This window comes from Lactuca sativa, chromosome 9 (genome assembly GCF_002870075.4).
Source record: "Lactuca sativa cultivar Salinas chromosome 9, Lsat_Salinas_v11, whole genome shotgun sequence".
Classification (NCBI taxonomy): domain Eukaryota; kingdom Viridiplantae; phylum Streptophyta; class Magnoliopsida; order Asterales; family Asteraceae; genus Lactuca; species Lactuca sativa.
The window spans coordinates 199,532,283-199,676,461 of NC_056631.2; the positions used below are offsets into that span (position 1 = coordinate 199,532,283).

The window sequence follows — 144,179 nt, forward strand, 5'->3', positions numbered from 1 at the left end:
AAAAATCAATGGCCTATTTGCATGATTTAAGGGATTGTTAGTTGGAAAGTTTTGTCTATTTCCTTCATCAAGCTCTTTAAAATTATCCATAAATTTAAGAAAATTCTAGTCATCAATTTGCCTTACTCCAAGAAAATTTCATTTATGTAATTAAAAAAAACTGATTTTTCTTTGAATGAATTTCATACTAAATCAATATGTAGAAATAGAGAAGGGTGACAGAGGATTTGGGTTTGTTTTATTTCTTGATTAACCATATAGTCCTATAATGGAGTATATTTTTTAGATTTCAAACTACAATATTTTTAGAAAATGGACTATAACTTTGATTTTTTGTTCAAAAACTATTATCCTCGTTTTTGTAAAAAGAATTCCTTGTAATATTTTACAAAGATTATTGATGATATGTTATAATTAATAACATGTAACCTGATGCATTCATCCATTAGTTAGTTAGTAGCAACATAACCTCCTAAAGCACGTAGCACGCAACATTCAAACATCAGGCAAGTCAACTCAAAACATACCCTATACAGGCCATCCTAACAAGTAACTGGTCTGATACTAGCATTCAATTCTAAAAGCTCATACAGATAGGCACATAAAGGCATCTCTCCTAGCATTCTATCATGTAATCATGAGCAGACCCTTAACCCCTAATCTAGCATGCGATTCTCATATCATAGCATAAAACATATAACTTGTATGGGTATTTTGGGAAAACTTACTTGAGCTCAACCGATTTCACACATCACACTCATTTTGTTTTATTAAAATCCTTAGATTTAAATGTTTCTTTTTGTGAAAAACATACCAAATCCTCAATTTGAGTGCAGGCACACCCGAGAGTATCCCCGAATCCTTCAAACCAAGGCTCTGATACTAACTTGTAACATCCCAAAAATATAGACGAAATTTTGTTTTTAAATTCATTCCATTCATAAGAAACTGATACCACAATATTCAAAAGAGTCACATTGTATCATAATATTAGAGTACAAATCCCAAAATCACTAAGTGCAGAAAAACATGGAGTGGTGGTGTGCAATCAAGCTGGGCCCTTCCCCTTCGAAATGGAAATACCTAAAATAAAAATTGAAAACTGTAAGCACAAATCTTAGTGAGTTCCCCCAACATCCCACATACTAAACAAACATAGTGCCAAACATATATGGGTGTTGGCCTGCCCCTTCCGTCTATTTCAACCGGATATTGCCAAGCATATCTGGGTGCTGGCCTACCCCTTTGGTCTATCTCAACTGGATACTGCCAAGCATATCTGGGTGCTGGCCTACCCCTTCAGTCTATTACAACCAGACACCAGGTCCATTTCACCCCTACTACTACCACATAATATGATAGTAGTAATCACTGAGTCATCAAACAAATATAGACATGGCTGACAATTATCATAAAGACAATCATCATGCTATACCATAACTAGTGGGCCGACCTTGGCGCCTTCGAACCACGGCTATAGTAAAGGAAGACTCACATCAGACTGTAGGTATCAAATTGCACTCAGCGGATTACTCGTGAACTCCTCACCCTATTGCACAAGCACAAAACCCTAATTAAAAGTTAGGTCACAATCTAACCCGAAGGTCCAAAATCCCATTCCTTGACTTAAGGCAAGAAGGCTCCTTTACTTTTCCCTTATTGGGCCTCCTTCTCTCCAAGGCCCAAAACCCCAAAACCCAAAAAGGCATCCAAGCTCACCATAGGGACTTTAAGGCCCACTATGTCCCAAGGACTCCAAACATGGCCTTAGGCCCAAAAAAGACTTGTTACACTTAGATGGGCCTGAGGCCCAACTTTCTTAAGTTTAAAGCCCAACACCAAATGAGCCTAAAATTTTCCAAGCCCACGATTCGCGTACGCGCGACGTACTTGGCTTGTACGCCAAGTGTACGCTGGTGTTGACCAAGGTTGAGGCGTTGACCCAGTACACGTAGCATACACTTGAGTATGTATGGCGTACACTTGAGTACGCACGCCGTACTGGTTTGCCAAGCCAAACTTATCCCTATGTCTTAATCCCTTAAGACCTTACATCCAAAAGTTAGATCCAGACCCCTATAAACGTCCTAAGCCAAAAAGTTTCAAACTTTCTGCTTTTGCATGCAAGGATGGGGCTCAAAACATGAATCAAGTCCATAAGCACACTTGGTTGGTCCCTAACACTTGAATGGTTGAGGCTTAACCATCAAGATCCAATTTTTATGACTCAAAACACCTCCAAGAGCTCAAAAGGGCAACTCATATGGTATGAAGTTCCTTAACTCAAAGAATCCAAACTATGGAACCAAAAGATGACATTTTCCACCCTAAAAATAGATCTAAGCATCCAATGGTCAAGGTTTGAGCTTTATACCTTCAATTGGTCAGAAATGGTGCCAAACTTCTGGATCTACAAGCTCTTCACACTTCCTTGCTTCTTCTCAAGCTTCCTTCTCCTTCAAAGGCTCTAAAGAACACCAAAAATCACTCAAGAAGCTCACAAATGCACTAAGGTGGCTTAGGGTTCGATATTTTCACTTCAAGGGAAATGGAGGCTGAAAAGGTATGGAACTTGGAGGACTTATGGTCCTTAAATAGGGTGCAAACCTTAAACTAGGGTTTGGTTTAGACATGAGTATGCCATGCGTACAACAAGTATGCCCAGCGTACGTGGTTAATGATTCGCGACCAAGTCGTGCCTAGTAAGCTAAACATACTCAATGAGTACGCTCCGCGTACATAACAAGGGACTAATATGAAAGGGATTTTAGATTAGGGACTTAAAGGGAACTTACCAAAAACTTGGATTACACATAAGCAAAACAAATCATTACAAGCCTTATAGTAGTTAAACTAGTGGCCTAGTACTCCTTGTGGCCTAGTGCTCCATGAATCTCTCAGCAAAATGTATCTAATATTGGTACTTGTGATACAATAACTGAGTGGGTCAGGTTGGGAAACATGGTGAGTACATAGGGATTTCAATCTCACAATGTTATAATATATATATATATATATATATATATATATATATATATATATATATATATATATATATATATATTAGAACTCACAAGATATAATTTCATATAATCAATTTACCTCGCCCTGTCGATCCTCACAATGACACGATCCATACTTTTCGGATCTTAAATGAACGAGTTTACCTAATCCATACTCCCGGATCAGTTATGAATGACTATGTCTAATCCATACTCTCAGATTAATGACAAATGACTACGCCCACTCCATACTCTCAGACTAGGGATGAATGACTATGTCTAAAAGTCAACAAGGTCAACAGTCACACTTTGACCCGACTTGGCGAGTGCACTAGGGCGACTCGGCGAGTCTACACGTGTCCACTGACTCTCTTAGACCCTCTCTTGGCACGTCGAGTACTTCCCTGACTCGACGAGTTCCACCTGGCATGAATCGCGGGGCCACCCCGACTCAACTCACCGAGTCTCAAGAACAACTCGGCGAGTTCCAACTTGAACTCAGTCCCCCTGACTCACCGAGTCATTCCTCCAACTTGACAAGTCCACTCACTGAGTGATTAACGGGCAACCTTCATACTACTCGCCGAGTCTGTTCTTCGGACTCGGCGAGTTCATGCCATGCACAAACTCAATACAACTTCTGAGGTCAGATATGTTCCATACAATCATAGATCTGGCCTCCCCATGCATGATAATCACATAAAGTTTGGACCTTGACACACATATCACATCTAAGTGGCCCAAAATGGTGATTTAGCCCCAAAAATGACATTCCTAGCCCATGGCTCCCAAAAGGACTCATAAAGCTCTAAGTGTTAAGGCCTCTGGACCTCTTTGGGTCCAGATCCAGAACACAAACTCGAGAAGGGACCAAATCATCTACTTAATCCACCTCTAAAAGGGTTAGAAAACCCTAACACAAAGGATCAACATTAAAATTGAAGAAGGTCCGAGAATAACACCTCAATACAATCTCTATGAGCTCAAAAATCACCAAAATCGTACCTCCTCCAGCCTCCTCTTGCCTTGAACACTTCCTTCTTGCAAAAACACCCACAAAAGTTCAAGATTGGCCTCTCCTTCCTCACAAACGCTCTAGATCTCTTTAGGGTTTCTCTCTGGGGGTTGGTGGCCGCAAATGACGGCCATAAGGCCCTTTAAATAGGTCTCAAACCCTGAAAATTAGGGTTTCATTAAACAGCGTGGACTCATCGAGTCCACTCGAGAACTTACCGAGTCCAGCTGTGAACTCGCATACAAATCCGCGACCATACTCTGCGAGTTTAGACTCCAACTCGCCAAGTCCCCCCACAATATCCAAAAATAAAAGAACAAAATATAATACATGGGAACCCGAATGTTACAGTCGAAGGCACCAATGCCGTCCCAGTAGATTGTATGATGTATCCTGATATATATGATGTTGCCATGCTGTAGTGTTCTGTTAGACTGGTAGATTTGCATGAGTATCTTTTTGCTAATTATATGTTTATCTGTTGCATATGTCGACGTAGTGCGGTTGGGTTAATGCAATATTGCTCTGTGCGAAAGCCAACAAAACTAGGAGCAATACAGACATAAGTTGAGGGTCGAGAAGGCAAGTTAGACTTATGTTGTGGGCTCAGGAATAATCCAGAGATATGTTGTGGCCCGGGAGGGCGATCCAAACTTATGTTGTGAACTCAGGGATAATCCAATCTGATTGTTGTGGACCCAGTATGCATGCTATTATATGTTTGTGTCATGGCGTTTTGGGAGAACGTACTAAGCTTTGACTTACAGTTTGATTTTATGGTTTCATGTACATTTAAGGATAGGGGCAATGCGAAGGGTTGATTGTGCACATTATTCTCGATATTTATTTGATCTATGATTTTGTGATACTCTTATTATGATTATGACTTTTAGAAACTATGTTTTGAATGATTTATGGATTTTGATATGGTTTTTAAAAAGGAAAATTTTGTCATTATTTTGGGTTGTTACATTTCTCAAATGTCAATTTCTTCCCTTCATTTTCTAATTTTTCATGTTTAACCTTAGTAGTTTATATAATATGATTTTCCCATACCATCATAAACTTTGTCAAATGTCATTTTGACTTCCTCGACTTTGAATTTTGTAAAATATCATTTTTATCCCATCGACTTTCTAAACTTTCGTGTTTAATCCATCTACCAACAGTTTTGTTAATGATATCGACCTTATATATTTATCTATCAAAAAGTATAATAACACATAATTTTTATCATTACAATCATTAAAAATCAATTTACAAAACATATTTACGACACCATATAAAACATCTCAATTTCACTCTCTCCCTCGGACAAAATACTAGCTTTTATAAAGATATGTGTGAAAATAATGATTATTAAATCAATTTACAAAACATATTTACGACACCATATAAAACATCTCAATTTCACTCTCACCCTCGGACAAAATACTAGCTTTTATAAAGATATGTGTGAAAATAATGATTATTTATGTATTATACTTTATTTTTATTTTATTTTTGGAACCAAATTATATAGTTAACCGATTTATCTAAAATAATTAATTAAATATATTTAAATAATAGCTAATGTTTTTGAAAGCAACACGTGTAACATAAAGTGAAATGTATCGATTAAATATGTATATCAATATGTCATTGTACTCTATTGTCCTGGCTTGGATAAGATGGCAGGGATATTAGAATCCCCACAGGGACCACCTTCACCACCACCAACATCATCACCATATAAAACATCTCTCTTTCACTCTCTCTCTTTTTAGAAAATCAATATCAAGAAAGAGACTTTACAAGAAGGGAAACTTCAATTTAGCCTTCTTATAATCAACTATTTCTTGTTAGTTTTTTTTTCTTCCCCAATTTTAAATTCCTTTCATTTTCAGTAAATAAACGGGGTTTTATTGGAGTTATAATCAAGCCCATGTTGATTTACGCTGATTCACACATATACAGTTATACACATACTGAAGCATTCCAGAGTTTTTGTCTGTTTATGATCATTTGTCATTTACTTTGCTTCTGTATTGACATCAGTCTCGACACTTGTGCCTGCCATTTTTAGTTTTGGATTCTTCTTGCCCTTTAAATTCTTGCTTTAAAAACCTCTCAGAAAAAAGTTCAATTGTCAACATACACCGTTCGAAATCGAGACTAAAGTTACAAAATACATCAACATTTAGCATTAGGGTTTGTCATCCGTTGCTGCTGATAATTGGGTATGGGCCTTTACTCTAAAAGTTTGTTCCTTTTTTATGTTTGAGCAGAAATGAAACCTTTTGATCTCTTCTTTTTAGCTTAGGGTTGTTTATCTGTTGCTGTAGCTTATTGGGTATGGATCTTTACTGTAAAAATCTGATTTTTTTCTTCTTCTGAATTTAGGCTTGTTTTTGGGTATACTTCTTCAGTATGCTGGATCTTGAAAGTTGGTTGAACTAATTTTCGTTTATTTAAGCTTAGGGTTGTTTATCTGTTGCTTCTGCTTAGTGGGTATGGATCTTTATTGTAAAAAACATGTTCTTTTGTGGGGATTTAAGCTGAAATTGAAGATTTTTCCTTCTGGCTTTTAGCTTTGAGTTTTTAATTTATTGCTGGTGCTTGTTGTGTATGGATCTTCACAGTAAAAAGTTTGTCTTTTTGTGGGATTTCGAGTAAAATTTCAACTTTTTAATCTGTTTTTAGCTTAGATTTGATTTTATTTGGGTGCTGCTTAAGTGCTTAGTGGGTGTGGATCTTTACCATATAAAAGGAATCTTCTGTTCAAGAAATTAACCTTTTTTCTCTCTGCTGCTGCATAAAGCCACTATTTTGCAAAAGTAGATTGATAGTAGAGTCACTATGACAAAATAATTGGGATAAATATAAAAATGATTTTGAAAAATCACTTCTGAACACTCTTTTAGCTAACCCTTAGATTTAGCTAAGGGTAATAAATCTTTGCTGTAAAAATGAATTTTTTTTTATTAAGGTTTCTTCAACTTCCATATAGCTTTCTTGACATTATGTTCTTTTTGTACTTAAAACTTTTCCTTTTTAGATCCTTTTTGGGATCCTTTTAGTTCCTTTTTATATGCTCATATTACATGATAAGTGAAGACTTGAACTTGAAATCGCAAACACACCCACCTTAAAAAGTTAGAATTAGGGTGTGTTTGGATGCGCATTTATGCTTTATTAATGTCACTGAGTGTTTGGGTAAAAGTGATTATGACTGATTGTTTAGGATCAAAATAATCACACAAAAGGGAGTGTCATTGACTGTCTCTAGATCCTCTCGTATGTGAGATCCTCTCGTATGTGAAAAGACATGAATACCCTCTTCATAAAAAATTGCCCTAGAAAAGCTTGTCCATTTCATATTCAACAATTTTTAATTTTCAAGAATAGTCATAGTTTTCGCCATTTTCTCAGTTATTTAGTTTTAATCGCCATCTTTCATTTGACATTTATTTCTTTTTCTAACATAAAGCAGGTTCTATCTTACTGATTGTGATATGGGCTTTCCCAACTCCTCTCAAGCAATCGTATATTCCGGCTCTTAAGCATGGAGGTTCATCGTTTCGACAACACCATGGAGACTCAGACTCGTTACGAGAACGGAATCGGAATCGGAAACGGACATTACAGTCCGAGACACAACTCTTACCATTCGACCCCAAAACATTCTCTATCTTGGCTCGATTTAAGAGTTTGCTACATTCGAATCAGCAAATGTGATATCAACAATGAATCAACCCCCGAACATCTAACACTTAACCATGTCCCACTTAACCGTGACACTTTACTTGAAGTCAATGGTGTAAGAACTAGCATCTACTCCGATTGCGTTTCAACCCTTTTAAGGCGAGATCGATTGGACAAAAAGTCCGAGGAAGTTACATTTGTTAGTACGGATAGTTTTAGGACAACAGGAAGTGTGAAGTTTGAGGTTTTTGATAAGGATGTTCTTCTGGTTTCCGGGGTTCTTGATTTGTGTCATGGGAATGGAATTCATGGGGAGTCGGCTTCAGATGGTTGTGTTTCTAAATGGAGAATGGAATGTGAGACGGATATGGTGGCGGGAAACGGGTTTCTGAAAGGGGTGGAATTGGAGACACCTGTGATTGAGGTTTGTTTGGCTGGTAGTTTTGGTGGGAATCCCATAATTTTGACGAAAAGTTTACAAGTTCTTTATAGAAAGAAACAAACAAGGAAAGGGGTGCTTCAAGCTATACCTGAAAATGAAGCAATTGTGAATCAAGGAGAGGGTTCTTCTGGTCTTTCTGTGAAGGTATGTCTTTTGGTTTTTTTATTAATTATGTCTTTGAATAAAACAGACTTGTGTTAATGATCACATTGTGTGACTCTTTGTTCTCTTTTCAGATTTTTTATATTTTAATTTTACCCATAACTGGATAAAAAAGTCACTTGACCCCATTTATACTTTAATATATTACTATATTATTATAACAACCTTATCCTCAGAAGGGCTCAGGATAGCATCGCTGTTGGCACTTTTTTCTATGTTGCGCACACTACAATGATGCACTTCTTCTTCTATGATGCGCACACTACAATGGCTGTTGTTTTCTTTATGCCATTTTGCTTGGTGACATTGTAGGCTGCGGATTACCCAAACTACAAGCAGGAACACGAGTACCATAGTCTTTACTCCGGAATGGAATATGTGGAAGGTGAAGACGGGGAACTATCGTGGTTTAATGCCGGTGTGAGAGTGGGTGTCGGAATTGGATTGAGTGTTTGCCTTGGAATCGGAATTGGTGTCGGATTACTAGCAAGGACTTACCATGGTACAACTAGAAACTTCAGAAGACGACTTCTTTGATTTGGGTGTTTACCATCTATTCCAAAACAACACATCAAAATAAGAAGGTTTTGTATGAAAGTGGAGGACTCTTGAAGCACATTTCATGAGGTTGGTTGATTTTGTAGGTATTAGTTTAGTTGCTGACAGGGATGATGTCGTTGTCATGTAAATAACTATGATCCGATGTGGTTCCTAGTTGTTTGTGTGTATGTTTTTGGTCATTCTCTTTGTTTTGATTTTTGTCAACAAAAGGTTGTTGATAGGAATAACTAATAAGCATGTTTTGTATTTGTCGAGCAATAGAGTTGAATCTTGATGGAGTAATGATTAATAAAGTAATAACCTTGATCATATGATATTTTTTTGAGCTATTGACCAAATATGGGATATGTATATGTCAAGACCATTTTTTTTATTTCATAAAACAAAATGACCGCACGATGTGTAGTTACACCTCACGTCTCGAGATATAAAATGTCATTTTCCATTACATTCGAACTCTTTATCGCCTTAGCACCCCATGAAGCTTTGGTTCTTATTCCTACGAGTAAATGACATTGACATTCTCACCTAGAAATGATATAGTAAATGACATTGACATGGATGACTTAACCTTATATTTTTCTAAGTTAGGGTTTAAGGCTTTCAATTCTAAAAGGTCACCTATTTTTCAAATTTAACCCAATATTAATATATCTCAAATTTCAATTAGTCCTTTACTAATTGTCCGATAGACATCACAGTGCGCAATCTTGATTCTTGAAGACGAAATGCATGCAACACATCAGTGCGATCTTGAAACTTGAAACATCGTATTTATCTTCTATTCTTCTATCTCAATTCTTAACGTTCAACTCCTCAACGCCAAACAATATGATTTCACTTTTTTTTTTTTCTTCAGTTTTCCATTATCTATTTGGGTTAGCCGATTAAGGCTAATTATTTTCATTTATCCATTGATTATAGAATATACATTTTCAATTGTCAAGTTTTGAATACTTTTTGTATGGATTTTGCCTTTGGAAATTTCGAATTTGGGTTGAAACGAATTCAAAGAAACAGTGAGCGAGTCAAGGCTGTCAAGCAGCATGTATTTCCATTAATACATTATCTCTGGTATTCTATTTGTTCGTTTGTAAATGTCTTGCTGATTCAAGAAAAGAATAAGTGTTTATAACGTTAAGTATAGTAAATGTCAAATGACCATATATTTTTTGTTCGCTTAGTCCCCCAAATTGGTTGAGCCGTCCATAGACATGGATCAACGTAAGTAATTCTTAATGCTTCTAAGTCAAGCACATATAAAAATCAATGATGGTTTGATTGCCATTTTTTGTGGTTTGTGAATAACCTCGTGAAGTGGATGTTGGTGTTTTTGGTCATTTAATTACTACATGTTTTTTTAGTACTATAAGCTTACATTCACGTTATAGTATGTTATAATGGGACAAGGTTTAGAAAACTATGTTTCGTGAATAAAAGACATTACGAATTTTTTTCAAATTACTCGAGAAATATCGTATGTATACAATATTGTTTTCCTAAATATAGAATAAGGATATGTTTTCAATGTCGGCAAGTGAATGAATTATAGCTTAAAAAACATTGCTTTGCATACAGTATAAGTCGTTAAAACATGTTTTTTGGGTCCGGGTCCGGACTGGATGAGACTTATCAGGTCCGGGTCCAGGTCCGATTTTTCCGAGTCTTGGACACTGTTGGACTGGTACAACTTTACATGCATACAATATAAGTTGTTAAAACACGTTTTTTGGGTTTGATACAACTCGTTAAAATGGATATGTTATTGGGTTTGATACGTTACAACTCGTTAAAATGAATACATTTTTTGATTTGATACGATACAACTCGTAAAACTGAATACGTTTCCATTTCTTGTACACGTTAGACCGGTTAAACTTTGATTGTTTATACCATTTGTTTGAACTTTGAATCAAATAAGTTAAAGACTTTATCATATTTCATGCATAACGAATCTAACTTTATCTATAATATTATAACTTGCAAAATTAATTTTCCAAATAAAAGCACCTAACATATAAATCAAGTTCACCAACAAAAGTTAACAATCTTAATACAAACATATAAAAGTAATTACGGTAACACCAAAAATCATAGTTTAAAATTTAAAACCAATCAAACTAACAAACATCATAATCTAATCTTTTCCAATGGCCTCTTCCCCATATCATTGTCGTCTAAATCTATTATGTTTAAAGCTTTTGCAATCTCACATAAATAACATACTTCAAAAAAATGTAATTAGTCGATCTTTTGTCAAAAATTACATGTTTTATAATTTTAGTAAAATTACTAACAATAATACACATCAAAATTATTAAATCTTGCAAATAAACTAAAATATAAGTTTAAGTATAAATCCATTGTGATGCCTTGTTGAATTAGTTTGTTTGAGTTGTGTATGTAAAATACAAGAAATAGAAACATACTTTCTTGTTACATGAATGTGTGTGGCTTTGATTTTGGTGCACAAAGGAACAAACCGGGTTCTTATTTTCATGTTTCGTAACAATTTTGATCCTTACAAAAGATAAATCTAGAAACTAAGAAGTTTATTTTTTTTCAAATCACTATTTTACCCTTGGAAAAACAACAAAGCATAAATACCAATATTTTGATTTTCTCATATTTTTCGGCTAACGCTTATAAGAAGAAGGTTTTTTTTTCATATAAATTCAAATTACTATTTTACCATTGTATATATTAATTTAATCAATCATTATAAACTTACAGACAACATATCTATCTTTGTAAATTAATATTTATCTTTTGTAAATTTTTTATTAATCATTATGGTTTAGAATTATTAATGATGTTTTTCTTTCTTAACCATAGTTTCCATAGATAAAAATCTAGTTATGTTATAGAAGTGTTATGACAAGGTTTCAAATACTTTAAGTCCATTCAAACGATGAAATTTATTTAGGTTGGTCATTTTGAAATGCTTGAACATGCAATGGTTAGAATTTATTTCTATTTCTATGTCTGTTATCTTTTGAGATATTCTTTGTCGTATATTTTTTAACAACGTACTTTAACTTCAAATGTTAAATTATCTGGGACTTCTTTATTTACTAAAATATATTTTATTATAAAAGAGTTATTAACTAGCTATTTTATCTTTCTAGAAGTACGGGAATAGTAAGATTAATGAATATACAAAAAGTTATACGATGGCGAAGACAATGGAAGAAACACTTGATGCTATGTTTTTAAAGGGCCTAAGGGTTGTTTCTTGGTCTTCAAAGCAACATTAATCGGTCTTTTCGTGTACCACAAAAGCATAGTTTATACACCAGCTTCAAGTGCATGTGGTTAGAAAGAATTGTGAAGAATATAGGCCAATCACAAAGCAATCCAACAATTGTGCATCGTGATAATATTCCAGCAATCAAACTCGTGAAGAACCTTGTAATGCATGATCGCAACAAATACATAGATGTAAGGTTTCGTTTTCTTTTGAGATCTTGCCAAGGATGGAATATCGGAGCTAATTCAATGTTCTACACAAGAATGGGTTGCACATCATAATCAATCTAGTAAGCCATGATGTGTTCTCGAAGATGTGAGGCTTGTTAGGTGTAGGTGAGTGTCCTAGATGTCGATACAATTCACTAGCTGATTGATTGTTCTACATAAGAATGTGTTGCATACATCATAATCAATCTAGTAAGCCATGATGTGTTCTTGAAGATGTGAGGTTTGTTAGGTGTATGTGAGTGTCCTAGATGTCGATACAATTCACTAAAAGGGAGGATGTTGAAGTTGTTCTCGACCGTTAGATTAGGAATTTCTTGTTTTTAGATTCTCATCCTAGATATGAATCCCCTCTCTCCTCCTAAATGATGGTATGTTTGGCAAAACTAACTAGTAGTTGGTAATTGAAAGTTTTTCTTGACCGTTAGGTTATGATTTTCTTGTTTTTTTCTTAAAAACTAAAAGCTCTCAAAAGTTCGTTGCTACACACACCCTAAGTCACATTTCTCCCGTGGAACAATTCTTTTCAGTAATTTTCATATTTAACTCTACAATTAAAGGACGATATTCATAGGTTTGCTATTACCCTTTATATTTGTTATTTTGTTACGCTAATTTATAAGCCATCTCAACATTGTGCCATTGTGTATCAAATTATATATATATATATATATATATATATATATATATATATATATATATATTTATATATCTTAATAAGCATTTAGCCTCAAATGCTGAATTTTAAGAGGTATAACCCTTAATGCATCACGTACAACTATGTATGCATTTCAGAAAAATGAAATCTTATCCTGCCAACAATTGATTTAGTCAAAATTAAACAAACATTCCCTAAAATTCAGCCAACTGAATTGGTCAAAACTAATTGAATTTGTTAGATCAACGTTATATAACATCTCAGCCAATTGAATTGGTCATCCCCAGCTTCCATCGCCACCTTCACAGCCGGAAATCATCATAATAAACCACAATGGCCTTCTCTAACTACCTCTCGCAATTCAGGTTAAGGCTCCCCCCTTTCTGACCTCTATTTCTTTTCGATGTATAGACTGATGGTCATCTTTCTGGCGTCTTTCTATTGAAGTTCTCCATTGCCTTCCTTCATCTCTACACTTTTTCATCACTTTACTCCATCTAAGTGCCTCTTTCTAACAGAAACTCAAAGGCTGCCATCAACGACATGCCCCTTTCAACTACTTGCTTCACTATACTCCTTTGGTAAACATCTTAGTTTTCATCTTTATTATAATTTTTAATTTTTAGTGTATGCGATTTTGTCATTTTTACTCACCAACTCTCTCTCTCTCTCTCTCTAATGAAACAGAAGAGAAACGATTTTATGGTTTTCAACGAACATGAACGATATTGGGGTTTTCTAGCAAGAAGTTTGTTATGATTGTGTCTCTTTATTGTGTTTTTTTCATATGTACATCCATGGGAGCTCAAACTCACACTATGTAGATTTTATTGAAGAGTTCAAAGATGTACGATAGAAGAATCAGATTAGGCACTTGATGGAAAACCCCTCGCTGAGATATGATGGAGACGACTCACAAATGGAAACCAAGATCTGATTTGGGAACTTAGATTTTATTCTTTCTAGGTAAACCATTACACAACATCACACCACACCACGACCAATGTAACTGTAACGACCCGATTTTCAAAAGAAATTTTTTATTTTTAAATAATCACAACATTTCCAATAAACCACAAAATCTCAAGAATAGTCAAATTCATAACATCAACAATTTTAATTCAAATATCAGAGTGTCCCATAAAATGCCTAAGAGAGTGTATGTCGCGCCATCAAGCCTTGTCCTTGCCTTTAGACTCAGAAGTACCTGAAACAAACCAACAAACTGTAAGCTAATGCTTAGTGATTTCCCCAGGGCATACCCCACACAATCCACATAATTACATAATCCATATTAGCTATAAAAGCTACATAACCATATAAGCCATGTATACAACATATAGGGATGCCGTGGGCTCTCCTAATGGTCTTACTCCAGGATGTCAATGGTTTTACTCCAGGATGCCATGGGATCCCCACATGGTCTTACACCTAAGTGTCATGGGCTCCCCCATGGTCTTTAATAGGAAAGCCATGGGCTCTCCACATGGTCTTACATCCAGGTGCCATGGGCTCTCCCATGGTCTTTAACAGGAAAATCGTGGGCTCTCCACACGGTCTTACATCCAAGTATCATGGGCTCTCCTAGGGCTATTAATCAGGTTAACCCGATTGGGTTTCAGGTTAAACGGGTCAGGTTAGTCGGTTTTTTCTAGGAAAAATATTCACCAGAAACCCGACCCTAGTAAGGTACGGGTTAGTCGGGTTCAGGTTAATCGAGTTTCAGCTTAGTAGGGTCGGGTTAATTGGGTTAGTCGGGTTGACGTTCAAATGTAAGATGAATTTATGTAGTGCCAATTTAATACATAATCCATTGTCTTTAATAGGAAAGCCATGGGCTCTCCACATGGTCTTACATCCAGGTGTCATGGGCTCTCCCATGGTCTTTAACATGAAAGTCATGGGCTCTCCACATGGTCTTACATCCAAGTATCATAGGCTCTCCTAGGGCTGTTAATCAGGTTTCGGGTTAAACGGGTCGGGTTAGTCGGTTTTTTCTAGAAAAAATATTCACCCGAAACCCGACCCTAGTAAGGTACGGGTTAGTCGGGTTTCAGGTTAGTAGGGTCGGGTTAATCGGGTTAGTCAGGTTGACGTTGAACTATAAGATGAATTTATGTAGTGCCATTTTAATACATAATCTACATGTGTAGGGACTTAAAATATAAAGTTGGTATACGATATGAATTTTTGGAGTTTCTTTTACCATATTAGTAATGAAAACAGTGAAAAAAATTGGTAAAATTTTTACAACACAATCGTACTGCATTAAGAGGAGAGGAAAGTTATACCATTTTATACATCTCTATACATAGTAATTTTACTCTCTGGTTTGTTCAAATAAGAAATATATATTAGTTGTAAAATCTCATGGGATCTTGAATTTATGTCATTCAACGCAGTAAAAAAAAGTTTTGGTAATAAATTCTTAATCGGGTTGACCCGAAACCCGAATTGTTTTGAAAAAACCAACCCTAATAACAATTCGGTTTAGTCAGGTTAACCCGAATAACCCGGTTAAGAGTTCTGACCCTATTAAACCCGACCCTAATTACCTTATTTGGGTTCGGGTCGAGTCGGGTTAATCGGGTTTGGGTTTTTTTGACACCCCTAGGCTCTCCCATGGTCTTCCATACAAGTATACCACATATATAACTAGCATACCTCCTAACACATAACCAACTAACATGCCACATAACACTAGATCAACTAGTGTACCATATATCATAAAATGAGTCAGCCTTGGTGCCTTCGACCCATTGGTATGGTGATGAAACTCACCTCTATTTGCTGAATCTGAAAGCTGCTCTCCTAACAGTCTGTGAACACCCATGCTGAACAATAACCATTACCCTAGGTTAGGGCTGAACATAATCCACTTGAAGAACCCAAACCCCAAGTCCTTTCGCAATGGCCCAAAAAGTATTCCTTTGCTAATGGGCCCAAAGTCCATGTCTAAAATCATTAATGGGCCTCATGGCCTAATACAACCCAACCATAGTAACCATGGCCCAAAACAGATAAGTTGCCCCACTAACTCAAAACGTGACCAGACCCAAAGGGCTTACAAGCCCAAAACAAGTCCAAGCCCATCTGAGGTGTATACGTCTTGCGTACCACCCTTATACGCGTAGCGTACTAAGTCCCTAAGTTGTACGCGCTGCGTACGCTAATCTACGCCCAACGTACAAACATATTAAGCACATCTTCCATTAAGTGCTTAATACTCAATGTTCTAACGTCCAATATTTAGATCTGAGTCCATTAAGACGTCCTAAGCCATAAATTTGGCAACTTTATGCCTTTGCATGTTCCATATGTTCCCAACAACCCATTAAGACCTTTCCAAGAGTCTTAATCCATACATGAGGTCAAAACACCCATCAAGACACCATTTTTATGGCATGAATTAGTCAAAGGACCTTAGATCTACTCTTCCTAAGCTCTGGAGTTGCTCCAACTCTCTAGAGATGATCCATGAACACAAAAAGGGACAATATAGAAACCCTAACTTGATCTAATGAATAAGATAGCAAGATCAAGACTTTATACCTCCAGAAGCTCTTTGAGGTGAACTAGATGCAGATTCTTGAAGCTCAATGCCATTCCAAGCTTGCTTAGCAATTCCTTCTTCTTGAATGAACTCTAAAATGGCCACAAATACACTCTTTAAGCTCAAAAACACTCTCACAAGGGATCTCCGGTGTAAAAGGGAGAAATGGGGCTATTGAGGCTTATTAGGATTTGATCCAAGAGGCTTAAGGGTGTTTAAATAGGTGTCAAGTCCGAGAATTAGGGTTTTGGCTCTCTGTCGTGTACGCTCTGCGTACGCAGCCACCATCCGTGTTCATGCATCCTTAGTACACTAAGCGTACTCCTGGAGTACGCCCCATGTACTAAGGGACCTTTTATGCCATCTTTTCCATTTCAAGGGTCTAAAGAGTAATACATGATTTGGAGTGTTACAGTAACACCGTACCATGACCAATGCACCACCACCACCTTACCACTTAATCTTCTTTGTCTTTCTCTCGAACACCACCGCACCACCTCAATTTAGGGTTTTATTTTTTCTGGTTTGGAACCCTCAGCGACATCAACTTCTCTGCTACTCACAACCATGAGGTCCATGACCATATATATGGTATATCCCTTTTTGTATACTCTATCTCTCTTTGTAAACTTTCATTGTTGATATTTGAATCCTAGGTAGGTGCCCTATGATTTTACGGTATTTGTTTTTTTTACCTTTTTGTTGTTTGAACGATTAATTTTTAGCTTAAGCTTGAAACTACTGGTTTCACTGGTTGGTTTTTTGCATCTAATTTAGAAATTTCGTTTCACATGTTCAAACTATTAATTACTTATTTTAATCTTTTTGTGGATGATTGAAGCTTGATGGATATGTTGAATGGCGAATGGCTTATTCCATTATGTACATGGCTATTGCAAGGTTAAAAGAAAAGAAGAAAACCTATATCTTGCAATAGGATTAACTTTAACCAAGCAGGGTATGACCGAGCTCTTTCCCATTTTAATCGCATTTTTTTATTATTGTATAGGCTACTGAAATTCAATTCCTTATCAAGAAATGGAAGTGTCTTTCTTTTGATTTTTATTCATCTTTGACAAGTTTGAAAATTGCAAAAGCTCTTATCTTTGTCTCTTTGTTTTGCAGTTCGATGCATGGTGGTTACTATTGCTTTGTTTTGTTTTGAGCAAAAGATGTCATATGCTTTCTGTTTTCCCCTATTTTATCTTAGGAACTCCACATAGTGTCAATTAAGGAAATAATGGGTTAGATTCATTTTTAGTGAAAGAAGATGAAAAGAGAAGAGGCTATCAACTATGTAGTGAAAGAAGTGGATGTAGATTCAGGAATTGTATAATGGTGCTGCTATGATGTTGCTATTTTGGTACTCTTGCTGGTCTTCAAACTCTCCTAATGATGACTATAATGGTATTGTATTTATCCCTCTTTTTTTAGAAAAACTTATTAGCAGAAATGATTTTTTCAATAAACACTCCTCATTTTAATAGAAATTCAAATGAAATTTAAGGAATTTTCTATATATTTGATATCTTTTACCGAGTGATGCACATATGGTTGAGTTCACGTCATCTTCTCATTACAGGTAAGGTTCAACTCCATTTTAGTTTTGTTTACTAATCATTTTGAAAAAAATGATAGATTAGTGGAGTGATGTCGGAGCTTATCGAACATTTTTCGATATTAATAGATTTCGTGCCCACTGATTCATAAGATTTCAACCACCTACTGCTTGTATCCCAATTTCTATCAGCAAGATGATTCAGGCAAATAAGATTTCTATGGTATTTTGTATACATTATGTTCTCAAGAAACAAATAAGAATGTGATTTTACTTTGTATTAACTTATATATATATATATATATATATATATATATATATATATATATATATATATATATATATATATATATATATATATATATATATATATTCTATGTCATTTTCTATGAGTATCATATTGGGCAGTAAATGTTTGAATATCAACAAATATGAGGATGGTTATATTTGGATCCATATTCCTGTTGGAGGTTGGTACTTTCTTTTTCTAAAACATTGAATTTCTCTTTGCATTTTCTTCCAAATGGCTGGCTTTAGGTGTGTTTGATGTTTGTATTTTATTTCTGAAAGGTGTTCTACTAATACTGGTTGGTTGTGGGTTTAAGAGTAGTGGAGTTTATACCCAATGATAGGTATTGGGTGGATGGAAAAATTACAATGACATTTTAAGTGTTAACACTGGTGCATGATTTTTAAGTTCAAAAGGTTCTAATGATGCATTGCTGTCAACGATAAAATGGTCTTTTGTGTGGTATTTGGTGTACTAAAAAATCAAAGGAGATACTACAACAAAGCATTATTCTTTTAAGGTCGATTAGTTGAGCAAATGAAGGTCAATTCATGTGGGGATCATGAAAAAGGCTAATCATCCTTTACAATTTACGTATTTGTTGAACAAAGTTTATAGAAATTAAATTTGACATTAAAGTTTATAGAAATTAAATTTGACATTGATAGTATGTATTAAAACAAGGGATTATATGTATTACTCTAATAGTATATTCAATGGTCAATAAATAATAACAAAATAAAATAGACACTCCAATAAATTGGGTTTGTAGGTCATTTTCATAGGATGAGTTATAATAATAGATTGCTAGATCCTTTTTTTTGGATCGTATTTTTAAACTCACATGCATAAACCGATGCCCTAAATCATAAACCCTTAAACTCTTCATTAAATACCCATTTATCTTTAACTCACCGAATATCAAATAAAAAATTGATCAGTGAATATCAAATAGTAAATTGATTAAGTTCACCAAAATAAATTGATTTTTTTTCAAAAACAATTGAATTCAGTATTTGATTTATTATGTAATCTAATAAGTATTTAAAAAAATTTATAGTAACTTGTGATATACGAAAAGATAGAAAATTTGTATTTCTAAATTTCTATTATCAAATTAAAGTATTTATGCGCAATAAAGATCTAAAAGTGAAATATCTTTAAACAATTTAAATTATAAAAATTATAATCTAATTAGAAGTGTACATCTTTTATAAAAAGAGTCTCATGCTCCTAAAGTTTTGTTTCTAATCCTCATCTTTTAAATGTTACATTATTTTTAACTCAAAAGAACGATATATGTTTATTTCCAATCCAAGACAACAATGTACATTTATATGTTTAATGTTTATTGATTTTGTTTCTGCTATCTTTTATTGATAATTGTTTAGATGTATATTATTTATGTAAAAAAACTAATTGCTTTTGGAAATTAATTTCTAAAAAAATTTATTTGCAGCCGTCGATTAACGTATGTATTAAGGGTTATTTCATGCATCATGATCTGCTTTCATCAATGAAAATATGACATGATAACAAAATTATAAGAAGAAAAAAAAATGTATTATAGAAAGGGAAAAATATCAATATGCATCATTTGTAATGTGAAACTATATTAGAAGTTATATCTAAAGTTATAGATTCCTCGCCGATGCTTCTCTTCATTCTTAATACCTTTGACGTCTGACTTTAGCAGCCACTATATTCGAATAACAAGGAGCTCTTACTCCCCCAAAAGATCGTCATACATCTCTATAAAGAAAACGCAAGAAAATCACTTCGAATGGTTTATCAAGAAGATGCAACAAAGACGCTTCACATCGTAGATTAATTGCTAGAGATGTATATTAACTTTATGTTTACCAGTATGTTGATACGTTCCCAACTTTATAGAAAGATTTAGGATATATTTGACAAAACTTGTGGTCGTAAAGTGTTTTAAGATTTTGAAATGTGTAAAATAAGATAAAGTGATAAAATTTAAAGCTCTCAAAGACTAATTGAAGTGATTTATGGATTTGAATCTTTTTGTTTTAAAATTTAAAATAAAAACTTCAAACTCATACTCCCAGGAAACTTTTTTATCAATTGGAGATTTATCTCAAAGCTAAAAGCCAAAAGCTCGTTAACCCGTACCTATGTAGTGACACTAAATCCGGAAATATCTTGAATCCTATCCAGCTTAATCATTAGATGCAATGAAATAAGTCTTAACCCTAATAGAGAACATGTTCTTTAGATGTAGAATTACAATGTAATCACAACTATCCATAACAATTATTCCAAGATTTACAAAACTTTTCAAGACGATTAAACTCGCAATAAAAAGTCATATGCATAAATATATACAAGTAGAAAGTTTATATGCTAAAATTGATGAAACCTTCCACACAATCAAACACACTCAAGAAAGTGGGTGCTGATCACCTGGTAATTGTCGATTTGCACGGCGAAACCACGTGGTGAATGCTGAAACTAAATGAGGGCAATCCTCAACATTTCGAGTTGAAAAACTGAGACATTGCTGCAACAATTCTTGAGCTTCGGACATAGGCAATGTTGATATGATTTTCAAGAATGTTTCTTCCAATTCCAGGTAGAGTGATTTATGATTTGTCAACATTGGTGTGACATTGTCTTTGCATACAATCAATACAGGAAGCCAATCTTTCACCATTTTCATCCTAACCTGAAACATAAGAGAATAGGAAACACTGAATCCTAGAACAATATGAAAAGAATGGGGATTTAAAAGCTTACCTGTCTAGAGGCCAAAATAACACCAGAAGCAACAGCATTGGCAAGCTTGCAGGTACACCTAAGAACCACAGCAGGAAGACCAGGAACAATATTCCTCCATGCATCATCCCTAAATGCCCTCTGCAAATCGGCAGTAAAAGAAGCCTGTTCACTCCATTCCTTCACAGCAGTATCAGCTACTCTTAACTCAATCATCCGCTCAATCAACCACAATAAATGCCTCCCATTTGTCATTGCAGTGTGCAAATTCAACCTCTGAATTGCTTCAGTCTCGTTATGATCACCACGAAAGTCTGGACTGGAATACTCCTCCAAGGACTCTTTTACCACCTTCAAACTGGTCTCAAAAGATTTATCCAAAACTCTTCTTGCGGATTCCCTGGATGAAAAGTCCCTTAAGAGTTTTGCAACAAACGCTTTTGCAAACGCCATGTTTGGATGATTATGAATCGCTGTTAATATCAATCCGTGAAGCATTTCCTCTGATAAATCCGACTTTGGAGGTGAAACCCTAGCTAAAAGTTCCACTGACTCCTCATCTCGTAAAAGGGGGATTATACTTAACACGATTATTTCTTCCTCCTCTGTCCACGGTACAGCTTCAAGGTATCGGACGCAGGCCGTTACACAGTCCTCAAACAGTAATTCCAAGGCAATTGGAAGTAACTCTAGCGCTTTAGATGCTGTATCAATAGTGCTTGATATTTCATTGGTATACAGAAGTTGAAGAACAGTGACATGATTGTTGATCGAACCTGCAGTCACGGCTAAATTAAACCTGTAATAATCAACTTCCCCTGAGTCCTTCTTCCATCGATCAGATAAAAGTGCGGAGAAGTACTTCGATCGGCGGAGGACAGAAGAATGGAGATAGATCTCGAATTCCGATGTGGAATCAACAGCCACTGCCGTTTCTGAATCGTCTGAATCAAAAGGTGATGACTGATCGAGGTAGAGACGGAGGATGACATCAGCGGTGTTAGGGTCATTGAATCCATTGGGGACGGAGGATGCAATAGGGAGGAAAGAATGACGTGAATTTGATCGGCGGATGGATGATGTTGGTAAGGGTTTGTGAGAGCCTTCGGTTAGGGTTCCGTCGAGACGAGAGGAATCGATCACCGCCGCGGTGGATGATAAACGGCTGTTGCTTCCGACACGGTGGCGTTTCTTGGATCCGCCGTTACCGCCATTGCCACCACCGATCATGGCGTTTGGAAAGATTGTGAAAGGAACAGGGAAATGAAATTAGTTATAGAGGAATGGTAACCGCAAAGGTTTTAATATTAAGGATTAAGGGCTTATCGGTAGAGACAGCGGTTTAAATAGTCAATAGTGTATGAACCATGTAACGGGTTATGATAGATTCTAACCGTTGGATAGGTATTTGCTTCATATGATCTTCACGTGGCGGTCAATGGTTGGTCAATAGTCGAGACCGCACAATAATTCCGATGGAGGCGAGTTCAGTGACTCAAAGCCCGAGTTTCAGTCCAAGTGGATAAGATCACAACATAGTGTCTACATTCTGAGTAATCGAAAAAAACAGAGTTTTTAAAAAAATATTTATTGAACAGACATAGTTTTAGAAAGGGTTAATATTATAAAAACTCTCATTTTCCCATGGTATTGTCGGTTTTACTTAAAGTTAGATATTATGTTTGATTTTACCCTTATATTTTCCAAAAAAATGTTTGGTTTTACCCTTTTATCGGTGATAACAGGTTTCTAGATTACCATTATATTAACTTCGCAAAAAACCCTTAAATTTACAGTTTTTTACGTTTTTACCATTAAGTATATAATTTTTTTACACTTTTACCCAAAATTTTTTTTTTCATAATATACGTATTCATACAAAAAAAATCATGTTTATATACGAAAAAAATGTTTAATTAAATGTTGTATTTATAGTTTTTTAATATTATATATAAACACATTTATGATTGAACAAGTTTTGTTAGTGATATGTATATTATTAAATACATAAAAGTATGTATTTGTAGTTCTAAAAACATATTAATTTGTTTTTTATTACATTTTAAACGGTTTATCCAGGGAAAAATGACCTATATATATATATATATATATATATATATATATATATATATATATATATATATATATATATACACACACACACATATAAATATATAACATTTAAAAAAAATGTAAATACAATATTTAATTAAACTTTTTTTCATATAGAAATACGATTTTTTCTGCATTAATACATATAATATGAAGAAAAAAATATACTTAGGATAAAAGTATAAAAAAAATTATAAACTCAAAGGTAAAAACGTAAATAAAATAAAAAATAAAAAAAAAAAAAAAACTGTAAATTTAAGGTTTTTTTTTTTTTTTTGCGAAGATAATTTAATGGTAACCTGAAAAACCTGTTATAACCGGTAAAATGGTAAGACCGAACATTTTTTGGAAAATGTGAGGGTAAAGCCGGACATAAAATTCAAATTTGGACAAAACCGACAAAACTCTACAAACTTGATGATTTTTATGACATTAACCCTTTTAAAAATATTTATAAAATAGGTGTAGTTTTAAATTTTATAATTTTTCATAAAATTTTAATTTTTTTAATCATTTTGTTGTTTTTTTAGCATACTGTTTTACTTTCATTTTCACTTTTTGCTATAAAAAATATGTTTTGTATTATTGGTTGAAGAAAAAAAAGAATTTTTTTTTGTTGCATCTAAACTCTAGATATACCAAAAAAAACATTATGTATTTTTTTCTTAGGACATGTATGTATTTAAAACTAATATAAACCAAATCAATTTTAATTAAATAGTTTAATTTTAGAATTGTTTCCACCAATGTTCCGGTTTATTAATATATTAATTATTTTGATGGTTTTTACTTAAGATGATATTTATTGGTTTATATTGAAAAAAAAAATTGTTTGTTAGTTTTTATAAGTCCTTATTGGTTTAGATTAAAAAAATTATTGATATAATGTTTTAAGTACAAAACCAACCATCCTTTCTAACAAATACAAAACAAAATAAAAAAAAAATATGGAAATAGCTTGTTTCAATAACCATTATTTTAAAAAAATGACATAAAGTCCAATGAACCAAACAAAATAAATGAAGACATACTCAATATCTTTTTGTTTGATTCATTCGACTCTATGTTTTATTCTTTTAACTTTTTTTTTTCTTTCAGATAGTGGTTTTCGAAACAAGCTATTTCGATGTTATTTATTTTGCAAGAAGCAATTGTTAGATTTGTGCTTAAAACATTATGTCAACAATTTTTTAAATATAAACCAACAAGGACTTCTTATAAACACTAACATATATTAAGTCTTCAATTCCATTTCTCACATCGTGACTTCCAAGTGTCCTAACAGAAACGAGACTGGTCCGCTTCTCACGTCATGGGATCAAATCTCACGTCATGAGCGTTGTTTGAGGCTAAAAATCACCATTTTAAGTCATTAATCCATTAATTCTTTGATTCCATTTCTTCTAGAAGCTAAAGGGGACCCCTAAGGTCCATAAAAATGTTTCCTTTATAGCCATGCATGCACCAAACATGATCATCCATTTCTAGGTCAAAAAGGGAAGAAATAAGCTTCAAATTTTCATGCATGCCTCAAATCTACACTAACTCCCATATATGAACACTATAATGCTCTTGGGACTCATAGAATCCATAAAGTTACCAACATTATGGATCTACTCCACTCAATCATGCAATAACATCAATAAAATGGACACAGCTCAAGATCTATCTATGACATCCCTATTTTCACGGCCAGAAAATACCGATTTTGTTTATGCTTTATAAAAATCAGAGTACCTCTTTTTAATAAAAATGTGCGGAATTTGTTCCCAGTGAAACATGATAAATTTGTTATCAAAGCATTTCCGAAGAAATGTATTTTTATTCATTTAAAACATTGGGATGTCATCGTCAATACAGAAACATAAACATAAACAGAACTTACATTCGTTATCACTAGTGATATATATCTCCTTAATCTCTCAGTGTAATGTGACTTCATATCGAAACATGTGATATAAATAAACTGAGTGGGTCGGGTTGGGAAACCTGGTGAGTACATAGGGTTTTCAACCCACAATAATATAATTATTATGTTTAATCATCAAACAGTTAACCCAATTACCCAACCCCATTATCTTCTTTAATCTTAAGGATCTACCCTAAGAATCAACTATTTCTCGTTCATTCATTCCTAAGGATTTTCCTAAGGAATAGGTACGAAGTCCATCGTTGTCAATGACACAGCTGTCAAGCACAGCTGCTAGTTCTATCACTTAGGCGCAGCTGCCATAGTTGTGACATTCTATATGAGGCGTTTATGTCGGTATTGTCCCTTAGACGCTACTGTCAAGGTTATAATGTTCTCTATTAGGCACAGCTGCTGATATTATCCTTAGAGCGCAACTGCTAAGATGTTTATTGTAGATCAACAACATCTACAGGTTGTGGCGCAGCTGCCAGTGCTTATCTATAGGGTACTAGGTCCATTGCTGCTAATGTTCAACTATAGGGCATTAGGTCTATACCACTAATATTCCTCTATTTCAGCTTTCACCCCTCGTCCTTCATCTACCCATGTATTACCCAACATATTTTATAGATATAAAAATACTTATACAGTTTAAAACATTTAAAACATGTATAAAAATCTCTCACCCAACATAGACAGCAAGTATTTAGACAATATGCACATATAGCACGTAATTTATATTAAATACTTCATATCTATGTGTAAGATGAGAGTAACTATGCACTCACCTGGTAAGGTGGTGAGTTGGCACTCGGACAGCACTTCGTTACTCTTAAAACAATTATCCCTTGACGAAACCTAGTATCATTACCACTAGAGTTTAGTCTAACATTTAACAAAACTAATTTAATAGTCTAGCCATTATTACTATTATATAAGCGTTAAACAATACTTATATAACCCATAATAATAGCCCAAATACTCCTTATAAGATCCTAATAACATTACTATATTAAAACATAAGCTATACTAAAGATAGGGTAGGCATAGCTCACTTACAACGAGTTTTCTTGAAAACTGGGTTTCGCTGGAGCAGCGTTCCCGAGCCGAAAGGCTCTTCTTCTCGGAGCCGTCAGGCGCTCCGGGCTTCCTCCTCGTGCTAGGGAGGTTCCCTAGGCTTTTTGGGGGGTTTTAGGGCTTAGAGAGATGTTCTAGAGAGAGAAAGAAGTGGGGAAAGGAGTGACAAAAAGAGGCATCCCCGAGCCTCTATTTATAGGCCTCCAGGGGCGTCACCACGTTGTGGTGTTGCGTATGCTCCAAGTTTTCACCTGGTGCTGACACGTGGCATCGCACGCAGGGTGAAAATCAGCTGATTTTTCAAGAATTCATAAATTTCGCATACGAGCTCCGTTTTCATTTTGACTCTGTCGGCTAATTCTCGGTCGATCTTAAATTTAACAGTAGGAGGAGTTTACACTGTTAAATGACCGCGAGGAATTCGTAACTTCTACATACGGACTCTGTTTTCGTCTATGTTTTTACCGTTGAGTTCCTATTAATGAGATCTTCAACTCTCATTAAGGTTGCATAATCCAAAAACCGCTCGAACTAAAATTCGAGTTTCGGGTCGTGCACTGCTAAGTCGAATCTTAGAAAAATCATAACTTCCCCATACGAAGTCAGATTTGGGCGTTCTTTTTATGGACGTTCTCGGTTTAACGTATACTACAACTTTGGTTTAGATCACTAAGGCTAAAAAGTCCTCCATCGTAAATTCACTATTTACGTCTCCCGGTGTCGTGCCGATTTTGTCGTAAAACTTCGACGGGCCATAACTTCTTCGTTATAACTCGGATTTCGGCGCTCTTTATATGTATGGAACCCTTGAGACATATTCTACAACTTTGTTAAGATTATTTATTCTAAATAATCTTTTGTCGAAAACTGGTTTTCGACCCCTATTCTCTCTAAATTGACTAGCCCGGATCTACAGGCGTTACACTATCCATGATGAGCAATAAAGTTGGATCCTTTAATACTTACAAGGGTCCAAAAGCAAGAAATGATGATAATGATGTTGATTATTTTCCCACACCAACAATAGAGTACTTCATTCTTTTTCTTTTCTTCTTCCCATAAGCTAGAAATGCACCTAAAAGACAAGGGATCTTAAGGAGAGGCAATATTAGGATTTTTGGAGGCTTAGAGAGTGATAGAGGCTGAGGGTGAGAAACCCTAGCCCTCTTATTCCCTTAAATACCAAAAACTTAGGGTTTTTGGTCGTCAACCGCCTTCACATTGTGAGCACTATACTGCTCACCTCGTGGACTTTTAAATGATGCACGAGTCCGGATCAATCCTCGCGATATGAAAAGGCATTCTTCATGTCATGAGCAGACTGAAACTCTTAACTTCTAAATAAAAAGATAATGCATACCTAATCCGGGTGTAACAACACAAATTTTCAAACAAATTTTTCATTTTATAAATAGAGTAATTTCATTCAAAACAAGGCATAAATAGTTTAAGTGTCATGTCAAATACAAACTGCCTAAATCCCAAGATCATAAAAACATTCTTCAGTGTGTATCGATCACGCCGGCGCCTTCCCACGGTCCTCGCTAGTACCTGAAACACATACATAATCACTGTAAGCATAAATGCTTAGTGAGTCCCCCAATATACACTTACGCACATACGCCTTTCCAGGCCCTGACCTTCCGGTCCTCAACACAATGCCTTCCGGCCCATAACATAATCGCCTTCCGGCCCATAACATATTGCCTTCCGGCCCACATAACATACATAGCACATATAACAAATAACTTACCACATATAGCATACATATCACATATCATATCTGACCTTCCGGTCACACAGTCAAACCCTTCCGGGTACAGTATAGTGAGAAGACTCACCTCGTAAATGCTGAAAGCTAGCAAATCCTGAAATCACTCGTGCACAATCCGACGAGCTACAACCTCCCTATAACATCATATATCTCTCATTAAAACTTATATCTTATAAGTGTGACTATTCCTAAGAAGACAGACTTAGGTCAACTCTGGTCAACGGTCAACGGTCAACGGTCAACTCGACCGGACTCGGCGAGTGCCATGGTGACTCGGCGAGTCTAGACGTCCTCCCCAACTTCCCCTGATGTTCCCTTTCTACTCGTCGAGTATCCCTCTTGGCTCGACGAGATCCTTGTGGAAGAATCGCGGGGCCACCCCGACTCCACTCGCCGAGTCTGAAGAACAGCTCGACGAGTTCCAGTCAATCTCCAAGCTACTCGCCGAGTCTGTTCATCGGACTCGGCGAGTCCATGCCATGCAGTCGATCAAACTGCTTCCTGAGATAAGTTTTGTCCCGAAATACACAAGCATGGGACCTTCTGGACCTCTAAAGGTCCTAATACAGGGTTATAGTCGTTTGGGTAACAAGGTACTAATTCATCTAATCACCAAATGGGTTCCATAAACCCTAAATCCATGCACACATCAACATAACAGAAAGAATCCGAAATATTACCTGAACAACGCACTCTCTGAGTCCCCAAACCGCAGAACTCGAATCCCTTGCTGCTCCTTTAGCCAAAGCTCTTCTCCTCCTTGCACAACAATTTCTTCAAGGCCCTAATATCCTTCAATCTTGCTCTAGATGCCCACAGCCGTTTAGGTTTCTTCTCAGTCGACTAAAGACGGACAATGACGGCCTATAAGTGCATTATATACGACCCAAACCTGAACGGTTAGGGTTTTCACTAAACAGCGTAGACTCGCCGAGTCCATATCGGACTCGTCGAGTCCAGTCGCGAACCCGCGACCAAGTCTGCGATCCTACTCGGCGAGTCTAGGCTCCAACTCGCCGAGTCCCTTCTTAACTCACCCCAAAAACATAATTTAACAATACCTGAGATTCCGGGCTGTTACAACTCTCCCCCACTTGGATTAGACTTCGCCCTCGAAGTCTCACTCTGAAAATAGTTCCGGATGCTGCTCCCACATCTCACGTTCCGGCTCCCAAGTCATTTCCGACCCCTTACGGTGTTGCCACTGGACCAACACCAGAGGTACTTCCTTGTTCCTCAGAACCTTGATCTTCCGATCCCTGATGGCCACTGGTCTCTCGGCATAATTCAGGCTCGCATCCACCTGAATATCCTCCAATGGAACCACTGCCGATTCATCGGCTATGCACTTCCTCAATTGCGACACATGAAAAGTGTCGTGGATCTTGTTGGATTAGTGTCTAAGTCCATAACTATTTTGGTATGTACTTGACCCGATGGTGCATGGTCCTTTTGGGTTGCCTTCACCAAAGCAACTTGATTGGAGAAATGAATAAAGAGAGAGAGGATAATATGATTTATTAATATGTTATAAGAATAATATATTAAAGGAGAAATCATATTTGTTTAATTAATATTGGTCAATAATTAATTGAGAATTAATTTTGTGATCAAGTGTAATTAATTAAACTAGAGGGGCTGAATTGTAATTATGTGATAGTTACAAAATAAGGTAAGGATTAGCTTATAAGTATGGTGAACGAATTTAAGGTTGGAAAGCCTTAGAATTCGAGTATGATAAGGATTCAAGGATTATCTTATTGGTTGCTTAATGGATAATCAACTAGATAAGGATAATGACTGAAACCCTATCTCTACACCTATATAAACACCCCTAGGGTTAGGAATTCGGGTATCCCTTCCCAAGAAGCCCTAGATACGAATTCTAACCTCCCTCCTCTCTCCTTATACCTTCTCCACTTGCTTATGGTGTTTGTAAGCCATTAGAGGAGTGACACTTGTGACTCTCTGCTTTCCAAGGTCAATTCAAGGAGGAATTGGATTGTTATTGCTACATAACAATCAAGGTATGTTCTTAAACCTATTTACATGTGAATTCTGATTTCCATATGCTAGTATTAGGGTTCTAAGTCTTGGATTCAAAGTATGTACAATAGAGAAACCTAGATCCGAGCTTTAGGGTTTGTATGAGCACATAGGATATATTTTGCACAAAACCCATCAGTGGTATCAGAGCCTTGATTGGTTTCTATTGTATTGATGCTTGTTGTAACTGAAAAATTCGATTTTTTGCATTCTGGAGGCTGGACTCGCCGAGTCCATGGCTGAACTCGCCGAGTCCAAGGTGACTCGACGAGTCCAAGGCTGACTCGACGAGTCAACTCGTCAGAAGGAGGGTACTTCGGGATTTCTTGCTGTTTTTGCTTATGGATAATTACCTTATCATGTTAGATTAATATTAATCCGATTATATGATATATTTGACTATATTTTTAATCTAATTGAAGATATTTATCAATTAATAGGATAATTGTTTCCTTATAAGATAATTGATTAATTATTTTAAGTAAATCGATAAATTATTTTGCAAGAAATCATCAAATATGGATAATTATGTGATTAAATGTTAATTTGAATTATTTGTTATTTGATCCTTGTTGTTGTGAAAAGTTTCATATTTGGCCCTTTAGGTTTTATAATTTAAATTTGAACCCCAAAAGTTTTGTTGTTTTGAAATTTAAATAGTTGAAACCTTAATGTTTTGAAAAATGTTTCAAAATTTGCCCTCAAGTTTTGGAATTTAAAAGTTGATTAAAAGTTAATTAGGAATGTTAAATTCTAAAACACTAGTTTTGAAAAAGTTCAAATACACCCTTATGGTTTTATTAATTAATTAAGGTGTATAATTAAAAGAGATTTAATAAATCCATAAAAGTTTAGGTTAACCATTTAATTAAAAGTATAATTGTTATAGTTAACCACATAGTATTTTAAAAGTTTTAAAATACACCTTATACTATATATAACATTAAAAAGTCTAACATTATATATATATATATATGTATAACTAAAAGTCAGTCTTACCGTTAGTAGGCCTCATTCACGAAGCTGGTCTATAAGGGGTGTTTAAGGAAATTGCCTATAAAATGGCGATTGAATGGGTATCCACTCTTACCCACCGCACTCTTGACTAGTGGAGGGTCGTTAGCCGAACGGGTAGGATAGGACGAAACCTTCCATTATAAGTATAATGAATTATTAAAGTAACTAAATGTTTTCATAAAATTCCCAATCTTAGTTACTTAGGCAAAAGTGAATTGATGCAATTCCATGAAATTACACTTTGTGCCCTTGCGAAGACGTTAGTGGAGCGTGTGTGGTTAACCGGCACACTAAATGGGTCTAAGCAAAGGTAGCAAAGGGTGACTCAATGTTTGTCATAGTTCGATGGAGCGTGTGTGGTTTACCGGCACATCGAATAGGTGACTGTAACATATGAGGGCACCATGTAGTTTGCATGGTTATTCACACCCGCTTTGTGATCCTCGGCATCCCAGTCACAAACAAGAGGGGCATATCGAGATTTAAACATGCCATTGAAAGTTCAATGAATCTCAAAGGATCTAGGAGTTTTCATAGATTTAAAACTAAAATTCTTTTTCGTTTTTCGTGGTGGAAATTAGTGAATCGTCATTCACTTACCTTCAAATATTCTGCAATTAGGGTTACGGCATCCCTCTCCCGAGTTGTAGAATATTGTGTTGGGTTCTAGCCTTGGAATTTCATTTGGGTGATTTACCAAGGACTCAATCAATCAACTAACTTGAATTCGTTTTCTCCCGTTTTGTAGATGTCAAAGTTCGACAACTATGGTCTTCCCAAATCCCGTGGAACAAGCATTCCACATGAAGATGGTATTCCACGATTCAATCGAGGAACGAGAAATCATACTTCACTTCCTCCTCCTCCTCCTATTGTTCTCCCCAACCCACAAGATCGAAGAATTGAAAGGTTCAATATCACTAAAGCCCTATTGGAAATGAAACATGAAGATGGTAAACCCGTGTGTGCCCACGTTCTAGGAATGAAATCACACATTGATAGGTTGAAAATGTTGGGTGTGTCATTCCCGAATGAGTTGGCTGTGAATTGGGTTTTGCAGTCACTTCCAGAATCATATAATGAGTTCAAAAGAAAGTATTATATGATGAATCATGATGACAACCTCATTGACCTAACTTACATGCTCATTGCTACTGAATCAGAAATGATTTGGCGAAGCAATGGAGCGTATTTGTTGGGAGAGTCAACCGACCATACTTCCGAGGACGTTCTAGGAGAACCGACATGCGTTTGCTGCCAAAAGAAAGGGCGTTGGATACAAGTCTGCCCAAAAAGCCTGAAGAGTCCAGAAGCTGGGAGAGTCAAAGAGTATGGCTGCGCTTCAGGTAAAATCCACTATCTAACTCCATTAAGTTCCTATTCATTAATTCTTAATACATAATGTAATGAGATTGCATTTGAATGTTTTACAGGATCGGTGAAAAGAAAGGAAGCTTGGTGAAGGAACAAGATGAATCTAATCACAAGGAATGGATCTTGATCGCATGGACTTGAAGATTAGATTTTGATCTTAGATAGTTATGATAGAGTTGTTAGAAAATTTTCTTTTGAAATACATAGTTTTCAATGGATTTTGCATTGTAAGGACATATGTTTTCCGTTGCTTTTATAAATAAAATAAAATTTTTGTTTGACTTATTTATTTATTTATTTCCTTGCAATGAAATCGTTATGAAAATTGGTGTTTGCATATTTCTACAACAAATGGATATGATTCTTATTTATGGTGTTTATGGAAAAGTCAAGAATTTACCAAATAGGGAGAGTTTCTCATCGCCCAAAGTTTCAATTGGACAGAAATTTGGAATCACGCAACTTGGTTGCATGATGAATGAGAAATTCATACTTGGAAATTAGACCAATTCGTTGACAAAGTGTCAAGTGAAAGACTAGGAGATCAAGTACACAAAGTAGTGTGTTGATCAAGTTCACCATAAGAATAACAAAGATATTCGTCATGATTTACTAAAGGCTTAGTAAATATGATTATACTTACAAGATTAAGTGTAATTCTAAATTGATTAAAGGGTTTAGATCAATAGTAGAATGAATAAGAAGAATCAAGTAGGCAGAAAGATAAAAGTTTCTCCATTCAAAGAAGAAGGGAGAGTAGCTTTTATGCTTTATGATATGTCTTAGTGACTAAGAACCATATCTCAATTGATCCTCTAAGTGAGTCTTAGTACAATTGTATGTCTAAGAAGAGGAATCAAGAATTGAAGAAATGGTTAAATCAATAAGTCAATCATACTTCGTTCCAATAACAAGTCTTAAAGTTAAGATTGTGACATTGAGTAAAAAGTATAAAGAAGGTTTAAAACTTTCATTAAATGTGGAAAGTTGTGATGTCTTGGATAAGACAAAGACCAACTAGGACCAATTTATGAAGTGTTTTGATAAAAACTACACTAACTCTTGAATATTTGTTTGTCAAGAAATGTTTATTGACAAGAGAATCTTATATGTCAAGGAGTCAGTGGGAGTCTTAATGGTCTTGAAAGGTTTCAAGAACAAATCAAATAAACCTTATCGATCATCACTAGCACACGAGTTAAGGCTTACAACCTTTCGTGATGACATTATTTTGTTTCTGTGCCAATCCAATCGAGTTAATTATGCATGAGAGTTCTATGAGTTCTCATTTTGAACGCATAAAAGGGCAAAACACCTTAATTAATGGAAAGTACATTGATAAGAAAAGGTGAGCTGCTTAACTACTTGGAAGACATGGTGGGCAGCTGTGCTACCATAAGGCAAGAAATCAAGATCAAGAAAGTTCGATCCATAAGAGTTTGAATTTGTCGTAAACTTTAGTTTTGAAAAATTCACATGGATAGGAATACATACACCGCTCAAATCTAAGTGTCATAAGATTTCCTCCTTCATGAAAATGATTGTGAAGAAATGCTTTCACTAAGAAAGATTTTAAGAAGATAGTGATTGTAAAATTGCATTCTCGAATTCAATTATGGTTACGGTATCCCTTTCCATAATTTGAATTGAGAGGTTTGGCAATTAGTCTTAATTGTTTAGACACACACATGAACTATCGAAGGCAAAGGTGTATAAGTTCAAGAAGCCTTGATAAAAGATTATCAAAGCACTATGTATTAGAAACATGGAATTAAGAAATTCAATAGGTATTGTCTTTCTGTAAGTTAAGATGTTTAAGAATACATGTCGAAGCTAGTGGGAGCATAAGTGTTATGTTTTATAATAATCATCATGATAGTGGGAGCATAAATGTTATGATTGTATGATTATTAAGAAAAGTATTGCGAGGTTAGCAATATTAATTATAGAAAACAAGAGTCATACTTTGCAAAGTTGTAAGAGTTGAAAGGTTGTTTTGATATAATTAAGGGAGAGAATATTATGCTTCATTTCAAATCTAAAGGATTAGGTTGAGAAATGTTAATAAATTTAGTCAAAGGTACATAGTGTGTTCTTAAAATTTCGATTATGATTACGGCATCCCTTTTCACAATTCGAATTTTGAGAACATAGCAAATAAAACATTATGCGTTGTGTCCCATACGCTTCGGGTATAGGATCGATTGCAAATGCTTAATGTTTGACCGTTCTAAAATTTTCCAAATGTCGAGCGCATTTAGAGGGAAAAGGGACTAGAATTGGTTTTGACTAAAACAATTAAACAACTATCAAAGGACAATCCAAGTTCGACGAGGATTGGTCGCTTGTGAGTAATTGGAAGTATAGTATTGGAAAATATGGAAATGTTTCCATATTGGATGGACCGTATCGACATCATTACGAATAGATAAGATTCTATTAAGAATGAGTTGTCATATGGAACATATGGAAGTGTGTCCATATTGGGAATTGAATATTGAGAAATCTATGACTAGATTAGAAACTTCTATGCAAAAGGATGTTCAAAGAATGTACTTTGAGTGAGAGACATCACGTCTATGGAATTGTCTTGTAACAATCTCCGATAGAGGACTTTGTAATATCATTGGCAATAGTCTTTGTGACTTTGGTGCAGTGACATTACGAAAGGATAGTTGCATAAAATGTTAGAATCTAGCATATTCTATAAGTAGCAAGAATTTGATATTCTTTCACTTATGAAAAACGGATTTGGAGTTGTGAAATGAGAAGGATTGGAAATGTATTCAATGAGATCTATTTCACAAAGTAAGAACCATAGGTAAACATTGTGTGCATGCTAGGAGCATGAGACAAGTGTTGGAATTCAAGTAAGAAGTTGATTACCCGAAACGACAAATAATGAGTAATCAATATGGTGATAAATAAAAGGTGTTTTATTTATGCTCAAAGGGTTGAGGCCATATGGGATTAGTATTATTCTTGTGTTTCACATTTGCATGTTTTGACTTCCAGAATAATTGAATTTATTAAGAATAATCGAATTATTCAAACGGGCCACAGTCGTTCATATGTTGGAAGTAGGTATGAATGAAGACTGTCGTGAATTGGTGTGTGGATTGTCTAAAAGAGTATTAGACATAAGCAAATGTTTGCTGCAACGTTCATGAGTGCTTATAAATGAGATTTGAGCATTTTATTAGACCCACGCTCACTTGGATCACTCCATGGATTGTATCACGAGTGATTGGTGAGACGATAACATCTTATATTCTTAAAACCGAGATGTGTGAGTTGTATCTTGCGAATCGGTTGCACATTGATAATATGTAAACGCACCAGTAACTTGGTGTTATAAAACATATTGTTGTGTGTGATTTGGGGCGTGAGTACAAGCAAGCATTGTATCAAAGTTTATCCGTTCCTTTTATTCAAAGTAGAATAAAAGCGATATCTTTGGGCCCCTCGATGGTTTAGTGATGACAAATGTAAATGCTCGGTCGGGCTAGGGCTAATTTGATTTGTTCAATTAGTCAGTCGTCATAAATCAGGAATCGAGATATAGTACAAAGAGAATGATTTGAAATCATATCTCATATGATATCTAGAATGGAGGAATACATGATCCCTTATCTAAGGACACGCGTATTTGATATGATCAGAGTTGACAGCGGCTTTGGAAAGCTACGATTGCAGATCGAGATCCGAAGTCATACGCAGAATAGTTGTTAGACTTATCCAAGTGGGAGACTGTTGGATTAGTGTCTAAGTCCATAACTATTTTGGTATGTACTTGACCCGATGGTGCATGGTCCTTTTGGGTTGCCTTCACCAAAGCAACTTGATTGGAGAAATGAATAAAGAGAGAGAGGATAATATGATTTATTAATATGTTATAAGAATAATATATTAAAGGAGAAATCATATTTGTTTAATTAATATTGGTCAATAATTAATTGAGAATTAATTTTGTGATCAAGTGTAATTAATTAAACTAGAGGGGCTGAATTGTAATTATGTGATAGTTACAAAATAAGGTAAGGATTAGCTTATAAGTATGGTGAACGAATTTAAGGTTGGAAAGCCTTAGAATTCGAGTATGATAAGGATTCAAGGATTATCTTATTGGTTGCTTAATGGATAATCAACTAGATAAGGATAATGACTGAAACCCTATCTCTACACCTATATAAACACCCCTAGGGTTAGGAATTCGGGTATCCCTTCCCAAGAAGCCCTAGATACGAATTCTAACCTCCCTCCTCTCTCCTTATACCTTCTCCACTTGCTTATGGTGTTTGTAAGCCATTAGAGGAGTGACACTTGTGACTCTCTGCTTTCCAAGGTCAATTCAAGGAGGAATTGGATTGTTATTGCTACATAACAATCAAGGTATGTTCTTAAACCTATTTACATGTGAATTCTGATTTCCATATGCTAGTATTAGGGTTCTAAGTCTTGGATTCAAAGTATGTACAATAGAGAAACCTAGATCCGAGCTTTAGGGTTTGTATGAGCACATAGGATATATTTTGCACAAAACCCATCAGATCTGTCCCAACTCCGCTGGCAACTCCAACCGATATGCTACCCGGCCTATCCTTGCAATCACACGAAATGGCCCAATATACCGGGGCCCCAACTTGCCCCTCTTCCTGAATCGAATCACTCCTTTCCAAGGGGAGACCTTCAGGAGAACGAAGTCGCCGACCTGAAATTCAAGCTCGGATCGGCGCCTGTCTGCATAACTCTTCTGTCGGCTCTGGGCAGTCAATAACCTCTGCCTAACTTGCTGAATCTGCTCTGTCGTCTGAAGCACGATCTCCGTGCTGCCCATCACTCTCTGTCCCACCTCTCCCCAGCAAATGGGGGTCCGACATCTCCTACCATACAACAGCTCAAAAGGTGGCATACCAATGCTCGAATGGTGGCTGTTGTTGTAGGAAAACTCTGCCAATGGTAAATACGCATCCCAACTACCCCCGAAGTCTAACACACACGCCCGGAGCATGTCCTCCAGCGTCTGAATCGTCCGCTCGCTCTGACCGTCTGTCTGGGGATGGTATGCGGTACTAAAATGCAATTTAGTACCCAGCTCCTCATGAAATTTCTTCCAGAACCTGGAAGTGAAACGCACATCACGGTCTGAAACAATCGAGATCGGTACCCCATGTCGAGATACCACCTCTCTCACATATATTTCCGCCAACTTCTCCGCTGAAGAACTCTCACTGATGGCAAGGAAGTGTGCACTCTTCGTCAACCTATCCACAATCACCCAAATTGCATCAACTCCCCTGGCAGTCCTCGGCAATTTGGTGATGAAATCCATAGTGATTTGTTCCCACTTCCACTCGGGGATCTCCAATGGCTGTAACTTGCCATGCGGTCTCTGGTGCTCGGCCTTGACCCTACGGCAGGTCAAGCACCTCTCAACGAACCATGCGACGTCCCTCTTCATACAGGGCCACCAATACTCTTTCCTCAAGTCCAAATACATCTTCGTAGCACCGGGATGGATCGAGAATTTCGATCTATGAGCCTCTTCCATCAAAGTGATACGCGTACCGCCCACGAACGGTACCCAAATCCGACCCTGAAACGTCATAAGCCCTCGCCCATCCTTCACAAACTCTGAAATTAACCCCACAACCCGCTCTTTCTTCTGCATTTCTGGTCGCACAGCCTCAGCCTGTGCCCCACGGATAGCATCCAATACTAGAGTCATCACAGTCAGTCTCAAGCATACGTCTCGCAATGGAGTGCTCTCCGCCCTGCGGCTCAATGCATCGGCTACCACATTAGCCTTGCCCGGGTGGTACAGGATCTCACAATCATAATCCTTGACCACATCCAGCCACCTCCTCTGACGCATATTTAGGTTGGGCTGATCCATCAAATACTTCAAACTCTTATGGTCCGTGTATATCGTACATCGAACCCCATACAAGTAGTGACGCCAAATCTTGAGAGCGAACACTACTGCCCCCAATTCTAAATCATGTGTGGGATATCTCGCCTCATGAGGCTTCAGCTGCCTCGACGCATACGCTATCACATGACCCCTCTGCATCAACACTGCACCCAGTCCCGAAATCGATGCGTCGCAATATACCACAAAATCTTCCATCCCTTCTGGGAGAGCTAATACCGGGGCTTCGCACAACCTCTGGCGAAGTGTCTCAAAGGAGGTCTGCTGCTCGGGCCCCCATGAGAATGCAACACCCTTCCGGGTCAATCTGGTGAGTGGCACTGCGATCTTGGAGAAATCCTTGATGAATCTCCGATAATACCCTGCCAACCCAAGGAAGCTCCTGATCTCAGAAGGTGACTTCGGCACCTCCCAACTCATCACCGCCTCAACCTTGGCCGGATCGACCAATATCCCTTTCTGATTAACAACATGTCCTAGAAATTGGACCTCCCGCAACCAGAAGTCACATTTGGAGAACTTTGCATAAAGCTTCTCCGACCTCAATAACTCGAGGACCTCCCTCAAATGCTCCTCATGCTGCTCTCTAGATCTCGAATACACCAGAATGTCGTCGATAAATACAATCACTGACCGATCCAACATCGGCCTGCATACCCTGTTCATGAGATCCAAGAACACAGCCGGGGCATTGGTGAGCCCGAAAGGAATCACCACAAACTCATAATGCCCATATCGCGTCCTAAACGCTGTCTTCTGGACATCCCTATCCCGCACTCTCACCTGATGGTACCCTGACCTCAGATCGATCTTGGAAAACCAAGACGCTCCCTGCAACTGATCGAATAAATCATCGATCCTCGGTAACGGGTAACGGTTCTTGACCGTCAACTTGTTCAACTCCCGGTAATCAATGCACATCCGGTGTGAACCATCCTTCTTCTTGACGAACAGAATAGGTGCTCCCCACGGCGAGCTGCTCGGCCGAATGAATCCCTTCCCCAGCAACTCCTGGAGCTGCGAGGACAACTCTTGCATCTCTGGAGGTGCAAGACGATAAGGCACCTTAGCAATAGGCGCGGCCCCCGGAACCAGATCGATACCAAACTCTACTTGCCTCACAGGAGGTAGTCCCGGCAGCTCCTCGGGGAAAACATCTGGAAACTCACGCACCACAGGGACCTCCTCAACTGACTTCGGTCTCTCGGAAACCTCCCGCGTATCCATCACATACGCCACAAAACCCTTACAGCCCTGCTGTAGACACTGCCTCGCCCTAACGGCCGAACAAAAAGCTGATCCCGAACGGGTACCCTCGCCGTACACCGAAAGAACTCCCCCACTATGGTCTCGTATAGTCACCAGCTGACGCTCACAGTCGATGACAGCGCCGAATTGGCTCAACCAGTCCATGCCCACGATGACACAGACATCACCCATCGCAATAGGAATCAGGTCAATCGGGAATTCGACCCCGAAAATTTCTAACACGCATCCCCGGAGAACCTCCGTGGCACAAATCACTCTTTCGTCAGCTATAGAAACCCTCAGAGGTCGGCTGAACGACTCGCGACTAACGCTGATATGCTGACTAAAGGCTAACGATACAAAGGACCTACCCGCACCCAAGTCAAATAACACTAAGGCAGGCACAGAGTTCACAAGGAAAGTACCTACGCATATAACAACATAAGCATAACATCTCGACATTAAAATAAATACATGAATTACAACATACCTGCCACGACATCGGGCGCAGCGCGGACCTCCTCCGCAGTCAGCTGAAAGGCTCTCCCACGAGCCCTCGGGGCCTCGACCTTCACCGGTCGAGCCTCAGTAGTCCTGGCAGTAGGTGCAGATCCCTGACGAAGCTGAGGACACTCGGCCTTCCGATCGCCGGTCTGGTTGCAATGAAAGCAAACCATAAACCCCTTGGGGCACTCCCTAGCAATGTGCCCCTCCTTGCTGCACTTGTAGCAAGCACCGGCTCGACACGCCCCATCGTGACCCTTGCCGCACTTTCCGCAAGTGCGGCCCTTCGAACCTCCCGTCCTCAAATCGGTGGACTTGATCCGCTTGGCTGCCGGCTGAGACTGAGCCGGTCGCCGATCTACCTGTTGAGACTCGGCCTCCTCCCTGGCCTGAGTCTCCAACTCGATCTCACGCTTCCTGGCATTCGCCTGAAGCTCAGTAAAAGTATGATAGGTGGAGTTCGACACAAACTCCCGGATATCTCTCCTCAAGACACCCAAGTACCGGCTCATCCGAGCCTGCTCTGTGGACACCAGCTCGGGGCAAAACATTGCCCTCTCATGAAACTTCCGCGTGATCGCCGCCACCGAATCCGTACCCTGCTTGAGGGTTAAGAACTCCTGAACCAATCGTTCCCACTCCACCGGGGGAACGTACTCATCCCTGAACATGGCAGTAAACCCCTCCCATGTCACCGCTGTAGTCTCTGCCAAAGTGAAGTTTGCCGTCACGAACTTCCACCAGTCCTTCGCTCCCAGACGGAGCTGGTTCAAAGCGAACCGTACCCTCAGGTGCTCCGGGCACGAACAAGTGTAGAAGCACCCCTCTATATCTGCGATCCACCTCATCGCAGCAATCGGATCCTGCGTCCCATCGAACTCAGGTGGCTTCGTGTTGCTGAACTCTCGGAACAGCAACGAGTCACCCCCTTGTGGCCTAGCAGCGGCCACGGCTGCGGTAGCTGCAGCGGTTGCAGCCTCAGTCAATGCGGCGTACCGCTCATCGAATGTCTCCATCAGGGTGGTCTTAATAGACCCAAACATCTCCGGGATCTCAGCCCGGATCGCCGCCGCCACCTCCTCGTGAATCATCTGACGAATCTCCTCGTCACTCACACCGCTCGTACTCGCTCCGTGGCATGGTCTAACCATGATGTCTCTGAAATACAACAAAAACTATCAGAGACTCCATCGAGTGTAATCGCACTCGATAACGCAACCCTACTCAGTCTCTGATATCCAGGGATTCGTACTTGGGTCTCCCACTAACCCGGTGTCTTCGGTAGTACGGGCCCAATACTACCGACCACACCGCATCAGCATTCATCCCAAGTCTTCCTCCCCAAACCCCGGATAGTGAGTACTCTACTTCTAACATGCACTATCTACCCGCATACTAGCAAAGCATCTCATATCGGCAAACTTCCCTAGACTAAGGCATCACAAATCAGGCCACTCTAGTCCTATCATGAATACCTAGTCTTCTAGCATGCATAACAATTTATATCATATAACATTGTAAGGTATCTTGGGGATCTTTACCGTTCGGGCGCTGACTGATCGTACACACTGCTTCTTTCTTGCTTACAACAAAACCATTTACAAAAGTTTATGCCTTTATTTAAAAAGTTTTCCTCAAATCCTCGGTTTGAGTTCAGTTACTCCCGAAGGTGCACCCGAATCCCTCAAACCAAGGCTCTGATACCAATTGTAACAACGCAAATTTTCAAACAAATTTTTCTTTTTATAAATAGAGTAATTTCATTCAAAACAAGGCATAAATAGTTTAAGTGTCATGTCAAATACAAACTGCCTAAATCCCAAGATCATAAAAACATTCTTCAGTGTGTATCGATCACGCCGGCGCCTTCCCACGGTCCTTGCTAGTACCTGAAACACATACATAACCACTGTAAGCATAAATGCTTAGTGAGTCCCCCAATATACACTTACGCACATACGCCTTTCCAGGCCCTGACCTTCCGGTCCTCAACACAACGCCTTCCGGCCCATAACATAATCGCCTTCCGGCCCATAACATATTGCCTTCCGGCCCACATAACATACATAGCACATATAACAAATAACTTACCACATATAGCATACATATCACATATCATATCTGACCTTCCGGTCACACAGTCAAACCCTTCCGGGTACAGTATAGTGAGAAGACTCACCTCGTAAATGCTGAAAGCTAGCAAATCCTGAAATCACTCGTGCACAATCCGACGAGCTACAACCTCCCTATAACATCACATATCTCTCATTAACACTTATATCTTATAAGTGTGACTATTCCTAAGAAGACAGACTTAGGTCAACTCTGGTCAACGGTCAACGGTCAACGGTCAACGGTCAACTCGACCGGACTCGGCGAGTGCCATGGCGACTCGGCGAGTCTAGACGTCCTCCCCAACTTCCCCTGATGTTCCCTTTCTACTCGTCGAGTATCCCTCTTGGCTCGACGAGATCCTTGTGGAAGAATCGTGGGGCCACCCCGACTCCACTCGCCGAGTCTGAAGAACAGCTCGACGAGTTCCAGTCAATCTCCAAGCTACTCGCCGAGTCTGTTCATCGGACTCGGCGAGTCCATGCCATGCAGTCGATCAAACTGCTTCCTGAGATAAGTTTTGTCCCGAAATACACAAGCATGGGACCTTCTGGACCTCTAAAGGTCCTAATACAGGGTTATAGTCGTTTGGGTAACAAGGTACTAATTCATCTAATCACCAAATGGGTTCCATAAACCCTAAATCCATGCACACATCAACATAACAGAAAGAATCTGAAATATTACCTGAACAACGCACTCTCTGAGTCCCCAAACCGCAGAACTCGAATCCCTTGCTGCTCCTTTAGCCAAAGCTCTTCTCCTCCTTGCACAACAATATCTTCAAGGCCCTAATATCCTTCAATCTTGCTCTAGATGCCCACAGCCGTTTAGGTTTCTTCTCAGTCGACTAAAGACGGACAATGACGGCCTATAAGTGCATTATATACGACCCAAACCTGAACGGTTAGGGTTTTCGCTAAACAGCGTAGACTCGCCGAGTCCATATCGGACTCGTCGAGTCCAGTCGCGAACCCGCGACCAAGTCTGCGATCCTACTCGGCGAGTCTAGGCTCCAACTCGCCGAGTCCGTTCTTAACTCACCCCAAAAACATAATTTAACAATACCTGAGATTCCGGGCTGTTACACCGGGTGTTACAACTCTTCTTCACTTGAATCAGAATTCGTCCTCGAAATCAACTGGTGCGAACAACTCTGGGTAATGCTCCCGCATCTCACATTCTAGATCCTAGGTCCCCTTGAATCCCCTCCGATGTTGCCACTATACCTTTACCAAAGGTATATCCTTTTTGTGTAGGATCTTCATCTTGCTCTCCAAAATAACTATCGACCTCTCAACATAGTTTAGGCGCTCATCGAGCTGAATATCATCCAAGGAAACCACCGAATCCTCATCCAACACACACTTTCGCAGCTACGAAACATGGAAAGTGCTATGAATCTGATTGAGCTCCTTCGGAAGATCCAATCTGTAAGCAACCTTGCCAACCCTAACAATTACCTATGACATCCCCAAATTTCTCGGCCAGAAAAGACCGATTTATTTTATGCTTTTAAAATAAAATCAGAGTAATCTTTCAAAAGGTGTTGCGGAATTTGTCCCCATAACAAAATATGATAAAAATTTATCAAAGCATTTCTTAAAGAAATGTATTTTTCATTTCATTACAAAACTCGGGATGTCCACATCGATACAGACCAAAAGCATAAACAGTACAATATAGGCCTTGCAACAGTTATTTATATCTATTGGCCTATAATCTAAAATCTCTCGTCATCGTCCAACTACGCTCTTGTTCCACTACCTGTAATATAGAAAACTGAGTGAGCATATAGGGTTTTCAACCCACAATAAATAAATTTATTATGTTTAAACATCAAACAATCAACTCAATTTCCCATCCTCATTATCTTCTTTATTCTTAAAGATTTTAAGAATCATTTGTCCTTTATTCATTCATTCCTAAGGGTTATCCTAAGGAATAGGCACGAAGTCCATCGCTGCCATGGTTCTTAAATTACAATTGGTGAACACGTAGTTTAAAACATCTGGTAAGCACTCAGTTCAAAAATACTTAATGAACACCTAGTTCAAAAACACCTAGTGAACACTTAGTTCAAAAATACCTAATGAACACGATAACCTAACGAACACATAGTTCAAAAACACCTAATAAACACATAGTTCAAAACATCTGTTAAACACATAGTTCAAAACATCTAGAAAACATTCAATTCAAAACATCAGGTAAGCACTTAGTTCAAAACATCTGGTAAACACTCAGTTCAAAAATACCTGATGAACACATAAGTTAAAGAACACCGAATAAACACATTGTTCAAAAATACCTACAGATTACGAGTCTGTTAACGTTCCACTGGATTGTCTAGAAAAGTATGTGGTCATCATCTATATTCCACAAGATGTGCAACACCCGGTCCATGGTACGTATTTAAATTCAAGTATTTTTACTGTTTTGCCCTGGGACTCGGCGAGTTGGAGGCCCAACTCGTCAGTGGCCTACTCGACGAGTTGGGGGACCGACTTGACGACTAGGAGTTGTCTGGAGGAAACCCTAATGTTAGGGTTTGCACCCTATTTAAATGTCTTATTCTGCCTCAACCCAGCCCCCATCGTCCCTCCCAACCCATAGAAACCCTAAATCAAAACCCTAAGCCCCTTTTGAGTGTTCTTGAGCTTTTTGGTGACTTTTATGTACATTTGAAGTTGGAAGAGAAGAAGAAAGCTTGGGAGTTCAAGTGGAAGCTAGTAGATCTAGAGATTTTGCTTCATTCTCAGTTCATTAAAGGTAAAAAAAAACTTGAACCTTGACCATCTATCTCCTAGATCTTGTTTTGGGGCTATTTTCTACCTTTTCTAAGCTTTTTATTTGGAGTTTCACTTCAGATCTGGAACCACTGAGGGTTCCCATGGCGTAAAGATGCTAACTTTATGGCCTTAGGAGACACATGCAACATATAAACCCCTTTTATGGATTTTTGAGCCAAAGGCCCCATGCATGGACATCAAGTTTGTAGCTTTATGTATAAAATGGACCCTAGGAGGCCAGATCTAAGGTTTTGATGCATTAAGACCCATTATAATTGACCGAATAGTTTTGAACAAAGAGGGACTCGGCGAGTCGAGTCACATTTTCCCTAAATGCCTTTTGGAAATGGTCTTTGGTTGAGTGGAAGGAACACTCAGCATGTTAGGGGTTGTTATCGACTTGAAGATCGAAGGACTCAACAAGTTCAAGGAGGAACTCGGCGAGTTCAAGGCAATGTCCCAACCACATGAAGACGGACTTGACGAGTTCAAGGATGAACTCGGCGAGTCGTAGACTGAACACCTTCATATGGATGAAGATGAACTCGACAAGTTCAAAGAAGAACTCGGCGAGTTGGTTGAAGATAGTATGATGTGTTGTTGAAGACGAACTCATCGAGCTCTTGCTAGACTCGACGAGTATGGACGAGATTATGACATTTTGTGGTCATGGGGACTCGGCGAGTTGGTGGACCAAATCGGCGAGTCGAGTCAACCAGATGTTGACTTTGACCAAGGTTTTTACCTTGCCTTTGACTGGGATTTGAGTGACCCTTGTAAGGGTTATGAGTATGAATTGATAACTTAGAAAATTGTCGTATAGGGACCGAGGAGTCGAGAAGAGTTGATTTCCGTACCGAGGACGGTGCAGACACTACACGATATTGAGGTGAGTTACCTTCCAGTAAAAGTGGGTCTAAGGCACCAAGGCCGAGCCACTAGTAGTTGATTACAGTAGAGATGATTGTTTATGTGATAATTGTACGGTTGCTATTATTAGATGTATTATACATGCTAGTATGATATGTTCTATGTGCTAGTGGTAGTAGGAAGGGGAATAGTCCCCGATTCGGTCGTTAGGACCGAAGGATAGGTCAGACACCCCAGATATGTCTGACAGCATGATATATGTATATATATATATATATATATATATATATATATATATATATATATATATATATATTATGTGATAGTAGTAGGGTGAAGTAGTCCTCGTGGCCGGGTGAGATAGACCGGAGGGTAAGCAGGCACCCTAGAATGGCCTAACACGGGTAGGTCAGCACCCCACAATGGCTTGACATGGGTAGGTCAGCATCCCAGAATGGCTTGACACGGGTAGGTCAGGCACCCCAGAACTGCCTGACATTATGTATGGTTGTATGGTATACGGTATGATAGGGGAACTCACTAAGCTTCGTGCTTACCATTTTTAGTTTTGGTTTCAGGTACCTCTTCAACTAAGGGGAAGGATCCGACAGGGTAGCAGCGCATCACACACATATGATTTCCGCTTTGAGAACCCTGGGATTGTACTCTGACATTTTACTATTTGATGTATCGTTATCGAGACTTGTGATTTGTGACTTGATGTTTTGAAATGATAGTGATGAGTTAAAAACTAACTTGAAGATCGATTAGATCTTTATAACAGGTAAAATAATAAATACGAAAACAGCAAATAACACAAGAATGGATCAAAGTGTGTCGAATGATTAATCAACAATCCTCAGCAGAGCTCGATAAAGAACTTCCGCTGTAGAGGATTTAGGGTTACAAGAACGATAAAGAAAAAAATGCTCTAATCTATCGTGATAATCTTGTCTATCGTTATCAAATCATTTACATAATATGCATGCAAGCATATCAATTTATACTAAACCCTATCAAGCTCTCGGTTGGACAGGCCCAAACTGGAGTTTACAAAACTGGACTAATAAGCGAGCCCAATAGACGCAATACATCAAACCGCTACCCAACAATCTCCCCCTTTGTGTCAAATTGGAGCGAGATTACTTCGTCTTCTTGCTTGGGCCAGCAGCGGGAACCTTCTTCTTGACAGTATCAAACAGACGTGAGATAAGCGCAGGGATTGTCTGTCTGAACCGAATGTACCATTGTATCATGTCGTCAAAATACTTGATATCATCCGCTGTATTTTCCTTGCATCTGTGGATGATCCCCAACACATGCTCTAGGCAAGCAGTGGTATAAAGATGTTTATCAGCTAAGGCAAAAAGACATTTCTGTCCTTCATTCCTAGTGAACATGACTGAGTTTCGCCTCGGGTCAATTTTGCCCATCTTCATCTGGTTTAGATCACTGGCCGAGCCAACAGGAGATATCGTTGGTTTCTTCTTGAAGACGTTTGCAATCTCCTGATCCATCAGTGCAACCTCCATGATGTAGCACACCAACATCCTCTTGAGATGGTCGATGATCGGACCATATTCAGCTTCGTTGGTCAGAAGGATGTTGTGCAGGATGATCCAATCATGGGGATTGAGGTTCAGTAGATCTGCTAAAGAAATGGCATGTTCGGTCTTGGCAGATCCCCTAAGCACCTTGAACCGAACGTTAATGAACTTCCCTTCAGTGTACGGTTTCAAGACCCGAACATTGATAATCTTCTGAGCGCTCCAGGTTTGATATTGAGGTTGAGCAGCCTTCAGATAGAATTCAATCAAGTCCTGATCAACCTGCGGATGAGGATGAGGGAACTCGGCAACGTTGGAGAAGGCGTGAAAGATGAACGCCTTTCGGGTCAGTGGCATGTCGAACTGAGAGTCGACAGAATTGAAACAATCAAATGAGATAACTGGTTCCAGCCACAAGATGCTCGGAGTGTCGATTGCCTCCTTTATCATCCTCTCAAGAGTCCAAGCAGGAAAAAGAGTTTTCCTACTCTCGAGAAGGTCGTGGGCTTCTTTCTGTTTGTGTTCAGCTTCTTTTGCCACACGAGCACTATCATCTGCATCATTGCGTCGACTTTTGCGTTTCAACAAGTCGGCAATGGTTTCTTGATCATCTTCCTCTTCATCCTCAGCAATCTTCTTGCCTTTGTCTTTCACACCCGAACCGGAGGCTTGGCCTACAGGAGGAGGTTCGGTTGTGTGAGTTGCCTTTGAGGAATGAGGTGGTTGAGATACAGACTCCTTTTTTCCCCCTTGTTTCGGAATGGACACGAAATCGGGTAGCCCTTCAATTTTGCTTAACAGGTCTAGGGCAGGAGCGAGCTTCTCTGCAAGGGTACGCCTCACAGAATGATTAAGTATAGGATCATGTGCTTCGAGGATGTTGGAGATGGCTGAGTGGACATCCGAAACACACGTCTTGATGACCTCCCGTTCAGACCGAAGAGTGTCAATTTGTTGTTGAGAATGGGAGAGTTGAGCACTCTTGACCTTCAGGGCAGTGGTCTTCCTTGCCAAAACATCCATCAACGAGTTCTCTGCAGCCAAATCTTCTTGGATCTTTGAGAGACGCTCGTCAATAGAAGCACGGAAGGCTGAGTTGTCGTCTGTGAGCGATTGACGAAGTGAAGCAAAGGACTTCAACTCAGTAGAGACAAACGTGGCCAACTGTTGAACAATTGGTTCCAACATAGTCTTGGTGGCATCAGCACTCTCCTGTAAAGACTTTAACAAGGCAGAGGCATCAGAAAATAGTTTATCGACTTTTTCGGTCGCAGCCTGACAGGCTTTCGTTGAGGCATCGATGGTGGTGGTTGCAGAAGCGATAGAATCTTGCTGAGCCCTTGAGAAAGCATCAGCAAGCTTCTGAATGGCAGCTTCAGAGAGTGATGATTGAGACGTAGAGGAAAAGGCAATGAGCAAGTCGACCTTGTCATGGAGCTCCTTAAGATGTTTCTTTGTGACCGGAGCGTCATCATCATCGCTTTGGACTTGAAACGGACTGTAGTAGACCGAATCAAACGTCATGTTTTCCCCGCCAAGGAAAGGGTCATCTCCGTCAGAGGCGTGACCGGGAGATGGTGGTGGTGGTGAAGCGGGTGGTACAGTTGTATGGGTAGGTTCGGGTTGGGTTGTTTCGGGTGTAGATGTAGGGGTAGGTTCGGGTGCTTTTTGGGTTTTGGTTGTGTTTATGGTTTCGGGTGCTGGTGGAGGTTCGGTTGCATCAGTATGAACCCCCGTATCAGATACGTTGGCTCTAACATTTGCAGTGGTTGTTGTATTAGCGTCGGTGAATATTGGTGGTGGCATTGGGATTGAAGTGTTTGGAATGTGGGTAAAGGGGTTTGTGGTGGGAATGGAAGTAGGAATAGTTTGAGTAGGAGAGGGAATTGGAGAAGGAGGGATTTGCATTTCAGGGGTAGGAGATCTGGGTGGTGTGTTGCCTCGTGGAGAGCCGTCAGAATCCGAACTCTCACCCTCTGACTCACTGGATGACGAAGCGATTACCAGCTTTCTCCTGGGTTGAGTTTTTCGCCTCTTTTGCTGCGGAGACTGAGCAGCTTTTGTGGGTTTCCTCTTCTTAGGAGAAGGGCCTTTAGCCCCGTTCGCCACCTGTTTCCCTTTGTCAGCCTTCTTGCCTCTTGGAGCAGGCTTGTCGGCGTCATGGATCGACTTCAACATCTCCGGTGTGAGATCCCTCGGACCAGAGTGCTTGAATTCTTTGTAGGTTCTGATAATCCGGCTGTCAGCTAGAATGCCAACATACATAGATTCCGGAATGGAACCATTGAAGGGAAATTTGGAAGCATCTGAGACGATGATCTTCGTGGTATGAAATGTACCAATCGAAGACATCGGTGCACCGGCGACAGTGGGGACGTTGTACTTGTCCATTACCCACTTCGTAACCAAGGTCCAAAACCTAGCATAAGACACCTCTGAATGCCGTGAAGAAGAGGAGAGACTCTGGATGAGTTGTTTCCAAAGAACAAACCCATAATCGACATTGATGCCATTGTAGACACCATATAAGATGGACAGAAACACCCCTATAGCCTTGAATAAATTACTAGAAGTGATCTAAGGGCTTGAAACTTCACAAAACTCAAGGAATGAGAGTTTACGGCCGTAAACTCCCTTAGGAGTTGTCCCTAGGCCGTAAACTCCAATATGATGCCCTTAGAAGCCTTAAACCCACTCATGCCTTTTTGGAAATGTACTTAGAAAAATCCCATGAACAAGCTAGAAGCCTTAAACACACTAGATCCCCTCACCATGAGTTTACGGCTGTAAACTCATGGTGAGTAGTCCATGGGCCGTAAACATGGTATTAAGGGTTTACTCTTGGAGAGTAAACTCCATTCCTAAGCCATACGCACCTTTAGACGCTACCCGGGACACCCAAACACTTATCTAAAGTGTTTTCCGCTCCTTTGAGTGTGTATACTTGTTTAATTGGTATATAATATACTAATTGTATGTGAACATATGTTATCATATGTTAAATAGGTCATTGTGTGTGTTCGAGTCCTTACGTGACACCGAACGCCCAAACGGCACCTTCGTCGGACCTACATACACCAGGTGAGTTCATACCCCTGAATGAACCTTTTAAATGTTTTAACATGTTTTATAGGGGTGGAATACAAGTTAAACATGTCAGTTATCATATCAATCACATGTGATTGATAACCCGCATGCACAAGATTTTACCACTGTACACTGTTTTACCGAGTAGGACACTATAATGGTTTTCAATTGTTTCAAAACTCTTACTTATACTGTTTTACCTAAATTTATTCTAAACTGGTTTATGAAAGATTTTCAAAGGTTTTCAAACATATTTTACAAAAGAATACAAATTGTGATTTTCTCCGAGTATAATGGTTTTTCATCAAAGTTTCCCTATCACGACGTATACTTTTACTTGTTAGTTACTGTTGCTTCGCTTATACTTATTTTATACTCCTACTTAGTAACGCCTTCACTTCTTGAAGCGCTTATACCGGATTTTGTCTCTATATCGCTTATACTTGTAGTCGCTTATACTTGATAGACGCTCTTACTTCACTTATCATCGTTTCTACTTCGTGATACACTTACACTTGGTACACTTATACTTCACGATTCGATTATCCCACTCTGTACGCTTATACTTCACCACTCGGATGTTCCACTGTACACTTATACTTCACGACTCAGATATCTCACTGTACACTTATACTTCACAAGTCGGTTATTCCACACTATACACTTATACTTCACGATATGATTCCACTTGATACACACTCAAGCATAGTTAGATGTATATCTGTGCTTGTATAGATGCATATAAATAATGATTGAAGGACTTAGGAAGGCTTGTCCGCCCTATTTCCTTTTCTTCGTTGAGAGGTGGTCTGGTGGGATCGGATGTCCATCCGAAGGTCGTTTGATTCATTAGTTATATATTATGTACAAAAGCATAGACATATGGGTTACTTCAGTTAGTTTAGTTATGAGTCTCTACCTCTAGTTCAGCACTTACATTAGAAACCCACTAGTTAGAAGTCTCTACCCACTATTTGGGATGCATCTTCAGGACACGGCCTTCTCCGTCGTCTAGTTGGTAACCAGAGTCTCCTGTAGGGAGAGCGGACATTGTGTGTATAGATCTATACGGGATTGACAACCCCGCACCCAGACTGCTAGCTACAGTCCCGACCTACCAAGCCAACGGGTGACAAATGTCACATTTTAGACGCTTGTAGGGCGTCTGGTACTCTAGTCAGTATGGTTACGAGTATCCCGAGTTACCTTATAATTCTTTGGCCTTAAGGTAACGGTATTTCACCGGCAATTTACACTGTATGCTGGTAATTCATTTTCAGAGTCACACTGTTTTGACCTTACAAGACGTAGCTTTCATTTGATACTGTCTGGGGTCTGCTATCTCTGTTTTGACCTTACAAGACGTATCTTTCATTTGATACTGTCTGGGGTCTGTTATCTCTGTTTTTTACCATACAAGATGTATCTTTCATTTGATACTGTCTGGGGTCTGTCTTTCACTGTTTTAGACCTTACCAGCTGTACTTTTCATTTGGTACCTTTTGGGGTCTGAGTCTCTACTTGTTAGACTGAACCAGGCGTGTTGTTAGTTTGATACTCTCATGTAGTCTATGATTCCTTGCCTTAGTCAGCAGTCCTCACTGCTGAGGCATATGTATTTCCCTGATGTCACTTGCTTCCTTAATAATAAAAATTCAGTATTTTGATAATGATAGAAATTTAGGGAAAACTACTTTTTACCACATAACACTGACCAGTCTTGGTAGAAGGCTGCTTTATTAAAGAAAATATAGGATTTTCTGGAAAGAACTCTAATACATAGTAAACACTTAAACTATTACTTTATAAAGTTATTTGGATAAATGTCACTAAATACTTATGAACTCACCAGCATTGTAAAAATGCTAATACTCGCTTTTCAAATAACTTGTATTCTCAGGTTAGCATTAGACAGGTACACCCCCGGAGCTGTGGATGAAGATAGCTTAGTACCACACTGAATTTATTCTATTACTTGTATTACTTTGTTGTCTTGTAATATGAATCATGTAAAACTATTACTATTAATGCAATGTTTTGTTGTACTTTGATTACTATAATCCATGTGTTGTGATACTTGACATGACGTCATCCACCCCAGAACGTTTCCGCCGTTCCGGTTTTGGGGTGTGACACTAAAGTTCGGGGCGCGAACCCCAAAGTTGTCTCAGAGTTCACAACGTGAATACAGTGTTCACGACGTGAACTCAATATTAATGACTTTTGGAGCCTGACAGACGCAAGTTGCGATGACGCACCTGATGACTACTGAACTCACAACGTGAATATTTGAGATTCACGACGTGAATCCAGAAAAATGGCCCTATAAATAGAAATCGAAGGGCAGCCGGCCATGGTTGCTATTTCCCTTACTCTCTCACTCGAGATATCCTCTCTAGCCCTCTTAAAGCACCCCCGAAACCCCGGTATCATCCTGAGACCCGAAGCGAATCCCGAAGCACCGAAGATCCCGAGAAGAAAAGAGTTTCGAGCCAAAGCTTTGCCCGCGAGAAGCCCGGTGTGTGAAGATATCACAGTTTCACCGAAGAATACTACACTTAGAGCCATAGTGTTGTCCAATAAACATCTTATCAAGTGAGCGTATAGTCCATTTCATAAATACGATTTTAATACAAGTATTGTTGAATGTATTAAGTATATGTTTTGGGTGAGTGTGTAGTCACTCTCTTCTAACACATAAATATGAAGTATTTGCTATGAAATATGTGATATGTGTTTATATATTGTTGTTTATTTAAGATGAGTGCGAAATGGATGTTTTATATAGTTTTACATGAGTTAAACTGTATATGTATTTTATATCTACAAATATGTTGGGTAGAACATGGGTAGATGAGATAGTTGGTGTGTGATAAAAAATAAGTTGGATAATGAGATCAAGAGGTTAGTTTTAGATCCAGGAGTATGGATAAGGTAAAGAGATAAAATTTTCATTCGTCCGGGATTATGGATTAAGACTAAGTTAATTGTCCCTAATTCGGGAGTATGGATTGGGCACAGTTATTGATCCGGAAGTATGGATCAGATCAGGAGATTAGTTTTAGATCTGGGAGTATGGATCAGGTGAAGAGATTAGTTTTAGATCCGTTAGTAGAGATCTGGTAAAAAGGAAGGTTCTATATACGAGAGTTTAGATCGTGTCGTTGTGAGGATCGATGAGATAGGATAACAGTTGCTTTTATATGGTGAAATTATATAAGTTTGTGAGTTCTTATATATATATATATATATATATATATATATATATATATATATATATATATATATATAACATTGTGGGATGAAAACCCTATATGCTCACCAAGCTCCCAAGTCTGACCCACTTAGTTTTCTTTGTATTATAGGCTATGGCACGAGAGCATAAGTTGGCTGACATAACGAGAGATTTTGGATTATAGGCCAGTACTTATGAATAACTGTTGTAAGGTCTATTTTGTTCTGTTTATGCTTTTGGTATGTATTGAACATGACATCCCGAGATTTTGTTACATAATGAAAATACATTTATTTAAAGAAATATTTTAATAAATTCTTATCATATTTTGTTTTGGGAACAAATTCCGTAACTGTTTTCTGTAAAAGATTACTCTGATTTTAAAAACAAAGCATAAACAAATCGGTCTTTTTTGGCCGTAAAATTGGGGATGTCACAAAAAATGGTTTCACTTGATGTGTGTTAAAAATCACAAAAATATGTCCAAGAATATGTTAAAACATTTTTGGTTATGAAGGCTTGAAAAATGGTAAATTTTTTAATATATAAATTCTTACCACAAACACTTGTAAAAATGGGTTATTTATGATAATTGTGGTAAAATGGGTGATTTATGATAATTGTGGTAAAAGTGGGTTATTTATGACAATTATAGTAAAAATGGGCAAATTCATTTTTTTTCCCATAAAATTTGTATAAATATATAAAATAAAAATAAATTTTAAGTTTATTATGTATTGTGGAAAAATCAAGACATGTAAAAATTATTATTATTATGGTGTAAAACCTAAGGTAATATGTTATTTTTACACAAAATGTTATGAATATATTAGTTCAATATTGAGTATTTATACAAAGAGTTTATAAATAATATTATCAAAATGGTGAACTAAATAGACTTTATGACACAAAAGTTGTGTGTCATAAGCTACCTGTCATAAAGGCTTTTAAACACTTATAAAGCTGTGTAAATTTAACGACAGTAATTATTGCGTGTCATAAAACGGCAGTCGTAAATATACACTAGACGCATTATTTATAATATTCAATAATGGAATTCTATTTTTGCGTAAATTCTGTTAAGGCTCTTGTAAGACACTCCTTCGCTGTACCTATCTAGTGTACACTGTAAATCCTGTAGTTATAACCAGAGTCTTCTGGAGGGAGAGCGGAATATTGTATATAGATTTATACGGGATTGACGCCCCCACACATGAGTTGTTCGCTACAGCTAAACATGTCAGTCTAGGGTGACAAATATCTTATTAGAAACTGACGCCTGAAGAACTTCAAGACAAACATTTTAGTCACATTAGTATGGTAGTAACGACTCACATAGAGGATAACAATATTATTTTCAAATTTACGCGGAATATACACTCTACTCATTTTATAAAGTACAAAACTATGTGTCGTCTATTTTGTAACTAATTTCACAACTCTGGTCTTAGCGTTTTAAGACCACAACTTTTCATATAACAAAAAACATAGGATTTTTCTGGGAACACTCTCTATATAATTTCAAGCAAGGAAAAACAAAGAACATGCATGCAATTATACAAGATTTGGAAAGAGACTCACAAACCATTTCTACATAAAATATTGGATTTTCTGGAGTTTTACAAACTATTACAAAGTTTTCTGATAATTATGCTTATGAACTCACCAACATTCTATGTTGACGCTTTTCAAAACGACTTGTATTCTCGGGTACTCAGTAACCAAGTTTGCAGCCATGGATTTTGGATAATTGTTGTATTTTTGAAATATCATACATTGTGTTATTTTTGGGATGTAACTTCATGAACAAATACAAAGTTGTAAACAATGCATGTTGGTATCTGTAATGTATGATGTTTGGTTGCTATGTCTTATTTATAATCAACTGTTATGATATTACAAGATGAAGTCACCCGCCCCACGACGTTTCCGTCGTCCCGGTTCGGGGGTGTGACAATCTCCAACCATGGAAGTTCTATCCATCTATTCAACATTTTTTTTAAATTAGTTATACACCAAAAACTAAATAAAAAGCTCTTATTTTGATCCCACGAGCTAACCCAAGAATAAATCCTACAACTTTTTTCTAGTAAGTTTCCACCGTCATGGCGTTCTCCAGGAGCTATATGATTACATACTTCCTACTGGTCTTGATCCATTATGCAACTTCATTTACCTATATTTACCAGATATCGGTCCAAGCGATCAGATCATTGACATAGTAACGGAAAGTGATCGAGCTTATATCTCCAACAGTGGAATCCAGGTAACCTCAGATGAAAATGGTGTTGATCGGAGAAAGTAGGCCGAACCATATACTTTATACCGTTTCATGTTTGGGACAACAAATTGAATGAGCTCGCAAGAATCTCTACAAAAATTTCACTTACATTCTTGATTCAAAAGAGAATTAAGATTATGCCGATGACCTCACATTCTTCCTCGCTCAAACTAATTTTGTCACAAGTCTCGATGGTGCTATGGGGATTCCAACCAACGTTGTCACATAAGTCCCGATGAGACTTGAGATTTAGGTTAGGGGAGACACCGATAGTTACCAACGAGAGGAATAGGCATGAAGGCTTGATAAATCGGTCAGTCCCATCATCGTTACCCCTTAGTCTTCTCTAGTAGCTCAGTCGTTCGTCACACCCATTCTCGATACCGACATTCATCATCTGCATTGCTGCCATCGGCGTTTGTCGCCCCTCCACGTTTTCATTTTTTTGATTTGTCGCTTTCTTCTTTTCAGGTTGCGTTTTGAGCCCAAAAAAAAAAAAAAAACTAAACGGCCATAACAACTAGTCCTAAATTGATGCCCCATTCCAAAATGATGCCATGGGCAGGCCCGGTGTTGCTTTGAAGGGTAATATGCCATATTTGGGTGAAGAAACTAAGATTTATGTTTTTTACACGAGGATAAGAATATTGTAGACTTTTGAAAGCCAACACACTTTTTAAGGGAAAAAAGGGTTAACACGTATTACCCCTTCAATTTGTCCAGAGTGACTAATTCACAAAAAACACTTTGTTCCTTCAAATGGTTCGAAAATAATTTTAGGGGCCAAATGGGTAAAGTCATAATACATAGTGGGACTAATGTGTTATTTCCCCTTATCATTATTAATTACATTTATACACGTTAGATTACTCAGTTTTCCTATATTATTTCACATTTTTGTATCGGTTGTTGGATAGCTTAAACATGTTAAAGAAAAGTTCAAGTTGCTTAGTTGAAACAACAATGAAAAGTGGTTACTTTTAATGGCATTATCCCAACTAATATATAATTCTTAATTGGAGGCATAATTCTTCATAGCTTGTTTAAACTCCGTAATATTCTTGCATTGATTTCTATGGGTGTGTATAGAACGATGTAGTTCGGTTATTGGTTAAAACCGAACCATAACCATTATGATTGGTTAATGCATTTTGATAGTCATTAGGTATTGTTAATATTGGTTATGGATGGTTAACAGTTTTTGTTAATGGTTACTATTGGTTAACCACAATGTTCAAAATAATATAAATGGTGAAAGTATATTGGCATAAAAATGAAAATAGAATACCAAAAAGTCATCGATGCCAATGTTTGTAACCTAGCCTATAGTAACATAATAAAATATGTACCTTTAATATTTAGAGTGAGATAACATATAGTCATATTCAAAATCAAAAACATTCAATAAAAATATAAAACATTAACAAAATTGACATTAATAATTTCATGTATTGATAATTGATAATAATATTAAAATAAAACCAAACATTTATACACATTCAATGTGATTAAATCAAAAACTATAAAATAAAAGAGCAAACATTCATATTGTGTGTTATTTGGATAAAAAAAGTTAGTCACTCATATGCATTTAATGTGATTAAATCAAAAACAATATATAAAAAAAGCCAAAAAATTAAAAAAAAAAAAAAATACATTCTTAATATATCACAGAGTCAAGAAGAACCAAAAAATTAATTTACCTAGAATTCTTGATTATAAAGTCAAAAAATCCTTCAAATAGTACTATAAAGTTAAAACAATCTTTGATTATGATTAACGGTGTTAGAAGCCTTCAATTAGGATTATGAATATAAAGATTAAACTAACTGTGAATAATGTTTACAGATTGTAGAATTAACCGATTAAGAATTCCAACATTAATCAATAATCTAACTCAATGTATGATTGGAAGATTGTGTGTGTCTGCGTGATCAATATTTGATAGTTTGATTGCTCGTTCGTCTCCTGATAAATAATGATTAATGGATTATATTTTGAAATTTTAATGGGTCTTAAATAAGTTTGACTATATTACTATATATATATATAATCTATAATTTTTATATATTAAAATATAAAGTTTGCGGTTTGGTTAATAATGGTTCGGTTAACCTAGAAAACCGTAACCGAACCGTTAGTTATCGGTTAACAAAAATTAGAAACCGAACCAATGGTTTTTTAAAATGGTTCGGTTATTATGGTTCGGTTATATCGGTTAATTTGATTTTGGTTCGATTTTTCGGTTATTATGCTCACCCTTATTGATTTCGAAGTTTTTTTAAATTTTTTGTAATCTAAATCGCAAAAGTTCAAACTAGAAATCAATACTTTAAATTTTAAAATGATTGCGGTGATTAGAGAAGATTATGCATTGGTATAAACTCAATACAAATGCAAACCAAATTGTTTTGTATATAAATTTTAATTCTTAATTGAATTATTGGTGTATCAAAAAAGATGTTTAATCCAAACTAAGGTTTATGTTCTGGTAAAAACCACATTTCGTGTTTTGTTCAAAATTTTCAAAAAAAATAATAATAAATAATAATTGAGGTAAACAAAACCGAAAAATCCATTATTTTTAAGGTTATGCAATTTGATTGTTTCTAGAGTGATGGTATATTTTATTGATATTTGAAACAACATTTGATGAAGATTAAAATTTAGCAAATTAGTGTTTTTATTATCTAATGCGTTTGCTAAATACTTTTAAAAATCATTTGGACGTTTTAGAAATTAAATATAATTTGTATAATACAACATAAAATATTTGACCAACTAGCAAATCAACAATCCATTGTCGTCCAGCGGTTAGGATATCTGGCTTTCACCCAGGAGACCCGGGTTCGATTCCCGGCAATGGAACTTTTTGATTTTAATACCTTCCCCTTCAAGTTACGATCACTTGTAATATGGTTCGATTGTATAATTAAAATCTGAGTCAATTGAACAACCATAACTGAATCGTGAATATATCATTCTGCACATGATTTTTTCTATTGTTGATTATGTATATGTTCTTCAAAAATGGTACAAATTCGATGAAAGACTTTGAAATCTGATTGATCTTAACGCTCAAAGCAAATCATTCAACTAACCCAACACACGAGGAGACCCACCACCTGTTTGATCTAATGCCGGAAAGAAAACCATGCTAGTTCTCACAACAAGATCATGCACATCGTGTTGAGTGTATGTCTATTCGCGAGAGATACATAATGAGAGATAAGTTTGTCAGTCGCTCTACAAATTCTGCATTTAGCCTCCTCAATTTTACTATTGCATATTCTTTGATTTTGCTCATTCCCCTTTTCTCCTTCTGCTTTGATTCATTTTGTAACCTCAGTTTAGGATTCTTGGCCTGTGGTTGAATATTTCTTGTACAAATCGACTTCTGAACCCCCTGCACTTGACATTCCACTTTTGCCTCCCTCGTTTAGGTCATCCAATGATGCATCACCTTCTAATGCACGCACAACCTGTTGATGATTCTTATGTTACACATAGGGCTCTGATCTAACAGTGTATGTACATGTAACATACCTGACTCATTTTAGGGCGTCTTCTTGCAGAATACCGAAGACAAGCTGATGCACACACCACCATCCGATACATCTCATCTCGGTCAAACTTATTTTCCAAACGTGGGTCCACTATCTCTTCGTAGCTTCCACCCTCGGTTGCTTGTGTTAATATAGGCCTACACTGTGTATATATGATTTTTTTTAATACAAATATATGGAATTAAGAAAATAAATATAGCGTACTGATATTATTACCCAATCGATTAAGCCATCATCATCAACATTTGCCTCTGAGGGTCGTCTACCAGTAATCAGTTCCAACAACACAACTCCAAAGGAAAACACGTCAGACTTCTCTGTAAGCTTACCACTGGATGCATACTCGGGTGCTAGGTACCTTCATTCACATATATCATTATTACATTTCTTAATGTGAAGATAGACCATATATGGTAGTAGAATCTTGATTATCAAGTATGAAATGATGATAATTGTTACATACCCAAATGTTCCCATAACGCGTGTTGACACGTGAGTGTTAGTGTCTGATGAAAGCTTTGCGAGTCCAAAATCTGCTACCTGATCCATGAAAGAGTATCTTTAGCTCCATTAGAGTGAGCTTTTTTTTTCTATGTAGAAAGGTTAGTACCTTAGCCTCATAGTGTTCATCAAGGAGTATATTTGCTGCCTTAATGTCTCTATGGATGATGCGTGGCTGACCTACATATCATAATACTTAGACTATTGTTTATATATATACATATGATTATATGAATTTGTGTGTGTGTGTGTGTGTTTATATACACACATACACACAAGTGAGGAAAATAGGAGGGTTAGGGTTGCTTACAATCTTCATGAAGATAAGCAAAACCTTTGGCTGCCCCCAATGCAATTTTTAACCTTGTTGAAGAATTCATAATTGGGGCACCTTGTCCTATGAATAAAACATGGCAACTTATTAGTGATATATATCAACTAAAGGCCTAAATGCAAGAAATAGCAAGTAACTTTCATTTATTAGTGTATCACATCCTCCTATTTTCCTGTTGCGTGCTAGAGCTTTTTTTTTTACTTATTAAGACATTGTAATTTGAAAAATCAACTCAATTATATTGTTTCAATATCTTTTTTCTTGTTAAGAAATTGTACTTTGAAAAAGTTGTATCAGATTATAGTATTGTACTTTCATTATACTTTGGAAAATCTAGTGATTGATAGCAACGAAAATTACTTTGTATTTAGATGACTTTGCTATAATAGGGTACATTTTTTCAAAATACAATAAAGTAAAATGAAAGTAGGATTATATAATGAACAAACCAATGAAAGTATTTTGCTATTTCTTTCATTTGATAGTGACTAAAATGGGCAACAAATCATACCGTAAAGGTGATAGTCAAGACTATTGTTGGGTATATATTCATAAACCAACAACCTTCGTGGTCCAGCAATACAATATCCAACAAGAGATACAAGGTAACGGTGATGCACACGACTAATGATCTCCACCTCCGCCTGAAACTCACGTTCCCCTTGTCCGCTAGTGGATTTAAGGCTTTTGACAGCTATCTCTTTTCCACTTGGTAAAACTCCTTTATGAACATACCCAAACCCACCTTCCCCTAAAAGCAAAGACCTATTGAACCCTCGAGTGGCTTCCGCCAGCTCATCATAGGTAAAAGTGCTCTTATTGAAACCAAGGACTACACCCGGATGTGGAGGTGGCAACGGGGCTTGGTAGGGCCCGGAGAAAGTGGCTGAGCTGAATTCAGTGTTACCCGACATCGGTGGCGGTGGAGGTGGTGGTACCGCTATCCAATCGTACTCAGAACTCACCGGACCACTGTCGGGTGGTGGTGGCATCTTTAAATGAATGTCTTTCGGTGGTTCAGACTGGTTCAAAGTGTTTTTTTGAGAGCTATGATAATTATTATTATCTGCAATCACAAAGTTAACACATTATTATACTTAATTACCTCCACGTGAGGGTAGACTAGTCTGTAGAGAGTCTGCCTTAAATCATAATTTGAAACGAATTCAACTATATATTGGTAAGTTAATACCTGTTTGTTGACCATTGTCTTTATAATAATACATCTCGTCACGCCGGCTTCTCTTTCGTTTCTTGAGACATGCCATAACACATAATATCATGAGGAAAAACAATAATCCTGCCGCTAGTACTGCTCCTACCACAATCAGTATGTCGTTACCGCTGTCATTAACATCGGAATTAGAATGATGATGTGGAGGAGCGAACTTTGGATGTGAGGGTGGCAGCGGCGGCGGTGGCGTCCATGGTGGTGGTGGAGGAGGTGGTGGTGGTGGCGGTGGCGGCGGTGGTGGAGATTTACGATTCCTGTTGTTGTTATTATTGTCGTTGTTTTTGTTGTTGTTGTCGTTATAATCGTTGATGTTGTTATTGCCGTTTTTGTTGTCGTTGTTGTCGTCGTTGCTATTGTTGTTGTTGTTGTTGTTGTTGTTATCATTGTTGTTGTTATTATCGTTGTTGTTGTTGTCGTCGTTGCTATTGTTGTTGTTGTTATCGTTGTTGTTGTTGTCCTCGTCGTTGTTGTTGTCAGAATAATCGTAGTCAGAGGGCATTTTGAAATCAGCGTGTTTGGAATCTTGGTTTACGCTCAATTGGTAGAGAAATCCGCACGGCTCCTCCTAAATGCAACCGTGATCATAAAAGAAAACGGCATATCGATATATATGAGGAAAACGAAGGCTTGATATATCAATCTTCAAGACTTATGCATATGATTTTGATAGAAAAGGGAGTATATACGATGAAAAGTTTAAATCTTGATGGAAATATTTTATGTTTTTGGTTTATAAGGTTTTAAGGTGTTATTGTTTTGCAGTGGGGGAGAAAAATATTCCGGTAGTAAGGATTCTGAAAGGAAGAAGGGGAAAAAAATGTTGCATGGTGCCTGTTGAATAAAGAAAACGGCCGACTTGTTTCCATCCTCATATACCTCCTACAAGTAAGCCTCCTAGATTTCTGTTTTTCTTTTCCGTACTTTATTATTATTTTTTTTTTCTTATTATCGTTTTCACGTAAACTTTACATGATGGTTACCATTTAAATTAATCCGTTTACAACCCACGTAACCTTGCCTGGATGTTATTAATCCACTTGTCCACGTCATTTCATTTTGCTCCTTTTAAATATGTCACAATAGAATTAGTCATTCATGTATTATCAACAAAATCTTAGATGGCAAAACCTTAAGAGTTAAGAATTAAGATCGGTAATTAGTTTAAACTTTAAAACAAGAAAAAGCATGTGGAATTTAAAAAGTGGAAACAAGAAGCAGGATGACACCATGTAAACTATATACGTTCTAGAAAACCTTAGAGATAAAAACATATTGTAAGTAATTAGAAAATCATGTTATTTATATATGGAAAAAAGGAATATGTGGTTATATATACAAGCATAGGTGTGAAATCTCTACGTGATGTCATTTTGAGGAAAATAAACTATCAACCTGATCACGCTTTGATTCGTTCCTTCTACATCCTCGCTTTCTTCCTCTATTTTCGTTGGTTTCTGTTAACTGAAAACAAAATTGATCCTATTCCATTCTTAAACGATTGCTTCCGACCTTTCGTTCTTCTCCCATAATTCTTCTTCTACCAAAATTCGATTAAAAGTTTTTTAATTACAAAATTAGTAGCTATTTAATGAGTGAATTGGCAGCAGGTAGATCAAAATTCGATAATGTTATTTAATTACGGAATTAGTAGCTACTTAACAAATAATTCGACAATAGGGTTTATCAAAACTAGATTGGTTGTGTGACTTGTGTCGATCTACCTTGAAACTAGTAAAGTTCTCTTACTTGAGGATTTTTCCCTGCGTTGCGATGATTAGGAGCCTTCTTCTTTAGTCTACGATTCTCAAAAAATAAGAAAAAGAAAAGCGGTTGGGCGAGAACAAGAAGGAGTCGACGGCCTTATGCTAAGTGAAGATGAGAAAAAACGTTATACATATGTAAGAACCGGATGCAAACCAATGCTTCGCATTTCAAAACATAAAGATGGGAAATAATGTGTAGACAAGTTTAATGACATACACAATCACAAATTGAGCATTACACCAACCAAGGTACTGAAGCATCTCATGGGAAGTTCTATATTTCAATGGAGTGTAAATCTCTAATGGTGGAACTTGGTCAGGTTTGAAGCATTAATGTCAGAATAAAATGGCTATTAATACAATGAAAATTTCAAATGAAACTGAATTTATAGCAATATGCTAATGTCTTATCTCAACAACAAAAACTCTATAGAAGAAAGGAGTTGTATGGACATTTAACGGGTATCCTAGAAATATTTTTTGGGTTGATGAAGATCAAGAGACGCTTATACTAAATTCATAGTTATGTTTGATGTCACATATATGACAAACAAATTCAAGATGTCATTTGCTCCCTTTATTATGGTGAGTCATCAAAGAAAGTGTTTACAAACACTAGGCATCGTTTTTGTGCATGGCATATTAAGAAACATGAGTTGGAACACCTTCGACCATTTGTTGCCTTTTATAGTGATTTCCAAAAATCATATAGAGAATGGGTAAAGAGTGCTAAAGTTGAATATTTTGAGACCTAGTGGGAAATTATATAGGGTAAGTATTAACTGGAAAATCATTGTTGGATAAATGAAATGTATAACCAAACGATACATTAGGATAAAGTTATATTGAATGACATTTTCTTGGTTGGTATGACAGCAAGTGAACGAAGTGAGAGTATTCATTCATTTTTTATGGGTTCGTTAATTCAAAAATCATATTGAATGATTTGTATTGCAATATGAAAAAGTAGTGGGGTCACGAAGTGCCGCCAAAGAAAATAAAGACTTTATGACTATGAACTCAAGGTCGGTTCTTCGTTTTGTGCATTAATCGAACCAAAAGTGGGCAAGTGTTATACTAGAAAGGTTTTTTTTATCTTTTCATAAAAGAATGAACATAAGTTGCTAACAATTTCACTCGTGATACTTCAAGCAAAAGTACAAAAGAAATCAAATATTTAGTTGGGTAATTGAATGTTTATAAAAACATATTAGCGAATTGTTAGCCTTTGTTCCTTGGATCTGACAGATGTATGTCACATGTTGTGCAAAGTATCAGACATAGGATTTTATGGAACAATAGACTATATGTGATGAAGAAGAGGAATGTTGAAACACTTTTGAGTCCCTATATCTTACATCGGTGGACTGTTAATGTTAGGTACAAAGTGGGTAATTGTAGTAAGCTTGAAAAAATGGATAATAAACATTTAAATTTCTATTTGTAAGTTCACGATCCTTGTCTAAAATTAACAATTTTAATATTTCTTTACTTTTGAACTCTAGATAAAAACAACATACAACAGTAAGAGTGTGAAAAAAGATTCTCTAAGAAACAAACCAACATTTGATAATCATTGTCCTTTACTCTTGTTAATTTTCATTACAAAACATAAGACCAATTGAAATTGTCTTCATTAAAATTTGAAGTATTTTTTTCCAGACGGAGTTAAAGACATTTTTAAAATAAAGATCCAGTTTCAAATATTATTTCCATATATATATATATATATATATATATATATATATATATATATATATATATATATATATATATATTTCAGAAAGAGTTAAAAGACATTTTTATAATAAAGATATAGTCTCTAATATTTTTTCCATATAAAAAATATATATATTAATGTTTTCCAAGTTTAGGTCGTATGAATTTAAACGTTATTTAAAAAATAAATCTAACCTAATAAATGAAAACCAATTTTGTCAAATGTCATGTTCTAATTAAATTTGACACATGTCATTTTCTAAGAGTTTTTGAATTATTTTTTGTCCACTTGTCATTTTATTGTATTTTGTATTTTCTTAAATTTAAAGTCCACATTTTAGTGAGGTTTATATATGTAAAGTAGATCATTTTATTAAATCATAATAAATGCCCTACAACCTTTCAAATATCTTACATTATATATTAAATTACTTACTTTATTTATTATAGTTTTTATATTTATGTAAAATTATTACTTAAAAAATATATGTAATGGGTTATAATTTTATATTAATTTTTTTTTATAAACACGTGTAATACACGGATTTCACACCTAGTAGATAATAATATATATTGTAATCATTAACGATATAAGTTAAAAGAAATGTTTATAAATATATAAAGTGAACAATACTACTTTCTATAGTATTCATTTGAAATCTTCCATAGAATTTGAAATAATTTATTTTTTCTGAAAGTTAAAAGACATTTTTATGATAAAAATATGGTCTCCAATATTTTTTCCCCATATAAAATATATATATTTATGTTTTTCAGGTTTAGCTTGTATGAATTGTGTAAGTCCCTAATTTGTCTGTGTATCAGTCAGATCCGTTTGATGGTGCGGAATCTCAATCAAACGGATGATGTAATATCAAAAATAGAAGAGAAGGAGAAGAAGAATTAATATGAATCTTGTATGTATTGATATGAATTATAATCCGGATACAAAAGATTCACACACACACGATTTCTCTCTCTGGCCGTAAACTACTTCGTGTTCATCAATCTTTACTCCTCACCCTAACACCTCTATTTATACATGTTGGATATGGGCCAGAAACAAATGGGCCGTAAATGAGTTTACGGCCGTAAGGTGTTTACGGCCGTAAACTCAGCCGTAAACTAGACCGAAAATTCATAAATATTACAGAGAAATACAATTGCTTAGAAAAGTAAAGTATAAACCATATTTTGACCCAACAATCTCCCCCTTGGTTTATAGCTTTCTTTTCTTAATGACACAACAAGCTCCCCTAAAAAGTAGCTGGCTTTCTTGATAATCTTCATTGGGAACTTGGCTTCAGCATTAATCTTCAAATTCTTCACAGCATCAGGATGAACATATGAATCTTCAATGAATGACTTCATCTTGAGCAGTTGGGTTTTTCTTCAGAGTTTGGCTTTGAACGCACATTGGGTGAGGAAGCTTCACGTACTGATTCTTGAAAGATAGCGCTTTCAGCTTGAAAATCTTCAGAGAGAACATCAGAGAGAACTAAATCTTCTAGATCACTTCAGCAGGTACAACGATAACAGCAGACTGATTGAGGAGGCTTCAATGCAATCCGTCACATAATCTTTAATTTCAGCTTCACCTTGCTTCTGGGGTTGAAAGATTGAATTTGAAAGAATAATCTTCATTTCTTGCTCCTTCGAATGCGAATTCTTCGATGCTCACGGACGAGGCTTTGGCTCAGAAATCTTCAACACAAACTCCATGAGTCTTATCTATACCTGAAAACACTTTTCAGGACAAAACAAAACTAAAAGAAAACTTAGCACACAAATTAAAATAGAAACAAAAATATTTTTGGATTTTTGATTTTTTTTATTTTTCTTTGATTTTTGAATTTTGAATTTTTTTTTTATTTTCATTATTTTTAATTTTTAGTTCTCCCCTAATATTTAAATTAGAAGAAACTATGACAAATTTAACAAAAATAAAAATGATATCTAACTTTAAGAGAGATTTGGGATCAAAGTTTTTAGACAGCCTTTATCCACTTGTCGGTACCTTCCATATTCACATCTTTGTCTGGTCGATCGTCGGTATTGTGGTCCACTTAAACACGAAAAATTTGTGACAGATTTAGGACATACTATTTGTTACAAGACATGATGAACTTAAAAACCTAAAATTTATATATGATCCTAATTTCTTAGATACTATATCTTAAGGTCCATTCATCTGACGACGACCAGGGATATTGTTGTCCACCTAAATTGAGCAGCGAGATCTATAGACAATCTGTATGTGTTCAATTTTAAGTGTACTGGAATGTGTTTCCCGCTTCCTGATATACCCCAGCCATCAAGAACTTCCAGAGTACTCCTTACACCGGGTGAGCAGACAACCATTCAGAGAGAGAAGAGATTCAGAATTCTATTGCTAACTACTTCAGAGGGGTTGAGAAGAAGAAGGTTGCATATGTTGTGTACCAGGTCGGATTAGAAGTCGTGCAAAGGAGACAGCATATGGCTAACAGATAAGAACTATTTCACACATTTATATATAGCCTACAGAGAAATAGAGTTGCATATGTTGTGTACCAGGTCGGATTAGAAGTCACGCAAAGGAGACAACATATGACTAACAGACAGAAAGAAAGAAAATGATATTCTACAGACCTAATTTATCGGAATTTACCATTCGCCCCATCCAACCGAAATTAAGGACAGAATCCGCACATCGAGGAAAAGTTAAGCCACGGTTCCAAGTACAGGTTCAATTAATGTGACGAGTAGATTCCCATATATATCTCCCTGCTCAACCTATCCGAGCGTCGTATTGTCAGGCTGCACGTATCTAACTAGGTCAAGATTTGTCAAGTCTATAAATTTCCTAAGTTCAACTCTCCCTAGTCAAGTCCATTTAAAAATTTTCGTGCCTACCGACGCATCAAGACAGAGCATAGACCCTTCAACTTCGGGTACGTTACGCAGACTCGGGTTGCCTGTTATCACTTGATAATATCACTTCCCAAAACATCTCCTGCAAGCACATTTTATAACCAGCATATTTTTTATTGATTTTTTTTTATTTTCTAATGTTTTTGTATTTTTTAATTTTCTAATTTTTTTTTAATTTTCTAATTTTTGTTTTGTTTTTATTTCTCCCCCTAAATTTATGCATAGGAGAGAAACGAAAGTAAATGCGCAAATTTAAACTATCCTAAAACAAAAATTAGTCTTTAAAGCGAATCAGGTTAAGAAAAACTCAGGAGTATAGAGAAGAAAACGCAAACCATAAGTCACTGATTGAATTTGCATCCAGAAGGTCTAAGAACAGCACACGTAATCTCAGAACAGATCCGAAAATTCTTCATGTCGTTAAGCACTAACCCCGTTTGATCCCTTCTTTTCTTCCTTTCCCGCAAAGGACACATACTCTCAAATAATGTTCTGAGTGTTGTACAGTTGAGAGATGTCCCCAATCATATGCCAGGAGCAGCCACTACCAACAAACTGAAGTATGATGATATGCCTCCATGGCTGCTCCGACACAGACCGGGATCAGTTGGTCTTTGGAACCCAGTCCATTTTGAAACTGGGTCGACCTTTGTCATCCTTGCACGGTACTCTCTCCCATGACATGTCCTGCTTATCACAAATAGAAGACATAGAAATATTAGAATCGTTAGTTGATTTGGGAGATTGAGCCTTCGGAACCCATTTGTAGTTGGGTTTAACCCATTTCTTTTTCGATCTTATGAGTGGCTCAATACTTGATTTGGCACTTGAAGCCGATCTTCGAGATGACTCTGATTTTGGCTTCACGGGAGCATCTCTTGGATTTGACTTTTTGGCCGACATTCCCTTCTTGCCCTTGGGATTCGGATTCTTGGCCTTGGGAGTTGAATTCTTGGCCTTCTGCGCGTTCCAGTCATCATTGTCTGAACGTGACCTGGAAGGGTTTCTTTTGAAGTATCTCCCACTTGGTGCGTTTTTCCATCCTTGTGCGTAGTAGGGAAGGTATGGGCGATTTGGACAGTTTCTGGCAATGTGTCCAGGTGTTCCACAGTGAAAACAAGTCTTTTTCTTCACTGTGAAGTTATCTCTTCCTGCCCCTGGTGGCGTATCCTTGTTTTGTCTCTTGTTGTTCCCATATGCACACTTACAACAAACACTTTGTTGCGCTGGAATTGGTGGCCTGTATTTACCAACGACAGGATGATTAGAAGCAACAGATTTAGAGTTCAAGGGGTCGTTTGTTTGTTCAGAATAACTCCCCTTGTTCTCATCCTCTGCTACTTTACCTACACATGTAACAGAAGCCTCAGTATTTTCAACATTAATAACTCCTCCTGACACAAATCCAGCTGGTTTTCCGTATTTAAGATGTGCCTCCCTGTCAATTTCTTCTTGTTTCATAGGGATGGATGTGCAGTTATGATTGTAAGGAGGAGGTACATTATCATACCCTAGACCCTTGCTTTGATTTTCTTTGAATTTTAACTGGGTTTCATATAAGGACTCGACTGTCTGACTTGACGCAGTATAATTTTTGAAACTGACATCAGTTTTTCCACACTTAATTTTTAAAGCGTCAAGTTCTTCAGTTACAGCAGCAAGTTGACTCTTAACATAATCATAATTTTCACACTTGTTGCTATACTCTTCCTAAAGTTTCTTAAAGTCCTTGGTTTTTGCTTCTAACTCAACCTTCAGGGGTTTCTGTCCTTTCCTGAGTTGATATCCTTCATATCTCAGGTCCTCAACTTCTCTTTTAAATATATCAATTTGTTTCCGAAGAAATTTAATCGTATCTTCACATGATTGAGAACATGAAACTTCACATGAATGAGAACATGACACTTCATTGACCGGAAGGTTTACAGAACTCTTTAAAGCGTCAAGCTCTTCAATTACTTCAGCAATACTAAGACGATTGAGATCTTTTGTCTTCTTGATAAAAACTACATTCATATCCCACGATTTTGGAAGTGAATTCAATAGCTTTTTGTTTATCTCGGACTTAGTCAAGAAGATCCCGACTATATTCATCTCAGTAGTGAGTGTAGTAAACCGCTGCAATTGAGTTTCGAGCGTTTCTCCAGGGACATAATCGAAAAAGTTGAAATTTTGTCTTAACATATCGTGACGACTCTCTTTCATGTTTTCAACTCCCTTGTAGACCTTAAAATTAATTTTTTAAAAAAACAACTAGAAGCAAACGTCAAATTTAAAATGCCTTTTTATTTATTTATTTATTTATTTATTTTTAAAAACAACCTTAAAAGTCAAATTTAAAAAAAAAAAAAAAAAAAAAAACAAACTCAAAAGTCAAAGTTAAAAGTCAAACCGAAAAGCTAAATTTGAAAATTTAAAAATTAAACGAAAAAGTCAAAGTTTAAAATCAAAGGTCAAACGTGAAAGTCAAAAATTAAAAATTAAAATTTTTGGTTGAAAAAAATATTTTAAAAAGGAAAGAAATTGATTTTTGGGGCTAAAAGTGTCAAATTTCGAAATTAGGGTGCGGCTGGAAGTGTTTAAGTTTAAAATTTCGAAGGGAAATCACAAGGGTTCGGTTGGTTGAGTTGGATAAGGCGCTGAGGATATGGACTTGAGGTTCCGGGTTCGATTCCCGGCACCCTCACTTTCGTTCCTCTCCTTTTTAATTAAGGCGTTGAGGCTTGCTGTAACTTAGCCGGCTTCCCTAGCCGCGAACCCGTGCCGAAATCCGAGCCAATCTGCCGAGTCGATCCGTAAACACTAACTTCGCCGCCGGCCGTGAACTGTTTCCGGCAGTAAGCTCCGGCCGAAAACCCTTCAAGATTACATGAAAAACAGCGAATTTTCGACTTTGAAGCTCTAAAACTCGATCAAAAACCCATTTTTATTAAAAACACAAAGAACAAACCCCCCTTATTTTTGCAAGATCTATCCAAAAACGCAAAAATATTTCGAAAATAAGATCAATATTGGTCCAAATAGAGTTTACGGCCCAAGAACTCGGTGTTTACGGCCGTAAGCTAGGACCGTAAACACAGAATATTCGATATTTGGATGAAACAATAAATCCTTTTGACTGATACAACTTGGCTCTGATACCAATTGTAAGTCCCTAATTTGTCTGTGTATCAGTCAGATCCGTTTGATGGTGCGGAATCTCAATCAAACGGATGATGTAAGATCAAAAATAGAAGAGAAGGAGAAGAAGAATTAATATGAATCTTGTATGTATTGATATGAATTATAATCCGGATACAAAAGATTCACACACACGATTTCTCTCTCTGGTCGTAAACTACTTCGTGTTCATCAATATTTACTCCTCACCCTAACACCTCTATTTATACATGTTGGATATGGGCCGGAAACAAATGGGTCGTAAATGAGTTTACGGCCGTAAGGTGTTTACGGCCGTAAACTCAGCCGTAAACTAGACCGAAAATTCATAAATATTACAGAGAAATACAATTGCTTAGAAAAGTAAAGTATAAACCATATTTTGACCCAACAAATTGAACATTATATATATATATATATATATATATATATATATATATATATATATATATATATAAAGAGAGAGATAGAGAGAGAGAGAGAGAGCGAGCTAGGTTATTTTGTTTTTTACATTTATTGTGTGCTAGAATGCACCAATAGAAATTTAGTAAATTAAATAATTATTTAATTAGATAAATATATATTAAATGATATCGATAATTATAATTCTCTTCTTATGGAAACTAATTAAATCCGTCATTAATGTCAACAATAACATTCTTTCAGAATGAATTTGCATCTAGGTTTTTATATATGAGTTTGTATTTTGTTTCGGGACTCGCTTACTTAAAATACAATAAAGTTGAATAGAATATGAAGAACGAGAGTGTATTCTACTATAATCCACTTTCATTCTGCTGGATTACACTCTCATTCTTCTAGATATGAATTCATTCTGAAAGAATATTATTGTTGACATTAATTACGAATTTAATTGGTTTCCATAAAAACAAGTTATAAATATGAATAGCATTTAATGAGTAAAGTCGAAAGCTTTACCGTCCTAGATGTGTATTCGACTCAGATCTGGAATATGGAACTTAGATTCGAAGAATAATGGCTTAATACATTAAGAAAGCTTAGCATACTGAAGAACTTGACAAGTTGGGTCGAAATGTCCCGATTCCGTAGAAGGAACGACTCGACGAGTTCAAGGACGGACTTGACGAGCTGAGTTTGTGTAACACCCATAAAAATCATGCCATTTTAAACTTTTAAAAATATTTCAATTACTAAAAGTTATTACAAAAAGGTTTCCAAATAGTTTCATATCAGAGTATCCCAGAAATCCAAATCAAAATATGAGGGAGTGTACAGTCACGCTTTCGCCTTCTCGCGGTCATCCGATGTACCTAAAACAATAATCGACAAATGTAAGCTCGAAGGCTTAGTGAGTTACCCCCAAAATACCAATCTCATACAACCATAAACATATCATATAACAAACACAGAACAACCATGCATCTCGAGTCTACAGTGTGACTGGTCCGCCCGCACCGGGCCTTCAGTCCACCTGGTCTACTCTCTGAGTCTACAGTATGACTGGACCGCCCGCATCGGGCCTTCAGTCTATCTAGCCCACTCTTCGAGCCTCGACACGTCTGGACCGCTCTCTCGAGGCCTTCAGCCTATCTGGACCGCTCGTCGGGCCTTCGGCCTGACTACGTGCCCTCCTAGTCCTACAGTCTATCTGATCCACCTAGGTATGTTGGCCTACAGCATGAAGCAGGACCCGCCTCAACCCAACCCCCATACCAATCAAACAATCATGTGCACATAAATATCATCCGGTAGCATGTATATAACAGATAATCATACCGATCTAACAGATCACTAACACAGCAACCATCCTATTACAGGATACCGACCTAACCGGTCACTAACATAACATCATCCTATATACCAGGATACCAACCTAAACCAGGTCACTAACATAATACCATCCTAACTACCAGGATGCAGATCTAGCAAATCAATAAACATATCAAGCAAATACCCGGATACAAATCCTATGAAGGGTCGGCCTTGGTGCCTTAGACCCTGTTGATATAGTGAGGATAACTCACCTCGCAATGTCGGTCTGAACTGAAGTGTCGACTCCTGAAGTGTTGTCTCACCGAAAATCCCGTACTATCCAAAATAACGAATGTTGAGTCAACATATGGGCTATCAATCCTGACTAAGGGTCCATATAATCCATTTTGTCTTTTCTCTAATTTGGGCCAAGGTCCAATACCAAAACAAAACCCAACACTAGGTATGCTTTCCAAGCCCACTAGTGGCCCGTTAATGGCCCAATTTTGCTAAATTGGGCCCAATCCCCCTAATGGGCCTTACCCTAAGCCCAAATATCTTTGTGGCCCACATTATCTGACTTCTGATGGCCCACAAAGGCCCAAATAACCAAAATCCCCTACATGGCCCAAACCGAGGCCCAAAACTCATAAGGCCCATATCTGATGAGTATGTTGGGCGTACTAGCTAAATGGTTAGTACGTTGGGTGTAATTGCATGAACGCTCAACGTACTCCCCTGTTGAGTCACTTTCCCATTAAGTGCTTAATACTCCAATCCACAAGCTACAATCACAGATCCAAGTCCTTTTCAACGCCTTAATCCATAAAGTCACTGACTTGGTGACTTTACATGACCCTAATAAGCCCAAACACCAAAATAACATTCCATTCTCATAGAAATGATCTTAACTCATGCATGAATCCAATAAGACATTCAAGATGGCAATTTTCTGCCTTAGGGACTCATTTTGAACTGATAGGGGCAACTCTAAGTCCAGTTTCGGATTTAAACCATAAAGTTTTATACTTGGGACCAAAATGACTTCAAAACCACACTACACTAGATCTAAGCATTCTTGAGGAAAGTTATGATGTTTATACCTCCAAAGAGTATCAAATGATGATGTTATTCCAAATCTATGAGCTCAAACTTCCCAAGTCCTTCCTTGCCAATTTCTTCTTTCCTCTTCCAAGCTTAAAAATCACCAAGATGGGTGTAACAGCCCGAAATCTCAGGTATTGTTTAATTATGTTTTTTGGGTGGTTTAAGAGGGGACTCGGCGAGTTGGAGCCTAGACTCGCCGAGTAGGATCGCAGACTTGGTCGCAGGTCCGCGACTGGACTCGACGAGTCCAGATATGGACTCGGCGAGTCGACGCTGTTCAGCAGAAACCCTAACCGTTCAGTTTGAATCGTATATAACGCCTCTTAGGCCGTCATTTTCCGTCTTTTGATCGATTGAAAGGAACCCTAATCGTTGTGGACGTCTAGGGCAGGAGAGAAAGCTATTGGAACTTGGAGGAACTTGTTAGACAAGAAGAAGAAATTGGCCAAAGGAATATCAAGGAGGATCGAGTTCTGAGGTTTGGGGAACACAGAGGGAACGTTCTCAGGTAATACTCGGATCAATTCTGTTAGTTAATGTGTTTATGGACCTAGGGTTTATGAAAAACCCATTTAGTGATTAGATGGGTTATTATGTTATTACCCAGATGTTATACCCTCAGTAATGAGATGTTTAGAAGTCCAGAGAGTCCCATGGTTGTATATCTTGGGACCATACGTAATTCAGGAAGCAGTTGCTCGTCTGCATGGCATGGACTCGCCGAGTTGTTCTTCAGACTCGGCGAGTAGCTTGAAGATTTACTGGGACTCGCCGAGTTGTTCTTCAGACTCGGCGAGTGGAGTCGGGGTGGCCCCGCGATTCTTTCAAGGGTAACTCGTCGGGTCGAGGAGGGTACTCGACGAGTAGATAAGGAATCTCAGAAAGTTGAAAGACGTCTAGACTCGCCGAGTCGCCATGGTACTCGCCGAGTCCGGTCGAGCTGACCGTTGACCGTTGACCAGAGTTGACCTAAGTCTGACTTCTTAGGGATAGTCACCCTTAGAAGTTATAAGTGTTAATGAGATATGTGATGTTATAGGAAGGTTGTAGCTCGTCGGATTGTGCACGAGTGATTTCAGGAGTTGCTAGCTTTCAGCATTTACGAGGTGAGTCTTCTCACTATACTGTACCCGGAAGGGTTTGACTGTGTAACCAGAAGGTCGGATATGTTATGTGATATGTATGCTGTATGTGGTAAGTTAATTGTTATATGTGCTATGTATGATATGTGAGCCGGAAGGCAATATGTTATGGGCCGGAAGGCGATTATGTTATGGGCCGGAAGGCTTTGTAATGAGGACCGGAAGGTCAGGGCCTGGAAAGGCGTATGTGTGTAAGTGTATATTGGGGAACTCACTAAGCATTTATGCTTACAGTTGTTGTGCATGTATTTCAGGTACTAGCGAGGACCGTGGGAAGGCGCCGGCATGATCGATACACACTGAAGATTGTCTTTATGATCTTGGGATTTTGAATAATTGTATTTGACAGAATAATTAAACTATTTATGCCTTGTTTAAAATGGAAACAATAATGTTTTTAAAAATGAAAAATTTGTTTGAAAAATTTGAGTTGTTACAATTGGTATCAGAGCCTTGGTTTGAGGGATTCGGGTGCACCTTAGGGGGTAACTGAACTCAAACCGAGGATTTGAGGAAGCTTTTCAAATAAAGGCATAAACTTTTGTAAATGGTTTTGTGGTAAGCAAGAAAGAAGCAGTGTGTACGATCAGTCAGCGCCCGAACGGTAAAGATCCCCAAAATACCTTACAATATTATATGATATGAATTGTTATGCATGCTAGAAGACTAGGTATTCATGATAGGACTAGAGTGGCCTGATTTGTGATGCCTTAGTCTAGGGAAGTTGCCTATATGAGATGCTTGCTAGTATGCGGGTAGATAGAGCGTATCAGAAGTAGAGTACTCACTATCCGGGGTTTGGGGAGGAGGACTTGGGATGAACATTGATGCGGTGTGGTCGGTAGTATTGGGCCCGTACTACCGAGGACACCGGGTCAGTGGGAGGCCCAAGTAAGAATCCCTGGATATCTGGGACTGAGTAGGGTTGCGTATCGAGTACGATTATACTCGGTAGAATCTCTGATAGTTTTATGTTGTATTTCAGAGATATCATGGTTAGACCGCGTCACGGAGCAAGTACGAGCGGTGTGAGTGACGAGGATATTCGTCAGATGATCCACGAGGAGGTGGCGGCGGCGATCCGGGCTGAGATCCCGGAGATGTTTGGGTCTATCAAGACCACCCTGATGGAGACGTTCGACGAGCGGTACGCCGCATTGACTGAGGCTGCAACCGCTGCAGCTACCGCAGCTGTGGCCGCTGCTAGGCCACAGGGGGGTGATTCATTGCTGTTCCGAGAGTTCAGCAACACGAAGCCACCAGAGTTCGATGGGACGCAGGATCCGATTGCTGCGATGAGGTGGATCGCAGATATAGAGGGGTGCTTCTACACTTGTTCATGCCCGGAGCACCTGAGGGTACAGTTCGCTTTGAACCAGCTCCGTCTGGGAGCAAAGGACTGGTGGAAGTTCGTGACGGCGAACTTCACTTTGGCAGAGACTGCGGCAGTGACATGGGAGGGGTTCACTACCATGTTCAGGGAGGAGTACGTTCCCCCGGTGGAGCGGGAACGATTGGTTCAGGAGTTCTTAACCCTCAAGCAGGGTACTGATTCGGTGGCGGCGATCACGCGGAAGTTCCATGAGAGGGCGATGTTTTGCCCCGAGCTGGTGGCCACAGAGCAGGCTCGTATGAGCCGGTACTTGGGTGTTCTGAGGAGGGAGATCCGGGAGTTTGTGTCAAACTCCACTTACCATACTTTTACTGAGCTTCAGGCGAATGCCAGGAAGCGTGAGATCGAGTTAGAGACTCAGGCCAGGGAGGAGGCCGAGTCTCAGCGGGCAGACCGGCGGCCGGCTCAGTCTCAGCCGGCAGCCAAGCGGATCAAGTCCGCCGATTCGAGGACGGGAGGTTCGAAGAACCGCACTTGCGTAAAGTGCGGCAAGGGTCACGATGGGGCGTGTCGAGCCGGTGCCTGCTACAAGTGCGGCAAGGAGGGGCACATTGCTAGGGAGTGCCCCAAGGGGTTTATGGTTTGCTTCCATTGCAACCAGACCGGCCATCGAAAGGCCGAGTGTCCGCAGCTTCGTCAGGGATCTGTACCTGTTGCCAGGACTACTGAGACTCGACCGGTGAAGGTCGAGGCCCCGAGGGCTCGTGGGAGAGCCTTTCAGCTGACTGCGGAGGAGGTCCGCGCTGCGCCCGATGTTGTGGCAGGTATGTTGTAATTCGTGTAATTATTTTAATGTCGATATGTTATGCTTATGTTATTATGCGCGTAGGTACTTTCCTTGTGAACTCTGTGCCTGCCTTAGTGTTATTTGACTCGGGTGCGAGTAGGTCCTTTGTGTCCTTAGCCTTTAGTCAGCAGATCGGCGTTAGTCGTGAGTCGTTGAGACGACCTTTGCGAGTTTCTATAGCTGACGAGAAAGTGATTCGTGCTACGGAGGTTCTTCGGGAATGTGTACTAGAGATTTTCGGGGTTGAATTCCCGATTGACCTGGTTCCTATTGCGATGGGGGATGTCTGTGTTATCGTGGGCATGGACTGGTTGAGCCGATTCGGCGCTGTCATCGACTGCGAGCGTCAGTTGGTGACCATACGAGACCATAGTGGGGGAGTTCTTTCGGTGTACGGTGAGGGTACCCGTTCAGGATCAGCTTTTTGTTCGGCCGCTAGGGCGAGGCAGTGTCTACAGCAGGGCTGTAAGGGTTTTGTGGCGTATGTGATGGATACGCGGGAGGTTTCCGAGAGACCGAAGTCAGTTAAGGAGGTCCCTATGGTGCGTGAGTTTTCAGATGTTTTTCCCGAGGAACTGCCGGGAGTACCGCCTGTGAGGCAAGTAGAGTTTGGTATCGATCTGGTTCCGGGGGCCGCGCCTATTGCTAAAGTGCCCTATCGTCTTGCACCTCCAGAGATGCAAGAGTTGTCCTCGCAACTCCAGGAGTTGCTGGGAAAGGGATTCATTCGGCCGAGCAGCTCGCCATGGGGAGCACCTATTCTGTTCGTCAAGAAGAAGGATGGTTCACACCGGATGTGCATTGATTACCGGGAGTTGAACAAGCTAACGGTCAAGAACCGTTACCCGTTGCCGAGGATCGATGATTTATTCGATCAGTTGCAGGGAGCATCTTGGTTTTCCAAGATCGATCTGAGATCAGGATACCATCAGGTGAGGGTACGGGAAGAGGACGTCCAGAAGACAGCGTTTAGGACGCGATATGGGCATTATGAGTTTGTGGTGATGCCTTTTGGACTCACCAATGCCCCGGCTGTGTTCATGGATCTCATGAACAGGGTATGCAGGCCGATGTTGGATCGGTCAGTGATTGTATTTATCGACGACATTCTGGTGTATTCGAGATCTAGAGAGCAGCATGAGGAGCATTTGAGGGAGGTCCTTGAGGTATTGAGGTCGGAGAAGCTTTATGCAAAGTTCTCCAAATGTGACTTCTGGTTGCGGGAGGTCCAGTTTCTAGGACATGTGGTTAATCAGAAAGGGATATTGGTCGATCCGACCAAGGTTGAGGCGGTGATGAGTTGGGAGGTGCCGAAGTCACCCTCTGAGATCAGAAGTTTCCTTGGGTTGGCAGGGTATTATCGGAGATTTATCAAGGATTTCTCCAAGATCGCAATGCCACTCACCAGATTGACCCGGAAGGGTGTTGCATTCTCATGGGGGCCCGAGCAGCAGACCTCCTTTGAGACACTTCGCCAGAGATTGTGCGAAGCCCCGGTATTAGCTCTCCCAGAAGGGATGGAAGATTTCGTGGTATATTGCGACGCATCGATTTCGGGATTGGGTGCAGTGTTGATGCAGAGGGGTCATGTGATAGCTTATGCGTCGAGGCAGCTGAAGCCTCATGAGGCGAGATATCCCACGCATGATTTGGAGTTGGGGGCAGTAGTGTTCGCTCTCAAAATTTGGCGTCACTACTTGTATGGGGTTCGATGTACGATATACACGGACCATAAGAGTTTGAAGTATTTGATGGATCAACCCAACCTAAATATGCGTCAGAGGAGATGGTTGGATGTGGTCAAGGATTATGATTGTGAGATCTTGTACCACCCAGGAAAGGCTAATGTGGTAGCCGATGCATTGAGCCGCAGGGCGGAGAGCACTCCATTGCGAGATGTATGCTTGAGACTGACTGTGATGACTCCAGTATTGGACGCTATTCGTGGAGCCCAGGCAGAGGCTGTACGACCAGAAATGCAGAAGAAAGAGCGGGTTGTGGGGTTAATCCCAGAGTTTGTTAAGGATAGTCGAGGGCTTATGACGTTTCAGGGTCGGATTTGGGTACCGTTCGTGGGCGGTACGCATATTACGTTGATGGAAGAGGCTCATAGATCTAAATTCTCGATCCACCCCGGTGCTACAAAGATGTATTTGGATTTAAGGAAGGAATATTGGTGGCCCTGTATGAAGAGGGACGTAGCATGGTTCGTTGAGAGGTGCTTGACCTGCCGTAGGGTTAAGGCCGAACACCAGAGACCGCATGGCAAGTTGCAGCCATTGGAGATCCCCGAGTGGAAGTGGGAACAGATCACTATGGATTTTATCACCAAATTGCCAAGGACTGCTAGGGGAGTTGACGCAATTTGGGTGATTGTAGATAGGTTGACGAAGAGTGCACACTTCCTTGCCATCAGTGAGAGTTCTTCAGCGGAAAAGTTGGCGGAGATATACGTGAAAGAGGTGGTGTCTCGGCACGGGGTGCCGATCTCGATTGTGTCAGACCGCGATGTGCGCTTCACTTCCAGGTTCTGGAAGAAATTCCATGAGGAGCTGGGTACTAAATTGCATTTTAGTACCGCATACCATCCCCAGACAGACGGTCAGAGCGAATGGACGATTCAGACGCTGGAGGACATGCTCCGAGCGTGTGTGTTAGACTTCGGGGGTAGTTGGGATGCGTATTTACCGTTGGCAGAGTTCTCCTACAACAACAGCCATCATTCGAGCATTGGTATGCCACCTTTCGAGCTGTTGTATGGTAGGAGGTGTCGGACCCCCATTTGCTGGGGAGAGGTGGGACAGAGAGTGATGGGCAGCACGGAGATCGTGCTCCAGACGACAGAGCAGATTCAGCGAGTGAGACAAAGGTTATTGGCGGCCCAGAGCCGACAGAAGAGTTATGCAGACAGGCGCCGATCCGAGCTGGAATTTCAGGTCGGCGACTTCGTTCTCCTGAAGGTCTCTCCTTGAAAAGGAGTGATTCGGTTCAGGAAGAGAGGCAAGTTGGGGCCCCGGTATATTGGGCCATTTCGTGTGATTGCAAGGATAGGTCGGGTAGCCTATCGGTTGGAGTTACCAGCGGAGTTGGGTCAGATCCATGACACTTTTCATGTGTCGCAGTTGAGGAAGTGCATAGCCGATGAGTCGGCAGTGGTTCCATTGGAGGATATTCAGGTGGATGCGAGCCTGAATTACGCGGAGAGACCAGTGGCGATCAGGGATCGGAAGATCAAGGTTCTGAGGAACAAGGAAGTACCTCTGGTGTTGGTTCAATGGCAACACCGTAAGGGATCGGAAATGACTTGGGAGCCGGAACGTGAGATGCGGGAGCAGCATCCGGAACTATTTGCAGAGTGAGACTTCGAGGGCGAAGTCTAATCCAAGTGGGGGAGAGTTGTAACAGCCCGAAATCTCAGGTATTGTTTAATTATGTTTTTTGGGTGGTTTAAGAGGGGACTCGGCGAGTTGGAGCCTAGACTCGCCGAGTAGGATCGCAGACTTGGTCGCAGGTCCGCGACTGGACTCGACGAGTCCAGATATGGACTCGGCGAGTCGACGCTGTTCAGCAGAAACCCTAACCGTTCAGTTTGAATCGTATATAACGCCTCTTAGGCCGTCATTTTCCGTCTTTTGATCGATTGAAAGGAACCCTAATCGTTGTGGACGTCTAGGGCAGGAGAGAAAGCTATTGGAACTTGGAGGAACTTGTTAGACAAGAAGAAGAAATTGGCCAAAGGAATATCAAGGAGGATCGAGTTCTGAGGTTTGGGGAACACAGAGGGAACGTTCTCAGGTAATACTCGGATCAATTCTGTTAGTTAATGTGTTTATGGACCTAGGGTTTATGAAAAACCCATTTAGTGATTAGATGGGTTATTATGTTATTACCCAGATGTTATACCCTCAGTAATGAGATGTTTAGAAGTCCAGAGAGTCCCATGGTTGTATATCTTGGGACCATACGTAATTCAGGAAGCAGTTGCTCGTCTGCATGGCATGGACTCGCCGAGTTGTTCTTCAGACTCGGCGAGTAGCTTGAAGATTTACTGGGACTCGCCGAGTTGTTCTTCAGACTCGGCAAGTGGAGTCGGGGTGGCCCCGCGATTCTTTCAAGGGTAACTCGTCGGGTCGAGGAGGGTACTCGACGAGTAGATAAGGAATCTCAGAAAGTTGAAAGACGTCTAGACTCGCCGAGTCGCCATGGTACTCGCCGAGTCCGGTCGAGCTGACCGTTGACCGTTGACCAGAGTTGACCTAAGTCTGACTTCTTAGGGATAGTCACCCTTAGAAGTTATAAGTGTTAATGAGATATGTGATGTTATAGGAAGGTTGTAGCTCGTCGGATTGTGCACGAGTGATTTCAGGAGTTGCTAGCTTTCAGCATTTACGAGGTGAGTCTTCTCACTATACTGTACCCGGAAGGGTTTGACTGTGTAACCAGAAGGTCGGATATGTTATGTGATATGTATGCTGTATGTGGTAAGTTAATTGTTATATGTGCTATGTATGATATGTGAGCCGGAAGGCAATATGTTATGGGCCGGAAGGCGATTATGTTATGGGCCGGAAGGTGTTGTAATGAGGACCGGAAGGTCAGGGCCTGGAAAGGCGTATGTGTGTAAGTGTATATTGGGGAACTCACTAAGCATTTATGCTTACAGTTGTTGTGCATGTATTTCAGGTACTAGCGAGGACCGTGGGAAGGCGCCGGCATGATCGATACACACTGAAGATTGTCTTTATGATCTTGGGATTTTGAATAATTGTATTTGACAGAATAATTAAACTATTTATGCCTTGTTTAAAATGGAAACAATATGCTTTTAAAAATGAAAAATTTGTTTGAAAAATTTGAGTTGTTACAATGGGCTTCTCAAGATTAAAATCACACAAGAATGAAGGGATGAGACATTCTAGGGTTTTTCTGAGGTTGGGGAGGCTGATAAGGGGCTAGGTTTCAAGTCCTCATGCTCTTTATATAGTGTTTGACCCTAAAATTAGGTTTTAGTGTCGCTCGGCATACGCCTCCAACACCCGTGACCATTTAACCTTCTACGTCGGGCGTATTCACCCAGCTGCCACCTTTGCCTTGCATGGTCCTTTCTTGCCACTTCCTTCCAGCCAAGAGCCAAAAATGACATAATAAAAATCAGAAGGATGAATTTGAAGCTACTTGAAAAATGGGATGTTACAATTGGGAAGTCCTGATTATGTTGATAGGAGGAACTCGACAAGTTCGTGAAATAACTCGACGAGTTGGACAGCGATTTCAGGGTTTAATGATTTATGGAACTCGGCGAGTTGAGTCACCCCAGAATGTTGACTTTGACCAGAATGTTGACTTTGACCAGGGTGTTGACTTTGACCAAAGTTGATCCCTTAAGGGGTTATGAGTATAAAAAGGGTAATTAAAGGGAATATTTTATGTGTAGGAGTTTGAGTGTGGTTGATTTCAGAGCCAAGACCGTTCAACTACTTTACAGCATTTAAGGTGAGTTACCTTCCAGTAGAAGTGGGTCGAAGGCACCAATGTCGGCTTACTAGTAGCTTATTACATTAGAGATGATTGTCTTTGTGATAAATGTATGGGGTGCCACTATATGTTATGCTTTATGTGCTAGTATGTTATGATATTATGTGATAGTGGTAAGAAGGGTGAAGTAGTCCTCGGAACCGGTTAAAATAAACCAGAGGACAGGTCGGGCACCCAGATATGCCTAGCAGGGTAAGTCGAGCACCCAGATATGCTTAACAGGGTAGGTCGGGCACCCAAATGTGCCTGACAGGATAGGTCAGGCACCCAGATATGCCTAGAAGTATGTGATTATGTGGTATGATGGGGGAACTCACTAAGCTTTATGCTTACGGTTTTCAATTTTGGGTTTCAGTTACTTCTTCTTCGAAAGGAAAGGAGTCGGCATGATTGCAGGGCATCACACCATGATTCCGTACATGAGATCTTTGGGATTATACTCTGATGTTGTTTTATCATGACATGTTTTGACTATTGATACATTGGTTTTGAAATAACTTGATTCTATGATGTTTTCAGACAAATGGTTTTATAATTATTAAGTTAAAAATGAAATTTTTGGTCTTGAATTTTGGGAGGTTACAATTTATATATGTTTAATTGCGACAATTTATATATGTTTAATTGCGTCTCATTTCTGGTTTATGTCTTTTTGTGTCATTATATACATTGTTGGTGGACACGTGTTGTTCATCAGGTTGGTTGTCTATCAGGGTTACCAGGTGTGATCCACCGCTTCCTTTAGGAAGTGATATGTGTTTTGTACACATGTCCCCCCATTTCCCCAAAAATTCATTCGTGTAACACCGTCTGCTCTTCCAAACTACCCTCTCATCACTTTCTATGCTTTCTATCTCTTCTTCATTCGTTGTTCCTCTTTTCTTCGTCCTTTGTTCTATCTCTCCCCAGATATCCCCAATTTCACCTCCAATTCATTTCCGACTGGAACCTTCGTCCGATTTTTTTTCTGCTTCTCCCCCATCGCCATCGAAAGACCAGTGCACCACCACTCTTTCTTTCCCCTCACACCGCATCAACAACAATACAAACTTAGCAATGTGTTGATGCAGTTTCACCTCCTTTGTGCTTTCTTGTCCAATAGAATTTTATTTTCGAGATGTTGATTGCCATTTTTTTAGTGATCATGGCTTCATGAAAACCATCGCTCCCACTAGATTTGGTATAAGGAAAAATTGGCCATGTGTTGGGGAGGAACAGTCGTGGGGTATGGAAGGTCTATTTTGCCTTACCTTCTTAATTTTCTCCGAAGCCAGCATGATTCTTCCAATTTGGGCTTAATTAGCATCCAATTTATTTTCCTTAAGTGAAGTAGGGTTAATGGTTTTTTTCGTTTTTTGCAAATGATTTTCGATTTGTGTGTTGTGCGTTGTAGATAGCGGTCTGAGGCAATTGAGGTCGCCGAATTGTGGCCGGAGTTAACACAAACATAATTATTTTTCTTCTACATCAAGTTTTCTACAACATCTTCTTTTACAAAAAAAAAAGGGCTAGGGTTTAGATAAGAGTCGTTTTCAGAAAATGGAGGATATCAAATGAGGCAGTCCTAGGAGTTGGTGTTTTTAAATAAGGCATTAAACTCGAAATCTAAGGTTTTGCATTTATCTCGTCACCAAGGCGTGGCCATCGCATGACCACATCATGGCGATTTAAATGATGCGCATACCTAAAGATGGATGCCACGGCTACACGTGGTGGCCAACTTAAAACATCAAAATGAAATCATGGAATTAATACCTGGAAAACTGTTGCCTAAAGATTTCGTCAAGTTGATGTGTTTATACTTAGAGAACCAAAAATTACTCAATGACAACAACCTCTTTAAACTAAACTAGCCAGGGCGTAGTCATATAGGTGCAAGAGTGAGCATTGGTGCACCTACATAAATTTGAGATTATATATATATATATATATATATATATATATATATATATATATATATATATATATATATATATATATATATATATATATATATATATGTGTGTGTGTGTGTGTGTGTGTGTGTGTGTGTGTCCGCGCGCGCATGCAATATATATTTTTGTTAAATAAAAGGAATTATAAAAAGAATTAGAAATTTTGAAATTTAGTAGAAGATAATAAATTGTTGCATATGTTGATTAGACTCCATTTTAAATTATTTTAATGAAGTAAGACAACACCATGTGCAACTTAATTAATAACTTAGTTTTGAATACATATATAATTACATTTTGTTATCGTTTGGAAAATTTTGCCATTTATTCGTATTTATAAATTATTTTGTCTATCCTAAAACAAAATCTTGATTATGCCCTGAAACTAGCATTCCAATTTTATCTTTGATGTAGTGTTGAATTCATGTGATTGTGACCTATTAGCACCAACAGCACTACATTGTTTTAACTTAAAATTTGAAGCTTTATCCCAAGACCATGCGAGTTATAAAAGTCTTCCTCACACGATGATTAAAGAACCCAGCATATGGTAACCCGGTTTGACTAAACACCAACTTATCTTCCGCAACTTTCATATCATAAATCAAAGTAAAATTTAAATTATTTATTTTGTAATATGTACAAAGGATGATAGGAATGCATTCGTTTTCTAAGGCAAGATTAATTATAAAACTAGAAGGTGCAATAAATAATATGAAAACAACAAAATCAATATCACAAAAAATAAATAATCATTACAAATCTATTTTAAGTTGATAACAGATAAATTTATGAGACGAAATATTTTGTTTTAGCACACCAAAAATGTTTAGCCCAGACTTTATTTGCATTCACGAAAGAAATATCACCACTGAATTCTTAAACAAACGATTTAGTTCATCTTAGAAGAAGCTAACTCATGATCTTTTTGATTGTAGATCACATGAGAGTGATAAATTATAAGATTAGGTTTTGTATCAAAATTCCTTGTGAACCGATCTTTGTTATTATTTGATCGAGCTGAATCTTGAATAAGAACATCTTGAATCGCCTTTGGCATGGGTTCATCTTTCATTACACTTCTCCAGTATTCTTTAGGGCCTTCTCTTGCATCATGGAGACTTGCTAGCTAAACACCAAAAACCAGAAAAATAGTTACAGAAAATTGGAAAAATTCAAGAATTTTGAATAAAATTGCACTCTACATGAACATGAAAATGAATGAACTCTTACTAGAATAAGGGAGAAGAAAAACAAACCGGTCGAAAGAGATCTCATGTTTTTAGGTAGTTGAAGGTTTTAGCGAGTAAAATAAGTAATTATATATTGGCATTTATAGATGGTGTAATTTGGCTAGGCTATAAAAGCTAGTGGGACCCACGTTATTTAAACCTATTATATTAACATAGCAAAGTGCACCAACTCAATATTATTTTATTTTATTTTTTTGCTTTTTTTATAATTAAATTAGCTGTTTAAAATGATTTTTTAATACTCGTTATAAATTTAAATATATTATTGAGATTATTTTATTTTTATTTAGATAATTATATAAATTTGTTTTAATTTGACATGTAGCATATAGTATATAACATATATTCTTCTCAAATTCATTTTTTTATATCATTATATATAATATGTTTATTATATTGTTGTAAAGTATATTTTTCATACAATATATATGTTGGAATATTAACTTTTATGAATGAACATTAATTTTTATGGTGGACACCTCATCACAACTATTTTCAATTGGATTAAATATAATAGTCATTTTGGTATGTAATTGGACAAATTGGATTTGCTTTCCATTTTATTTTATATCTTGTAATTGTTACTTTGATTTTTTAAGTTGTCTTATGTTTGATTGGCAGTGGTTTTAATAATAAAATTCTGCCGTTTCAAAAAAAAACATTAACTTTTAATGAGTGTTTGAAAGCAAGAAATTTAATAAAGTGTATGATATTTTTCAATGAATATAATACCTTAAATATCATTTAATTTCAAAACTAATTACACTTTTTAATTGTTATAATTCACTGATGTCAATGATAAGTACTTCTTCATTAAAATACATAATTCACTATTTTTTTCATTATCCATATAAATTTATATGATAAATCATTTTATATAAAACTATTATAATAATCATAGACTTATAAGACTAGTGAGTGTGAGTAACTAGCTAAAGGATATTATTACACCAAATATTTGTCACCTCACATGATGTCGCCTCACGGTATTGTAATACCAAGTGAAGAAATAAACAAACATATTATAAGAGCATCTTCGATGTGAGCTTTTTTTATAACTTATTATTATTGATTTTTTATAAATGATCACTTATTTCCATTGGAATACATCATTTTTTTGCTTATTTTTATTGACCATTCAATATATATTAAATGGTCAATATAGTTTAATTTTTTGTATATTTTCCCCCTCGTCTTCTAATTATATTTTAATTTACCCCTTTATTATATTTTAGTTTTCAATTTATTTATTTATTTAGTAGTTAATTTGATTTGTCACTTTATTTAATTTATCTATCAAATATTTTGTGACATCTTAGGAACTTTTAGAGGTATTATAAAAATGTGTTTACAACAATGTGTGTTTAAAAACAACTAACTAAATGGAGAGAGTTATATAGAACATTTTAAATAAATAAGGATAGATTAGTTAAATTTAAAGGAAAAGCTAGTGGAAAAGGTTAACCATTGGAGAGACCATTTATTTAGTGGTTAAAGTTAATGTAATTATGAGGTGGCAATAATTTCAAGCTATAACATAACTCATCCATTGGAGATGCTCTAACATACTCAATTTTCCATGTCATCATTTTTTTCGATTTAATTTTTATTATTTATAAAAAGAAAATTAATTTAATAAAACATGTTATTTGAACAACACCTGATTTTCTAATTAAATATACCATTTAAAAATATATATTTAAAAAAAGCATTACAACAAAGAAAAACAAATAACATTTAAAAACAAAAAAAAAATGTGCCCCTAGATTATTCATCTTCATTTCCATCATATATATAATCTGCTAAATCTTTTCGAAGTTGTCTGTGTTTACGTGAGTCTTGAATATCAACGACCATATATAAATATTTCGATGTACTCGGTTGAAATTGTCTGTGTTTGGGCTTCGAAGCCGAATACTCCGTAATATTTCGTCATTTATCTTCAACCACTATGTTATGCATTATGATACATGCATACACAATATCTTGTAGAATGTCTAACTGATATAGTCGTGTCGCATATTCAACTATGTGTTATTTCGACTTTAGAATTCCAAAAGCGCATTTCACATCCTTACATACTCCTTGTTTTTGTTGAAAATTTTGTCTCTTGGTTCCAATGGATGTTGAAACGCCTTCACGAATGTGGAATATACTAGATATATTTCATCCGTAAGGTAATACCCAAACTTATATTCATTTCTGTTCACTGTGAAAGGGGCATCCGATGCCTTTCCTAACAAAATATCGTCGAATATTGGTGAGTGATCAAGAATATTCACGTCGTTGTTCAAACTCGTAACCCCAAAAAATCATATTAAATCCATAAATCTTGGGAAGCAACATCCTCTAATACCAACAAAGGCGTTCCATGATGACCACTTGCATATTGGCATTTCCACGCCACGGGACAATTTCTCCATTTCCAGTGTGTGCAATCAATGTTTCCAAGCATACCCAGAAAATCGTGTCTTTCTTCATGCGTTGCATATAGTTGGTGTATATCATTCAACGAAGGTTCGCGCAAATAAACGTCAACGAAGGTTTCAACAACACCTCTCGCCAAAATTATTAGCCGTTGCCCTTCGTTACCATCACCGTGGACAACAATATAACACGTAAAAACGGAAGGTCGAAGCTGTGTTCACCCGTTATCACACCATTATTACCCTTTCCACGTCATAGTAAGGTGTATGGACGTTACCCATACCATGCAGTTTAACTGTACAACTAATCAATATTTTAATCAAATTTCATAATATCAATCCCAAAACATGATATATTGTCGTTTAATTATTTCTAAAGTTTCCGGTGAATTGTGTGAATGTAAATATTTCTTATATATAAGTACTTGCAAAGGAATTAATAATGAGAAAATATCATTTTAATCCAAGGAACTTTTCATGTTTGTTTTAAAATGTCACTCAGTTATTTTCTTTTGCATTTTAGGGGAATTAATTATAATGTGACCTATTGAAATGGTCCCTTGACCCCTGATAGAAGGTATCATGCCAAACCAAATCAGACAAAAATAAAAAGATCGTAAGGCTCTCTTTAAACGTACAAACATCTTGGCTTTGTGATTATGTCATCTAGTAACCAAAAATCATATTAGGGGAAATAAGGGCATCACAACCATGTGATTGATTAATGGTTTTGTGTTTTGAGAACCGCCTTTGTTTCAAGTCTTTGCTTCCGATTTCCTAAATGCTGTGCAACTTCCCAATAATTACAATTTCATCCCTATACAAGAGTATCTCTCTTTTGTTAACGATGGTGATTTTGCTGTTGATGGTGTCCTTTCAGACAACCCAATAACTCTATATATAGCTTTTGGTATGCACATATGCCTTTTCTTTTTGTCTTCTTCCTCTTCCTAGCTCGATCGTACTTCCATATTCTAATTTTTGACATTTATATTTACAGATTGCTTATCTCACTAGGGGAAAAAAACGAATCACAAAAAGCTAATATTCTATTTGAGTATTCATGAATCATTCCCTTTTAGAAGAAATCTTTTTCTTTATCAAACAACATTTCATTATTTGGTGTGTGTGTGTGTTTTGGTGTGGTGGTTCAATAAAACCTTTGATCATCTCATTTGAAGGAGCAAGCAGGGAGTACCCTGGTTGTATGGACATGGCATATCGTTTCAGATGATACATATATTATCGATTGTCATGTTCAAATGACGAGTGATGGAATATCAATTTGTTTCTTCTTTGTTTGGTTCCTGATTGGAAACTGAGTCTTTCAACAACATCACTCATATAATCACCTTAATTTCATCTCGTTTGTCGAATTGAACATCTAAAGACAGGGATGATACACAAGCATTATTTTTTGGAAATTTAACAAACATGTTAGGAAAAAAAAATATAAGCAATGCATAGAAGGTGTTCGACAAAATGTTTGAAAGAATAATTTTGTCTACATCAAACCTCTCAAGTATTAATCTCATTTATCAAACATACATCACCATATTTTACCTAGTTAGCCGGTATCAGGTTAAATAAGGATCTTTTAAAACTGTAATCTCATACTTCATTCCCTTAATATACACAAAAAAAAAGTGACATTTTAAAACAAACATGACAAGTTCGTTAGGTTAAAATGATATTTTCCAATTAATAATTGCATTCTTATATCATTTCTTTTTAAACAGCAAATCTATCTTATTTTTATTAATCTACTCTTGATACCACCCATATCATATCACAAATAAACCTTGAATCCTCCTCCACGATAATGAATTAATGTTTATATTCAAGTCCTAAGCGTATCGACATAAATATTGCATGGATTACTACTCATTGGGTAAGTAATCGTTTATACAATCGTATTTAGTTTTTTATTGCAAGCAAAATATAAATTTTTTTAAATATTAAACGATAATATAATTTGCAAAACAATCACACAAAAACAGTCGAATAAAGTAGTTTTATTTTGTATTTAAATTTTGACAATGCAAGAGGTAAATGGTAATATATTTCATATTTCTTTAACTACATAATTGAATTAGTTTTTTATGAAGTATATATTCCATTAAGCATCTATAGTCACTAAACACTACAAAATTTAATGTACCGTCATATCATAATTTCAACTTCTTTTCAACTTTTTGATATATTGGAAATGATTATTAAATTGTTATCAAAATGATAATGGTTTCACATGTATTGTGAGTTAGAATGTACCAATAAGAATTTAGTAAAAGTTATATATATATATTAAATGATATCCATACTTATAATTCCTTTTTAGGAACTAATTAAATTTGTCATTAATGTCAACAATAATATTCTTTCAGAATGAATTCGTATGTAGAAAAATAAGAGTGTATTATAGCAGAATGAGAGTGATTTTAGTAGAATACACTCTTGTTTTTCATATTTTATGCAAGTTTATTGTATTTTAAGTGAGTGAGTAATGAAACAAAAAACGAATCTATACATAAAAATCTAGATGCGAATTCATTCTAAAAGAATGTTATTGTTGACATTATTGACGAATTTAATTAGTTTCCATAAAAAGATAATTATAATTATGGATATCATTTAATATACATACAATTATGGAAATCATTTAATATCTATCTTTATTTAATTAAATAATTATTTGATTTTACTAAATTCCTATTGATATATTGTAGCACACAATAAATGTAAAAACACAGTAACCTAGTCCTATATATATATATATATATATATATATATATATATATATATATATATATATATATATATATATATATATATATATATATATATAGGACATAGAGAATATGTGGCTGTTATGTACCTAATATTAGGTATAGAACCATCAAAAATTAAATAGTTTTAACCAAATGCAATCAAATCTCTTTACCATCTTTCTTGTATTATCTATTAGACTAGATAATAGGATTTGTACATATTTTTATGGAGTTTCAAGTATTTTATTTTGCACCATAAAACATGTATAAGAATACATTATCAACTACCTATAAGCCTTCATATTCAAATTTAATATAGAAAACTATAGTGAATGATTGAAATTATTCATTAAAAACCCACTAAACTTATTCTCATAAAACATCCAAAAGAACCATGCAAATGTACATATGGTATGTGTCAAAGAAAGTTATGAAGCCTGCTAGAGGTCTAATATAAACAAGACATTCGAAATACATAGATGTTCGGGATAAATTATTAAATCAGAAATAATATGAGCTCAAAAGCAATAAGAAGAAACTAACAATAAAAAAATTGTGTTTTTTAATCAAAATGAAGTCAATTTTGATGGTTCTATACATAATATTGTATATATGACAGCCACATATTCACTTTTCTCATATATATATGGTTACATTATTATGTTCTAACTATTTATTGTGGGCATCTAAGATTGATTTTGTACCAATCATTTTAGTTATTTTCAGAAAGTAATTAATGCATATTACATGTTGAAGATATAATAAGTATTAATTAAATTTTCAGCATTTAATATGTATTAATTACATTTTTATATTAACTAAAATGATTGGTCCAGAATCAATTCTACATGCACATAATAGTGAATAGAAACATTTGAACCTAACACACATACACACTCTCTCTCTCTCTCTCTCTCTATATATATATATATATATATATATATATATATATATATATATATATATATATATAGGCCTAGGTTATTTTATTCAAAGTAATTATTGAGTTATTGTATGCATAAATGTGGGTCAATCAAATTTACTTATTTTAAGAAAGTGATTAATATATATTATTGAATTAAATATAATTGAAAATATCATCTTAATTAATTACAAGGGTAATTTAGTCAATTAATATAGATTTAATAAAGGAAAATTGCATTTTTTAAGAGATCATAGATTCTATTAATTTTAAAAATCCGATTTTACATATTATAATTTTTTTAATTCGGACATTCTGACAGAATATGTTTATGAGTATATTCAAAAATAAAAGTATTCTTCAACCATAAATAATAAAAATATTCTTGAACCTATTTTTTGATCATGAATTTAAAAACTTCTTGTAGAATAACAAATCCTTGAACAATCAATTGAAGAATAAAAATAAAAAATACATTATTTCTTATAGAATACGGGTAACAATTGTTAAGAATTACATTTGTTGTTAAGGTATAAAACTAAAAAACAATCAAACCGGGAAAGAAAACATCAAAACCTAACAACGACTACTACATTCTAAAAGAATAATGTGGTCCGTTTCAATTTTATGGTCTATTCTTCAAGCATCAACTTCTGTGATCCCAACAGAATTGGAATTCGTCTTTCCATTCCAACAGAATTAGAATTCGTGATTCCATTCCAATAGAATTGGAATCTCACCAACATCATCCATTGAATCATCTACATAAACACTCTTCCATTCTCTATTCTTTTTCTGCATTGATTCACAATGTAACGACCCAAAAATCACGACTAAAAATTTCTTTTAAAACATTACTAAAACCATATTTACAAAACTGTATCATAAGTCATAACATAACTTTTAGAGTATTAATTCAAAACATAATCTCATTATCAGAGTCAAACATTCTCAGGCTAACTGACTATGGTGTGTGCACTGCAATCTTCCTGAGCTCCTCTTTTGAAAAATGAGTACCTGAAACCAAAACTAAAAACCGTAAGCACGAAGCTTAGTGAGCTCCCCCAATCTACCACATACCATGCAATAACATATAAAGCACATATTGGGCCTTGCCCACTGCATCGGACCGAGGTCCGGACTAACTGGGGCCTTGCCCCCTGCATCGGACCGAAGTCCGGAAACTGACTGGGACCTTGTCCCCTGCATCGGACCGAAGTCCGGACTAACTGGGGCCTTGCCCCTACATCGGACCGAAGTCTGGAAACTGACTGGGACCTTGTCCCCTGCATCGGACCGAAGTCCGGACTAACTGACTGGGACCTTGTCCCCTGCATCGGACCGAAGTCCGGACTAACTGGGGCCTTGCCCCCTGCATCGGACCGAAGTCCGGAACTAACTGAACATCACATAACATAAACATATCAACTAGCATGAACACACATATACTGCATACTGCATCGAGCCGTAGCCCGGAACACATAACCCATAAATCCTGTCTGAGCCACGAAGGCATCAAACATACTAACTACTGCATCAGATCAAAATCCGGAAACTACTGCTAGCTAAACGGGCCGGCATTGTGGCCTTAGACCCGTTCCTACTGGAAGGAAACTCACCTGAACTGCTGAGCTCCGCCGATAATCCTCTGGCTGCTGATCGACAATCCCCTGAGCCGCTGCTCCTCCAGCTCTCCGAGCTACCAATATCAATATGACACTTAGTCTGACATTCCTCTAAAAGTCAACAAGGTCAACTCTAGTCAAAGTCAAAGTCCTGGTCAAAGTCAACCTTCCAGGTCAACCCTACTCGCCGAGTCCACCTAATGACTCGCCGAGTTCATATGCTCAGGGTCTTTCTATTCGCGACTCGACTCGCCGAGTCAGTCCATGACTCACCGAGTCCAACTATTTCCGAGTCCTGACCTGTCCAACTCGCTGAGTCTCCACCCGACTCACTGATTCGAATCTCAACTCGAAGGGATTGGGGTTTCGCGACCTGACTCGACGAGTCCACTAATAGACTCGTCGAGTCCAAGGCAATCTTCAACCAACTCGTCGAGTTGTTCTTCCAACTCGCCGAGTTCATGCTTAACTTCATCCGACTCGACAAGTTGTTCATCCCCCTCGTCAAGTTCCTCCTCATCTTCATGCTACTCGCCGAGTCCACTCGAAGGACTCGCCGAGTCCATTCAGATCTACATACATGCAGAGGACTTTTGAGTCATGCATGGACTCCAAACTGTAGATCCACTCTTCTAACGCCGTAAAGTGGCAAACTTTACGTGTAGCTAACGAGATCTAGGCTCAAATCACTATAAACTAGGGTTTGAGACAAAGGGGCTCAACAATCAACCCATAGACTGATGCTTTATGATTCTCTAGGCCAAGATACACATAGATCTGAAGTAGCAACTTCAGATCTGGGCTTCTAACTCGAAATGGTTCATAAACTTGTCCTAAAAGCCCCAAATCCCATGATAAAGGTTGATCTATATGCAAAAGAGGGAAGGTAGCGACTCATTACCTTCAAAAGCTCTGGAAGACCTCACAAACTCCGGATCTACTGCCAATTCTTGAATCCCCAATGTGTGCCTTCCTCCTTCTTCCTTCAAATCACCCAAATTGGCAAGAAAACTTGATTGAGCAACAATGGAGGCTTAGGGTTTCTGGTTCTGGACTATAGGGCCGCAAATGAGCCCTAGGGAAGAGATTAAGATGCTCAAATAGGGTACCAAGTCCCGAAATTAGGGTTTCCCAACCCAGACCTGACTCGCCGAGTCCACTTGCCGACTCACCGAGTCGGTCACTTGCTTTACACCCGGATCCCGCTCTGACTCGCCGAGTTCCTCCCTGGACTCGACGAGTCAACCCTCTTTAACTTAGGGTTTTTCCTTTTCTTTCTTGACCTTTCTGATTTCGGGTGTTACACACAATCAATATTTAATACAAAAGAAAAATCACCCCTGCATTCCTTCTCTTCTTCGTTTTCAGTCAAGAACACACCACCGAAGTGGATGTTTTCTAGTGCAAACAGAAGAGATCAGCAGCTCCTTTCTCTTCTTCTTCTTCTTCTTTGATTTCTGCCAAGAACATCAAGAGACCAACAGCCTCTCCCTTTTCCTTCTATCTTTCCCTATTAAAAGAAACAAACAAACAAAAAACACCCCTTAGATCGTTTTTTGTCTGCTTCCATTTTCCTTTGTTGTTGGCTGTTAAATCAGAAAGAAAGGGGGAGCAAGGAGATTACCGGTGCAACCCCCCATCGCATCCCACACATTCTCCGGTCAAGCAAACACCTCTGAAAACCTCACCTGCGCCGCTGCTTCGCTGCTCCTTGTCGAGAGCTTCGTTTCTAGGGTTTGTAATTCGAGAGCAGCTTGAGCTTCGTCGTCCGACTCCGAGTCGGAATCGGAACTTGATGCAGAACTGCTGCTACGCACTATGATGAAGGGTAGACCCAGATCGTCGGCGATTGATCCGGCACAAAACATGAGATTATCATGGATGATAACGATTGATTCCTTTTGAAATAAGGCCTTTTATGCATCTATGATCTGGATGAGGTGTTTCTGAAAATGGGGTTTGCAGTTATCGTTTAGAGCTTGCAAGAACCGAATGAAGCCGAAAGAGCTGCCGATGTCAGATAATTTGTCCGGCAGAGGGAGGAAGATGAAGTCAGGGTGATTAGAAGGGTTTGGTGGATGACGGTTGTATATAAGAAAAGAAATTAGGTTAAAATTGAATGCTAGCATGATTATAGGACTATTTGTGGAAGCTATTTATCAAATTACTAAAATACCCTTGTTTATTTATTTAATTATTTAAATTTTTATTTAATTATGATTGGCCCATATTTATGCATACAATAACACAATAATTACTTTAAACATTTGAACCTACCTCTCTCTCTCTTTATATATATATATATATATATATATAGAGAGAGAGAGAGAGAGAGAAAGAGAGTCAGGTTCAAATGTTTTCACGATCTATTGTGTGCATGTATGATTAATTCTGTACCAATCATTTTAGTTATTTTAAGAAAGTAATTAATGTATATTAAATGTTGAAGATGTAATTAATATTCATTATATCTTTAACATGTAATATGTATTAATTACTTTCTTAAAATAACTAAAATGATTGGTCCAGAATCAATCATACATGCGCACAATAGATAGTGAAAACAAAATAACCTAACCCTTTATATATATATATATATATATATATATATATATATATATATATATATATATATATATATATATATATAGAGAGAGAGAGAGAGAGAGAGGCTCAAATGTTTTTAACAACTATTGTGTGCCTGTGTGCACCAATGAGAATTCAGGAAATAATAAATCATTAAATAAATCATTTAAGGGCATTACAGTAATCTTGACATATTTAAATATGGTAGATAATTAATATATTTATCATCCCTTTAAATATGGGATATCAAAGTCAAATCCAAAAAACCCTACGTTTGAAAATTACAATTGTCGTCAATCCCTTCACCCATTTTCCATTCTCTCCGACTTTCACCCAACACCGATCAACTCCGCCACCACCGTCAAACGCTACCACCGATCAAGAATATAGCATGCTTTCTTTCTCTACAGTTCATAGCACATGGAATTTGACTCTGGTTTTTCTCTTTTCCACTTATTTCTGTTGATTGTGATAATATAGCGATGGATCTATTTCATGTTGTCTGGATGAATCTGACCCCTTTTATGAATGATTGAAAGAGTTTGAATTTAACAATTGATTTCAATTATATTTATTCGAAACTGCAGTTGGGAATGCGACTGTACAAAGGAGAATACAACATGTTTCAGTGGCGAAAGAAAGAAGAGAAGCAATGTTCATAACCAAGCGATTATGTACGGAAGGAGTTATCAACTTCATGGATGTTTCCATCAATAACGACATGATGATTGGTAAGACTCTCAATAATTTTTTTTTGAAGAAACTTAAGAAGCACACCACGTGTTTAATAAATTTCCTGAAAGAGTATTTCTTTTATTTTCTTCATTAAACCTTTTGATATGTTTTTTTTGTTGCTATTAACTCCTTATTTGTTAATTACTTTGTTGATTTACTTGGCTCTAATCTACTTGCTAATGTGTTTATTTTCTTTATTGCCATATACCTTCAAGGGTTCCATGTTGTTTTGTCTGTGAGATCTAAGAATGCTTGTGGGCAACAAGGGTCTTACCCGATTAAGATGTTTTACACTTCCAACATGATTATTATTCTCCAGTCTACACTTGTTTCCAACCTTTATTTCATCTATCAGGTATTAAACTTTTATTTATTCTTTATTTCTTTACTTGTTGAATTGAATAATTACTTATATTGTTGTTGTTGTTCCTTTTCAGTTGTTGCACAGAAAGTACTGTGGGAATTTCTTGGTTAATATGTTGGGAAAATGGAAGGAATTTGAATACTCTGTTCAGTCTGTTCCAGTTGGTGGTCTTGCTTATTATGTTGTTGCACCTTCTCAAGGTAATGACTGACTCCATTCCATATTTCCATTCCATTCCATTCACATTCCTTGATTTGTGATGATTTATTGTTTGTTTGCATGTGAATATCATCATCAGCTTGGCTGATATGGCAGCAAATCCCTTCCATGCTCTCTCTCTTTTTTTTTATTTTAGTTAATTGAGTAATACTTAAAGGTTTTCAAACTTTAGCTTTAAATGGTTTCAAACATTATAATTTTTGATTTTCACCTACAGTAATATAACTTGTTTGCTTTACCAAATGAATGTTAACCTGAAAATTCTTTCAGAATAAGGGCAATATTCTTTTAGAATAGGGCTTTAGTTTAAATGGAATCACGAATTCCAATTATGTTAGAATGAAATCTTAGATTCTAATGCTTAAGTTCCAATTCAACCTAAGCATTGAATTTTTTTTATGAGCTATCATGTCTAAAACTTGTTATTTTTCTGCACTTACTCTCATTGGTTTTTGTATTATCTTCAATTTTTACTTACCAATATTATTCTTTCAGAATGACTTAGTGTTTTTTGTTGGATTTTGATGCATTTGTGATAGGAATGACATGAAGACATTATAGGAATGACATGAAGAATGAATCAAAGATTGATCACACTCAAAGTTTAAGAATGTTGTTGTTTTTTAAAAATTATACTTCTTATTCTTTCTGAATGTTGACATTATTCAAGAATGTTCTTTTTGTATCAGAATTATAGATGTAATTATTTGATATATTATTTGTTCAAGAATTGATTCTGTATATTGTTTCATAATGTACTTATTCATGTTTTCTTTTTATTAATGTATTCCTAAAGGATGTCATAAACTGTTATTCTAAAAGAATGTCATTCTAACAGAATCGCATTCTGACAGAATAAAAATATTCTGGTAGAATAAAATCGATTATATTAACAAATTAAGTTAGAATTAAAATTGACTTAATTAAAAAAAATTCAGATTTTTAAAATTAGTAGAATTAATTGTCCCTAAAAATCCGAAAATTTCCTTTTATAAATATAGTTAATTGTCCAAAATACCCTTTTGCTAAATTTTGTGTGATTATACGGTACATGTTATCCCATTGTAATATCATACACCCTCAAATCATGTCCATTGATTAATTTCATCTGTTGGTCCAGATCTGTGCATTCTGGCACACAATAGTTACTAAAAACAAAATAACCTAACCCTATATATATATATATATATATATATATATATATATATATATATATATATATATATATAGGTTCAGGTTCATTTGAGACCATTCTAATTTTGTGAGACCGTGAGACCAAATCTAAAAATAATTTTAAAATGCAAAATAAATGGAAAAATCCAAAAATTCTTTTTTTAAATGTTATTTTCGGAACTTGAATTAACTAAAAAAAATATAAAAAAAATAAAAAAAATTCCGTATTTTTTTTTGAAAAATACGTGAAATATTCTAAATAGAATATTTCACTGACATATTCTAAAAAATAATTTTAAAATGCAAAATAAATGGAAAAATCTAAAAATTCTTTTTTTAAATATTATTTTCGGAACTTGAATTAACTAAAAAAAATAAAAAAAAAATTAAAAAAAATAAAAAAAAAATCTATTTTTTTTGAAAAATACGTGAAATATTCTAAATAGAATATTACACTGTACATATTCTAAAAATAATTTTAAAATGCAAAATAAATGGAAAAATCAAAAAATTCTTTTTTTAAATATTATTTTCGGAACATGAATTAACTAAAAAAAAATAAAAAAAAATAAACAAATGCGTCTCACGGTCTCACAAAATATAAGTGGTCTCAAATGAACCTAACCCTATATATATATATATATATATATATATATATATATATATATATATATATATATATATATATATATATATATATATATATATATATATATATATGGTTTAATGGTTTATAGAAGTTAAAAACTACAGTATCAAATTTATTATATCATTACCATAAATATATTTCATGTTGGCATTTTCACAACCGGTTGAACTTATCACGTCCTTCAACATCAATTCAATTGTGGAGGGCTTTAAATACTATTGATGATCTACTAACTTTAGATAAAAATATTACCAATATTTTAGACGATTTAGTTATATTTCTTGTCCTTTTACAATTTAAATTTAGGTAGAAAGTACTATTATTAAATGCATTTAATAATAATATTAATTGCTTGTATGAAAGTGCAAAACAAGATGGTCACGACTCACGATTATGACTTTCACAAATATATGTTCCTAAAAAAAATACTGTATATTTAGGTAATTTCCCGCAAACTATTAAATAATTATGGATAAACGTATAAAAGTTTTATATGCTTTAGACATGGTTTCTTTTTGTCTTAAAAAATATATTTTACATTTGGTATTTAATTGTTACTATATATATATATATATATATATATATATATATATATATATATATATATATATATATATATATATATATATATATATATATATATATATATATATATATATATATATATATATATACTAGGTTATAACACATGGAATCCACGGCTGAAAGTAAACAACACACAACACAAAAATCGTTTCATAATCAACACATTATGTTAAATGCACAAAATAAAAACTTACATTTTTATTCATTTAATATATCATCATAACTCATTTTGCAAACTAAACTCATACAAATTAACTTTTAGTGAGAGATCAAACGACAACCAATTAAAAAGGATTAAAAATTTATTTTCAAATCATTTGTGTTTAAGAGATTGATAACTATGATAATTAGACATCGAGTGAATTGAATTTTTGTTTGTTTAGCTCATTTGGTTGTTACGATAACAACCACTTAATATACCTCATAATTTTGTAGCCTTTTGTGCTTATCAACATAAGCAATAGCTGAAATGAAAACATCTAATATCTACAATCAATTTTTCTTGGTTTTCATAGTATTAAGAGAGCGATCCATAGTACAACCTATCATGTGGTTGTGCTTTTTTTTTATTAACAACCAATATTTACCGTATGGTATAGGATACATATCTTAAAGACATACAAATGTTATCTTATATGTAAAGATATACAAATGCAAGAAATAACAACATACTTGTATTTATTGGTTTATTTTAGCATCATACTTCCATTTATTATCATTACAACATTATAGTTTCTATTGTTTTAGTAAATCATGTAACTTGCATGTTCTAACCCACCATAGGCCTGCATTTGAGTCAAACTCACCAATTTTCAATTTCAAAAATTAACATCTTTATGTAATATATATTCAAGAAAATATTAAATTAACATTAAATTGCATCAGATAAAATAAATATTTTCCATTTTAAAATGGGTAAAGCTGGCTATAAAAGTCGAGTTCCAAAAAAAAAAACAATTTTGACATCAGAGTCAACTTTGTTATTGGTTTACCTCAATGTCGTTCTAGAAATTTGTTATATAGTGATCGAACCCCACCATATATTTATCTTATGAAACTCCTACCAGAACATGATCATATACCATCTCAGACTCCGGTTATTAACTTCTATCTTCAAAATCACTTTTACCCTGTTACGGAAATTTTGTGAGACCACACTGTGATTCAAGTTAATAAAGAAAATCAAAGGAAATTTAAGAAATAGGGGAATATCAAGATGTTGGAATGCGAGTCATTTTGAGATTTTTCAATAAATTAATTAAAGTCAAAATGAGTAAAGATTTTATATCACTATGAAAATTTATTTCGTACTTTACATGAACTTTATTTTGTCTAGTATCAAACTAATTATGCATCTTGTAAAAAATGAGATAATAAAAAACATAAGTAGGTTGGCATGTGGATTTTTTAAGTGATTATTGCTGCTTGAAATATCACATTTATATAATAACTTATACTATCTGTGATAGTTAGGTAATTTTACATTTAACTTAATAATCAATTTTCTTATAGCAACTCCTTACCATGTCATCAAAAGATTAAAACTTTAAACAGAAAATAATTCAATAATCATATTTATAATCTTTGGTTTACCTGACACATAGAAAAAAAATTCTTATAACAAATAATAATATAATAATTTAAGTAAACATACTTTAAATCAAAATAATCAGTCTACACACACCTCTAAAGTCCAAAACACATCTTATATACTAATGCAAACCCATTATGATAATCACAATGAAATAAAAAACAATCTTCAAAATTAAGATGAGACAAGAAATATACCTTTTGAGATGTTGTTGGTGACAGATTATAACTGTGATAAGGTGAAGTTCTTCCAATGAGGCTTGAAATAGTTCATATCTATCATTGGAGATGGTGGAATCAGTTATGGTTTCTCAAGCTAAAATTGAAACAATAAACACAAAAAAAAATCATTTTGAGGTATTCTCTGCTACTCTAAAAACATAAAAACAAAATAAAAACTCATCATATTACTGTATATAAATCTGAAACAAAAAATGTTATCAGCAAAGCCCCTTCTATTAGAATTTAAACCATATATACCATCAATAAACAAAGGTTTACAAATATCATCATTTTTCTTTGAGGTAAACCGCTCATGGTTTTAGTTTGAATATCAAACTTCAAACCCGCATGATTACTTGAATGCTTTCCCTGTAAAACACTATCAATAACTTCAATTTTTAAAGGATAAACTTGAAAAATACTTGAAAATAGGATAAAATTTAACCTTGAGAAGTACTCTGATGACATGCTGGTGAAAATCAATGGTTGCAATCAAATCAAGGAGAAAGTTGAAAAATACTTTACATGATAGGATTACACCAGTAAATGATTCTAAAATAGGTAGTAAAGAATATCAGTTATTACAATCAAATCAAGGAGGACAAATTTCTCTTTCATATAAAACAAATATATGGGTGTTTCTTATTGGATTAATAAGTTGCTTTGTTACTTACCATGTCCTTTTCAGTGAGAAGGTAAAAAGAAGGAATCATTCTAAAGGATACTCCGATCATCCCCTGGTTGAACATGATCAATTGTAATTGAAAATACATGAGAAAACGATTGAAGCCCAAAAATTTTGAAAATAAAACGAACCAAACTTATCAACGCACATCAAGAAAGAGATTCTCACACCACCTAAAGAATAAATATATATATTGACTGAAACAAACATAAAACTAAAAACGTTGAGGAGCCCTAAAACTAAAAAGCCCAGTTGGTTTTGTTACTACTAAAGAGACTGTCGATTAATTCAATGGAAGATTCAAGAAATCAATAAAAAAGAGATTTTAGGGGACGTTTCTAATAATATAATGTAGATCGGTTGTCGTAGAAGAAGAACAACAACAAATTACCGTTGTGTTAGATGGTGGTGAAAAAAGTCGACGACGAAAATGGTTGTGGTGAATGGGCTAGAATTGGGAGGGAGAGAGAGAAAGAGAAAGGGGAGTTGATTAGGGTGGCGGCCATATTAAGGTTTTAGTAAGAGAGAGGAGTTAAGAGAATATCATCGCTGATTATACGGCTGATTTATTGGATTCAACATGGAAAGTTTTAAAATTTAAACAATTATTGATTGTATTGAATTATGTCAAAGAAGAAGAGGTTTAGGAATGAGCGGGAAAATGAAAACTTGATGCATAGAAGAAGGCCACGTGGCATAATATAGGTGTAGAAATTGGACATATGATATGATCCTAAGGAGTCTTTTATTAGAGGAGAAGAAGAGAATATATATATATATATATATATATATATATATATATATATATATATATATATATATATATATATATATATATATATATATATATATATATATATATATATATATATATAGAAGAAAAAACCACAAGTCTCCACAAGATGGCATTTGCCTCTTCCTTCTTGTATGCTTTCTTGCTTCTTCAGGTATTACATCTAATTATTATTACCAAAAAAATCTGAATTTTTTTCATAAACTTTATATAAAACGGGAAAATTGTTGACGATTTTATCACATTAGGTTACATGTGTTGTTTGTTTATAGTTGTTAACATATATATTCATTTGATATTTGATAGTTTTGTCTCAAAAGCAATGCTCATGAAATCATCAAGGAACCCATAAGAAATGTTCACAACAATGATGAAGGTTTGGACCCCGCTCTAAATGTGTTCTTTAGAGTCAACGATCTATATCTTGGAAAAAAGATGTCAATTTATTTTGCTACAAATGACAATTCTACCCCTACTCATCTACTTACTCGAGAAGAAGCCGATTCAATCCCTTTTTCATCATCAAGAGTCCCATACCTTCTCAAATTCTTCTCATTTTCTAACAAATCCCCACAAGCTAAAGCTATGGAGACCACACTTAAACAATGTGAGCTCAAGCCCAAGGAAGGTGAGATCATGTTTTGTGCCACATCATTGGAGTCCATGTTGGACATGACACGTGGTGTTTTGGGTATGGTCAAACTCAAGATTTTGACCACCAAAATTTTGAATTCCAATCATACCCTTTTCCAAGGGTATACGTTTGGAGAAGCCATTGGAGATTTATGCTCCTAAGATGGTGGCTTGCCACACCATGGCTTACCCATATTTGGTTTACTACTGCCATGGGCAAAAGGGTCATTTCAACAGGGTGTTTAAGATAGCATTGGAAGGTGAAAATGGAGAGAGAGTTGATGCTGCTGCTGTTTGCCACATGGACACATCCACATGGGATCCAGACCATGTGGCATTCCGCGTGCTTGGCGGCCAGCCTGGCAGCTCTCCTGTGTGTCATTTCCTTCCTGCTGATAATATTGTGTGGGTCCCATCTCCTTAATTGTAAGGATCATGATGTAAAATCATAAACTAAATAAATAATCATAATGAGAGTTATTGAATTTTGGATCGGATCATATCAATGTTTTATAACTACCGCTCATGACAAAATAACGTTTTTTTTATTTTAACTTGTTTTATGAACTTCTATATAAAATTTACTTATATCTTTGGGTTAAAATGCAAAAAATAACAATGACTTTCATAACAACATAAAACAATAAAAGATAGCCAATCTACAGCAGATAATCTCTTGATGTTCAAAAGATATATGAACATGAGGAAGAGTTGAAACAAGAATTTGTGACTCCACTTGATCTCAACATGTCATGAGTCATCCAAGAATGGCAGATATTAATGTTTGCTTATGAACCTGAATACATATACAAAAGTAGATAATAATATCAGCTGTTATAATTCGACAAACTTTCATGTTTTTGTAAATATGTAACAATAAGATAATAAGTAAACAAGTAGTTTTATTATTAAAAAGAAAAAAAAAATAGACCACATACCATAGTTTTGCTTGACCTTGGTGAAATTGTGAATGGCTTTTAGAATTAAACCATATTTCTTATGCTTCAGTGGGCCCATGTGTCTGCAAGAAATAAGTAGGTCAAAACTCGAGCGATCAAGAAAAAAAATGTAGAGATTACATTCACTTATAATATAAAAGATTGATTGGAAAATGCCATAAGAAGTAAATAAATAGGATTTAGTAACCTACACAATCTCTGTGTATCGAATTCTCCATGCTGGAAAGCCAAGGTGGCATCTAGCTGGCGCGTAAACTAACAAAAGGTCAGGATCAGGCTCTACAACACCTGATAGTAAGCCACATAATCACACAAGAAATCAATATATGTAAGTGATCTTTTTGTTATGGTGTTTATTTGTTTCTTTAAATTGTGTTTTGAGTTTTTCTTTGCTATAATCTCAAGATAAGGGAAGAACAAACCTAGGGTTTTTAATGCATCAGTCAAGTAACTCTCTGTGAAGAAAGGTTTTTCAGCATCATCATCATCCAAGTAATACTTTTTAAAAAGTACATCAGCTGCTTTTGCAACTACTAATTTTCCATCAGAAATTGAAACAAATTCAAAATCCATTTGCTTTTTGTTAAGAAGGGAATCCATTTTTGAATCATCCTGCACTAACAGGCAACAAATGACACGTAATGTCTGTTCAAAATGACAAGAAGATATATAAAGCTAATAGGTCATACATTAGATGGTTTTGATGAATTAAATCTCTCTACAAAAACTTCCTTTGATTTCTTCAACACTCCTACATTTACAAGAGTGAAAGAAACCATTATAGCCACACATATACATTTATGTAGATTTAGATTTTCCTAGAGAAAAGATGTTGTAAATGCAGCATTACCTTCCTTGTCATATAGACAGACCTTTTTGATACCAATGTCTGAAAGCCATTCCAAAAGTTGAATAACTTCTGTAGTCTCACGAGCTTCAACACTGTCTATGACAACTCCAAGATAATTGACTCGTTGTAAGTTTAAATGTTCATATGCTTTCACTATTCCATTTGTTATAAGGTAGTTTTCAACTGTTTGAAAGACCTCTTGGGCAAAGTAAAATACCCTAAGAATCAAGTGGAGAACATGCCATAGCAAAAGAAAGATGCTGTTATCCTTCTGCATAAGATTATATTCACATAAGCAACTATATCAAGTATCATGACTTTTGGATCCATGAAATGAGAATCACAAATGAGTTGATAAAGAATATTAACTTCCATAAGATAGAAAATACCCACAAAACCAACTTCAAAGAAGAGAAAAAAAGATTATTACCGGTGTAATCCTGTTGAATGTCTGTTGGAAATCCTCTGCCACATTCATGGTCTATAAGCAAAAATAAATGGATAAACATAAATGATATACTATAAGGTTGCAAATCTAGTTAACAGGTCAAGGCATAAACAGTAAACCCCTAATCATGCTCTAAGCAACAAATTTATAAGAAAACTTTGCAATTTCATCATTGTGGTTTGTTTTAACTGGAAGAACTTTCAAGAGTCGTAAATTAAGCTACAAACAGGGCTCTCCGGTAACTGTAGGTAAGAATGAAAAAAAAAAAAAAAAAAAAAAAAAAAAAACTCGAAATTTTCTTACATAGTAAACAGAAAAAATAAGAGGGGATAAGATACACACCATTGACAACAGGTAAAAACTTGCTTTTCTTCTTGAGCAAATCAATCAAAACAATATTTTCATCACTTGTACGGAGAACACATAAAATCATACGAAAACCTAACTCTTGCTGGTTTCAAACAGCTTTACAACTCAAAAATGGTATGTCGTGTAGAAACCAAAATAAGCTAAAAACTTCGTGAAGCTGAAATCGATTTGTAGATGATGAAAACGATCATAATACCAGACTCACGTACCAAAATTCAGTAATGAATTGACGCTAATATTCATGATCAGAAAACCAATACTCCACATTAAATACCACTAATCAGTTTTGAACAACAACCGATTCGTAACATACCATCAAATTAAGTGAAAACAAAACCCTAATTGTGCATAAGAGCGAGAAAGAAGTAGAATTGCTGAACAACAATGGTACTTACATAAGGAATCTTGTTTTCTACTGTTGTATCTCCGAAGGCGATCTCCGCCGCACCTCGATCTCGAGAAGTAGAAATTGAAGCGATGAGAATGGCGTATAAATGGGGGAGGTGTGAATAAGTGTGATGAACTAAGGGCAGTTTCGGCTTTTCATCCGACATACCCGCCAAAAAAAGAAGATATAGTGGCTATCTTCGATTTTATTTTAGCTTTTATAAAATTCTTTATATCGGAGAGAAGATGCTTCTATTTTACTTTAAGCTACATTTTTTTTTCTTTTGATCTATAATGGGATTTGAATCCACAACCTATAATTGAAGGGTTTTTTCCATCACAGGCATTTTGATTGAACAAAATGCAACTTGTTCAACTTATCTCACTTACTTCAGACATTCTCATCATGCTTCTCTAGTTTAGCAAATAACTTAAGTGGTTTGGTCATTATGTCTACTGCATGCTTTGTACCTCTAGACCTCTACAATGCAACAATGTTATGGAACCTTCACTACTTTACACTCGAAGGAAGTGATATCTTACTCGTATATTCCTGCTTCAACTACGACGACAAAAGATTTGATTTTTTGATAATTTGATGGTTAGAATGTTGTCATACATTAGAGCTGTGTAATTTCCTTTCTTCATGTATCCAAGTTGCTTTAGAATTCCATGAACCATATTGCTTGGCATGCTTAAGCTACTATACCTATATACTCCGCTTATGCGGAGGATAAGATCACAATTGGTTGTTTCTTTGAGCTTCATAAAATTGCTCCTAGGCATACACGAACACATATCCACTTGTGCTTGTGTTGCCATCTTCATCTTCTGCATGATCACTATTGGTGCACCCCATAAATTTATCTTTCGATGTATGTTTGTAATAGATTCATACTCCACATACCCTTCTATATATATCTAAAAGCTCTCTTAGCAGCTTGAAGATGCATTTATGTTGAAATGTTCATGCACTGCTCAACATTGGAATATTCACCTTTTTCTATAAGTTGTTTGTATCATGTTGCGTCTACTAAGTTTTCATGTTTGACCTTATTTAATGTTGAGCCTATAACAATTGGGATATCCGCCTTTTCTTATTTATCATGCCAAACTTCTTCAATACTTCAAGATGATACATTTGTTGACATATAAAGAACCCCTTCCCTTTTGTAATACTTCAATTCCCGAAAAATAACTCATATTCCCTAAGTTAGTCATAACAATTCTTATATCATGGATATTTTCAAAAATCAAGTAAAAGTCGAGTGTTGTCACTTGTATGAAATAAATCATATGTGACGTCCTAAAAATACTAAGTAAAAATTTCATTTATAAATCAACCAAACTTTCATTCCTTACTACCAAAAGATAGATAGAGTATAATGTATTCTCAAAACATCAAAGTAAACCATAAAAAGATATTGTGGAATAAATCTTTGGGGATGCATTACGATCAAGATGGGTCATTTCTCTTGGAACCAGAAGTGCCTGAAACATTTAAACATAAAACCGTAAGCACAGAGCTTAGTGAGTTCCCTAAAATACCACATATCATACGTAACATCGTTCCACACCCAAACAACTAACGGGTCGGCCCACATTACAGACCTCGCACAACATGCATGCAAGAGTCATAAAGACAATCTAGCATCCTATATAGTATAGTGAGAAAACTCACCTCATAGACGCAGTCAAACAGCTAACCTAACAAGCTCAAACAATCGCAAAACGGGTGCTACACACCTCCACATGAGGAGTCTACCAATTAAACCAGGTTTCAAAGATGTTGATCTGGTAATTTGATTAAGAATTGTGTTGGATGTTTTATTATTTTTTATATAGCTATTGTTTATTGTTATAATTTTTGTTGTATACCAGGTATTCTTTCCAGTGGTTGAGGGGGGTAAATGTTATTTACTATGCTTTGATCTAAGGTTATCCACCTAGGACAATATAGATCATGGCAACCGAACAGGCTCTTTGGCGAGTATATATGGAAGCAAACCAACTATTGTGGTAGGATTAAGAATTACATACTAGTATTGTTATATGAGTTTTTGTATTAATACATAGATGTATAATAAATGTATTGTATTGTACCACAGAAAAAAATTGTTTGGCAACTTCTTAAAATCACATCACCAAAAAGCAACTGCTTTTAACAAAATGAAACCTTGTGTGATGAATATTACATGGAGAGTAGCGAATGAAGGATCGGACTATGGAGTGTATCTTATGAGGCATATGAAATTGTATACGGGGGAAGGTGAAGGACATTTGGATTGCGGTTTTGCAGGTAAAACACAGAGTGATGTTATTTCTCTAGATAATTTAAGAGTTAAATACATGGAAGGACTTATGAAATCCGACTACAACAAGTATAAAAAATGTGTTTAAGAGAGATGCAGAAGCTTATGAAAGGTTTGATCCGTTGGAGAAAATGGTTCTGATGAATGAAGTGAAGGAAGCTAGGGAGAAGAAGAGGCATGGAAGGCGTCAGTTATAAGATGCACAAGTTGTTTTGATTAATTAACTATGGTATAATGTTTTTTTTTTTTTGAGACTTTAGTACTTGAAATGTGGTAGCATGTTTTTTTGTATTGTTGTTTTTGTTTGGGAAACATTAGAGCTCATTTACAACTCATTTTATTTATTTATTTAGCATATTTTATAATTTTAATTTATTTTTGATGACGATACATTAAAATCCAGTTTTGTATTGTTTTATAATGTTTTGATATTAGGTATGTGAAATCATTATTCATAGTTAATTTTAGTTATAAATAATATGGTATTGTTCTTAAAGAATTAAAAAAAGCAAAATATGTTATGAAAGTTAATAAAATAAAATGTATCCTAATTGAAAGAATTTAATAGTGTATGAAATTATAGTCATTCAGTTTAGTGATTTACTATATTATTATGTAGAAATGATTGTGTTGGTATATGGTTTTCCAATAAATGTAAAAGAAACAAAACATTGTGTAAATTAGAATTATATTAGGTAGGTAGGTATAATTAAATTGTATAGGAATATACTAATTATTGGTTGGAATATATTATTATGTTGGAATTTGTAAGCAACTTAGTTGATTCAGTCTTTTGGAAATGCTATGTTTGTCGGTTTTACGGATTAGTTGTGAAAATGAATGTTTATATAGGATTGTAATGTTGGCGTAACACGCTTGAGTGAATGAAAAAAAAGTATTCACTAGTGCATAACCATAGTAAATAATTTATTAAAACCATAAACAATCAAAATGAATGTCAATCAAACACATGAAACATAAATGTTATTGTAGTATCAGAATTTAATAAAGCTATCAAAAATTAAAACTACTTATGCACGTTTTTAGAGGACAATTTTGTTTATCATGTGAAGCCATCTGTTTACATGAACCACGCTTTCTCTTAGGCTTCAAACTTTCTTTTTCCAGCATTTCTTTTTTAGATTTTAATCTCTTACCACGACTGTCAGTTCCCGTATTATGAATACTAGATGGATTCTCAATGTCAAGCACGTCATTAAGCGACTCCACACCTAAAATCTGGTTGTAAAATGATTCTCTTTAGGGCATCTCGCGCACTGGACAATCATCTACAAATTTTATTTTCAAATTATTCAGCTCATCGAGGTATGACTTTAACTTAGCAGAATCATTGTAACATCCCAATTTACAAGGCCAAAATTTTCATTTTTTTTTAATTAAGTAACTTGTAAAATAGTTTACCAAAACATTGTCAATGTCATATCAATTTATAAAACATAACAACGTGTCTCAAAACCATATCATCATAAGTAATAAATATCAGAGTACAATCCCAGAAAACTCAATGCGGAAATCATGTGTGTAATGCGCTGCTACACCACCGACTCTTTCCCCTTAGACGAAGAGGTACCTGAAACCAAAACTAAGAAGCACAAAGCTTAGTGAGTTCCCCCAACATACCTATACCAAATAATGCAAAATCCTCGGTATCTTTCAACCGGTAATTGTCAGGCATAGCCGGGATCTGGACTCCTCCTCGGTATCTTTCAACCGGTAACTGGGAACTAACCTCCTCTTCGGTATCTTTCAACCGGTAATTGGGAACTAACCTCCCCTTCGGTATCTTTCAACTGGTAATCGGGGACTATTTCATCCCTGCTACTGCTAACATATATTAAGCATAACAATCATATCAAAGCACGTTAATCATATCAAGCACAACAAGCATATTACATATCAATCCCAGATAATTATCACGAAGACAATCATCAGACCAACATTCTCACTTGTGGGCCGACATTGTGGTCGTAGACCCACCCCTACTAGAAGGAAACTCACCTCGAAGTCGTGTAGTGTCTGCACTGCTCTCTATGTGGAAATCGACTCTCCCTGACTCCTCAATCCCTACACAACAACTCTTCTAAGTTATCAGTTCATACTCACAACCCCTACAAGGGTCAACCCAAATCTTGGTCAAAGTCAACCTTCCGTTGACTTGACTCGTCGAGTTGGTCTACCCACTTGTCGAGTCCCTCTTCCTCCAAAATGATCCAACTATCGACTCCACTCGTCGAGTCTAGCAACAACTCGACGGGTCCTCCTTCAACCATAATATTGGGACCATCTTCAATTGACTCGTCGAGTTCCCCTTGGACTCGTAGAGTTCATCTCCTTCATAAGAATGTGTTCAGACAATAAATCGCCGAGTTGTATGAACAACTCGTCGAGTCCATCTTCATGGTTTGGGAGATTGCCTTGGACTCGCCGAGTTTGTTTATACACCCGTCAGGTCCCATGATTTCCAGGTCTATAATCTCGTCCAACTTTGTTGAGTCCTTCTCTAGACTCAACCAGACCCCTAAAACAACAAAGGTTGGGGAACCACTACCCGACTCACTGAGTCCCAAGAACAACTCGTCGAGTCCACTAAAGTCCATGCCCATAAACTCGATTTCTGCTAAGCTCATCTCATCCAAAGGGTAGATCTGACCTCCTAGGGTCGATATAACACGTAAAGCCACGAACTTTACGTCCATGCATGGGTCTTTAGGCTCAAAAGGACCAAAAATGAGACCCACAAGATGCATGGGGCTCTCATGGCCATAGAGTTGGCACCTTTATGCCATGAGACCCCTCCAGGGACCAAGATCTGAATCCATAACTCTATATTACACCCCACAACCCGAAAATGGCTTAGAATGCCCTAAATATACCAAAATCCAAGCCCTAAAGATGAATAAACACATGGAAGATCAAGATAGAAGCTTTTTACCTTAAATGAGCGGGAAATGGAACACAATCTCTGGATATTCTAGCTTTAACTTGAACTCCCAAGCTCCTTTCCTCTTCTCAAACTTCACAATCCAGTAAATTGCACAAAAATGGCCTTAGAACACTCAAACAAGGCTAGGGTTTTAGGCTAATGTCTTCTGGAAGTATAAGGGACGATGGAGGTTGAGATGGGGAGAGATAAGTTGTTTAAATATGGTGTAAACCCTAAAATTAAGGGTTTCACTCAAACAACATCTACTCTCCGAGTCGGTCTCCCAACTCGTCGAGTAGGTCACTTAAACTTCTCGCAGATCATGAGTCTACTCGACGAGTTGGGCCCCCAACTCGTCGAGTCTCAGAGAAAATTATAAGATTTACTTGAATTAAACGCATACCAGGAATCAGGTGTTACAATCATGGCTAAAAAATGAAACACAACAGTCTACAGTTGAAATTTTTTCAACAGTCGTCATGTCAGAATTTGAATCGACAAAAGAATTAGAGAAACACCTCTTAAGTAATTTTGTTGGAATAACATCCTGACACCAATGTCTCAGTGTGTATTGTTCAGGAATTTGTTCAATACTATAAAACTTAAAAACACAGAATATGTGCCTACACACAAGTCTGACATGTTCAAAATGCATGCAGCTACACTTGAATGAAATATGTTGTTAAGTGGGTAACCTGGAATATGTATGATAGTAGATGACTATATGTTAGTAAGTCATAGTATGTGATTAAAAAGAAATGATTATATAATGAAATAAGAACATACCGTTTATTCAGTATCCTTTATAAGACAACTGTAATGGTATTCCTCAAGTTTGTCATCAACAACAAGACTTGTTGGTTGCCTAGTGCTTATGTTCTTTTGTTTCTCGAAAATAATAATTATGTCAACACCATTGCAAGAAGTCACACTCATTTGGAAGCAAGTATTTTAAGAATTTAAAATCTCTTTCCGAACCTAATAAAATATTTTACGAGTGTACACCTTTGAAGCTTGTGGTTCGTTTAGACTAGATGTGATGAATCTAGGAAAAGGTGTGGTAGTGTTAAAGTCATTGACAATTTGAATATGTCATTGACGTTCCATTACACCCTCAAACGTCATCATAAACATTAAAAGATAATAACCGGTTAGGGTGGTGTTTTGAAATGACCAATTCTGGTCTTTAGACAATGATGTAATTCTCATAAGACCATATCTTGGTATGTGCTTGAAAAATGCAGGGATTCAACGTCTCCACAACCCATACATCTCTTTCATTCACTTGTTATTTGAAATCTTAAAATTATCTAAACAAGAATCCCATGCTTTCTCAAAATCATGTGGTTTCAGCTTAGAATTCCAAATTATAGAGTGAAAACGCTTTCGAAAATCTGAGTTGGTGGCTAGTTGTGATGTTGTCTGAAGAAAATGAAATTTAAGGAGTATTGTTAAATAATAAGAGTAAGGCCATAAGAGTAAAACATAAAGTGTCGATACAAGTCATATAAGGAAGACAAAAAAAAAAGTAGTGTATATGGTTTCGTGTATCCTATAATTCTAACAAAATTATGCTAATTGATTATGGTAGAATTTTGTTCTAAAAGGATCACATTTATTTTTAAATCAATTTATTACATATATTTTGGTAAATAAACAATAATTGTGCACCTTATTTGGCAACTTTTTCGTAATATGCCACATACAAAACCTATTTTGTAACATGGAAGAACTTCATTTACAGCTTTGTTCAGAGTTGGATCCTAATCTGTAAGAACCAGTTTAGGTTGTTTTTTAAATGCTTTCAAGAAAGCTCTAGGCAACCAAGAATAAGAACTATATCATACCTATGTTAAAAATCAAAAATTAATTAAAAAAGCTGGAAATAATAAAAAAGTTGGTGATAATATTATAAATGTAAAATATACTTATTCATGCTGAATGTGACATCAAGGGATACAACGTCTCCAAAAGCATTGTAGTTATACTTTGCGATTTCGTCAGCCCAAAAAAGCGCATTCAATTTTCTATATAAAGCTCTAAACTCAAAAGAAAAGGTTGGGACATTTTTTCCTTTCCATCATCTTGACAACAATGAATTTTGCATCCCCGCAACCTATGTAAGAATTAATATTTCTCATATTATTCTTGAAATCGAAAACCAATCCACCTCAAACACAAGGCTCACCCTGAAGTCCCGTATACAATCTATGTGCTCTTGAGGCACCAATATTTTGCTTTGACAGATTATGAATACACATCTCCTGAGAATAATCAAGTTTCTCGTTGTACGAGACAAAAACATGTTGTCCTTAACAAACAACTCATGAGTATGTTGTTTGACAAAATCATTAATGTCACACCCCCAAACCAAGGATGGTGGAAACGTCCGGGGGTGGAGGACCTCATGTATAGTATCACAACAACGAGTATATGTAACGCCCCGATCCTCGGGTATTAATTAATTAAGAATTTCTGGATGAAGCTCTACTCGACGAGTTGGTCGACCTACTCGTCGAGTAGCAGCGGGGTGAGAACACGTGTTTAGTGACCTACTCGGCGAGTCCACTATTGGGACTCGGCGAGTAGGAGTTGGCAGATGAAACCCTAAATATCGGGGTTTGCTCCCCTATTTAAAGGAGCCTCAGCCTCCTTTGGGCCTCCTTACAGTCTTTGAGAGCCCTTAAAACCCTAATTCGTGTGTGTGTGCCTTGGTGTGGGTTTGAAGCCTGGAAAAGAGGATCTTGGAGGAAGGAAGCTAAGGGTGCAAAGGAAATTGAAGTAAGAAAGGAGTGGGAAGCGGGTTTTGCCTCAGCTAGCATCTTTTGAAGGTATCAAAGTGCCATTCTTACTTCCTTTTCTTCCTTTTTGTTGAGTTCTAGGGCTTTTTATGGATTTTCAAGTTGGGATGATGAGCAATGGGCTAGATCTGAAGCCGTAACTTCAGATCTAGACCCTCCTTGGATGCTAGAGTCATAAAGTTGTTGTATTGGTTGTGGTTGAAGTCCCTCTTGGACTAGAAGCTCCATTAAGAACTTAAAATAGACATTTGGAGCCTTTATAACCATGCATGCACATAAAGTTTGCAACTTTACGTGGTAAGTATGCCCTAGAAGCTTGGATCTGTGATTTGGAGCCGTTGCATGGCTCAAAACAAGTTTGTATGGAAAGAGGACTGGATGGACTCGGCGAGTCACATGAAGATGGTCATTGAACTCGGCGAGTTGGATGAGCAACTCGGCGAGTCCGATGAAGATCGCCATAAAACTCGACGAGTTGAAGAACAACTCGACGAGTCAGATGGCTTTTCCCTAGGATATGCATGTGTGTGTACCCGTCGAGTTGCAAGGAGGAAACTTGATGGGTGGCCTTAAGGATTGATCAGGATTCGAAGGAACTCGACGAGTCGCTCCGATGACTCGGCGAGTTGGAATGTGCTCCATGGACTCGGCGAGTTGAGGTCAACATGGATTGTTGACCTTGACTAAGGGTTTTGACCTTGATCAGGAATCACTAAGAGGTTATGGGGTGTCTTACTGTCTCATAAGAGTAAGAACTTATGAGAATATTGTGCTATGGTATGTAGGTGGTGGAGCCGGTGTCAAGTGATCCGATAGTTGGAGTTTGCATTTCGAATCAACATCTGCGAGGTGAGTCATCCTCACTATATCGATAGGGTCTACGGCACCAAGGCCGGCCCTTTATGATTTACATTCTAGTTTAGGATGGTTGCTTTGTTATTGCCATGTTAGATTTCATCTTGGTTTAGGATGGGTGTTATGTTATTGATATGTTAGAATTCATCCTGTTTAGGATGGTTGTTATGCGAGAGATCGGTTGTCATGGTATGCTACATATGATTCTGATCTGTTAGATCGAAATCAGGATAGATAGTATGTTATGCTTTTATGATCCGTAAGGATTGGTATGTCAGTGACCTGTTAGGTCGATTCTCTAGTTACGAGTGAAACTCTATGATTGATGGTAAATGAGATAGATATGTTTGCTATATGTATGTGCCAATATATGATAGTATGCGTACATGGTTAGTTGCTTGTTGGTTGGGTTGAGGCGGTCTTGCTTTGTGCTGAAGGCCAACACACCCTCTGAGCGGTCCAGGGAGACTGTAGGCCCACGCGGCGAACCAGTCATGCCGAAGGCTCGGGATAGATTCAGATAGACTGTAGGCCCAATAGGGCGGACCAGTCCGGCCGATGGCCCAGTATGTGTGTTGTTTGATTGATCGTTACGGCTATGGTTTCTGCCAGTGTGGTATTGGTATTTTCGGGGTTGCTCACTAAGCCCTCGGGCTTATAGTTTTCAGTTTATTGTTTCAGGTACTTCAAGAGAGAGAGGGAAGGCAAAGGCGTGACCGTACCGTTCCTCATCCTCATGATCTATTTTGGGACACTCTGATGATAAAAGAATTGGAAATGTTTTGTAAAAACAATTACTATTTGACTCTTTTGTTAGTATTAAAAGTTAAAATTTGGCGTAAATTTTGTGGGTGTTAAAAGTTGGTATCAGAGCCTTGGTTTAAGTGAATTGGAGGAACACTCGTGTGAATCCAGTCTCAAATCAAGGAGATTTTCGGAAAATAAGTTTTAAAATGGTTTTCAAAATAAAGGATGCAGGATGCAGAGGGTACGATCAGCCGGAGCCTGTAAGTAAGCCCCAAAATACCATACAGTTATTTGATATTCTGATATGTTAGAACAGCATGCTAGTGCTAGGCTAGGTATTTTCAGGAATCGCATGATAGATTGGCCTGGTTGTATGATACCTATTAGCCTAGGGTTTCTTGTATATGGGATTGACATCATAATTGTAGATGTTTAGTGTATGCATCACGGATGTGTGTAGTCAAGATCTTATAGCCTGAGAATGTCCGATTCGACCTTAGTGTAGGATCGGATATTCAAAATTCTATCGGGTCCAGCGCTATGTGCAGTCAGTGTACACTAGCGCTGCAGGGGATAACGGAAGTTTAATGGATGTGTGAATGGTGCGGAACTGCAGGATCAGTTGCTAGTTAGCTGATGTCCCCTGTTAGTGACGGTCAAGCGCATATTATGTTAAATATAGTTTAGGTCGTTGTGGTGATACTTGAGACAAATATGGGTAGGTGTGGAAGGTAGTAGGGGCCCATACTACTGAAAGCATAGGACCCATACGCGTATCAAGGAAGTCACAACCCCTAGGGATTGAGGGTAATTGGACTTCCGTCATTATATGATTTGTCTGAGACATTGAGTGTGTCTGTAGTATGGTGGTGACGAGACGTGTTGCTTCAGGATCAGGATCAGTGTCAGGAGACGGAGGATTGGAGGTGCCGGTAGCACCTGAGCCCGTGGTTCAGATAGGGACTGAGGAGTTGGTTGCCTGGATTCGAGAGATCATGCACGACGAGATTGTTGCTGCGTTTCGAGCGCAACTGCCACAGATGTTTGGGTCGATTAAGACCGCGATGGTCGAGTATTTTGATGAGCGTTATGCCGCTCTAGCAGAGACTGTTGCCGTTGCAGCCACTTTGGCTGTAACTGCTGCAGGGGTTGGAGGAGGAGCCAGCGGGGCTTTCCAGGACCGGGATTTCGACAATACGAAGCCCCCGACATTTGATGGTACACAGGATGCTATTCGGGCTATGAGGTGGTTATCCGACGTGGAGGGATGTTTCTTCACGAGTTCATGCCCTGCTGACCAGAAGGTCAGGTGTGCCCTGAACCTGTTGAGGCTTGGGGCGAAGGACTGGTGGAGGCTGACGACTGGGTTGTATACTGATGATCAGAGGGCTGCTTAGTGTTTATAGTCTTATAGCTACGGATCTCGATGGTTAGGTATACTTGTATACTTTTGAAAATACTTATATTTTGACGGTTAGGTATACTTGTATACTTTTGAAAATACTTATATTTAAATGCAGCGTACGACACCCATTTACTTATGTTTTGTTCTACTTGTAGCTACGGATCTCGACGGTTAGGTATACTTGTATACTTTTGAAAATACTTATATTTTGAAGTATACTTTTAGTTCAGAGCACTTAGGCCCCTTAGTGTTTATAGTCTTATACCATGTAAGGTTTGGTATACTTTATTCACTATAAGCAAGGCCTCTGATACCAATCTGTCACACCCCGAAACCGAAGGCGAAAACGTTTCCGGGGCGGACTCCACGTTGAGTATCAAATCCAATGCACATAGTAAGTAAAGTAAACAACCATTACATTACATATAAAAGTTTACATTTGTTTAAAAGTAAAGTTGTACAAGTGTGATACATACTATATATGAACAAAAGTAAGACGTGTCTTCTACGCACTCCGTCTTCGCCAAAAGGAAACATCGGGTACCTGTCTAATGCGGTCCTGAGAATACAAGCAGTTTGAAAATCAGCATAAAGTTGGTGAGTTCATAAGCGGTTTTGTTTTCTAAAAATGTATTTGTTCCCTTTCTGTTCTGAAAAGTTACGCACCAAGAAAATCCCATATTTTCTTAAAAGTTGGTTACTAATATGAAATGTAATGTAAAAGATGTACACCGAAAACATGGTTACTGTAACATCCCAAAAATACAGGCCAAAAATTTCATTTTTAAATACGTCATTATAAAACCAAGAGTGTAATAAAACATTTGTAATATCATGTCACGTCAAAACCAAAATAGAAATAATCAAACATTTTATCATAAAACAATATCAGAGTGTAATCCCAAAGATCTCATGTGCGGAAAACCATAGTGTGATGCGCTGCGATCGAGCCGGCTCCTTTCCTTTTAAACACGAAGTACCTGAAACCAAAACTGAAAACCTTAAGCACGAAGCTTAGTGAGTTCCCCCATCATACCACATACCACACAATCATATAACATACATATACTGTCAGGCATATCTGGGTGCCCGACCTACCCCTTCGGTCCTCTCGACCGGATACTGTCTAATATATCTGGGAGCTGGCCTCCCCTTTGGTCCTCTTGACCGGATACTGACCAGTATATCTGGGAGCTTGCCTCCCCTTCGGTCCTCTCGACCGGATACTGACTAGCATATCTGGGTGCTGGTCTCCCCTTCGGTCCTCTCGACCGGGTACTGGGGACTATTTCACCCCCTACTACTACCACATAACACATATATCACATAATATATCTAACATGGTTGGGCATGACCGCCCCTTTGGCCCTATCGACCGGTACTCTGGGGGACTATCTCCCCCTACTGTTACTAGCTCATAGCATCATATCATACTAGCACAATAACATATCACAGGTAGTAGCAACCCTAGATGAATATCACAAAGACAATCATCTATCATACAACTCCTACTGGTGGGCCGGCATTGTGGCTGTAGACCCACCGCTACTGGAAGGTAACTCACCTCGCACTGTTGAAGTCCCGTAGACTCAACCCCACACTGCTGAAGTCCCACAGACTCGACCCCAGCTATTGGTTGACAGATTCCCGATCTGTCAATATCAGAACATCACCCAATTAATAATTAGGTCCCAACACATAACCAATAGTAAATTCTTTGGATAATTACTACATTACCCCAAGCTTGGCTCATTCAAGCCCAAGGCCCAATCCATAGGCCCAAAGTCAATTAGGAATCAAACCCAACACATGGCCCAATTTTCCAAATTGGGCTTAGGCCTACACATGGTCTCATTCTAAGGCCCAACGCCATATAATCATTAAGGCCCAAACTATGGCCCATCTATGGCCCAATTTTCCAAATTGGGCCCAAGCCCCTTACATGGGCCTTACCCCAGGCCCATTAAATTATTTTAGTTCATTGGCTTGACTTTGGATGGCTTATCAATTACCCAACCCTCAAGGCCCAACAATAAACCCAAGCGAAATTAGGGTTTCACATAAAATGATGATTAGGGTTAAGTTTCCTACTTAACCCATTAAGGACTTAATCCATTAAGTCCATTATCGCTTAGATTAATCTTTGCCAAAGTTTATTATTTAATATCTCAAGTTATTAAATAATTCTTGTGTGTGTGTGTGACCCGATTAATTCTTTAAGTTAGGGTTTCATTGGCATTAGGGTTCTCCAAACCCTAATTAGGGTTACCAACCCAATACTAGTCCATTAATTAATTTGTTGGGCTTTTAGATCATTTAGGGCTTTATTGGGCCTATTAAGCCCACTAAAATATCATTGAGCCCATTAGGGTTTTATTGGGTCAATTAGAGTCCATTAGACTCATTAGGGTTTTCACTAAGCCCATTTGGCTTCATTGGGCCCATTAGGCTAACAAGCCCATTGGGCCCATTTGGCTTCATTGGGCCCATTAGGCTAACATGCTAACTACTGCATCGGATAACATCCGGATACTACTGCTAGCTAAACGGGCCGGCATGGTGGCCTTAGACCCGTTCCTACTGAAAAGGGAACTCACCTCGTAAACTGGCGGCTGAGTGTGTGTGTCTGAAAGCTACTGGCTGCTGCTTCCGAAACTCCTCGGCTACAAGTCCATGAACACACTCAATCAAATACTAAACACTGCACTTGGGGTAAAACGACTCTTTTACCCTTGGTCAAAGTCTACTTACTAATGGGGCTGACTCGCCGAGTTGGGCCACCCAACTCGCCGAGTCCTACTCTCACTTCTCAACTCTACATGCTGCTACTCGTCGAGTGTGGCATCGACTCGACGAGTACCCTCTTGATCCAAGAACTCAGATGATCTTCATCCGACTCGCCGAGTCAGATGAACAGACTCGACGAGTTGTTCTTAATCCCCAAGAAGATTGCCTTGGACTCGCCGAGTTGTATGAACAACTCGCCGAGTCCCTCCATTACTGAGTCCACTCATAACTCGCTGAGTCCACTCCCTAACTCGCTGAGTCCACTCCCTAACTCACCTCGTAAACTGGACACTGAAGAAACTGAAGAATTCGGGACTCGCGACATGACTCGTCGAGTCGTTCTTCCGACTCGCCGAGTCACCGCCATGCAACATATTTTTACTCGATTTCTCTTGAATCCAACGCATGCAAATGATAGATCTAGGTCCATTAAGCTGTCTTACCACGTAAAGTTTCCAACTTTACGTGCACAACCATATGAAAGAGGGAAATAAGGCTAAAATATGCATAATAAGGGTAGATCCATGGCTTATAAGCAATGAAACCCCAAAAAGACAGTGGATCTGGACTCTTCAACACCCCAACACTCAGATCCAAAGGTATTTCGGCTTAATAACACAATCACCCAAACATAAAGCTTGGAACAAGCATCAAATAGCCCTTAAAAGAGCTCTAATGGAAGTTTAAGCATAAAACCAGAAGAGAACTCCGAAAATACCTGAATAAGTTCACACTTGACCTTGGATCTTGGCACTAGAACTCGTTTCCTTGCTTCCTTCTTCTTCTCCTTCTTCACCCCTTCACAAAATGGAACAAGATCACATATAAGCTCACAAGAGGAAGGTTTAGGGTTTCTCACAGTGCTCTAAGGGGGAAAGTGACGAGATGGACGCTATAATGGGGTTTAAATAGTGAGCAAGAACCCGGGAGTTAGGGTTTCACCCAGACGGATGGACTCGCCGAGTCCCCGGCTCACGCGTGCTCTCAGCCGCGACCCCACTCGGCGAGTCAGGCTATGAACTCGCCGAGTTCCCCTTGCAAAACTCTCAACAATTACCAATAATTTAACATACCGGGAACGGGTCGTTACAATTCTCCCCCACTTGACTCAGACTTCGTCCTCGAAGTCTGCTACGGCTGGATCTGCAAATAACTCAGGGTAGTGCTCTCTCATCTCCTCCTCAGCCTCCCACGTCCACTCAGACCCCTTCCGGTGCTGCCACTGCACCTTTACTAACTGAATTTCCTTGTTCCTCAATGTCTTGGTTTTCCGGTCCAAAATCGCGACCGGTCTCTCAATATAATTCAGGCTACTATCAACCTGAATATCCTCTAGGGGAACAACTGCTGATTCATCCACCAAACACTTCCTCAACTGAGACACATGGAAAGTGTTGTGGATCTGACTAAGCTCTTCAGGAAGATCTAATCGATAAGCAACCCGACCCACCCGGGCCAAAACCCTGAAAGGACCAATAAATCTGGGGCCCAATTTGCCCCTCTTCCGGAACCTGATGACACCTTTCCAAGGTGAGACTTTCAGAAGAACCATGTCTCCCACCTGGAACTCCAAGTCTGAACGCCTCCTGTCGGCGTAGCTCTTCTGCCGACTCTGCGCTGTCTGCAGTCTACTACGGACCTGCTGGATCAGTTCCGTCGTCTTGAGCACCACTTCGGTGCTCCCCATGACCCGCTGACCGACCTCGCCCCAACAAATCGGGGTCCTGCACTTCCTGCCATATAACATCTCAAAAGGAGGTCGATCAATGCTCGCATGATAGCTGTTGTTATACGAGAATTCCGCTAAGGGAAGATACGTATCCCAACAGCCCCCAAAATCTAGAACACATGCCCTAAGCATGTCCTCGAGAGTCTGAATCGTCCTCTCACTCTGCCCGTCAGTCTGAGGATGGAAAGCGGTGCTGAAATGGAGACGAGTACCCATCTCGTCGTGAAACCGCTTCCAGAATCTGGACGTGAAGCGAACATCTCGGTCCGACACTACCGATACCGGCACTCCATGACGTGCCACAATCTCTCGCACATAGATATCGGCTAACCTTTCCGCCGATATACTTTCCTGGATCGGAATAAAATGGGCACTCTTCGTCAACCGATCCACCACTACCCATATCGAATCTACTCCACGTGCGGTCCTGGGAAGTTTGGTGATAAAATCCATGGTGATGTCCTCCCATTTCCACACGGGAATATCCAACGGCTGCATCTTGCCGTGAGGTCTCTGGTGCTCCGCCTTGACCTTCCGGCAGGTCAAGCACCTCTCAACGTACCAAGCGACGTCCCGCTTCATGCAGGGCCACCAATAATCAGGTCGAAGATCTCGATACATCTTCGTCGCCCCTGGATGGATAGAAAATCGAGACTTATGAGCCTCGTCCATCAATACCTGCCGTACCCCACCCCAGTACGGTACCCACACCCTCCCATGAAGCGTCATCAAACCCCGACTGTCGTAGTCGAACGAAGCTACTAGACCCACTATCCTCTCGCACCTCTGCCTCTCCTCCTTGAGACCCTCCATCTGAGCCTCCTTAATCCGTTCCAACAAAGGAGTGATTACCGTCATCCTCATACACAAATCCCGGATGGGGGCCGCCGACACCTTGCGGCTCAGGGCATCGGCCACCACGTTGGCCTTCCCTGGATGATACAGGATCTCACAGTCATAGTCCTTCAGCACGTCCAACCATCTCCTCTGTCTCATATTCAAACTCGGCTGATCCATAAGGTATCGCAAACTCTTGTGGTCCGTGTAGATAGTACAGCGGACCCCATACAGGTAATGCCTCCAAATCTTGAGGGCAAATACAACTGCCCCCAGCTCCAAGTCGTGGGTAGGATAATTAGCCTCGTGAGGCTTCAACTGTCTCGAAGCATAAGCCACCACATGGCCTCGTTGCATCAACACTGCTCCCATACCTGTGATCGAAGCATCACAATAGACCACGAAATCCTCAACACCCTCTGGCAAGGTAAGGATCGGAGCCTCGCACAATCTTTGCCTGAGAGTCTCGAACGCCGCCTGCTGCTCAGGCCCCCAACGAAAAACTACCGACTTCTTGGTCAGTCGGGTGAGCGGCACTGCTATCTTGGAGAAATCCTGGATAAATCTCCGATAATACCCTGCCAGCCCTAGGAAGCTCCGAATCTCAGATGAAGACTTCGGGACCTCCCACTGCATCACGGCCTCTATCTTGGCCGGATCTACCAGAATACCCTTCTGATTAACGAGATGCCCAAGAAACTGCACCTCGCGTAACCAGAACTCGCACTTGGAGAACTTAGCGAACAGTCTCTCCCTCCTCAAAGTCTCCAGCACCTCCCGCAGGTGCTCATCGTGCTGCTCCTGCGTCTTGGAATACACCAAGATGTCATCGATGAACACTATCACTGACCGATCCAGCATCGGTCTACACACGCGGTTCATGAGATCCATGAACGCGGCTGGGGCATTGGTGAGCCCAAATGGCATCACCACAAACTCATAATGACCATACCGGGTCCTGAAAGCAGTCTTCTGTACATCCTCATCCCTGACCCGCATCTGATGATATCCGGAGCGTAGATCGATCTTGGAGAACCAAGACGCTGCCTGAAGCTGATCAAACAAATCATCTATCCTCGGGAGTGGGTAACGGTTCTTCACCGTTACCTTATTCAGCTCCCGATAATCAATACACATACGATGCGACCCGTCTTTCTTCCTCACAAATAGGATCGGCGCTCCCCAAGGCGAACTGCTTGGTCGAATGAAACCCTTGCCTAACAGCTCCTGAAGCTGTGCGGACAACTCCTGCATCTCAGGGGGAGCAAGTCGATATGGTGCTTTGGCTATCGGAGCCGCACCAGGAACCAGGTCAATCCTGAACTCAACCTGCCTCTCAGGAGGTATCCCCGGCAAATCCTCGGGAAACACATCCGGGTACTCTCGAACAATAGGGACATCATCGATCGTCGTCTTGCCCTTATCCCGGGCATCCAAGACGTAGGCTACGTAACCGGCGCAACCCTGCTGAACGTAGCGCCTCGCCCTAGCGGCGGAACAAAAGGTCGGTCCTCGCTGTGGCCTCTCGCCCTGAATCACCAACTCTCCCCCACTGGGAGTGCGAACCCTCACTAACTGAAGCTCGCAATCAATCACCGCCCCATTGGGGCTTAGCCAATCCATACCCAAAATAACCTTATTCCCTCGCAGAGGAATAGGTACCAAATCCACTGAAAACCGCTCATCAAATAACTGAAGAGAACACCCTCTGTGCACTCTGCCGACCCTCACGGTCCTATCATCCGCTATCTCAACCTCTAATGGACAATCCAGCTCCCCTGGAGCTCTACTGAACCTCTTGCTAAGCGCAAGAGATACGAATGATCGGGTAGCCCCCGAATCGAATAATACCAAAGCAGAAATGCCGTTCACAGAGAACGACCCTGAATAGAACATACAACCATAAGCAACATCTAATCAATAATAATAAAGAGATAAAAGGGAAGATACATACCCGTCACCACATCAGGAGCCGCTCGCGCCTCCTCTGCTGTCATCTGAAACGCCCTACTCTTCGCCACTGGCGCATCAGCTCGGCCCTGCCGGCCGTCTGTAATCCTCAAGGTAGCAGGGGCAGGTGCAGCCACCTTCCCTGCTGAAGCTAAACTCGGACACTGGGACTTTTTATGTCCCCTCTGATTGCACTAAAAGCAAATCAGGTCTGACGCAGCAACGACAGTAGCAGGAGCCGTACAATCCCTACTCAAATGTCCAACCCGACCGCACTTGAAGCAGCCGGAACTCCCTGCCTTGCACGCTCCCTCGTGCATCTTCCCACACCTACCACATCGACCGTAGCTCGGCTGTCCCCTGGACCTATGATCCGAAACCTTGGGCTTTTTGCCCGAACCACCCGAACCCGAAACCGCCTCCGGTTTCCTCTTCTTCTCCATCTCGAGATCAATCTCCCTCTCCCGAGCTCTAGCAATCATGTCGTCCAGTGTTTTGCAACTGGACCGGCTCACAAACATACGAATGTCGCTCCGCAACATCTCGTGATAACGGGCCTTCTTCATCTCCTCGTCTGCTGCATACTGAGGAACAAGAAGGGCCCGCTCCCTGAACTTGGCGGTGATCTCCGCCACTGTCTCGGTAGTCTGGGTCAGATCCTGGAACTCCCTGGCTAACTGTTGCACCTCAATGACCGGTGCGAACTCCGCTCTGAACCTGGTAGAAAAATCAGCCCAGGTCATGGCATCCAATGCCGCATCATCCCCGATGGTATGCCCTACCTCCTCCCACCAGTCACGTGCCCTGTCCTTCAGGAGACAGGACGCCAATCTGACCTTGTCCCCCTCGGGACATCTGCTAGAACGGAATGCGTTGGCCACATCCGCCAACCACCTGGTACTCGCTATGGGGTCCCGTGCCCCGTGATAGTCCGGGGCTCCACATGCCCTGAACTCCCTGAAGGTAAGGGTGCGCGACCCCATCATGGCCGCCACCTCGGCACGGAAGGTGCCCAGTCTCTCATCCATCAACTCTAGAATCCCCTCCTTGATCGAACCGAAGATCACAGGAGTCTGCTCTAAAATGATGCGCGTAATCTCCGAAGAAAGAAACTCTCGGGTCTGCTCATCCATGCGCTCATCCCCTGAGCCTGAACCTGATCCCTCCCCGGCACCTCCGCTGCCGGCTGCTGGCCTCGAACGCAAAACCACCATTCTGAAACACATCCCAATCACATCAGAAAACAGAAATATCTTGAGGGATCATTGATACTACAACTAGCTTCCTGGTCTTGTCTCAGCCTCTCTTGATTCGAGTACGGATCCTCTGCTTCCAGTAGTACGGGCCCATACTACCTTCCACATCTATCCGTACTTTCTTCAAGAATTGCCCTGACTCCACCAAGTCGCTTCTACTACTACTGATCTCTGCTACTTTCATCCTAGGCTTGCCCCAGGGAAACCCCAGACTTAACTCAATTAGTCCTCAGCTGCTGCAGGTCTCCTTATAATGCTAATTAACCATCACCTGAACACCATCACCTGTGACGAAGATCAGATAATTCTTCAAGTAAAAGACCCGTCCCTATAACGGTTGGACTCAAACAAGAGCTGCGCAATAGGGTCAGTTCCAGCACTCTGGGATTATTCAACCCTGATCACATGTGGTGTATCGTGTTCACCTAATGGCTAACTTCCATCACTCAGAATTCCCACAAAGCACGAAGCAGGCAGCATTCGGATAAAGGGAACATACTCAGGCAAAACTATTCTCAAAATGAGAAACTGATCTAGCATACAGCGCTAAGCTCATACTATCAGGCATAACCTAAATAGGCTATCCTACTGCTGTCTACTCCATACTAGCATGCAATACTCATAAAGCTGTAACACATAAGGCAGGCACATAAGGCATCCTCCTAGATCCTTAGTCCTATACTAGCATGCTATTCAACTGAAACTGAAACTGAACAAATAACTTGTATGGATAATTTGGGAGTACTTACTTGAGCTCGGCTGACCGCATGCACACACCTCTATCTTGTTGAAAATTCTTCCTTCCTAAGTGCTTAAAAAATTCTTTTTAGAAAACATTTTTACTTTTAGAAATCTTTTTATTTCCCCTTAGTTTGAGTTCAGATACACCCGGAAGTGTACCCGAATCCCTCAAACCAGGGCTCTGATACCAACTTGAAACGACCCAAAAATACGACCCAAAAATTTTTGTTTTTAATATAATCAAAACTGCAATCAGAGCATCATATAATAAAACCATACGTGATGTATTCCAAAACGTAATAAAATACTGTGCGGAAAAACTATATCATACTACATCAGATCAGACATCTAAATCAATCCCAGGCTAAAGCTGAGGCGGTGGTGTGTGCGATGCCGTCATCCAGAGCTCTTCCCTTTGCTTGCGGAAGTACCTGAAACCAAAACTGAAACTGTAAGCACGAAGCTTAGTGAGCTCCCCCAAATTACCACATACCATACAATAATATATCAAGCACATACGGGGCCTTGCCCCCTCCATCGGACCGAAGTCCGAAGCTGACTGACCGGGACCTTATCCCCTACATCGGACCGAAGTCCGAAGCTGACATCGGACCGAAGTCCGAAGCTAACTGGGACCTTGTCCCCTACATCGAACCGAAGTCCGAAGCTGACATCGGGCCGAAGTCCGAAGCTAACCGGGACCTTGTCCCCTACATCGAACCGAAGTCCGAAGCTGACATCGGACCGAAGTCCAAAGCTGACTGATCATAGCATAACATATCACTAACATGAACACACATAATCTTGTCTGAGCCACAAAGGCATCAAACATGCTAACTACTGCATCGGATAACATCCGGATACTACTGCTAGCTAAACGGGCCGGCATGGTGGCCTTAGACCCGTTCCTACTGAAAAGGGAACTCACCTCGTAAACTGGCGGCTGAGTGTGTGTGTCTGAAAGCTACTGGCTGCTGCTTCCGAAACTCCTCGGCTACAAGTCCATGAACACACTCAATCAAATACTAAACACTGCACTTGGGGTAAAACGACTCTTTTACCCTTGGTCAAAGTCTACTTACTAATGGGGCTGACTCGCCGAGTTGGGCCACCCAACTCGCCGAGTCCTACTCTCACTTCTCAACTCTACATGCTGCTACTCGTCGAGTGTGGCATCGACTCGACGAGTACCCTCTTGATCCAAGAACTCAGATGATCTTCATCCGACTCGCCGAGTCAGATGAACAGACTCGACGAGTTGTTCTTAATCCCCAAGAAGATTGCCTTGGACTCGCCGAGTTGTATGAACAACTCGCCGAGTCCCTCCATTACTGAGTCCACTCATAACTCGCTGAGTCCACTCCCTAACTCGCTGAGTCCACTCCCTAACTCACCTCGTAAACTGGACACTGAAGAAACTGAAGAATTCGGGACTCGCGACATGACTCGTCGAGTCGTTCTTCCGACTCGCCGAGTCGCCGCCATGCAACATATTTTTACTCGATTTCTCTTGAATCCAACGCATGCAAATGATAGATCTAGGTCCATTAAGCTGTCTTACCACGTAAAGTTTCCAACTTTACGTGCACAACCATATGAAAGAGGGAAATAAGGCTAAAATATGCATAATAAGGGTAGATCCATGGCTTATAAGCAATGAAACCCCAAAAAGACAGTGGATCTGGACTCTTCAACACCCCAACACTCAGATCCAAAGGTATTTCGGCTTAATAACACAATCACCCAAACATAAAGCTTGGAACAAGCATCAAATAGCCCTTAAAAGAGCTCTAATGGAAGTTTAAGCATAAAACCAGAAGAGAACTCCGAAAATACCTGAATAAGTTCACACTTGACCTTGGATCTTGGCACTAGAACTCGTTTCCTTGCTTCCTTCTTCTTCTCCTTCTTCACCCCTTCACAAAATGGAACAAGATCACATATAAGCTCACAAGAGGAAGGTTTAGGGTTTCTCACAGTGCTCTAAGGGGGAAAGTGACGAGATGGAGGCTATAATGGGGTTTAAATAGTGAGCAAGAACCCGGGAGTTAGGGTTTCACCCAGACGGATGGACTCGCCGAGTCCCCGGCTCACGCGTGCTCTCAGCCGCGACCCCACTCGGCGAGTCAGGCTATGAACTCGCCGAGTTCCCCTTGCAAAACTCTCAACAATTACCAATAATTTAACATACCGGGAACGGGTCGTTACAAGGAGGCAGTCGATCAATTCTTCATCGTGCCTCGGGTTCGTCGACACTCGCCAGGGAAACATCTCCGGTCTCGGTGGCCCTCCAAGCCACTCACAGCGTCACCAGCAACAATGGATTGTTGTGTCGGCGTTCATTAGCGAGGCGACAGGCGGAGAGGAGGCTGTCGGACCTGCGTTGCAAGTGGCGGCTGAGGGAGTTTCTCATGAGGGGTGACGGCTGCTCACTTCTAGCTAGGGTTAGGGTTCCTTACCGGTTATATACCCGACACCATTAAAAGGTTTGCCATAATGACTAGAATGGTCCCTCCCCATATGATTCCTTTCACAAGAAGTCCACAATATACACTTCTCACCCCTGCTCACATAATTTCTTTCATATTTAGTCACACAGTTACCATTCAGCCCCTCATTTACATATTATTCTCAAATAACATCCATATGTTACCCTTTTAACCCCAACCTTCAAAATTCTTTACAAATGGAGTCCATAATTTACCATTTTCCCCCTGCCTTCATTAATACTTACAATTTAAGTCCGGATTTTACACTTTTAACCTCCATCTTCTAAACTTGTGACAATTAGCTCCTCGAGACCATCCTTTGATATGTAATTATTTATTTTAGGGATTCTATTCATTCATTAATTTATTTATTTATTTAATAAACAAACGGGGTTTTACAGTTACTCTTGTGAATTGTAAAGTTTAGTTATCTGGTTTGTTACACGAATCTAGTTATGTACAATGTTCCCCAGGAAAATCCCATATTTTCCTGAAAGTTGGTTACCAATCCGAAATGTGAAAGATGTATACTGAAAACCTGGTTGTCCTTGTGAAATGTATTAGTTTTAACACGTATATAAAACTAACATGTACAAAGTAAACTACTTACTAAATCCATTATTACTAACAAGTAAATCTCTGTTATCCAAATTGCGAGTTCCATAACCATACGATAGACTAGATATGGCAATAGTAGTCCACATCACCTTATGACTTTCGTCACCCTTGAACCTTTCGGTTCGGCTGTAGCTAGCAGCCAGGTGTGGGGTAGTCATCCCCGTATAGATCTATACACTCAAGTCACGCTCCCTATCTAAGAGATTATGGTTACGGGTGCGGTCCTCCACTCGCGTATCTCTGTGGAGTGTTCTCCGAGTACATGTCTCCAATTTATAGGAATAACAAATTTACTAGTAGTAATACAGAAAGATACTGTTACAAACAATGATCCTCCACTCGCGTATCTCTGTGGAGTGTTACCGAGGACAAAATAGTGTACTAAGTTTCATGATCAAAGTTCAAATGCTATGCTTTTAACTGTTATAATATGGGAAAAACCTTTATGAAATATAAAACATAACAGTTTATAACTTATTTTATAAATGATATGTTTACGTGTTCTGCATGATTCAAAAGGTTATCTGTTATGATTATCAGTGTTAAAAGCATATGTAATATGAAACACAACACATGTAAAACAAGTTTTGAGTACAAGTATTCCTTGTACTTTGCTTGTATTCCCCCTGAAAACAGTGAAAAACATTGAAAAAGGGTAGGGGTATGAACTCGCCAGACGAGAAAACGCGACGGTTTGAATGCTAAGTGTCGGTTCGGGGCTTGATAACGCGTGAGGTTCCTATGTAATATGAAATGACTTACAAATGTATCTAATTAGACTTCAAACCACTAATTAGATATGATTATACACTCCAATGCGCGAAAACACTTCAAATCAAGTGTTTGAAGTGACCCGGGTGACATCTACGGACATGTATGGCTTAGGAATGGAGTTTACTCTTCAAGAGTAAACTCTTAGAAGATTTTTCGGCCCTAAACACCACACCCACATGATTTCACGGCCGTGAACTCATGATTGGTGTTTTTGGATGCTAAATGGCCTTGAAACACTTGGGGGTTAAATCTAGGTTTGGCTTTAAGGCATTGGAAAGTATTTTGAACAATTTAAGGACCATTAGAGGAGTTTACGGCAGTAAACTATGTGTTTACGGCCTTAAGATCTTGTGTTTCCATTCACAAAGTGTTTTGGTGGTCCTAATTCAATCACATGTGATTCAAACCAATTATCCAAGCCTTAGAATGAGTTTAAGGCATCATATGACATGTGTATGTGAGTTCACGGCCCAGGAACCCATTATTGGGGGGTTTACGGCAGTGAACACTCTAAGTAGTGGTTTTCATCATGTTTAAGGCCCCTAAATCGATTGTGGTTGGTTCTAGAATTTAATCCAAGGCTATTGGTGTGTTTAAGTGGCATATAAACACTTGGATTTGAGTTTACTCCCCATGAAGATGAGTTTATGGCCCAAGCATGTTCTTGGGCAGTAAACTCATGTTTACTCCTCAACAATGATGTTCAAGGTGTTCTAAGTCCGAGTTGATAATCCATTAAGTCATATCTAAGCCCCAAAGTTGGTTTGGAGGGTTTTTAAGGCTCAAAAACCCTCTTTATATGTGTTTACGGCCCAAGCATGCTACAGGGCCATAAACTCATGAATATGGTCCTTTTCCAAAGATTAAACACGAATTTGAAGGCTAATGGTGCTATACTATGAGTTAGGGAAGTTACCTCGATGAATTTGAGCCTTAAATTGATGTTTTTGGACCTAATTCTTTGGTTTGAGAGAGTAGTGAGAGAGAGAAAAAGCTTCAAATGGAAGCTTAATCCTCTTTAAATAGGGTCTAAGATTTGGACACGGTGGAATTCTACCCGATACCGACGTTAGTCGTGGCTTTTGGTCACACCCGATCAAGTTGTCGTAACCCGATATGGTCAATTCTAAAAATCTTCCGATTACTAGAATGGGGTGTTAATATGAGTTCTAAACACTTTGGGACACCCATTAAGTCATAATAGCAATCTTAATTTAATGACCTAATTAAATGACGTAAACGGAAACGAAATTGAAAACGACAAATGAATTAACGGAAAGGGTTACAAATGATGGAACGAACTTACGGTTGTCACATTATCCCCCCGTTAAAGGGAATTTCGTCCCGAAATTCCGAATTAAGATACAAATCATGGATTCGAAAAGAGATGCGGATACTTCTGTTTCATCGAGTCTTCACGCTCCCAAGTGAATTCTGGTCCCCGCTTGGCATTCCAACGAACCTTCACTATCGGGATGCAGCTTTGCTTTGTACATTTGACCTCTCGATCCATGATTTTGGTTGGTTCCTCCACGAAGTTCAAGTTTTCGTTGATCTCGATCTCGTCTAAGGGAATCACTAGGGTTTCATTGGATAAGCACTTCTTGAGATTTGAGACATGGAAGACGGGATGGATGTTACTGAGCTCATGGGGTAATCGAAGTTTATAGGCTACAGGACCGATCCTGGCGAGGATCTCGAAGGGTCCAATGTACCTCGGATTAAGTTTCCCACGCTTTCCGAAGCGTACCATGCCTTTCCAGGGCGAGACCTTCCACAGGACACGGTCTCCAACCTGGAACTCCAGAGGTTTCCGTCGGTTATCAGCGTAACTCTTTTGGCGATCTCGTGAAGCTTTCAATCATTCCCGGATTTGGATAATCTTTTCGGTGATTTCGCGAATGATTTCAGGACCAGTGAGAGCACTGTCGGGAACTCGACTCTTGGCTAGCTGTGTGTCCCCTACCTCGGCCCAGCACAGAGGGGATCTGCACTTGCGACCGTAGAGGGCTTCAAACGGGGCAGCCTTGATCCTGGTGTGGTAACTGTTGTAGTACGAGAACTCGATCAAAGGCAGATGTGTGTCCCACGACTTTCCGAAATCAATGGCACATGCTCTAAGCATTTCTTCTAGGGTTTGGATAATTCTCTCACTCTGTCCATCGGTCTGAGGATGATAAGTCGTACTCATGTCTAGTTTAGCTCCAAGAGCCTTCTGGAGAGACTGCCAAAATCTAGAGGTAAACCTGCTATCTCGATCAGAGATAATGGACGCAGGTACACCGTGCAGTCGGATTACCTCTTGGATGTAGATTCGCGTGAGTCTTTCCATCTTGAATGACTATTTGATCGGAATGAAGTGAGCGGACTTTGTCAAACGATCGACAATTACCCAAATGGTGTCGTACCCACTCGGACACTTGGGTAACTTGGTGATGAAATCCATGGTAATCATCTCCCATTTCCACTCGGGTATCTCGGGTTACTGGAGCAGACCCGAGGGTTTCTGGTACTCGACTTTCACTTTGGCGCAAGTCAGACACTTGCCCACGAATGTATCGATCTCAGCTTTCATGTTTGGCCACCAATATTGTTTCTTGAGATCCAGGTACATCTTATCCGAACCTAGGTGAACAGAGTATCTTTTCTTGTGTGCTTCCTCCATGACAATCTCCCTGAATCCTCTGGACTTTGGAATCCAGATTCGGTCCATGAAACAGTAGACTTCGTCACCTCTGATCTCAAGTTTCTTATCCATTCCCCTCAAGACTTCGATTGACATGTTCTCGGGTTTGAGGGCTTCTAACTGGGCTTCTCGGATTTGCATGGATAAGTGAGAATGGATAGTCATCGTCAGGGTCTTCACTTTTCGGCTTGAACTCTCCTTTCGGCTAAGGGCATCTGCTACCACATTGGCCTTGTCGGGATGGTAACAGATTTCACACTCATAGCCACTGAGTAGTTCTACCCATCGTCGTTGCCTCATGTTTAAGTCCTTCTGATCGAGGATGTGCTGCAGGCTCTTGTGGTCAGTGAAGATCGTACACTTGGTCCCGTAGAGATAATGTCTCCAAATCTTCAGTGCAAAGACTACGGCTCCTAACTCCAAGGAGTGCGTAGTATAGTTGACCTCGTGTGCTTTCAGCTGTCTCGAGGCATAAGCAATTACTTTTCCTCTTTACATAAGCACACAGCCTAAGCCTTTATTAGATGCGTCGCAGTAGACAACGAAGTCCTCTGTCCCTTCGGGTAGGGACAGAACAGGCGCACTGCACAAGGCTTGCTTTAATGTCTGGAACGCTGTTTCTTGCTTTTCACTCCAACAAAAGGGTACACCTTTATGTGTCAGAGTGGTTAAGGGTTTGGCGATTCTGGAAAAGTTTTGGATGAATCTCCGATAATAGCCGGCGAGACCCAAGAATTGACAGATTTCTGTGGGTGTCTTCGGTGCCGACCAATTCTCTATCGCTTTAATCTTGGAAGGATCCACATGAATACCCTCCTCGCTTACCACGTGACCGAGGAAAGTCACCTTTCGAATCCAGAATTCACACTTGGAGAATTTCGCGTACAACTTCTCGGATCTAAGGGTTTCCAGCACTAGCCTCAAGTGTTGTTTGTGATCTTCTTCGCTTTTGGAGTAGACAAGTATGTCATCAATGAACACAATGACGAACTTGTCCAGAAAAGGGCGACATACCCGGTTCATCAGATCCATGAACATTGTCGGTGCGTTGGTTAGGCCGAAGGGCATCACTATAAACTCGTAGAGTCCATACTGAGTTCTGGTAGCTGTTTTGGAAACATCACACTCATGAACTCGTAGCTGATGTTACCCTGACCGAAGGTCTATCTTTGAGAAGTAGCTGGCTCCCTGGAGTTGATCGAAGAGGTCATCTATTCGCGGAAGGGGATATCGGTTTTTGACGGTCAACTTGTTCAGCTCACGGTAGTCGATACACATCCGAAAGGATCCATCTTTCTTCTTTACAAACAATATCGGAGCTCCCAGGGTGAGGAACTCGGTCTAATGAATCCTTTACTGAGCAACTCATTGAGTTAGCTGGATAACTCTTGCATTTCTGCTAGAGCTAAGCGATACGGAGATTTCGCTACAGGGGAAGCTCCAGGAATTAGGTCAATGCGGAATTCGACATGTCGTTCGGGAGGAATTCGTAGAAGCTCTTCGGGAAACACATCGGGAAAGTTACAGACTTCGGGGATGCTCGCGAGGTCTTTAACTTCCTGTTTCTCATTGATTACATGTGCTAAGAATGCATGACACTCCTTACGCAAGAGCTTTTGAGCTTTGATGAAGGAAATGATGCGAAGGTTGGAGCTGAGTTTATCGCCATAGATTATGAGAGTCTGACCCGTAAGAAGGTTGAGACGGATGGCTTTTTCGAAACAGAGAATATCAGCATGATTGGGACTCAACCAATCCATGCCAATGATGATATCAAAGCTCTTTATGGAAACTGGCATAAGATTGATGGGAAATGAATGGTCATTCAGGGTAAGGGTACAACCTACGAACACCTCGCTAGCGCTTTCTTTCTCACCGTTAGCCATCTCGACAGTAAACGTTTCGGTTAATGGTTGGGGATTAGGTTAGAGATTATGTTTGAAAGAATTACTAACAAAACTACGTTCAACAACAGAATCGAAAAGGATACTAGCATAAGAGTTGTCGAGAAGGAACGTACCCGAAACAACGGTGGGATCGGCGACTGCCTCCTCCCGTCCCATGGCTAGGACTCTCCCAGTGTTATTAGTTGTCGCCTTCTTGGGGCAGTTTCTCTTGAAATGCCCAACTTCTCCACAATTATAGCAGGCTTGACCAACGCCTGCTCCAGAAGATTGATTTGCAGATTGGGCTGGTGCCTTGCAGAATTGGATTGTATGCCCCTTTTTACCACAATTGATGCATGACAGATCACGGTATGGGCCAGGGTTGTGGTGGTATTTGCACTTTTCACACTAGGGAAGGTTACCAACATACCTGCTAGTAGGTGTCTGAGCTGAAGATCCCATAACAGAAGCAGACACAACGGGGGTAGTAGCAACATGGACTGCTACAGTCTGTTGTTTCTTTGAAGATCCCTGAGAAGATTGGCCTTTCTTCTTCTTCCAAAACTTCCTTTTCTCACCACTCCTCTTGGTCGATTCAGGAGTGGTGGTTGTTTCCTCAACATCATCACTGTGGTCAATCAAGGTCTGGGCTAAGCTTTTGGCATTGTCATATGTATCCGGCCTCGTAGATAAAACATGAAACATCCCCAAAATACGACCCGAAAATTTCATTTTTAATATAACCAAAAATCATAAAACTGAGTATCATATAATAAAACCATATGCTGCGTATCTCAACCCATACTAAAATACTGTGATAAAACTATGTCACAACTGTATCAAAACATATCTAAGTAAACTGAATTAACTCCCAGGACAAAAACTGAAGTTGTGGTGTGTGCGATGCCATCATCCCGAGCTCTTCCCTTTGCTTGCGGAAGTACCTGAAACCAAAAACTGAAACCGTAAGCACGAAGCTTAGTGAGCTCCCCCAAACTACCACATACCACACAATAACAAATAAAGCACATACTGGGCCTTGCCCACTGCATCGAACCGAAGTCCGGAACTAGCTGCATCAGACCGAAGTCTGGAACTGACTGCATCGGACCGAAGTCCGAAACTAACTGTATCGGATCGAAATCCAGAACTGACTGCATCGGACCGAAGTCCGGAACTGACTGCATCGGATCGAAATCCGGAACTGACTGCATCGGACCGAAGTCCGGAACTAACTGCATCGGACCGAAGTCCGGAACTAACTGGGACCTTGTCCCCTGCATCGGACCGAAGTCCGGAACTGTCATAGCATAACATAAACACGTATTTGCTAACATAACACATATAATGCATCAGACCGTAGTCCAGAACACATAACACAAAACATGCTTGAATCACAAATACATCAAGCACTCTAACTACTGCATCAGACTGAAGTCCAGAACTACTGCTACTAAACGGGCCGGCATTGTGGTCGTAGACCCGTTCCTACTGAAAGGAAACTCACCTCGTGAACTGGCTGCTGTGTGTATGGCTCTGGAAGCTATCTGCTGCTGCTCCGGTATCTCCCCGGCTACAATTCCATAAACACACTCAATCAAATACTAATCACTGCATTGGGGTAAAATGACTCTTTTACCCCTGGTCAAAGTCAACTCTCCCGGTCAAAGTCAACCTACAGTTGACCTGACTCGCCGAGTTGGGCCGCCAACTTGCCGAGTCTCTATTCTTATTTCTCAACCCTACTTGTGGCTACTCGTCGAGTATGGCATCAACTCGACGAGTTCCCTTTTGATTCAAAAACTCAGGCAATCTGCATCCGACTCGCCGAGTCGTATGAACAACTCGACGAGTTGTTCTTCGAGCTAAGAAGATTGCCTTGGACTCACCGAGTTGTACGAACAACTCGTCGAGTTCCTCCATTACTGAGTCTGACCTCCAACTCACTGAGTCCACTCTACTACTCACTGGTCCCCACTCGGCATCACTCAAAAAGGGGAAAAATCGGGGACTCGCGAGTCGACTCGCCGAGTCGCTGGCATGCAACTACTCTAAACTCGATTCTGCTTGAATCCAGCATATAAAACTTATAGATCTGGGCTCCCTTAGCTCGATTAACACATAAAGATTCTATCTTTACGTGCCCATAAGCATCCATGAAGATTATAAGGCTCAAAAAGCATGATAAAGGCTAGATCTAGGGTTCTTATGCAAAGCAACCTCAAAAAGGCAATAGATCCGGGCTCTACAACTCTTAAATGAACAGATCTAAGGATATCTCGACCTATTAAGGCATCCATACTACTATAAGGTTGGAAAATACATCAAACTAGCCCTAGAAGTGTTCAAATGGAGGTTTAAAGCATAAAACAGAAGGAATCCGAGAAATACCTCAATGAACTCTGACTATGGCCTTGGATCTTTGCTCTACACCTCTTCTCCTTGGACCTTTATTCTTTTTCTTCTTCAAGCCTTCAAGAAATCACACAAAAACACTTTAATCAATCAAGGGATGGTTTAGGGTTTCTCACAGGCTCTCTGAGGGTGAAGGAGGCGAGTTTGGGGCACATATCATTGCTTAAATAGTGAGCAAACCCGGGGATTTAGGGTTTCTTCCTGGCAGGCAGATTCGCCGAGTCCCGAATATGGACTCACCGAGTCGCCGACTTACACGTGCTCGAAATCCCGTCCCTACTCGACGAGTCGGGCTATAGACTCGCCGAGTCCCTCTTGAAAACTTCTAAATAAATATCATGGAAGCAACATACCAAAGACGGGTCATTACAATTCTCCCCCACTTGTCTCAGACTTCGTCCTCGAAGTCTGCTACGGCTGAATCTGCAAATAACTCCGGGTAGTGCTCTCTCATCTCCTCCTCAGCCTCCCACGTCCACTCAGACCCCTTCCGGTGCTACCACTGCACCTTCACTAACTGAATTACCTTGTTTCTTAAGGTCTTTGTCTTCCGGTCCAGAATCGCGACCGACCTCTCAATATAATTCAGGTTGCTATCAACCTGAATATCTTCTAAGGGAACAACTATTGTCTCGTCCACCAAACACTTCCTCAACTGAGACACATGGAAAGTGTTGTGGATCTGACTAAGCTCTGCTGGAAGATCCAACCGATAAGCAACCCGACCCACTCGGGTCAAAACCCTGAAAGGACCAATGAACCTGGGGCCCATCTTGCCCCTCTTCCGAAACCTGATGACACCCTTCCAAGGTGAGACCTTCAGAAGGATCATATCGCCCATCTGGAACTCCAAGTCTGAACGCCTCCTGTCGGCGTAGCTCTTCTGTCGACTCTGAGCAGTCTGCAGTCTACTACGAACCTGCTGACACTACAAGAAAAAGAGCCTTTTACGACGCGCAAATCACGACACTTATTAATTTATGTTACGCAAATGAGAGTGACAATAAAAAAGTGTCGTCTCTTCAAAAAATTTGAGGATTTAGGTCACGCATTATTACGTACCCTTAAATTAGTGTCAAATGTAAAAAAAATAAAAACACGGAGGGTACTTTATCTAAAATATGCGTCCTCTGTGATTGTCGCTTTATAATTTTTACTAAAACGCGCCTTCTTGAAAGGGGGAAATGAAATCCCCTCAAAAATCTTAAATTTTTTAATACCCCGCTTGATCCCCTTCATTCTCTTCTTCCCTTTCTCTGCAAACCCTAATCACGATACCACCTCTGCTATATACCTCAACAACTCATATATCACAAAATCACTGGGATAATTTTTAGGGCTTTTTTAAACACTCATTCGACTCTTTTCTCTCCCCCCTCCCCTGTCTCTCTATTTTGTGTTCTGATATCCCCCTTCCATTTATGCCACCGTCTCCGTCGCCATCAAAACGAGGATATGAGACAGTGCTTGATCTAAGATCGTCCAGTCGCCGATTCCCGGTTAATCAGAGTTGAAAACATCGTAACATAAAAATTGTTCTTCACCATGCCGAATTCAGAAAAGCCAATGTGGCACATCCACGAGTACGAGGTGAAGAGGGACGTCCTTTTCCTTCTCGGCGTCCCTGGTCCAGTTGAGTGGCAAGATTGGGAGAAAGTGATGAAAACTTACGGGAAGACGATTCACTTTTTTGGCAGATGGATAGAGGCGATCAACTTCCCCTAGGTCTCCCACAGGTGATGATGGCTCTAACTCGTGATGGCTTTACCCTAATCTCGCTAAAGGTACAATTTACATTTCTTGATTTCCGCCATTTTTTATCACCTGCAACTTATGTAGAAGCTCTATCGATCGATTATTATTACATATTTGGAGTCTTGCTATGGTGTTTTGTTCCAAAAGGAAAAGGAGAAGAGCGTATATGGAAGGTTTATCCCAAGGAATTCATTCAAAAGCAAACGTCGATGGAGTTGGACTCAATTGTCTTTGTTATCGTGAATTGTGATACATCATACATTATTATATTTTTACCTTTATTACAAATTGGTTACCCAACTTTACATGCATTTGTTGAGTTTATTTCTGGATTTGACATGCCTTCTGACATTCACTCAAAGAAGAAAGACAACATTCTTCTAGAAAATGGGAAACCTTTTCGACCTATCATGTTTGAATCTGTTCTCAACAATTTCTCTCCAGATATGCCAGATAGCTTCTCTAGAAGACCAAGGTTTGTGTTAATGTTATAAAATTAATCAACAAATTTTATATATGTTATGTTTGGAATTTCGGATGCTGATTTGAAGTTTGTTTTTTAAAAAGGCAAGAAGATGCTCAGGTGTTTTTAAGCTTTGTAATGCACCAAATGCATGATGAACTTCTTGAACTTGGAGGAGAAGGTTGTAATTTTAATGGTGGAAAAGTTTCACTGGTTTCATCTGTAAGTGATGAAGATGATGATGATAGTTGGGAAACAGTTGGACCAAAGAACAAAACTGCAATCACAAGAACACAAAGTGTAAAAAGTGTAATGAAAGCAAGAGGTATTTTTTTTAATCTTTTAATGTGACATCCCCAAAATCTCGGCCAGAAAAGACCGATTTTCATTTATGCTTTTAAATATTTTCAGAGTAAATCCTTTTGATTTGAAAGAGTTGCGGAATTTATTCCCAAAAACAAAACATGATAAACAATGTTTACCGAAGCATTTCATAAAAGAAATGTATTTTCATTATAATCAAAACTCGGGGTGTCATGTTCCGATACAGACCAATAAGCATAAACGAATACAATACAAGTCATATAACAAATATAAACATATGCAGACTTGTAAACAAAACAACTTGATGGTTCATCCATCTCATGCCCTTCCGCCACTTCCTGTAATACAATTAAAACTGAGTGGGTCAGGCTTGGGAGCCTGGTGAGCATATAGGGTTTTCAACCCACAATAAATATCATATTTAATTTTCACCAACCAACAATAACCCAATTACCCATTCCCGTTATTCTCACTTTAATGTCCCTAAAACAACTAACATAAGGGACCTAGTTTAAGAATATTTCATCGGGGCGACAACACATGCTTCGGGGGTACCTCAGCAATATAAGTCAAATAAGGCAACCATGAGGGGGATGGAGTACAGCGAATGAACACCCAAGTTCATTAACACCTACAGGTGGCGAACCTGCTAATGTTTCCACAAGACTGTCTAGAATAGCCAGTGGTCGTCATCTAAACTCCGCTAGATGACTCAATCAAACAACAACGAGGCCTCTCATATGTTTATTACACACCAACTGTCTACCCATGTTCTACCCAACATATTAGTAGATAAAAATATAAATTTGTATACATAGTTTAAAGAAAACCTATATAGCATGCTTTAATCAACACATATATCACAAAACAGATGAGGCACACACACACATAACACATATCTCATAAAGAAATAAGCAGATCTATAAGATAGAAGAGAGTGAATACACATTCACACATAACACAACCAAATATATGCACATAGCACGTATTTTTATATAAAATACTTCGTATTATTGTATTAGAAAGAAAATAACTACACACTCACACTTATAAACAACAATACTCTTAATACACTCGAACCAAACTCGTATTATTATTGTGTTTATGAAAGGTAGTATACACTCACTTGATCAGAAGATGATCGGACAACACTACGGCTTATAGAAGTAGTAATCCACAGCAGATCTGGAAGATCTTCACAAAAATCGAACTTCTCGCGGGCAGAGCTTCGACTCGGGAACCGCACTTCTCGGGATCTTCGGGATCTCGGGACTTGCCTCGGGGCTAGAGTATGATACCGGGGCTTCGGGGTATTTCTGGCACGCAAAACGATGCAAAACGGGAGAGAGAAGAGAAGAAATTGGCAATTGGGTCGGCTGCCTTCGGTTCCTATTTATAGGAGGCTGGAGCCTCGGAGTACGCGGAGCGTACTGCCCAAAACGTCATTGCTTACGTATCCGAAGTGCTCGAGTGCGAGTGTCGACATCCCTCGGAGTACGCGGGGCGTACCTCGGATCAGATCGGTGACTCCTTCGGATAATGCTTCCGAATTTTGATTTAAATTTAAATATAAAATGATTAATAAACTTCAGAAATTCATAACTTCTTCATACGAACTCTGTTTTCGACGTTCTTTATATCCACGGAAAGGTGAGACCATGCTCTACGACTTTCGTTTAGACTCCGTCGGCTAATTTTGACTTTATTTTTATTATTTATTTTTAATAGGCCGTGACAGAAACTTTCGTTATAAATTCATAACTTCTTCGTTTAACGTCCGTTCTCGCCTAACTTTTTATCGCTTCGATACCAACAATGAGATCTTCGACTCTCATTTAGATTGCTTCGGCTAACAACCGCTCGATCTCAAATCGAGTAAAACAGGCTGTATACCGCTAAGTCGGAACTTCGATAAATCATAACTTCCTCATACGAAGTCAGATTTGGGCGTTCTATATATATTCGGAAACCTCGTTTCAATTACTACAACATTAATCAAATATATTAAGTTTATTTTACACTTAAATTTTGACGCTTATTTTTATTCTTAATTAATCAAACCACATAATTAAGCAATTAAGCACAAAACACAAAATACTCAAATAATACAATCTTATTACTTCAAAATGGGTTACAAAGGTTAACCTAGACTATTACATTGCTAAAAATGGCAAGCCCGAAACACAGGCGTTACATTTAACATTTTTCACTCATCTCAATAACATGATATCATTAATTCATCATTTATATATTTTTAATGTAAAACAAAAATAGGTAACAAAGCATCTGCAACTATTCAGCCATTTCTTTTGCTCCATTTGAATATGTCCAGATCCTGTGCATACAATAGAAGATGCACTTCATCTTTTTTCAGCTCCAGAGACACTTGAAGGGTATCGTGCTTCATCAGCAGGAAAGGTATACTTCTTTTTATTATTATGTTTTCAAGATTGTAAACTTCGTTAATATTAGTAGTGATTAAGGTTTATCTTATTTAAATATTTGTTGATTGACATATAGGGTGGACCAATTGTTATCCTGGGTTATGTCTCCCACAGGCTCTTCAACCTGGGTTTTGTCCAGATGTTATTCCTGAAGTTGTGCTTGAAGCCTTAGATTCAGAGGTGAGTTCAGTATAGTTAATTAATTAAGTAATTATGTTGATGTGAAGGACACACAAGACAACCAATTAAAGATATTTTGGTATGTCTAATAACATGCATTCAGAGGGTGTTTGTTTATATATGCTAAGGATTTGGGGGTGGAAGGTGTTAGGTTAATCAGTTTGTTAGTCATAGCTCACGTGCATGGCTGAAACTTTAGATTTGATAATTATTATTGTTTTATGTTTTATGTTTTAGATAATAGTTAATTATTAAGAATTGGTGTTTGGTTTGACCAGATTCTTTGGAGTTGTCCGGGTCTTAAGCTAATTAGGTGGAGTCAAGAGCATGAATTGTTTTCATACTTCATCGTGGGTGTCTAAGAAGCTATAAATATAGCTTTATTGATATGGATAATATAAGAGGTTTTTAGTCTTCATTTTTCCAATACAGTGCATATTCCTATCTTCTTTTATGTCGTCATTTTGAGTAGTAAACAAACACAAGTTTCTTTTGGCTTTATATTCTACAGAGGGTGGTGAAGACTGTGTGAGCAGTGTCCCATGTGTAGCTGGTTCGGTTGTTTATGATCCGCCATCAGCATCATCAATAATAAAAAGCATTTTGGTTAGAGGAGAGGGAGTGGCTGTATGTAAAAAACACTTGGGTCGCACAGGATC

The 144,179-nt window shown here is 38.3% G+C and overlaps 6 protein-coding genes, 1 non-coding gene and 2 pseudogenes across 8 annotated transcripts; 4 read left to right on the top strand and 5 right to left on the bottom strand.

Moving 5' to 3' along the window:
* The first annotated feature begins 5,785 nt into the window (after window positions 1-5,785).
* LOC111918230 (uncharacterized protein At1g01500) lies at window positions 5,786-9,175 on the top strand. 2 transcript variants are annotated; one of them, XM_023913900.2, is made up of 3 exons: window positions 5,786-6,236; window positions 7,487-8,287; window positions 8,618-9,175. In XM_023913900.2, exons 2-3 carry the CDS (start codon window positions 7,562-7,564, stop codon window positions 8,840-8,842), a joined length of 951 nt encoding a protein of 316 aa, XP_023769668.1. In that variant the 5' UTR covers window positions 5,786-6,236; window positions 7,487-7,561; the 3' UTR covers window positions 8,843-9,175. The 2 variants fall into 2 exon arrangements, with proteins under 2 accessions (XP_023769668.1, XP_023769669.1); XM_023913901.2 differs by having other exon boundaries at window positions 7,490-8,287.
* A 10,698-nt stretch (window positions 9,176-19,873) lies between these two features.
* Window positions 19,874-22,459, bottom strand: LOC111918229 (BTB/POZ domain-containing protein At3g05675). Its single transcript, XM_023913899.3, has 3 exons — window positions 21,162-22,459; window positions 20,829-21,090; window positions 19,874-20,153 (listed from the first exon to the last, which is right to left on the bottom strand). Exons 1-3 carry the CDS (start codon window positions 22,368-22,370, stop codon window positions 20,125-20,127), a joined length of 1,500 nt encoding a protein of 499 aa, XP_023769667.1. The 5' UTR covers window positions 22,371-22,459; the 3' UTR covers window positions 19,874-20,124.
* A 36,397-nt stretch (window positions 22,460-58,856) lies between these two features.
* Window positions 58,857-58,928, top strand: TRNAE-UUC (transfer RNA glutamic acid (anticodon UUC)). The gene has a single exon. It is a non-coding gene; the product is annotated as a tRNA-Glu (tRNA).
* A 377-nt stretch (window positions 58,929-59,305) lies between these two features.
* LOC111918173 (putative proline-rich receptor-like protein kinase PERK6) lies at window positions 59,306-61,455 on the bottom strand. Its single transcript, XM_042898495.2, has 7 exons — window positions 60,973-61,455; window positions 60,438-60,524; window positions 60,237-60,307; window positions 60,090-60,166; window positions 59,843-59,984; window positions 59,607-59,768; window positions 59,306-59,542 (listed from the first exon to the last, which is right to left on the bottom strand). The coding sequence occupies exons 1-7, from the start codon at window positions 61,451-61,453 to the stop codon at window positions 59,411-59,413; spliced, it is 1,152 nt and encodes a 383-aa protein (XP_042754429.2). The 5' UTR covers window positions 61,454-61,455; the 3' UTR covers window positions 59,306-59,410.
* A 172-nt stretch (window positions 61,456-61,627) lies between these two features.
* LOC128129234 (putative proline-rich receptor-like protein kinase PERK6) lies at window positions 61,628-62,194 on the bottom strand. Its single transcript, XM_052767871.1, has one exon. It carries the CDS (start codon window positions 62,192-62,194, stop codon window positions 61,628-61,630), a length of 567 nt encoding a protein of 188 aa, XP_052623831.1.
* A 23,400-nt stretch (window positions 62,195-85,594) lies between these two features.
* On the bottom strand, window positions 85,595-86,189 carry LOC111918184 (BURP domain-containing protein 17). The gene is made up of 2 exons (XM_023913842.3): window positions 86,115-86,189; window positions 85,595-86,010 (listed from the first exon to the last, which is right to left on the bottom strand). Exons 1-2 carry the CDS (start codon window positions 86,157-86,159, stop codon window positions 85,774-85,776), a joined length of 282 nt encoding a protein of 93 aa, XP_023769610.1. The 5' UTR covers window positions 86,160-86,189; the 3' UTR covers window positions 85,595-85,773.
* A 17,396-nt stretch (window positions 86,190-103,585) lies between these two features.
* Window positions 103,586-104,533, top strand: LOC111918172 (BURP domain protein USPL1-like; annotated as a pseudogene).
* Window positions 104,534-104,635: 102 nt separating this feature from the next.
* LOC111918228 (uncharacterized) lies at window positions 104,636-107,304 on the bottom strand. The gene is made up of 8 exons (XM_023913897.2): window positions 107,131-107,304; window positions 106,349-106,399; window positions 105,919-106,189; window positions 105,758-105,819; window positions 105,491-105,680; window positions 105,260-105,356; window positions 105,048-105,130; window positions 104,636-104,905 (listed from the first exon to the last, which is right to left on the bottom strand). The coding sequence occupies exons 1-8, from the start codon at window positions 107,287-107,289 to the stop codon at window positions 104,898-104,900; spliced, it is 921 nt and encodes a 306-aa protein (XP_023769665.1). The 5' UTR covers window positions 107,290-107,304; the 3' UTR covers window positions 104,636-104,897.
* Window positions 107,305-139,475: 32,171 nt separating this feature from the next.
* LOC128129235 (oil body-associated protein 1A-like) lies at window positions 139,476-140,359 on the top strand (annotated as a pseudogene).
* Window positions 140,360-144,179: the final 3,820 nt, after the last annotated feature.

Excerpts from the sequence above, each read along its gene's own strand:
- LOC111918173 (XM_042898495.2), bottom strand. The coding sequence starts at position 61,453 with ATGCCACCACCACCCGACAGTGGTCCGGTGAGTTCTGAGTACGATTGG. Across the intron at positions 60,167-60,236 it reads ATGAACACTATGAGGCTAAG|GTAGCAGATTTTGGACTCGC; the intron begins GTACTAACCTTT and ends TTCATGGATCAG. Across the intron at positions 59,769-59,842 it reads ATGATGGCTTAATCGATTGG|TGTAGGCCTATATTAACACA; the intron begins GTAATAATATCA and ends ATATATACACAG.
- LOC111918229 (XM_023913899.3), bottom strand. The coding sequence starts at position 22,370 with ATGATCGGTGGTGGCAATGGCGGTAACGGCGGATCCAAGAAACGCCAC. Across the intron at positions 21,091-21,161 it reads TTATTTTGGCCTCTAGACAG|GTTAGGATGAAAATGGTGAA; the intron begins GTAAGCTTTTAA and ends CTTATGTTTCAG. Across the intron at positions 20,154-20,828 it reads TGCAAATCGACAATTACCAG|AGATGTATGACGATCTTTTG; the intron begins GTGATCAGCACC and ends TTTTCTTTATAG.
- LOC111918228 (XM_023913897.2), bottom strand. The coding sequence starts at position 107,289 with ATGTCGGATGAAAAGCCGAAACTGCCCTTAGTTCATCACACTTATTCA. Across the intron at positions 106,400-107,130 it reads TAGAAAACAAGATTCCTTAT|ACCATGAATGTGGCAGAGGA; the intron begins GTAAGTACCATT and ends TTTTGCTTATAG. Across the intron at positions 106,190-106,348 it reads CATTCAACAGGATTACACCG|AAGGATAACAGCATCTTTCT; the intron begins GTAATAATCTTT and ends AATCTTATGCAG.
- LOC128129234 (XM_052767871.1), bottom strand. The coding sequence starts at position 62,194 with ATGCCCTCTGACTACGATTATTCTGACAACAACAACGACGAGGACAAC.
- LOC111918230 (XM_023913900.2), top strand. The coding sequence starts at position 7,562 with ATGGAGGTTCATCGTTTCGACAACACCATGGAGACTCAGACTCGTTAC. Across the intron at positions 8,288-8,617 it reads CTTCTGGTCTTTCTGTGAAG|GCTGCGGATTACCCAAACTA; the intron begins GTATGTCTTTTG and ends GTGACATTGTAG.
- LOC111918184 (XM_023913842.3), bottom strand. The coding sequence starts at position 86,159 with ATGAGATCTCTTTCGACCGGTTTGTTTTTCTTCTCCCTTATTCTA. Across the intron at positions 86,011-86,114 it reads TTTTCTTCTCCCTTATTCTA|CTAGCAAGTCTCCATGATGC; the intron begins GTAAGAGTTCAT and ends TTTGGTGTTTAG.